Below are 125,062 nucleotides of genomic sequence, written 5' to 3' on the forward strand. Positions count from 1 at the left end.
AGAAATGTGCCTATATCATTCATCCCGAAACACATTCTTTATTTAAATAAAAACATACATGAACAAGAAAACCAAAATATGAAATGGCATGAATGTATATTTACTTAATAATCCAATATTTTGTAGAGGAGGTCAAAACAGAAATACTGACTTGGGAGAAAAAAAAAAAAAAACCCTGTTTATCATGTTCTATACATGCCTATTCTTCTTTCAAAATAAATAAATAAAATCTCTAAAACACAAACACCTCATAGCATTAATAAATCCAAAAGTATGTTTTCCTCCATGTTTGAAATTTTTGTAATAATATTCGATCAGCTGCCGAAAAAAGAGTTCGGCTTGAAAAATGTAAATATTACTACTTAGAAATTAAGATTACCTCAGAAAGTATTGGTAGCCTAACGCTTACGAACAATAATTAATTCTATATTTTTAGCAAAACAAGCAAAATGCAAACAAGTTGAGCACATCTCAATTTTCATGAATGGGTTAATGCATATGTTAATGAAACTAAAAACATGAGTAAACTGTAAATAAAAGTAACCCTGCCGTTCTAAATTAACGCACATCGACAATACATGAAACAAAGCTTTATTCGCATGCATGATTTGTTCTGATAATCATGTATTTGCAGGCGGTGAACACACATCTACTGCATCTCCACACAGCTGAGTCAATTCTGATGAAGCAGCTGACCACGGTGTCCACCTTCACACAGAGTCTGACTTCATGAAATTCGCAAAGCTTCTGAAAGTTTGGTTTCACTGACTGATGTTTTATGAGCAGACTCTGGATGTTTTTGCTGACTCTGGGCTCTGAGGATGAAGAGACCACAGCAGCATCTGGTCCAGATGAGGCAGTGATGGGGCGTCTCATTCATGACGCTGGACCATTTCCAGGATGATGTTGTTGACTTCTCCATCCTCACCGCTCACAGCAGTCTGAGGACATTTCAGATGAACAAACACAAAATAAAAGTGTAACGTCAACAGCACACTGTCATTTGATTTCTGGATTAGAAGTACCAAAATAATCTTATTATTAAGATTTTTAGTTTTAGGTTTTCTTTTATCCACAAACATCACCTCCTTCACACAAAAAAAAGCTTTGTCCTGTAGCATCCAGAGAAGATTCAGTCACCTGTGATTCATCTGATCAACACTACACTTCCAGGTTGAGGTAGCTAACTGTGGGGGTTCTCGTTATTTTCATTGCACTCTATTGGTGGCAACAGAACTTGCGACAATAGTTGCTTTTGGGAAACGCACTTTTTCGGCGCTATTATATTCCAATATCATTATGCCTCAATTAGCTGGATATAGATCAAGAACTGTTTTACAGATGCTCTCTAGCTGCTTATTTGTAATAAAATTACAACATTAATATTTATCTTCTGTAAATGCATTGTCTTTTGGTTTATTTGCCTACTTTTCAGTCTACATCACTTAATATGACATGACACATGACCATACATAAGCTTTTCAATAACCAGTCATATTAGCGGCACCGAGGGGCCCTCAACTGAAATTCTGCTTAAAGGTCCATAAAGGCTTGAGACGACACCGTCCACAACAAAACATGTTTTTACAGCAAAATCAACAGTTAACTATACAGTAGCTCAACAAATGCAATTTTAACACATGTAACCGTTATTTTTTTATTTATAACACTCACATTTGTAAACATCCTCGTCGCCGTTCGATGATGACGTGGTCTCCTGGGATAGAAAAATGTCCATCGGATGAGCGCTCAAGAATCTGGGCAGAATCAGCAGGACATCCGGGAATTTCTCGAATACCGTTTTATGAATACTGAGGTTTCAGACATAATTATTTGATTGCCTACTGCTTTTCCCCTGCTACATAGTAGGTAAGTAGACGAACAAAAAAACATAACCATAAACCAGGAAACACTGAAGCATTTATAGTAGGTACTGATTGACAGCTGAACAAAGGAAACACAGGAGTATAAATACACAAGACAACAAAGGGTTGATTATAGGAATGTTGATATTGTTAACATTAACAATTTTAAAACAAAGTATAACAGTCATTTTTTAGATGTAGGTAATTTTGCGATCATGTATTTATTGGTAGCACAATTTATTGGTCAAGGGGCCATTTGAATTTGCTAAGAGCATTATTCTGTGTATTTGGTGTAATGTAATCTATGAGGCTTAAGCTTCCAAAAACACATCATTTTCCTGTTCCTTTAAGCCCTGCCTTCCTGAAAAGCATGGATTTGTACAAAGCTCAGGGTACTGAGAAGCAAAGTGAGCTCTGATTGGCCAGCAATCCAGTGCATTGCGAGTGGCCAAATACTTCAAACATGTGACAGAAATACATTCCTTACTATTACCAATGTGATGCCGTGTCCCAGCACTATGACACAAAAACAATAAAAGCCATTACAAATGAGTAATTGCATCCAATGGGGACAATTATTGAATATAATGACTTGTTTTTATGCGTTGCATAACACCATGTCTGCATTTGTGACCAGAGAAACGACAAACAACTAGCACCGCACCACTAGACAACTAACTTACGAATCAGAAGCACCAGACGGTCCTTACAAAGTTGGAATTGCCCCACTTTCATAGCTATGTGCACTAGCAGCCAGCATTGACAGGCTTCAATGTTCTCTATAAAATGTGCTGAACACATCTGAATATTTGGATAGAACTGTTCTGGAATAGTCTTAACCACCAATTTCTAGTTGTGTCCTCTTTTGGAACCACAAAGTAGTTGTACAAAAACGAAGTGCTCAAAACGACCCACTTCCTTTGGAATGAAGGATTTCGAAGGTTACAACTGACGGCCACTTCAGGCCCCCCCACGATCCTTTGTGTAGAGTCTTTACATGATGGTGCAGAGAAACGCTTGTTTGGTCTCCTACACCCCTCAACCCTTTGAGGTTCTCACCATAGCATAGGGATGAGCCGAATGGAACGCAGGAACAGTGCAACACATCCAAGCTTCCAGGAGGGAGGTTGAGCAGAGACGGGTAAGGAGGAGGGATGGAGGGACCTCAGGTGAAGCAGACATGACAGCTGAGGACCACTACTATATCAGTACTGCTTGCAAAGGCTTATAGCTACTCGGACAATGCCCTTTGATGGTTATTTTTAAAGTGCCCCTAATACGCTATTTTAAGGCTCCTAATATTGGGTCTCATTCAGTAAACACGTACACATTTTTGTGTGAAATTTTCGATTCATCAAAGACTTTCGTAATAAAATTTATTCTAAATGTACAAAAATAAATTCAAGAAAAACGTATACCATATGTACGCAATAATCATGCAAGGCCAGGGCCTTAAAAGCATGTATAAAGAACCCAGGGTGGGTGAAAAAAATTTATAATGCAGTAAAATTAGAGCTCCACTTATTTAAATATACAAAATAATATATAATATTACATTACTAACAATATTATATAATTAGAAGTCGTATATTAGTTCATTATCATTTAAGTTTTTTTGCTTTGTCTTTTGTTTCGATGCCACAATTGTCTTTCTCTTGGACAAGGGCCAAAGACCTTAATGAAGCTGGTTTGGGCATGTAATATGCAAATTACTAACATTGTGCATGCAAGTGCTCCGTTAGAAGACCCCAGATTCATTAACAATGCGTTTAAGATCAAGGTCATGTGCGTACACATGTGTTGTGAATTAAGAGTATTTCGTATAATTATGAAAAACGTACTCTTAGTGAATGAGACCCATTGTTTTGTGAAGTTTACATCCATTGCATAATATCACCCAATTTAACAGTGATTCTCAAACGATTCATTCAAGCATACTCTGCTCTGATTGGTCAGATAGCCCAGTCTGTTGTAAATGGGTCTACAACAAACAACAGTAAAATTAGAAGCACTTTATAAGTATTTGTATTTTTACTTGAATATAGTTTTGGAATATTGCAGTCACACTGCTGAATACTGTCATAGGACCATTCACTAGCCCATACAACCTTTTCCTTGCATTGGCAAGTATTGATGTAAAAGGCTATAGGGCAGAATTTTTATTTTATTTTAAGAATGGGCCTATTAAAATTTTTTTTTTTTTTTTTTTAAAAGGGTCAGGTAATTAATTTGAGAATTACAAGAACTTAAAACCAAAATCGAGTTTCATACATTAAATGATTTAAAATAAACATCTTTAACGAAAACAAAGGCATTGACAAGATCTTTTAGCTTTCAAGTGAGTAGCGAAAAGAAGAGTCGATTTTCGCCATAATTTTTTTGGAAAGAATTGGGTTAGCTTATGCTGAAGTAACAAAGTTCACTTCAAAGCAACTGAATATATATATATATATATATATATATATATATATATATATATATATATATATATATATATATATATATATATATATATATTCAGCTGTTTGAAGTGAACTTTGTTACTTCAGCACAGCAACCCAATTCTTCCAAAAAAATTATGCTGAAATCTAATTTTCTTCACTCACTACCTGGTGCCAAAGATCTGCTGCAATGCCTTTGTTCTCAAGTAAGATGCTTCTATTTTGAAATCATTTGAATGTATGAAACTCCGATTTTGGCTTAAGTTCTGTAATTCTCAAATTAATTACCTGACCCTTTTAAAAAAAAATAAAAATTTTTAATAGCCCATTCTAAAATAATAAAATAAAAATTCTGGCCCTATAGCCTTTACATCAATACTTGCCAATGCAAGGAAAAGGCTGTATGGCCAGGAATGGTCCTATGATAGTATCTGCAGGACTGCAATATTCCAAAACTATATTCAAGTAAAAATACAAATACTTATAAAGTGCTCTAATTTTAATATTGCTGTTTGTTGTAGAATTTAATGCATAAATAGACTGGGCTATCTGACCAATCAGAGCAGAGTACGTTTGAATGAACGCTTGAGAATCAGCTGTTAAAATTGGGTGATATTATGCAATGGATGTAACTCTACAAAACAATGGTCTCATTCACTAAGAGTACGTCTTTCATAATTATACGAATACGACTCACAAATATCATGTAATGACATGACTTTGATCTTAAACGACTGGCTAATGAATCTGGGGTTTCTAACTTATAATTTGCATGCACAATGTTAGTAATTTGCACATTACATTGTCTAAACTAGCTTCTATTGGTCTTGGCCCTTGTCCAAGAGAAAGATAATTTGTGGTATCGGGAAACAAAAAGACAAAATGCAAAAACTTAAATGATAATGAACTAATATACGACTTCTAATTATATAATAATGTTATAATGTAACATATATATTATTTTGTATATTTAAATAAGTGAGCTCCTAATTTACTGCATTATAAATGCCACTCAATTCTGCTCCTTTTTTTTTATATTATTGCTTTTAAGGCCCTGCCTTGCATGGATTATTACGCATATGGTATATACGCTTTTCTTGAATTTATTTTTGTACATTTAGAATAAACTATTACGGAAGTCTGATGACCTAAAATTTCATACAAATGTGCATGTGTTTACTGAATGAGACTCAATATTAGAGCCTTAAATACGTGACAGGGCACTTTAAAATAACCACTGTGTTGGCATGTCTGAGTAGCCATAAGCCCTTTGCAAGCAGTACCGATAGTAGTGGTCCTCAGCTGTCATGTCTGTTTCACCTGAGGTCCTCTCCCATCCCTCCTCCTTTACCTGGGTCCTTCTGCTCAACTTCCTCCTGGAAGCTTGGATGTGCTGCACTGTTCCTGCGCCCACCCTGGCTCATCCCCATGCTATGGGTGAGAAATTCTCAAAGGCTGGGAGGCAGAGACCAAACAAGCGTTTCAAAAAATCTATCATGTAAAGACTCTACACAAAGGATCGTGGGCCTACACAGTTGTAACTCAAATCCTTCATTCCCAAAGAATGGTCGTTTGAGCACTTCGCTTTTTGTACAACTACTTTGTGGTTCCAAAAAGAGGACACAACTAGAAATTGGTGGTTAAGACTATTCCAGAACAGTTCTATCCAAATATTCAGATGTGTTCAGCACATTTTATAGAGAACATTGAAGCCTGTCAATGCTGGCTGCTATGCACATAGCTATGAAAGTAACACTCCAACTTTGTAAGGACCGCCTGCGCTCTGATTCGTAAGTTAGTTGTCTAGTGAAAAAAGAAGGTTTGTCGCCTCTCTGGTCACAAATGCAGACATGGTGTTATAACGACAAAAATAAGTCATTATATTCAATAATTGTCTCACTGGATGCAATTTACTCATTTGTAATGGCTTTTATTGTTTTTGTGTCACAGTGCTGGACACGCATCACATTGGTAATAGTAAGGCTGGTTTCTGTCATATGCCTGAAGTATTTGGCCACTGCAATGCACTGGACTGCTGGGCCAATCAGAGCCTACTTTGCTCTCAGTACCCTGAGCTTTGTACAACCATGCTTTCAGGAAGGCAGGCTGAAAGGAACAGGAAATGATGTGTTTTTAAAGCTTAAGCCTCAGATTACATTACACCAAATTACAACAGAATGCTTCCAGCAAATCTAAATGGCTCTTGACCAATAAATTGTGCTACCAATAAATACATGATCGCAAAATTACCTACATCTAAAAATGACTGTTATACTTTGCTCAAAATTCGTTAATGTTAATAATATCAACATTCCTATAATCAACCCTTTGTTGTCTGTATTTATACTCCTGTGTTTCCTTTGTTCAGTTGTCAATCATACCTACTTATAAATGCTTTCAGTGTTTCCTGGTTTATGGTTATGCTTTTTTGTCTAATTCATCACCTACCATGTAGCAGGAAAAGCAGGCAATCAAATAATTATGTCTGAAACTCATATTCACAAAACGGCATTCCGAGAAATCTCGGATGTCCTGGGCTGATTCTGCCTAGACTTTGAGCGCCAAATTGATGGACATTTTTCTATCCCAGGAGACCACATCACGAACGCACCAGGATGTTTACAAATGAGTGTTATGCAAATAAAAAAATAATGGCATGTAAGAAATTCACTGTTGGAGCTACCGTATAGTTAACTGTTGATTTTGCTGTGAAATACGTTTTGTTGTGACGGTGTTGTCTCTGCCTTATGGACCTTTTACAGAATTTCAGTTGAGGCCTCAAAGGCTTATTATGACTGGTTATTGAAAAGCTATGTATGGCCGCGTGTCATGTCACATTAAGTGATGTAGATCAGTAAGTGAAAATAAACTAAAAGACAACACGAGTTTACAGAAGATAAATATTAATGTTGTAATTTTATTGGCAAATAAGCAGCCAGAGCATCTAAACAGTTCTGGATCTATATCCAGCTAATTGAGGCATAAATGATATTGGAATATAATAGGCTGAAAAGTGCGTTTTCCTAGTACAACTATTGTCGTGAAGTTCTGTTGCCACCAATAGAGTGCAAATAAAAAAATAACGAACTTCCCACAGTTAGCTACTCAACCTGGAAGTGCAGTGTTGATCAGATGAACTTGGTAAGACTGAATCTTCTGGATGCTACAGGACAAAGCTTTTTGTGAAGGAGGTGATGTTAGGATAAAAGAAACTCTAAAACTAAAAATCTTACAATAAAATTATTTTGGTACTTCTAATCCAGAAATCAAATGACAGTGTGCTGTTGACGTTACACTTTATTTTGTAAGGTTTGTTCATCTGAAATGTCTCAGACTGCTGCATGGAGTGATGGAGAAGTCAACAACATCATCCTGAAATGGTCCAGCGCTATGAAATGAGACGCCCGCATCACTGCCTCATCTGGACCAGATGCTGCTGTGGTCTCTCATCCTCAGAGCTCAGAGCTGCAAAAACATCCAGAGTCTGCCCATAAAACATCAGTCAGTGAAACTAAACTTTCAGTGCTTCTATAATTTCCATGAAGTCAGACTCTGTGTGAAGGTGGGACACTGTGGTCAGCTGCTTCACTGTGAATTGACTCAGCTGTGGGATGCAGATGTGTCTACCACCCAAATACATGATTACTATGAACAAATCATGCATGCACAAAGCCTTGTTTCATGTAATGGTCGATGCGTTAATTTAGAACGGCAGGGTTATTTTTATTTACAGTTTACTCATGTTTTAGTTTCCATTACATATGCTTATTTAACTCATTCATGGAAATTGAGATGTGCTTCAACTTGTTTGCATTTTGGCTTTGTTTTGTTAAAAATATAGAATTAATTATTGTTCGAAGCTGCGTAGGCTACCAATACTTTCTGAGGTAATCTTTAATTTCAAGTATAATATTTACATTTTTCAAGCCAAACTCTTTTTTCGGCAGCTGATCGGTAACGCCCTATTACAAAATTTCTAAACATGGAGGAAAACACTTTTGGATTTATTAATGCTATGAGGTGTTTGTGTTTTAGATTTTATTTATTTATTTTGAAGAAGAATAGGCATGTATAGAACATGATAAATAGGGTTTTTTTTTTTTTTTTCTCCTAAGTCAGTATTTCTGTTTTGACTCTCTCTACAAAATATTGATTATTATAAATATACATTCATGCCATTTCATATTTTGTTTTCTTTGTTCATGTATGTTTTTATTTAAAATAAAAGAATGTGTTTCGGGATGAAATGATATAGGCACATTTCAGATTTATGTAGATTTATTACATTCCAAAAGTTTGTCTCTACATTAATAGACAGATAGATAGATAGATAGATAGATAAAGGGGATAGATAGATAGGATAGATAGATAGATAGATAGATAGATAGATACAGATAGATAGATAGATAGATAACTCTTATAGAGTGGAAAGTTGTATTTCTAACATTTCGCTTTACTATAGCCTTCTGTTGTATTCCCTGTCCTACAAGGCCTCGGATGCTGATTGGCCAGGTTGTAATAATGTCATTGACGTGCATTACGCACTGACGGTGTTCAGAAACGCGGGGGCGGATTCAGTTCGTAACGTCAGACGGACACAGGGCCTGAGGAAAGAAGCCAAGAAGATCAACACGTGTTTCTCTGTTAACTGTGCAAAACTGCAGAACACAAACCTCACCTCACTTTAAATCCTGGCAGCGCTTCTTCAAATCTCACGATGCCAGCCTGTCATCTGCGGAAAACGATCTCCAGCGTAAGCTACTTCTAAGTCGGTTTTATTCATATTACGGATGAAGCTTTGTATTTTTTTTTTTTATTTTACGTGTTTCACGTTCGCTTGTATCTGCTTCGCAGTTGAGGCAGTTTTATGCCCCAGCATTAGTGACGTTATATGGGTTTCAGGCGCATTGAACTCTGAACTTGAGAGACATTAACTGATTTTCATTGATCTCTGTTTATCGATGTTAAAGTTTAAAGACTATTATGCAACCTGCATTTTGGTATAGACATATTCATGAGACCAAAACATCACATGATCTCCAACTGACTCCTTATTATAAGACCCTTAGTAAAAAAGTTTACGATAGCTTGGTCCAGTGTAATTGATGAATGCTTTTATACAGTTTCTTATTTATCCTGGGTGACTATTTTGTTGACCCAACTTTATTTTTGTGCATTTCAATTATAGTTAGCTAGTGTAAAGCAAAAAAATACATGAAATGGCTTTGTCTCTGCGGGTTTCCAAATCCTATTCAAAATGATACATTTCAAACTCTGTTTAGGCTGACTGCCTTGGAAATGATTTTTCTCATGGCATTTAAAATATAACGTTTAAAATGTGCTTAAATGTCTTGTGCATTATGTTGCGTATTTGCTATGCATATCTGTTAGTGTATTGAGGTCCTAGGCCATTGAGTAAAGTGCAGTACTTTAAAATGTGTAGCTGCCCACAAAAGGACCTGAGGACTAGTGTGATGAGGCTGAGATTTTTGTCTTAATAGAATCCTGGCAGCAGCGCCCTGGGTGATTATAGCTGTCTAAATGATCTTCTTGAGAAGGTTTATGAGACTATTACAATAATTCACCTTGCTGTGTGATAGAGGCATGGAATAAGTCTTGATTTATAAAAACAAACATTGCATCTTGCAATGTTTTTATGTGATAGGTGTTGATTTATTACTGCTTGACATGAATTCACTAAAACTAAGGTCCGTCTCCAGAATCACACCAAGATTCTTGACTTTAGTTGTTTGACTCCTCTAGAGTCAAGGTACACATTCACCTTGAGAATCCCATCTTGTTTCAACCAAATTTCTGGTACATCCAATGCAGTACGTCTCCACATTAGCATTGGCAGAGGGAGCCAATGGGGCTGTAGCCATGTGAGATACAAGGCCAGGTGGAGATAATGCTCCTGCTGTCTCTCCTTGCACAAAGGAGTGGCATGCGGTCTTGCTTTGGGATGTTTCTATTCTACTTCCCAGCTCTCCTAGTTTCAGCTCTTTCCCAATATCTCAAGTGCCTCGAGACACACTGAACCTCCTCGTGAAACATAGATGTGCCATCCTGGAGGAACTGGGCTACCTGTGCCTGATTGTGGGTACTACTCCTCATGGCGCTAAAAAGGAAAAAGAAAGACCTGATCAAAACACTAATGTCAATCAGCGCAGAAATGATAACCAATTCCAACTCATACCTTGAATAGAGATTGGTATCCCCAAAATTCAATACCACCTACAGTAGCTGTACTATGTGAAGGTCTGTTCTGACACGCACTCATTATTAATTAATCTAAAATGTGATGTAGATTTGAGAGAGCTGTGGCTAGTAGATGTAGGAAAGTAGATGTTTCTTTCTTACACTAAGGATTTGCATAGCTTATTCCAATCCTTGTTTTCCTCCAGAGTCAGGTAAGAGGAGACTGAAGGAAGAGGTGTGAAGGTATGAGAGCTGAATTTTCCCAATTCAGACCGGCCTTGTGGTGTTACTATATTGAGTGGTCATTTGTCTGTGAATGACAGTTAATCATTTGTGAAGTACTGATGAATATTGATGGTAATTCACAGCATCGCTTTATTGCGCTTAAGAACGTGGTTCAAAGCATAAAACTGTTAGAGTGAAGACATTTTCATACATTTTTTTTCCAATGAAATTTTTTTAAACGCGTTTGAATGTTTGTGTTTTGTTGTAGGTGGAGATAGAGAGGACTCAAACTTGTACATCAGCATGAAGCTGAAGGCAGCTGAGGTAAAACCACGTCCAGCAGTGATTCAGACATTTTAAATGCAATTTGGTTCAAAGGAATATATGTAAATAAAAAAATGCTCCGTGAGCCTTTAATGGCTCATCATCATCTTGTTTTTTTAGATCGGACTGTGTGCTGTGCATATGAAGTCGGCGACTGCAAATTGAAAATGATGAGATAGCTGAGCCATTAACTGTTAACTAACATTTATGTCTGCTGTTAACGCTGTTTTAGACGAAGCTATTTGTAATCAATCTCTCGTGTTTCGTTGGGTGAGCAGCAATATGAAAGTCACCCAAGACCTAAGATCTACGTGGCCATATAGTCCAGCTGCCCTCGACTCCGTCCACTATTAATACAGAAAAGACTGCCAACAGTGTGGCTCCAGAAAGAGATGGATGCCGGGTACAGGAAAAATAACTCTCTGAACAACACGATTGAACGCAGACTTAACGCTTCTTTTCTAACAGATTAATAACGCAAAACTGTTTAAATCTGTTAAAGAAAGTCTTTTCTTCGCTTGGTTTCAGATTGACGCAGCAGGCAATGCGTGAAACTGCACGCGCGATCTTGGAGACTGTTTTATCCCTTGTACTCCTAACGATGTATGGAGCTCATCAATGTGCCAGGTGAGACAAACACCAAGACTTCCAGACGGGGGTGAAGCCAACTGACTTAAAAAAAAAGCTAATTGACAGGTATGCTAAAGAATTAATTTGCTGAGACGTGGGATATGTACAAAGAGAGAAGTTACTATACGGTTTTCGCTTTAAGTTTGCTACTTATTAATAATTAGTAAATGGCTGGGGTATGTAGAATCAAGGATCAAAAAATATGCTTATGCAGAAAAGTAGACAGATTTATATACTTGTAATGTGCATGGTAATAAGTAACTAGTTAACAGTGAGAATTACTCTAATGTAAAGTCCTTTGTTCTATTATTATCATTCCAAACTCAGTTTTTTCCTCTGCAAAAGGACTGTTACTGCACACACTATCAAACCTGCTCATACACTGAACACTCTAACTGTGCTTCTGGGCCTGGCTTCAGACCGACAGACTGATTAAGAGTACCCAAAGTTAATCTTTAGGAAGACACCGTAACTACACTCCGGGTGGTTTGTTTGTTTTACCTTACGAGGGTCTGAAGGGTATCCCTACTGACATACAGCTCCCTGTCCTTTGAAGAGATACTATCACTTTGAATGATCATCTCTAATACAAAGTCTAAATGTAATAACTAGTCAAATAGATCAAACGCCAGTCATTATTACTTTATGATAGGCCAAGTGCAAGACCTACTTTGATAAGACTGACTGTTTCCGCCAGCTTTGGGTTTCCATGAGAGGTGATCAATGACTTTAGTTAGTTAAAGAGTCCCTTATTGTTTTTGGAGCTTAAAACCGCTTATATCAAAAGATTCATTTCAGATGGCGATTTATTCATAATTCTACTTCTACAATGTCTGGTTTAGGTGTATCATTGGCAGGAAAAGGCCGCAGGATTGGCCGCAGTAAGATTGTTACGACTAATGTAACGGTAATTTTCTGCTGAATCATGCACTGTGCTCACCTGTCATTCAAAGACGGCGACTTAGCTTCGAGGCACAGAGATTAAGTAAGAATTGTTATTACATTTTTTTTTTTTTAAACTTGAAGTGAAAGTTCTATTAATTAGTCAAAATCAAGCAACCATGATCAAGAAATGGCAGATTTCATGTAAACACATTGTTTATGCATTTAGAAGACTAGAGCATAAAAATGATTAAAACGAATTGTCAGATAGTTGTTTGTGACATTATTATTTGTAATTGTACTTTGTGTTGTGGTGTGGGACAGGCAGATATACTATTACTGGGATTGGTAAACCAGAGATGGCCCTGGTGGAGAGGGGCTGAAGGACGTGCCATTAAGTTAGCTGACTGTGGTATTAACCTCTGATCACAGGTATGTAGATTGTAATGCATGCAATTTTTAAATGCAGTTTTCTAGCAGGAGTATACCATGTTTTAAACTTGATTTACAAATATATGATTTTTTTCAGTTAAATGTTTCCGTTTTCCTTTCAATTGGTATCAGTCTAATTTAGTGATACTCAGATTTCAGGAAATTAAGGAAGGAATGTTAACATCATTTTCTTAAAAATATGATAATGCATCGCTTTATTAGTACTAGAATGCATGTGGAGAATGAATACAGGCTTTCTCGTGTATGATATACACAATGATATGAAAGATTAAAATTAATGCACGCGTGCTACATTGCTTATTTTAATTTGCTATAAATGAAATATATGACGCGGACATGCAGTTCACATTTGTACAATACTTATATAAAGGGCCTGAGTTGATTTCAGTACTTAAGAGGGAATTGCTCAAAACAGAGAGATCCTTTTAAATATCTTGATATGTTGTCATTAACTCCTCTGGATGATCAAATAACTGCTTTATCATTTTGTGATAAGTTTGAGTAATCTTAATGTCCCTAGGGTTAATCTGGTCACTGTTATCAGGAGAAACTAGGTTTTTGCTCTCCCAACATGGTGTTCATATTTTGAAACCTTAAAAACAGATGTTTTATGGATGGGAAGTATTATGTCATAAAAGATTTCAGAATTGGAACAGAATCGGTGAACTCTGTAAAATCCATGGTCTGAAACATGGTCATTCAGTCACTTTAAATTTCCTTAACCTGTGGAGCAGCAGCAGCTGGCGGGAAGAGGATCGTTGGAGACGCCCACTGACTCTGCTAAAGATAAGGCTGCTTTTATTACACCTGTACCTGGAGGAGTCGGGTCCAATGACTGTGCCATGCCTAAGGGCAGGTACATTATTCCTGCTTTAATGGGACACTGCTTTTTTGGTTTACTTTTTATACTTGACTTAACTCTTTTTCTACTTTAATTAACATTTTACTCTGTATCTGTATGTCTTAATAGAGTACATTTTATATTTAGTAACTAAATTTCTGATGAAGGTTTCTCAACATCTGCATTAGGAAAAATGCCTTGATTGACGTGATACATTTATTGGTGAAAATATATAATTTATAGATTTTAGAACATCTGTGAATGGTGCCATTGCAAATGTTCACACCCCTTCACTAATACATTCCTACATGGATAAGGCATGGTTTCCTGTCATGATGGGCCTTGCAAAGGAAAACAGTTCCTTGAATCCAGTATGATATAAATAAAATTGTATTTGCCTAGAGTTATTTAGAGGATTATGCTGACTCAGTTTCTCATAAACTACTATAAAAGCATTTTGAAAGAAACAAATGTGATTTAAAGTGCAAGATTTATGACATTTAACATTTAGGAGTTCCAGCCATTTTATGCAAAGCATCTCCATTTTCAAGGGTACAATAGTATTTGGATAGCCAGATTAAGAGGCACTTGACCAGGCGCTTCTGCCTATTTCTCAGTATTTAAACAAATTAAGCAGACAAAAGAATTGGAGTTATGAGAGCTGCATTTGAAACCATTTTGATTGCTACAACACCAGTGAAGTCCAAGGAAAAGGAAGGGAGGGTCCTCATCAAGCTGAAAACAACTATAAGAGAGATAGCAAAAACCTTAGTCGTACAGGCCAATGGTTGGCTAAATTTTTCAACAGCATCAAGGGCCTAAGACGGCTTGGCGGATGATCGCACAATTCTTCCTTTGCAAAGAAAACCTTCTATAATATCAACAGAAATCAAGAATACTTTAGAGGTAGGCGACTGGGCTGCAAATCTATAACTGGAGAAATGCTTTGAATGTGGGTACAGAGGGTTTTACAATAAGGTGCAAAGAACTGGTAACATTGAAGAAAGGAACATTTACCAGAAAATATAAAAAAAGTCAAAGCGTTTTGGAATCCAAAGCCCATTTAAGCACAAGACTGACGGGCAGAAAGACCTACAAACAAGAAGCAGCTCAAAGTGAAGACTCCTCAGCCAGCACTGGAAGACCTGGCAAAGCATCTCCGTGAGGGGAACCCAAAATTTGATGTGCAACTGTGCGAGCATGTTGGTAGCTGTGTCTCCACGGATGAAGATTCAGACTCTAACCTGGAAGGTCTCTAACTACAAGCCACGAACTTCTGAACTGTAGCTTTGTCAAAATACTTTGAGCCCCTGGAAAAGGAGGCAGATTGCTTAACTTCCAAATGGTCACTGGTCAAAACAACTAACTCTATCAGGTGTATAAAGGCAAAAGCACAAACCAGTGTACAGAATAATTCTAGGAATTTGATTTTATTCATCTTTAGTTGCTACAGTTTTAGCGCTTCTTTCTGTTCTAGAAGGGGGTTTCCTAAATACTTGTCCATATAGTGAAGTCGTACAAGCCAAGAGTTTTGGCTCAAGAACTGCTTTAAACCTACCTTATACTTTCTTAATTTCTCAGAACACAGTTCTGAGTGCCAAGCATTTCTCCAAGCACACACAAGAACCTGGGAAGTGGAAATACAAATTACACCGCACTCACCCAACGGCCTGTTCTGGTTTGATGTATTTTAGCTATGCAAAAGAAAACAAAACCGTATTTGTAGTAAATGTGGAGGACATCTAATGATAGTTTATGTCACAATGCACTGGCTGCTAAAAAAAAAAAAAGTGTTCTAAAACAACATAATAGCCTCAAAACAAATCATTTGGATGTCCTCAGCAGTATAATCACATTAACGGTATCCACCACCTTCAAGATTTATTTTTTTTTGGCAGTTGAATTATTTCCTAGTTATGAACACCCTTGAATCACCCATGCTCTGAATAATCAAATTCTTTGTTCTGCCATTGTTTGTTCATTTTTCATTATGCAGTGATGTCATCCATCTCTCGCCCTGTGTACTTCAAACCTACTAAATGCCTTGCTAAGGAAATCAGTTCTTCGGATGAGGTTGGTTTCCCACGTGCAGGACCAAAGCAAAGTCCGTCTGAAAAACAATTGATCACTGCAGACTCAACCTGACGCAACATGTGGTCGTTACTGGTATCTTTTTTAAACTCTGAGAGAGAAATGATACGCTAATTTAAATCTAAATTGAAATGAGCGCCTGTGTCATTGATACTTTTGTTTAATGTAGAATCACCCACCTCTGGGTGAAGCTGGAAATATACAATCACAATAGGTCATTCAACACTGGGGCTCATCCAGTTTAATGCGCTGAGGCTGTGTGCGCTAACCATCACAAGGTCCAACATTTGCATCAAAGGCATGATGATAAGACGATAGTAATACTACATTTTACTAAACAGACATGAATAGGTTTGTTTACTAAACGGTACAAAGGAAGTAAAAATCTTATCAGTTTTATAGGAGTGAGAGCAACTACGAAATGTAACCTAAGTTATCTATAGGTGTGCCGTTGGAAGCATTCGCAAGTTATTCCCTATGGAAGAGGTATTTTTTGTAATCAGATTCTGTGATTTGATAAAGCTGTGTATAAAAGCATGCATTTAGCGATCAGTTTTTAAGTTCAATCTCATCTTACCATGATATCTATGCATGCCATCACAGCAGCCAATAACCTGGTGGCTGCTGCAATTGATGTCATATGTTCCACGGCTACCCAGTCTGAAGGGTTGCATTGTCTTGTCTTCATTCATATCTATTGGATCCTCATATCACATTCTGATGCTATCATGATGAATTTTTAACAACGTATTATACACAATAATTCGCTATATGTAACACGCAATAGCATTAGATGTACATTAATCATTAATAAAAAGAGTTTGTTTGCAAAAATCACTTTATATATATATATATATATATATATATATATATATATTTTTTTTTTTATTATTATATTATTAATATACATATTATTATTATTTATTTTATTTTTGTATTTATATTTTTTTTTTTTTTTTTTTTTTTTTCTACAAATCACTTCTTTTTGGTGCTCAAGCAATATCAATCAAACTACAAGTAGGGTTGCTTTAAGTATAATAACTTAAATACAGGTAATTTACAAATACTAAGTTTTATTCCGCTTAAGTGTTATCATCTAATACAGTTTTGCAAAAATACTAACACTGGCAAAATTCATTGTTTCTTTGACTCCTTTACGCCGCAAACTCCAGGCGTTATCATAGCTGAACATTGAGGAAATGAGCACTGGGTCAGCCTGCACCAGCTTAAATTATATTATCTGCATCACAATTTAATTGCTTAGTCCCTAATAACAACTAAATGTCATTCCTATCACTGCATTAGGCCTCATTTAATCTGGCTGGTACCCTTTGACTGGAGGCCAGATAAAGTTTGCCCAGTTCAGATCAACAGATCGAAGTAAGAATAATGTTTATTTGCTTCTTTTAATTTCAGCCTCTCTCAAGATTTGCATTAGTTTAGCTCTTCATTGTCATGCTTCTATACTTTTATTGTATTGATAGAAAACTAGGTATAGCAAACTGACTCAGCACGTTAACAGAAGAGGAAACTACACGCTTCGGGCCAGGCTGGACATTGACCAGAGTCCATAATTTGGCAGCAGCGAGGTATGATAGAATGTGCATTTGTTCTTATGCTATATGAGACAATTGATCTGGAACGCACCTTAACACTTGAACATTTGTTTAGATTGGGTTATTCATGAATGTTGGTGAAATGATACATTTTTATAGCATAGTGCACATCTGATGAAATGTAAATCGAATTAATTTTTTAAGTGCTGACACAATGATCGCTGAGAAAAATCACCACACAATCTCCAACTGAGAAGGGCTTACCAGAACTGTGAGCAATGCATTACTACTAAAAGCATATACCAAATGCTTTAGATTCAAGACTCGTTTATTTTATAAAGCCTGTAAAACTGGAGTAATTTATAATGCAGTAGTAGCTTCTAATAATTCACGTAATAAGTCTTGTGGTTTGGTCTACCAGCAGAAGAAATGTTTTGTGATCTTGTTCAAAGAATATTAACTTTTAATAGCTCAGAGCTACTTTTTATTTCTATCCCAAGGCTATGGATAATGTCTTGTCTTTCTGCATTAGTCTGTTATGACTGAATAAAAAACAGAATCCTGAGAGTCGAAACAGACAAACATGCATGTTTAATCAGCTGTGTAAATGACAAGGAACCAAAGCACTTGATCTCATTCTGCTGGCAGGCAATACTTCCAGTAATTTTTTTTTTTTTCCCAGGTCTAGTTTGACATCACTGTAGCCAGTGAGATTATGGCAGTTTAGCTCACTACCAGCCTCAGCTGATATGATCAGAGGTTTGCAAAAATGGTGGTGGCTACTCGTCAGCGGTCAGCCTGGGTCACTTCACCGAGGACGGTGCTGCTGTCATACGCCTCTTACTTTATCTCGGCGTGTAGAAGCTCATCCCGTGTTGATTCTGTAATGTCTGTGTCTTAGGAGGTGTGGAGCTCTGGATTTGCATCATGCGAGATGCCATCAAGCCAAACCTCATGCAGACGCTAGAGGTGAGAAGAATTGTGCTGGGTCATGCATCTCCGCATTCGCTCTCAACTGCTCTAGAAGGCTAAATCGGTTCCCCTGCTGTTTTCTTGTCACAGCCTTTCTGGTGCTTCAGATGAGTGTCGTAAGTTTTTGTATGTTTTAGGAAACCCTGTGTTTGTTCATGCTGACCTTTGCAAACATTGCTATGGAAACTCTTCAATCTTGGCAGATAAAATTGCATTGAAACTGGTTGGACTCACGGATTTGTGTGGTAAGTACAAAGCCACCTTTTTGTTATTTGCTAAGCCCCAGCATGATTCGTAAATTTTGGGGCTACAAAAGATGCATATGAACATGCATGCAGATTTAAAATTAGTATACTGCATACAGCAGTATACACATGCTTGAGTCTCATGATGCACCAAAGCAAATCTTTCAACCATTAGTCCTGGATGAACTCAGAAATTGACTGAGGGGTCTCTACAGCGTAGTGCTAAGCCTACTTTTTGTTAGAGACGGATGGTAAATTGCTTATTGGCTGATATTATTTATTTGCAAAAGTTTAATTGTTTAAGTTGTTCGGATCTTATCAGCGCTAATTTTAAAGGGTTTGTTGTTTTCACAAATAATAGGCTGGCTTTGGAGCAGATATTGAAATGAGAAGTTTTTCAAGTATCAAGTGTTTGCACGGTCCCAAGCCCCATGTTGTGGTCTATTACAATTGCTCGGGCACTCAAGATGCATGGAGGCGCCCAACGTGGTGAGTCTGAGAATACAGCATCTACATTGTCATGTGCAGATTTTCTCCATTTAAACGATATAAATTTGTTCATGGACTTAATAAATATGCGCTGCATCTTTCTGTAGGCTCATTGCAGGCACGCCTCTGCCAAAAGAATATATCAAGAGGTACTATATATCATTTATATGTCTTTGTTTAACCAAAAACCTGTTCTCATTTCTGCTATCATATCAAATAGTGAAATGATTGAAATGTACATGCACCTTCGCCTGGAAACATTCCCAAAACTTAATGTGGTACTGATAAAGTTATTTGACTTCCAGAATCCAAGACTGCTGGAAGCTGGCTGTAACATGAGGAAGCAAGTGGAGAACGCCCAGCTTTGGGGTTCCAGTTGTGGCTGTCAATGCTTGGCAAGACTGCACTCTGATTGCATCTGCATCCGCTGCTAACACTTGGTTGTTGTTTTTATGTGGCTTTGTCTAAACTTATAAATGCTTCCAAGGAGAGCTGAAAAGAGCAAATTCTATTCTACATCGGGACAGACCGATCAATGAAATAATAACAAAAATAATGTAAATATTTCCCCAGCAAATATGTGATTGGAGGTCATACTCAGAATCTTACGATGGTAAAATTTGTATCTAAATTTGACTGTGACTAGATTCACACGTGAGTAAAGTGCCTGGGAGAAGTTATTGAGATCTTGTTGATCAAAACTGCTGTATGACTCTGAGTGCCATCTCTGAAATGCAGGACTGACACAAGGCTGGAGCTGATCTGATCTGTAACCAGCCAAAGAGGCGGAGTGCATGATGTGCATTGTTCTCACTGGGCTGACGCGCCGCCAGATCTGCTGCCAGGAGCAGTGCAGAAAGCAGCAGACTCAACAACAGCTTCAAATTTCATGACGTTGAGTGTAAAAAATTTACATGTTACCCGATATTAGAGGGTTTGTTTGCAGCCATATTTTATGTTACCTGGTTCGGTTGTCTGTTACCTATTGCAGTTGCCATCATTGTAGATGGGTACCAATCATCGCCTCGTGAAGGTCTATGGTGATGACGTGAACTTCTTCCAGAGGCCCAACACAAGGTGGATCTGCACAGCAACAGGTATGAATAGTGCATTGATTTACTGCCTGTTTGGGAAACTGTACATGTGAATCAACGCTACTTTCACAGATTCATTTCCTACAATTATGAACTTGATGTTTCTCCCAGCAAATGTGGAAAACGATCCAATATAATTTCTGAAACAAACAAGAAGTTGGCTAGCCGTACATTGGATCCAACACGGATTGAAAAAGTGTAGCAAAACATATCTATGGATAATGCATATCTTTAAACGTGAGGTTGCAATTGTATTTAGAAAGCTTTATTGTCTCCTCGAGAGGGTTTTGGCAGCTCACTGCTATGCGGCTGGCGGCAACTCATTCGTTCTGTCACATGATGCCGGTTATGCTGTGCCTGCTGGATTTGTTCTCTTCCACCCGCGACATCCGCGCGTAGGGGCAGGCTTACCCACCGGGTTGGCAAGCAGTAAGTGGCGCAATATTCATTTTTACATAGTAAAATTTACATGATTGTCTAAATAAATCAGATTCATTAATTCTGAACACCACAATTATGTAGGAAGAGTAGTCATATATATATATATATATATATATATATATATATATAAGTTCATTTTATTTGTTTCTGCAGATGCTGACTATTCCTGGCCTTCCTCACTGCCGTGTTTCTCTAAGTGACATTTGTCTGGACACTGAGAGTGGAAGAGAGGTTCCAAGGGCTTTTAAGTTTTTTAAAAAGGCATTCAATCTGTTATTTAAAATGTACTTAATGTGCTGTAAAACTGTTCACCCTATTAATATAGCTGTAATTCTTTTCTTTTTTTAGTTTGTGGCAGCCCACAGGTTTCTCTCCACTGGATTAAAGAGCCCAGCATCTCTCCCAGACATTTCTGGTGTCATAACTCATATAATTTGATATACCCATAACATCGGTTTGTTTTCTAATAAAAATCTAAAGGAATATTTGTATTAAACTAATTACAACACTGAGCCAAAAAAATGTATTGTCTATTACATGATCTGGTCCAAATATTTTTAAAGTAGTTATAGTTTTGTTTTTCTATTTCTTGTCATTTCTAAACTAACAGATTTGGCTAATGGTGCTTTTTTCTATTAATAACATTTTCAATCTATCATTTTTTTCTGTTTGTTTTTGTTATGTTGTAAAACAGGAGTAAAACTATTGACTGACAAATCTAATTCACATTTGTTTGGGATATATTTTGAATACAAACTAAATAAACTGCAACAAAGCCTCACATAGCCCTCTAGTTTTTAATTGTTTGTGTGGTTTTTTAACCTATAGTAAATAATTTTATTTCATTTTATGATTTTTTACCTTTTAAACAGACTAGTTTTTAAATAAAATATAGCTTTTGAAGTATCCAAATGAAGCTTTTTAGCAAAACAGGTGTTCTGTTTGGGTTTTGGTCACTCTTAAAGTTTGTTTCCTCCAACAATGTGCTAGCCTGTTCGTATGCAGGCTATGTAATGCATTTCTAAATAAAATCATGATAAATGGAAGCTGTACATGCACATTTGCACCACACTCTGTACAAAGAAATGAATGGTACTAACAAAAATAAGCATTTATGGACACAACACGTTGCAGATGAAAGATCTCGATAAAGGTGCAATATAAATACCTAAAGATGATTAACTCAGTAGCCATCCATTTTTTATAGCATTCAAGGTAATGGAGACAGACTTTATTAATAAAGCATGGCCTAGAAACTGATATAATTTGGTAAAATTTCCACAGAACTTCAAGTGGAGTGTTATTTAATCTGGTAGCAGGCTGTGAATTGATTTCATTTAAATATGAACGATTGTTAACGCAGCTATGTTTGAGTAGTTCAAGAAAATCTACATTGGTTCATTGCATTGTCTTTTTAATTCCAACTTCTGAGACGGTGTCTTCAAGGTTGATGTATCGCGCGATCTAAGACACACGCACTATGCGTTATACACGTGATCACGTGATCTGTGCCACACCACAAAGTAGGAAGAGACACTGCTGATGTCATTGTGGAGGAGGAGCGAATAGAGGAAAGACATACTGAGTAGCTGAGAGACTTTTATGATCTGCGTAAGCATTGCTGAAGGGGAAATGGTAGGATTTCAATATTTCAGAGGAAGAGTGGAAGTTGATTGGAAATGTGGCGTCACTTGAGGGACGACCACCCGACTATAACTAGCCAATGAGCTCCAGAGCAGGTAATTTCACCATTTGTGGTCCTGGCCTTCCTGCAAACCAGTTGGATACTCAGGCTCAGGCGACCAGTGTGTTTCCAAAGGGACGCTTTAGTTGCACTTATTCATTTAGTTTGGTGTCACGAATGCTAAATATATCTGTAAAGTTGCACGGTACACGCTTGACTGACGCACTAACTATTGCATTTTTCCAACATTTTGTCCTTCTTACCTTCAGGAGAACTGGTTCTGATGCTGAAATTTTAATTCCTTGGAAATATGCGCCCAGGTGAAGGGCAAGCCTGCATTCACTATATTTCAGAAGTGCGTCAGTTAATGGGGAAGTGATACGATCCCGCCTTTTCTGCTTGAAAGATGCTTCCTTCGCATCAGACGAGCGCGACCCTATGTCATTCATGCAGGACCCTAAATATCTTGTCTGGAATCCTACTCGTCGAATGATATTTCATGGAATTTTGAAAAAATTTCAATTGACCGGAGGGTGAGCCTTCAAGAGATACAGCAAAACGTTTCAGACTATCGTACACGTAACCGGACATTCAACGACTCCTAAAGCTGACTCAAGAAACTACACCGAACTTATGAATCGCGAGCCACGCCCGGCACGTTGACTTACAGACGAGCATTGGCAGTGACGGTAACGCTTAGCGTTAGCACACGCCAGGCATCATCTTAGCTTTATATTACGTATCGAGTGGAGGCGCCAAAATGAGTACAGGGTTTCACTTGAGATTGTAATATGAAAGGATTATGACGTGCATTAATGAAACTCTAATGGAAATGACCTTAATAAAATATTGATTAACACGCTGATTCTGGCTTTAGTCTTTGCACTGGGGCATTGTGAAATCATGCTTCACTTCTTTACTAAATGCCTAATGGTTTTATTAATATGACGTTGCAGTAGAGGTATACTGTAGATTATCTTTAACAAGGTGATAGTTTTCGTGCAATCCACTATACCGCTTGATATTGACGATTGTGCGTTTAGAGTATGTCAATTAACATTGAAATTTTGATTAAAGTTCACGCACTCATGAGTGAAGAAAAGGACACTCTTCGAGCTGACATCAGCCTGTCGTCACCGGCGACTAAAAGTCTGCGGAAGCATATCAAAGAATGTTTTTTGCTGTAATATGTTGGGGATTGCTGATACTTTAAAATACTAATAGGGAAGCAGCGAGAGGAACGTATGTGCAAAAGTAATTGAAGTGTTTATGAAATGTTCATTACATCAATAGCTTCATTGTAGAATAAAGTATTAATAACAAATAAATAAGAAAATGCCAATGATAATGGTTAGCTAGTAACTCCACATGGTAATGACATCCCTGGTAATGACTCATCATTGACTTATTATTTAAAATAAAGCAACGCCAAATACAACATCGCTTTCAGTCCACTCCTGGAGCTAAGAGGCAAAAGAAAGCCTTTAAATCCTGATACAAAAACATCAAACACATACACGGGATGATTAAACGACAGCACATATATTACTACTAATATACAAAATGAACTGAGGTTTAGATATTGAGGTTTTGCTGTTAATAAGTAAGAGGTCAGAGTTTGTTTCGGTTGGGCTCTTTGACCTTGGCTTTCCTGCAGTGTACTAGTTTTTCTGTGCATTATCTGAGTCTTGGGTGATATTACTTATTACTTCTATTGGTGATCAATGTGATTAACTGATCTACCCAGAGTTCAAACCAGGCTGTTTGGGGTCACAACTGACTTCAGAACTAGAAGAACAAAGAAATTCATACGTGGCTTGAAACTACTCGAGGGTAAATGATGACAGAATTGGAAGCAATCTATTCCTTTAAGGCTTTATTTAAATTAAGATTTTACTTTTAATTGATAGTTTTTAGTGTTTGTTGGTGTTTTTAAATGTATTTATTAATTTATTTCTTACTTTTTATTTATTTTTTACAACTTTCCATTTGTTTGCTAGCTTGTGTGCTCTTGTTTGTACTTTGTCATTTTTCATATACTTTATGTAGCTGGAGAAAATGTATATTCTATAAATAGTACTGTAAATGTATTTAATGCTGTACTACTCAATATAAATTTTCTAATTAATTTATCGAAAGTATCATCTGCATGCAGATATCTGGTTGAAACGACATAACTTTATAATAACTGGCTATGATAGTATCCTATACAGACAATGGTCTTGGGAGGACTATATCAATGGATATTAACCAATTATATGATGATTTCCATGGATTTTAAACTAAATATATTTAATTTTAACATTTTATTTCGATAGCCATTAGACATTCCACAAGTAACTAAACAATAATTATGAGAGAACATGAATGCGCGGGCCTTCACTCACTCTCCTGCTCTGGGCAGGTGCAAGGTGCCTTCAGCGCCTGAAAGTTGTGCCACAAAATATTGCGAAGAAGGAAATAGCGGCAGACAAACGCGTGGAAGCTTGTTCTGTTGATGTTTGTTTTGAAGGATGGTGAAAATGAGCGACGTTCCTCTAACTTCACTCAGCTCCAAGCGTAATTGAGCAGACGTTCATTAATCCTTACGTGGCTTGATGATATATATACACATATATCTCAAAAGGTTTTCAGGGATGTTTGTTTTAAGTCAACTCTAAAAAAAGAAATGACATGGTGAGCGGTGAGTATTTATAGTCATTATTACTTTACGAATCATCCCATTGTCGAGCTGCCCTAAGCGTTGTTTCTGGCGTGTAGGTGGATATTTGTCGGATGGTAGATGACGACGGCAGCGGGATCGCTTTCTTTTGTCTGTCAGAAATTATGGGAAACTGTTCAAACGAATACTGAGGTACGTCCGTCTCTGGCTGCTGCTGTATCCATTTCATTGTTACCAATACGTCTTGTCCTCGTTAAATATATTTATTCGCAGGTAATACAAGACCAGTTGAATAAAAAGGTACTTGACAGTCCCGCGGAGTTCATTAAAAGCATGGCCTCGGCCGTCTGCCTGATGACTGGACAGAGATCCAGTGAAATCCCCACAGCCGCTCTGATGCCAGGTACTTTTGACTTTGCCTGTTTTAATGGCATTGATTTATATTTCCTCATAATGCAGCATATAGCTCGGAGAGTTGAACGTTTAGGAAAAATTACTACCGTTAAGGTTTGAAATAACAGTTAGAGTTAATACGCACACAGCATTAAGTGATGAAAAATGGAAAAAAGTGTTATTGTACTATGACAGGTATAATAATCGTCCAATTTAAAAAATGAAACTATGCTTTGGTGCATTTTCATTTAAGTATTTTACGAAACAGATGAAACGGATTAGCTGCAAAAGAACGATCAAGAAATAATGTAACACTCTTATGACGGCTACATTTGTTACGCTAGTTGTAAGTGAACATTAGTTAAATACAACTGAGCTTTGTTAGATCCGCTGGATAATACAGTTCTCATGGATGCATTATATTTTATTAATATTCGCTTCAATGAAATGCTAGGTGTTATCTCGAATCAGCCTCTAGTGGTAGGCACATCACGTATTGTTACAACGGCACAGTCCCGACATTAGCCTACTTATTATTGACTCTGTAAAACCTTTATCATCTTAGAGTAAATGTGCTTGATCATGCCATGACGTTTCGTCCGTGTGTAATCTCCCTTCAGGAATTTGCCACGCCGCCAGGTGTCCGTTCATGCCAAAGAATGTGCAGGTGCGTATTTCTGCATTTAAATCTTTCGATTATATGCATATGTATCTGTGCAGAGTTTGCTCTGTATAAAGCCCAATGGATGATTTAACGGCTTTATCCTCTGTCCGCCTCTGCAAACTCACTATGACTTTACGGTAATTCTTCTGCATTCGCATGTTTTCATCAAAATGATGTAATCGTATTTATTATAATGCTTTTGACAGCTGTGAAGCCTTGATTCAGAAGGTTCTAGAGCAGTTGACGGAAGAGGAGTGTCAGTGGATGATGAAACAGGAAGATGATACGGTTTTGATTCAGAAGACACAGTGTAAGCAATTAGCGCTCTGTGTCAGTGGTACAAGACCAAGGTAGAAATCAACCGCGCCTACCTACGTATAGAAAGACGGTTGAGTAGTTTCCACTCCTATAATGGATTCCAAATGATGCTCTTCTTTGATCGCTCTTTGTACCGTCGGTAATTGACGTTTGACGCAGAATAAAATGTCTGGCTTCCAGATTTATAAGCTAAGAAATTTGATTAGTTCTAGCAGAAATCTGAAAGAGATCCTAGGCTGTTATTTACTTGTGCCAAGCTACTTTAATAATCCGGCTAACTGGTCTTTTGCAGAAATGCATCCAGGCTTCTCTACTGAAAGGAAAGAACCTCGACTAACGGTGACTTCCTGAGTTTGCCTGTCGTTGTGGATCTTCAAAGACTTTGAGGCTTTAACTCATGCCTTACAGGATTTTATCTCATTTGCAGGTGGATTTGTGTAGCAATTTGTGCAATGGTAAAGCGAAAAGTGTGTTTCTAATAAGAGCCCTGTGAAGCTGGCCTAGCTGGGATGGATGACCAAGTCTTTCCTTTCTTTACTATTACATTTAAGCAGTGTAGACTCCATAGCACGGCACGTCACGTCAATGTTGGTTGAAACGTTGATTGTCGTAAGGCGACGGCAAATAATTGGAAGTATCATTTGAACAGAATCCATTGACTGAGATTACCTCAATTTGGGATAACTTTCTTTTGCATGCCTTGAAAGCAATGGTATTTCCTGTTTTGCTTTGCTAGTAATGTTGCATGCCTGAAATTCATCGATATAATCATGATGGAAAATCTTTTTTGTTTCGTCTTACTAACAGTCCCATACACTCAGGAGCTCTATCTGTCTTTATTGCATTGCCACTTCTCCCAGCGCTATCCAGCAGGCTTCCCCACTCCGGTGTCAGTCACTGCCTGCATTGAGGTCTTCTATTCTCTTCATGTACTCAGCATCAGCCTCTGTTTTCGAAGGTTGCAAGTATTGTGTTTAGTGAATGCACGCTAATGTCAACAGTTTTATTCTGCGGTTCTTCTGACGCTATCGCTCTTTTTTTCTAGCCTGCTCTGAACTCTCAGTTCCCATTCAAGCCAGCATAGGTGATACAGGTTCTGGTCGGCATCTTCTCTACCATGATTCTCTGTTCAGAATTTTAGTTAAGGGCTTACAGTGTGAGTCGTTGACAGTCTTGTTTGGTTCTTTTCATCATGGCATATGCAATGTTTCTCTTTGTTACTTGGAATTATGTCTGCAGCTGACGCATTATTTTGATTCATTGATTAGTTGGCTGTATAGATATAGCAATATATCACACAAACACAATCGTGCATCTGATCAATAAAGCCGCTTTTGATTAGCCGACACATCTCCATTAGCTGTAGAACACTGACAAGCTACAGACTTGGCTTACTAACTGTGATGCACACACCAATATATCATGATATTGCTCAAGCAGTTTTTTTTCTTCCGCGTTTTATTTGAAGGACACTAAAACACAATTGTACTATGAAACGGTTAAAAATTGCTTAAAGTGTTTAATTGTACTTCTGGTGACAATAATAAAAAGAAAATAAAATACTTTAGGATTGAAATTCTATACAATTTATTTTATTGTTATTTCATTAGGCAAATAAACTCTAAATAGCTGGCATTTATTTGGGGTAACAAAACTGGCCTCCTGTGATTTTGGGAATTGGCCTAAGGCCCCATGGCACGTTTAGGTAATTTTTCACTGTGTCTGATTTGGTACTGGGAAAAAACTCACTGTGCTTGACTCTTTTGTCTCCAGATCAGCAAAAATCATAGCTTCTAGGAAATAACTTACTGTTACTAAAGGGCTTACGCAGATGGAGGACTCAACCACTGGTTGAAAATTATTTTGGTATGTTCTGTTATTTATTCAAACCATACATTTGTTTTAATAAATGTGTTACACTGTATATAGTGAACATAGTTGAAATATACAAATATATTTACTAACAGGATGGAACTTTCTGCAACGATTGAAATGTTTATGGGAATTTGGTGATACTTGTGATGGGGTTCTATAACCTTTTCCGCTGATTTTCGCGATATGGCAATTCTTTAAAGAATGCACATTTTGCCGCCTAATGGAACCCTTTTTCTACCAGTTCCAAGGCAGCACTTAATAGCCAGCCTCAGTGCGCTTTGCTGCCAAAACAAGAGGCCTTGCTTCTGCCAAGACATTGAGCGAACGAAATGGTTGAGCGAATCTGGCCATCTACCATCATTCCGCGAGGTATGCACATCAACGCTGGCTCCAGTAAAGGACAATAGCAGTCTGCAACCGCACAATACTTAAATAAGCGATGTCTTTGTAGGTATGTGGGAGACTCAGGAGCCCCAGGAACAAGTAAGTGCCTCTTACCAACGATGAACATGCACGAAGGCATTATTATTATTATTATTTATTATTATTATTATTATATTTCAGAAATAATGATTACTGGAAATCACTAATCTATTTATTGATTTTACAGAGTCTTTAGACATACCTCTATCCTATTCCATTGTAAGTCAGTTTATCTTATTGATGCATTTTAATGTAACGACATTGAACTACAAGCTAGGCGTATGTTTTAAAAATAAATACAGAAGATATAGATCTTTTAATTTGTTAGTGTTGTAACACCGTATATACTGAGAGAGAGACTCTGCATCAGTGCAGAAAAAGTATTGTTGATATTAATTTACGTCCCTTGTTTGAATTTAATTGTGGCCATAAATTAGAATTTGTTCACCATATAGAGTAACTGTACTGTTTAAAAGCATTACTAATCTTGTTTTTTTGTTTTTATGTATCCCATTTTCAGTGTGTGTTACGCAGACTCCATATATAATAAAATGATATGAAGTGAACTCCAGTGATAAATCAGAGTAGGTCATACATGGCAAAATTTTTTTTTTATACATGTTCTGTGTAAATGCCATTTATATCTGTTTTTAAAAAGGTTTCTAGCACTTTCAATTTTTTTTTGTATAAGTTAAAGCCTGTAGGCGTTTATTGGCTGCTGTTATTTAGTTTGTATTTATACTGTTTGTTTGGGCTTTTTTTTTTTTGGTATGTTGACAAAATTGTTAATTATTGGAAATTATATTGAAAATTATATTAACGGAATAGTTTGAATGACGCAATTGAATGAATATAGCTACATGTTAATCATGGCATCAGCATTTTTTGTGATTTTTTTTTTTTTTTTTCTCTCTTTTCAGGAAGTATGTCAACATTACTGAAAAAAGCTCCATAAATAATACAAGAATACTTATCCCATTCTACAGTGTCTGCACTTTGACCTCATTACTGCCTAAGCTCTCTTCTTAGGAAAGCACATGTTAGTACACCTTTAATAAACCCTTTTTACGCTGTCCTTTGTCACATGCATTTATAAAACTAATAACTGTAAATTATATGCAATCTCTAATACAAACTTAAGAAAGCTGACAAACGTTTAACTTTATAAGCAAAGATGCATATTCACTTAAAATGAGTTGGATTACGCTTGGGTTTTGTGTGAACACGTGTTGGTTTTAATCACTGATACAGAACAGTTTTTGTAAAATGTATTTAGTTAATAATAGCTAAAGTTGCACGTTTCCAGTACTTTATATGAAACGTTACTGCGCTTATAGATACGAACTGCATGTTTTTGCATTGAAAAGAATTTGTAGAGACCGAGAATATGAGCTAGCCTGTAGCCTGAGGTAAGTTGGGCTACTGTCCGTCCAAAACAAGAAATAGATTTGAGTACACTTTCACTCTTAGCTTGCATTTCTTTCCAGGACTTAGCAAAAGATGAGCTTGTTGCAGCCTCTACGTGAAGTGTGCTGAAACAAATCCAAAAGTTCCAAGAAAATGCTAAATGTTCTGTTTACAACTGGAAGGTTTCATTGGCAGATTGGAAACACGGGAGGGTAAGACAGACTCAGTGTAGTTTTGTTTTTAGATGGGATATATTAGATCACTGTGTTTACGGCGCTTTTCCATTGCACGGTAAGTGGTACTTATAAGCAGTTTGGAGTTTCCACAGTTTAGTGTTTGTCTTTGTGAAATATTTATATGGTTTAAAGTTAGTACTATTGATTCAAAACATGTTTTGTCTAGGCAACTGTATTTTTGCATCGTGGGTGTTTCATCCAACGGGTTTATTACAGAATGCTGTTTAAGAAACCAGCAGATTTTTTTTCGCTTTGTGCACTGTGGCCATTAGTATGTACTCAACTATAGTATATATGTGGCAAATGTTAATCAGCTCAGCTTTTCTTTCCGTTGATGAATATTAAAATGTAAGAATTTGATTAACTTCTCTGTTTTACAGAAAACTATGTGCAGTGCATGCTTATAATAATCAAAGCATTAACTGACTTTATCACTATACTATTGAGATATAAATCTTCATAAAATGATAGGTTATAATAAATTAGTTTTTGTCAAGGTTGTGCAAGTGGTCGGTATTTGCTAATGTTTTAGTATTTTCTGAATCTGTATTTAATAACTAAAAGTCACACCAGATGTATGCATTGCTTATCTTATCAGATGTCTCTTCAGAAGATTCTCCGGAAATGGCATCATCTCAGGAAAATGGAATATCAGAGAATGATCTCTTTCAGCTTCAAAAGGCATATTATTTATTGTACTTATTTTTTTCTATTTTGAGGAGTGTAGAGGCCAAGTCGGTGAAATCGCTTTGTGGTGGAGCTAAAGAGCTTTCGTGTGTTTGGAATTGATGGTCTTACAGCACCGCTTTAACGGTGTGAAGCTTTTCACCACAAATTCCTTAAAGATGAACGCAGTGACGTGGTCTTGGTTTTATAATAATCGCTTTGTGAAGTAAAGGTGTATTGCTGTCTTTGGCAATCCAAAGATGCTGTTATTTCTTTTATTTGTCATTGCCTAGTTCAGAAGTTTACATTTAATAATCATTAATACAATTGCTTGCAGTGTAACTTAGCATGTTAGCAGTCCAACTGCGCATAATGAGCAACAAAATGAACGCCCGCTGATTGGCCAATGCAGTCATAAGCTCAACGGAATCTCGCAGGATTGGTTTGAACACTAAATAAAAATATGAAGGAACACGTGGCGCCTTAGTATTAATTCGGCTGGCATTACTAAGTTCAAAAATAATCTTTAATCGTCCTTATGCTGTGGGGCGGTACCCAGCCTCTGACTTGGACGCACGCGTATCACTTTGTCAATCAACACAACTCTAATGCTAATTAAAACTGGATGTGGTACAAAGCACTCAATACAGTAAATACGTCTGCATTTTGGATCTACTTTATATGTAGATTGCATTTCATTGCTCAGTAACGGACAACAGGATTTTCAATTACTTCAAATAATTCAGTACATATGTATGACTACAGAACGTTTTTTGGTGTTGTAATACCAGTACCATACTATAGGGGCCATAAATGATGGAAAATAACATTGCTGGATTTCTGTGTGCAGACTTGCTTGAAAAAGAGTCTCAAGAACAAAGAGAATGAATCCGTCAAGTGCTTCATGAGGCATAGACTCTATTGACAGCCTTGTGAGGTGAGTTGAAGCATTAATAAATTTACTTTGTATTTGTAATGCGAATAGTTTTAAAAATGCTGGTTTCTTCATTATGAGCAAAGTTGAGCTTAATAATTTGGCTTCACAAAACGCAAGATTTCTGATCTCTCCAGAGAATACTTGACTTCAGCAGAACTCCAGTCACTAATGAAGTGTGCTAACACAGTTCCTCTGGTCCTGAGACAGCGACTAATGTCACCTCTCTAACATCCATCCAGGCTGCTCTCAGTCATCCTTTTATTACTTACAGGTAACTGACCACTCATTTTGACTAATCGGGACGGTTGATGTATTTATATAAAATTGAAAGATACAGTATATACAATTTTTCGCTTTAATGAGCCGATATGTGACATTGCAGAGCTTCCTAAACTCTGCCAGTTTTCGTTTTGTGAACGGCCTTTATGATTTGATTTTAGCCGAGTAGACATTAGTGAAATGATTCGACCGATCTGGTCTAAAGGGTTCTCTCTTGTAGAAATCTGCCAGACCGCTTGCCAGCTATTGCTGCCTCTGCAATGGAAAGTATTTGCTGTCGGAATATTTACTGCTCTCATTAGCTAGTGTAATGGACGAAAACAGCCTATGTGAACAAGCTGTATTTATTTTGTAACCGAAGGGTTCGAGAGCACCACAGATGCTAGAGAGCATCTGACTTAAAGAATAATTCATGAGAAGTGCAGAATGCTGCCAACAAGTTTCTGATCGGTACTTACAATGTAGAGAGACAGAGATTTAAACGCACATCTTCTAAATATGAATTATGTCATTGTTTAGGGGCACATTGACTTATAGATAACCTTACATACATACAGTTTTTAACTTTACATCATTTGAGCAGTATGGAAAGTTTACTCCAAAAAAATAATAATTCATTTATCTAATTTCTTTTGTTTTTTTTTCAACTTGTATGATTTGACTTCTACTGTGGAACATGAAAGATCTTGAGGAAAATCTTCCTTCCTTTTTTTTTTTAGTGTCCATCATTCTCATACACAGGTATAGCAGTTCTTAGTTTTATTACTGTTCTGTTTTTGCCGCAGAATGAAAACCTGGAAAAAACGACGCCGCGCGATTCTCAGTGCTGTACCAGACTCTGCATTGTATACAAGCTTCATCTGGAAAGTAAGACCTATAAATCTGTATGATCAGGCTTGAGGTATAAACACGCCTAAATACAAAATCATACATAAAGGTGTGGATTCTCTCTTTCCCAACAGTGTGTATCGAACCTGTCATTTCAGGCATTTGTAAATCAGTGATGTCATCCGCTTGAGGACCAAGATACTAATTCTGAGGAGGGAGGCCAATTTGACAGCCTTGCCAGTATCCTTTTGGCTTATTCTGTTTTAGTTAGAAAACAGTTTATTTAATTAATATCAAAATATGGTTCGTGCATTTATAGAATCATTATAGTGACTATGTTTGTTAATTGTATACAGTAACTCAGGCTTTTATGATGTTAGAATTATGGTTTTCTAGACATGTGCTGTTCTTAACGTTGATAGCGCTGCTTCATCTGGCAGGGTTGTGTCGGAGATGGACTTCTTGGTTTGCGAATCATCAACAGAAGACCGACTGTAAGGTGTCAAGACTGACTTGGGGAGGTTGTTAAAGAAATGCAAAGCAAACGTTTCAAGTAATGTGGTAAATGTATTTTGCATCAATTATGTATCAACTGTATTGTATGTAATGTTACTATTAACTTTTTAACATTTAATGCCATTTTGGTTATGTGGAATAAAATGATGAGCTGTTTTAATGTCTCCGCTCTATGAACTAAGCATACGCCTCTTAATTTACTAGATCTGGGTAATTTTAATCAAAACCTCAACTGTATGAGTTAAAATATTTGAAAAAGCAATATAAGATATATATTCTTTGATAATCTAGAGAAATAAATCCACACACGGTTGGTAGAAATGGTACTTTTAAGTTTTATTAAACACTGCAGAAAATGCAGGGAGTGTTAATAGGCTCCTGACTTTAGTGCAATTTATTTGTTTTTATTCTCCAATATTATATTTAATACTAAAATAAAGCTCCAGCACTTAACAGGTGCACCAAACCCTAGGGGACCCCAGAAAGCCGTATTTTAATGGATACAATGTACTCTTGATTTGTATAAGATCGATATGTTCTGTTTGGAAATAACTGGCTACCTTTTAAAATTGTGCTGAAATTAATTATAATTTTCTGTTAACTAATGGTTAATAATAAAAAGGGAATTTCTTATTTGCTATGTCATGGCCTGGCATTTACAAATGTCTCTAAAATACATAACTAATAAAAAGTAGATAGAAAAAATTGTTCAATCATAGAGTCCAGATTTGTGGACTGATTTGACTGATGATGGATAATATGAAGGATATGCTGTTAGATGACCAGATACTGGAAATATACACCAGGACATTTAGCTAAGTATTAAAAATAGGAATTGAAACCTCGCCTGATCTGTGAATCAAATCAAATAATAATAATTTTATTGGTTTCTATACTATTGTAATTCCAAAATTATTATAATGTGTGTGGTCTAAGCGACGATTTTCAAGGGCACCCAAACGTCCCCGCCCCTTATGAACGCTGGGATTGTTAGTCTGTTCTGCCAACTTTTCACATTGAGAAATAATCCCACAGCGTCGGTGTAACCACGCCTCCGCCATAGGAAGACATCTCTGCACTAATTGAGGAAAACGTGTTTTTTATGTTTGTGTCGTCCTTTAGCCTAAAACAGTTTTGTTCTTATTGAACATGCCAGCTGTCGTTTAAATTGCGCTCGAGTAAGAAGTTAAGTCATAAAAACTCATTTCTAGGCAGAATTAAATATGTTAACAAGACAGAAGAAAGCATTCTCGTTTGCTAGCATGTCGCTGTCTGCACTGCTCACGGAATTATTTGAACATGTACAGACTTTGTTATAAATCTCTCCACCGAGGAAGTTTGTCTTAACTTAAACACAATTATATTGTTATTAACTGCTTTATCTAAGTGCTCAAAGGGCGGTTGTTGTTACAACTTATATACATTTACGTTTGCTCAATTATATACTGTATCTTACAATTAAATCACAATCATTTTATGAATGGGAAAAGTCCTTCACACGCCATACGTTTTACCTTTAACGCTTAAATGTCAGTTATTCTAGGAAAATAACAGTTTGTTTCTGCAGTTCAGAAGGTTAACCACAAAGGTGTTACCTAATATCAATATGTGGTGGTGTTTGACTAATATAATATAACATAATAATAATAATAATAATAATGTGAATGGCATGTGTTATTGCACTCTCTCTGCTCAAATCTTTTATAACTGGGAATATTTTTTCTCATGCACTAAAAGTGTATCTTTGCAGCGAGCGTTAGAGGAGGTTGTTCTGAAAATCTGAGCTCTATTTTTAATTCATTTAAAGATTTAAAAGACAAGTCGTGCAATTGGAAGCATATTTTTGTTTTTCAGTTGTGATTTTAGCTGAAGGGAGATGGCAGCCACGCAGAAACTGGCCTGTTTTTAGGTTACCTCCTCTGCCTACCTTAAAGGAGATCATCAAACTGTTTAATCTGAAAGCAGAGAAACAGCTTTCTCAGAACTTCCTCCTAGACATGAGACTCACAGGTCGGTCCAGCTGTCGTTTACATGGGTTTCCAGCAGTAGCGCCACTGTGTGTGTTTGTGTAATGTCGTGCAAAAATGTGAACAAAATCATTGTGGATTGCAGATAAGATTGTCGGCAGGCGGAAACCTGAAGAATGCGTGACGTGTGAGGTGGGACCCGGACCTGGGGGCCTCACCAGGTCTATTCTGAAAGCTGGAGCAGCAGACTTATTAGTGGTGGAGAAGGACACGCGCTTTATTCCAGGATTACAGGTTCACAAATAAATCAGTCTGTTCTATAGAACAATACGTTTTTAAATATTTGGCTATTCTGAGAGGTGTTCATTCCACTTACTGTACTATCATTTTTAAATATTTAAATATTTTAAAATATTAGCATTAGCAGTGGCAAAGGAAACGCTGTATATAAAAGAAGTTTCCACTTATATTCCATTCCCAGTTACTTTAAAATGACACCCAGGGATGCATCATGGGTGAAAAACATGACAAAGACACACTTTGTATAAGTGTTTTTAAACAATATTTAAAAGCCTTGTTATTTTTAACTGTACAGTTGTGCAAAAATTCACATTTCATTCCATAGAAATGACAAAAAAAGAAAAAAAAAACCCTTTGAGATAGCATTATTACATTAAATTAGCATTGTATCCAGTAGATGGCAATAGAGTATCACTTAATAGCTCAGTTGCATTTCTAGTCCCTAGTTTTAAGCTAATGATTTTGAATTTATTATAAAATAATGATTATAACACATTTAGCACTGTGCTCTAGAATAGTAATATAAAGCTCCTGATAAATCAATAAAATACCTTGATAAATCAATAACTAACTGCACAATCTCTTATTTACGCGTCATGTTTTTCTCTCTAGAAACTTATGGAAAAACTATTAAGGTAGTTCAGAGAGATTCTTCCGATTAACCTACAGAAAAACGCCTCTGACTGACCATTGAAAAAGTGGTCTAAAAGCCATAGAAATACTTTCTCATTGGATCTAAATCTCGTAGATGACCTATTTTGATCTGTAAATGTTTAGGTTTTTACCAAAAAGTGAGGAGTTTGCATCTGTGGACACCTGTTTGTGTGGATACAGCTGCTTTTACCTAAAGCATACATTTTTAGCTACTAGTGCCTGATATCCAAGAAACACTATAGGACACGTTTGAAATAATTAAGTTTTTTTTTTATGGTTAAAAAAAAAAGATTTTATGTTCACAAAGCTGCGTTTGTTCATTAAAGATGCAGTAATATTGTGAAATATTGCTGTGAAATATAACCAAAAGTTGTTTAAATATATTTTAACATTTTAAAATATTTTAAGTTATTTTAAAATAACTTTTAAAATTCCATTACCTCAAAATCAAGCTGCTTTTCAGCGCATCTCATCCTAATGGACTGAGAAAGATTTGCCAGTTCTTGCTGTGAGAGGTTACTTCACTCCGTCACCAAGGCACTTGCAAGTTATATTGTTGTAAGTTTGCGCTTAAACACACAAGGAATTTATGTTTTTAAGGAGCTCTTAGTACATGTATGTGAGAGTACATATAACCATGAGAACAAAAATAACATCTAAATAAGGAAAAAACAATAAATTATGATCATTTGGTATGAATCTGGAACAGAACAATTATGTATGTGTGCGTTTCTGTTTCTAATTTTATATTGTATAATTAGGCTGAGTAAGCATGTATATGGAAGTATGTGGGTCTTCTTCTGTTTGTTCAGCTCTTGTCTGAGGCTGCTCCTGGAAGAATGAGGATAGCACATGGAGATATTCTCACATACGGACTGGAAAGTGGGTTCCCAGCCCACCTATCAAAGACATGGGAAGATGGTAAACATTATAAGTGATCTCAAACACAGTTCGATAAATAACTAGCACTTTGCTATGGAGCGATATGTTTTATTTCACCCCTCTTGATCAAATACGAAGCAAAACACAAATGGCAAATGCCTTTGCTGCTTATCCTTTTTGTCTTTGTAAAGTAAAGACTTATTTTCTGACACCACGACCTGGCCTGGCCAAGCATTACCACAACCCCAGACCTCTGTTTAAAACCTATTACAGCCACTGTCATATTTACACACAAACAAGCTAAAGACACCTTGCCTTAATATCTGCCATCCAGTATTCAGCCTTTTCTGGGTGATCTAAGGCCACCTTAGGAAAGGTCAGCTGCCTGCTGGTGCATCATTTGCGTACTCTATTGTTACGTGAGCGGTTGAAGAACGCGAAAGGTTCTTTATGAATGTTGTGTTTGTGTTTCAGTACCCCAACCTGCACATCATTGGGAATCTGCCCTTTGGTGTGTCGACTCCTCTCATTATAAAGTGGCTGGAGCAGATATCGAACAGAACTGGGTGCTTTACGTTTGGACGGACAAGGCTTACGCTGACCTTCCAAAAAGAGGTGGCTGAAGTAAGTTGAACAATATCCCTGGTATATTTCATTTGCAATAATTTGTTTTAAAGTTGTTATGGGCAGTGAAAGGTTCGTAGTTTGGTTGCAAGGTCAAAAAACTTTTTACCTTAAAACACTTACAGATCATTAAGCGTTCTTTGCATGTGGTATGAATGCATGTAGAATAAATATAATATGCATGTACTGCATTCATCATGTTGTAATTGACATGTGACCTAACAGTGACAGATTCATTGCCATTTCCGTGGCCTGATAAGATAATAAAGTGTTAAATGGATGTGCACTTTAGATTATTGCCAGAAGTAGCCTAGTAGGTCATCCAGTTACTTTTTTCTCTTTTCATGAATACTGCTCTTTGGGCTTTTGGGCTGTTTTGTTTGTTTGCTTGTTTGTTTTTTGCCTTTTATAGTTAGGAAGTATGTATATTTTGATAAAACAACAGGCTGGAACATGTTAGCAACAAGCTATAACCTTATACACTTGTGGTAATGTAATAAAAAATGCTAGCATTGTCTAGACAATCCCTAGCTGAGTGAATACCACAACAAAGCCTATTCATTGTTTGGAAGTTTCTTTTGGTCCTTTATAAAGGCCTGCAAACCAGAGTTAACAGGACGTCAATTTCAAATATGAATTTCGTCAAATATTTGATGTTGCACACTATGCAAGAAAATATGTTTTATATGAACAGCAACTGTAATAAGATCTTACAATTAAATTTACAGGAAATATGTTATTAGATTAAGTGAGTGAGTATAGGTTTTCAGATTTCATTGTGCTTTTTTCAGTTGTTATTTGTCTTTCAGCCTTAACTGTAGATAAACAAGCTATGTTCGGTTTATTTTTAGCATTTTTAGACGTTTTGGCACAATGTAGCAAATACAAAATATTGTGTGATGGTAGGTAACAAGTTAGAACTTTTCACGTTCCTTTTTACATCTAGAACAACATTAAACGTAAGTATTTGAGTGCATTATTTTAAAATTTAAAGAGATTGTCCTCTCTTTAATTGCTAGAGGTTAACAGCCAGCACAGGAAGCCGTCAACGCAGCCGCCTGTCTGTCATGGCTCAGTATCTCTGCACTGTCAAAAACTGTTTCACCATCCCAGGATGTGCCTTTGTTCCAAAACCTAAAGTAAGTCCCTTCTGCTGCCATTTATGTTTCTGTGTCTCTCTGTGTTTGACTGCTCATGTGGAAGGATGTGGGTGTTAGCTCATTAGAAGAGCACAGAGTCAATGTTGTCTTAGATATGGAATCAGAGATGGCGACGCTTACTGTGTAATGATGCCCACAGGGCATTTGGTGCGCCATTCTTTTGTACAGTAAAGGAAATAAGAGCCTTAGTCTCGCTGTTTTACTCCACTGGATTTTTTGAGTTTTAGGGAATGCCAAGGGTTTGTAGATAAGAGGTCCTATAAAAGAAAGTACCTTTATGCACAAAGTTCCTTGTCTGTAAATATTTTATCCAGCCAGAGTGCTTTGGAATGAAGAAGAGAAGAAAGGAAAGTGGGACGAATTGCTCATTCTCTTGGATTAAATGGCACGGATGATTATTTCATTGCATACCAAGGCTTTTACACAACTGATGAAAGAAGTATGCTGCTTCATGAGGTTTCTCACAAGAACTTACTGAAACATCTCGAGATATAAATTGTACAAGAGTGATGATGCACTGTAGACACACTCCTGAGAAAAAGCTTAATTGTACTCTTTGAAAAAACATAGGCTAACACTTCTAAGATATCTGAGGGCTGAGTGCTGATAGGATGTTTCTCCATCCACCGAATTCCTTCCATTTTTAAGAAAATCTTTTTCTTTTTTTTTTCAAACACTGTGGTATTGGAGGACAAATCAATTTTCTTTGGTTGACTGAAATTCAATGAGGGAATTCACCTTTAGACCTATTTGTATGCTATTTAGTTATCGCTCGTGTTTGTCTTCAGGTGTCTGATGTCAGGAAGACGTTAATCTTGTGGAAAGGCAAAATAATAATCAGTGTTAAATGAAAAATAACCGCTTATCTTTGAGTAGGACTTAACATGCAGTTAGCGTTTTAGTGACTAATGAAGTGGCTCGCGGCTTCTTTGTGTTGCTCTGCTCTCGGTTTGTGCTGTGGTGGTTTTGAATGACATCAAATTGTGTGACTTGTTCAGATCTAAAAAGGTCTTAATTTTTTATATATAATAATAACAAATAATAATAAAATTGAATTGGCCAAACAGACTGAAGAAAAAGTCACATGCCGTATCTTTGCCATTGGGCCAGTGATCAACCACCATGTGCACGACTATCTCGTAATTAAAAAAAAATGTCGAAATCTAGTTTACACTGGCCATAGGGACAGATAAATGTATGTGTTCTCCTCATGCTTGCATTAAAGAAGTGAATTCTTTTTGATTTTAGTTAAAGCATTTATTACTGCAAATTTGCCTTTGCCAGTTTATTTGCTTCACAGATCTGTGGTGGTGTGGATGCCATCTGTGTTGAAGAGGCTTACCCTAGAGAGGACTGCTCACGTCTTTTGAAATCAGCATTAGTTTGTGTGTGTGTGTGTGTGTGTATTGGCTGTGGAGTCTGCATACTACCTTAAATGTCAACCTGGTATCAAAAGGATGTAGTTTTTCCGGGATTAACAATAAGAATGGTCTAGGTTTTAGGCAAGTTCATGGATCAGCATCTTGCCCTTTTGCATTTGATTCAGCAGTGTCTCAGCAAATCTTAAATTTGTTCATGTACAGCCATATTTATGCCTTGCAAATTCTACTGATTTGTCAGATTGATAACGATCAGTAAGCGGCTAACTTACAAAATGTTCATTGTAAATATGGTCGTTTTATATAACGTTTTATATATAAAAATTGACTGTTTGTAATTCCAGTTAGAGGTGTCTGTAGCATAAAGCCAGTTCATCTGGCTAGGCGGGAAAGAGATTAGATTAGTTTGCACCAATCAAATTAGGGACTGATGAAATCACTCTTGGTCACACTAGGTTCTCTTGATGCACATGAAATATCATTTAAACTAAAATAATTGGAATAAAAATAATCAACACTAAAAGCATTTTTAGTGTCTTTTTGTCTGTCTATCTATTTGTTTAATTATACCTTAGTTTATTATATTTTAGCAATTAATATTATGCTCAGTTTAATTTTAAGTATAGAGTCATGTGGAAAAGTTAGGACTGAATTCCATGGTTTCCATATCAGGACATAATAAAAACATTTTCGCAGTTCTAAAAATTTTGAAAATAAAACTTCACATGAACAACAACATATCACACGTTGCACCATTTCATTATTTATTTAACAAAAAAAGGCCAAAATGGAAAAGCCATGTGTGACAAAGTTCACCCAGTGGTAACATAGGACTTAAGAGTAAACCGCAGTTAAGCTATTATTAATCTAACAGCTTTGATTAATCATCAGCAAGTAAGTTTTAGCAGTTTGCTGGTCTGGACCGTTCAGGTGTGTGTTAACACAATGACAAGGAGGTAAGACACCAGCAATGACCTTAGAGAAGCAATTGTTGCTGCTATTAATCTGAGAAGACTAATATGGCCAGTCCATCATTTTACAGTGAGGTAGATTATCCACAAGTGGAAGACATTCAAAACACCAGCCTTGCCAGGAGTGTACATCCCAGCAGATTCACCTCAAGATCAGACTGTAACGCTCAGAGAAATGGCAGACAACCCAAGAACTTCATCCCAACAGGCCTCAGTTAACATTGATAAAGTTCAAGACAAGTACACTGCAGCGTGGTTTAGGTTTGCAAAGTTGCATTTGACATGTTACAAAGAAGAGTGGGTTCAAGTTATTGCTGCTAAAAGTGGAACTACAGGTAATTAATCCATAGGGTGTTCTAACTTTGTCATTTATAGCTTTTCCATTTTTTATTTATTTTGTTAAATAAATGATGACACGGTGTGATATGTCATCTGATGTAGTTTACCTGAGGTTCTATTTTTCAAATTTTAAGAACTGACAAGAACCAGATAATTTTTTATTATATCCTGATAATATTATCCTGACAAAACCATGGAATTCAATAGGGTGTCCTAACTATGTACATGGGTCAAAGACGAAAAAGGGTTTAAGCAAAAATACAATAAGTATAATACTGTTAAGTTAAATTTCAGTTGTTTTTCCCCAACAAAAGAAAAAGTTTTCTGTTTAATTGCAAAGAATAAATGATACATTTTCCCTGATTTACAAAAAAGCATCCGCCAAAATGTCATTCAGTGTTTTCACAGTTCACAGTTTTGTCAGACATATTTACAACAAAAATCAATTTATGACATATTAAAAGGCTAATTACTTTCACCTCGAATACTAATTGTAATTTTACATTCTCAGAATTTGCCACTATCATACACATTAGGTACACCTTACGAGTACCAGGTTGGACCCCCTTTTACCTTCAGAACTGCCTTAATCCTTTTGAACAAGGCACTGGAAACATTCCTCAGAACATTTTGGTCCATATCGACATGATAACATCACGCAGTTGCTGCAGATTTGTCGGCTGCACATCCATGATGCGAATCTCCCCTTCCACCACATCCCAAAGATCTACTGGATTGAGATCTGGTGACTGTGGAGGCCATTTGAGTACAGTGAACTCATTGTCATGTTCAAGAAACAAGTCTGAGATGATTTGCGCTTTATGACATGGCGCGTTGATGGGTACACTGTGGTCATAAATGGATGGCGTTAACACGATGCTCAGTTGGTACTATTGGGCCCCAAAGTGTGCCAAGAACATCATTGCTCTTGGCACACCACACCATTACACCACCACCAGCCTGAACCGTTGATACAAGGCAACGTTTTCCAATCTTCTGTTGTCTAATTTTTTGGTGAGCCTGTGCGAATTGTACCCTCAGTTTCCTGTTCTTAGCTGACAGGAGTGGCACCCGGTCTTCTGCTGAGGTGGTAGCCAATCCGCCTCAAGGTTTGGCGTGTTGTGCATTCAGAGATGCTCTTCTGCATACCTCGGTTGTAACGAGTGGTTATTTGAGTTACTGTTGCCTTTCTGTCAGCTCTGAACCAGCCTGGCCATTCTCCTCTGACCTCTGGCATCAACAAGACATTTGCGCCCACAGAACTGCCGCTCACTGGATATTTTCTCTTTTCGGACCGTTCTCTGTAAACCCTAGAGATGGTGCGTGAAAATCCCAGTAAATCAGCAGTTTCTGAAATACTCAGACCAGCACGTCTGGCACCAACAACCATGCCACGTTCAAAGTCACTTAAATCACCTTTCTTTCCCATTCTGATTTACGGTTTGAACTGCAGAAGATCGTCTTGACCATGTTTACATGCCTGAATGTATTGAGTTGCTGCCATGTGATTGGCTGATTATAAATTTGTGTTAACGAGCAGTTGGACAGGTGTACCTAATAATAAAGTGCAGGTAAAGGTGACCATTTGTCAGCAAGAATGTTTTACTAATTAAAACATAAAATATAATATCGCTCCCTCATTCTTCTATATATTTTAATATGTACAAGACAGAATAAGCTTATTGTTTGAATTTTTACATAAATACTGTTACACTGAATGACAATGTTGGTTTCAAACCAATTCCAACATTTTATTCTTCAAAAACGTATCTAAAACCTTAACCTAGTAGAGACTTTACTTACATTTAATGTGCTTTATGGACATAAAATTATTTAAATTAAATAAAAAAAAAGGAGTGTATTTATTATATATATATATATATATATATATATATATATATATATATATATATATATATATATATATATATATATATATATATATATGAAAATAAAGCTTATTTTGCATGTGATTAACCATATGACAGCATTTGTTTTAAAGTTAATTTGTAACCATGTGAGTCTAATTGGGTTGGTCTGGTTTTGTAACCAATCATGTAACTCTAAGTTTGTTTCATCTAACTTCATGGTACAGGACCTGTAGTCATACTTAAATTTTTAAATAAAATGCTTTTTTTTTTTTTTGAGTGTAGTTTTACCTGTATCTACGTCATCCAAAACACAGTACCAGTAAAACTATATGAAATAAGTCTGTGTGAATTGGTCCAGAGATCACAGCACACGAACACTGTGCAAAGTTAATAGGATTTATCGAAGGTTTAGAGAGAAGATGCGTCTGGGAGTAAGTTGCCACACATGCTGTATAATACACAGCCTCCTGTTATGCTCTTGTCAAATTAACTGGATTAGAGAACTGAATATTGTGCAGCTGGTAATTAGCAGTAGCTCATTCACTGTATTTAGAGAAGAGTCCTGAATTGCTCTGCACTACATTCACACTATGGCTTGAATTATTAGATTTGCCACGTTTCATTTCCCTGCAGAACCCCTCTGTAAGGTCAGAGAGAATTAGCCGCAGCATTTCAGAACAGGATGGAGTTGTTCTATTTATAATCAGAGCATTAGCTGATATTGGCATGCCACTAGGGCTGTGTCATACTTAAATTTTTTTTTTTTTTTTTTTTTTTTTTTTAATGTGGCTTTTTTTATGTCTGGCAGTCTTGTGTGGACGCTGCGAGGCACCTTGTTCTGTCACATTGAGTGACTATGGTTGTCCTTGAAGGCTTGTGTCCACGGTGATTGGTTGTGCATTGCATGTCCTCAGGCCCTCGCTGCACTCGCTGGTCTCCTCTGTCACGGATCTCACTTGACACCCCACCAGGTGCATCACAAGGCTTTAACCCCAGCACTTGCCCACGCAGTACTGCCCACGCAGTACTGCTACAGTAAATGTTAAATTATGACACGTTTAAACTAAAGTTCTGATTTCTAGCATGCATGTCTTATTCAGCTGCAATACTTGAGTCATCGCCCACACCGTGTCTGCTGTTAGACAGGACAATTGCATTCCTTGGAATGACTGAATGAATAATTATAATGTCTTGATCATCAGATGCAAAAGTGGTTCAGTAGCGAAGCCCCCACGCGTTTCACGAGCTGCCGTCCCTTGAGCTGATGCGTGTACGGAGGCAGACATGGAGCCAGCTGCTACTGCAGTGTCCTTCCCACACACAGAGGATAGAAAGTGTGAGTATGAGGGAGACAGCTTGAGGATGAGCTCACGACAGAGATTGATCTGTAGAGAGAGTGAAGCGTACCTCAAGCAGATGTTTGTCTGGATATTAAGAGTAATGGAGGCAATGGCACCTCCGTCCCTCTGCGATCTCTGAGGAGACGATCCTACACAGCTACACATGTGGGTGGATGACATCCGAGCAAGAAAACGTGGAAAAAGGCATAAAGAAATAGTTTTGAATCCTTTGAGGATTTGTAGTATATGATAACTGCAGTTGTGTTTTTAACTACATTTTTTTTTTTTTTTTTTTGTAATTCAGTTAATTGGTGAAAGGTGTAGGAGCTTTGCTAAAACCATTATCCCATTTCAGTTCTTTTATAACAAGTTTATCCTATCAAATATTCCCATTACTTAAATTTGATCACAGATATATTTCAGCTATCATTTTGAATGTTTCAGCAAATGGTTGTGGGTCACACACAATGTTATTAAAAATATCCAGATATATTCCAGTAGAGACTTGCTGTTCTGCAACAGCAGTATTCTGGCATTATTTTCTCATTTCTTAAAATAAGAGGGAGAGAGAAAAAAACCTGAAAAGCTATTTTGAAATGATATCCTGGACATAAAAAGGTGTAATTTCAACTACATAGCAAGGCCAGTCGCTTTTTATGTCCATTTTAAGGATCATTAAACTCTTTTCTCCATTGACTGTAGCACCATGGGACCATCACGAAAAATGAAACCTCATAGAGTGAATAATGGGGTCAAATTTGGTATAAGTAGTGCTCCATTTTAATAAATGGGGTCAAATGAGGTATCAGGAGTAAAAGAAGGTTATTTCAATGTCATAGAAAGCCCACAGCCAATATATTTGGATTACATATCTAAAAATATCCCATTTTAATATGAATGCTTTGTATTTTGACCAAAGCTGTTCAGTTTTCAATGAAGATATTTAAGAGATCTGGCAAATGTTTTTAAATCAACTGTAAGATTTGATTATTAACTGCTGTTATGCAGTCTATTACAACAGCATTATTTTATGTTGGGCTCCTCCCACATATTTACTTATAATAATTATTCTCCTCTGTGTGTGATGCTTAAATGCACAAAGTATTTAAATTTAATGACAAAATACAGTAAAACCGTCACGAAAGAAGCGTAGTATTTACTTTTAAACACAAAATTTCGCTCTGAAATCGCTAGTAAATTTCACAAATTCGAGTAACACAAGTTAATTGACTGAAATAGTATTTTTCTAAAACATACTCCAGTAATCTTTTATTTACACATTTAAAAGCAAAAGAAAAATAGTTTTCGTGCAGGCTGTTTTATCTTGGCATTCTATACTGCCTGTCTCAGCAGTTCACAATGCACCAAACAAGAGCAGTATCATCATTTCATTGTGCTCACGGTACTGAGTGTGTACAGACCCAGAAGTGTTTCCAGAAGGGCAAGGTCAACTACAGTGTCTGACAATCATCTTCCATGCTGCTCATATTACAAAAATAACACACTGCCTCTAAAAGCAAATCATAATAATAATAATAGTAATGCTTGCAGTGAGGGTGCTAGTACTAACTGATCGATGGTCGCTGGTGTTACTGAAATGCTTTACCTTGCATGAAGACATGTAATCGTTATTTTGCCTTTGTGTGATGTAATGCAGTAGCTGGGGGTTCTTCTCATCACTATGTACAACATGTATTAAACCATATTAAGATGACCTAAAAAATTCACCTACAGGACCAAGCCTGCAGTGTTTAATGGTCTGTGGCACTATGATCAGTGCATACATCAAATCATAATGGATAGTAAATCATTTAAGCATTTTATATAAAACAGCCACATCTGCTACTAGTAGTAATAGTGTAATTCATATGTACTACTATGGTGTATGCAAATGTGCTTTGTCATTTAAATGCATCATCCTTGAATGAAGAAATTGGGTAAACACCTCTTATAATGACCTCTTTCAGTGGTCTTCTAGGACACGAATGAATGAAAGATTTTATTTTTCCATTTTTAATGTTAACTAAAAATACAGTAAATGGAACTGTAGCTGTGTTTTCAATTCAGATTTTTGCCATTTGTTCCTCAAATGAACAATACAGCACAAATGAATTAAAATAAGACTTAAGTTGTTTTTAAGAACATACTGCTTACACCAATTTTTATTAATAAAAATATAACTACTTGCACAAGCACACTGAGAGAACAGTACAGAAATATTTGAACATTATCCTCTGCAAAATTAAGAAGGTGCAGAAGCATCCACCAAAATATCAGCTGCATTTATCCAGTGAGAAATAATTAAATTGGCCACTGAACAAAAATGAGGGCCTGTTTGTTTCGTCTGGGTCATATGAAACTTTTTCTTTCTATAGCGTGCTAATAAACAAGCTGCACCATAACAATATATCAATAGTTTGCTTTTATAATTACAAAACCTCTTCTGGCAATACTATCTACAGGTAATCATCTTCGTATCAGTGCATCTTTTACCACGTTGAGCTAACAAAAAAAATAAATTGCTTTCAATTGAGGTTACACAATTAAAGGTGTAAATGTTTGTCTTCTTATAAAGAAGATTCGCTGTGAACATGCTTGGGTGTCGAACAGTGATCTCTGTAAATTAATAACGATATATATGCAATCTTTGCAGAGCTTTGATGAATATGAAATCCCAAAGCGCAATTTAGAGTCATCTCTGCCCTTTCAAGCCTACCTAGAACTGCCTGTGATCCTAGAATCATTGTGCTTTGGAATTCAAGAATAGTTTACGTTTTAGTTGACAATGTTCGATTTATAACATTTATAAATCATCTCTCAGTACAGATGACAGTCTTTCGAAAACTTTAAATCATCTTGCATTTGGCAAACAGAACAGTACACCTGTACATACATTTGCAAAGTAGTCATGAGTTTGGCACATTCACAATTGTAACATTTCAGTGCATCGTTACTTTTGGAGGGTAGGAGGAGTGCTTATTGCATTCGGTAATGGTGCACGGGCAGTCGTTAATGTCCAGAGTTGGCATGGTCTGCTGAGGAGTGCGTAATCTGCCCTAGAGGGGCAGCGCAAAACCCGGCTGTGCCCACGCAGCATGCCCGCCGCCGCCTGCAGGGGCGAGCTGGGCCAACCATCTGCTCGCTTGTGGGAATCTGCTTGAGAGGAAGAATGCGCTGTGCTATCCATCACTGCCAAAGCTCTTTTTTGCCAGAGCAGAACAACACTGAAATTGCATTCCTCCCTTCAGCAGCACAGAAACGCATGGCTGCATCCAAGCACAACACACACTTAGTCGACTCTTGGCAGAAGTTTTATATGCAGGAGAGGGGGCATGCTTATGAGGGGGTGTTTGTGTGTACATGCATTGGCAAATTTGCACATGACATGCAGCTGTTCTGGCTGTCAGAGGCAACATCAATAAGCGCTCCGGGATGAAGAGTACTGAGGAGGTAGAAAATGAAGTTTCTTCTACTTTAATAAATAGTAAAACCTTTATGGCCAGTATTTGTGACATGTTGTCTGTTTAACAGAAACAGAAAGTCCATGTTTCCTAAGACATTTAGGAAACATGTTACATCTTTATGCTGTAGCCAGTAATTCTACTCTGAAATGTGCGTTTTGGGCCGATTCCCGGACGAAAATTGCAGTACCCATTACATACTGCACCTTTAATTCATTTAAAATTGCATCATTGCAATGCATTTAAAGGGACTTGAAAAAAGTATCCATTTTGCCATCATTTATTGGTTTGAAACTTGTGTGAACTCAAAAGAAAATGTTTTAAAGAATGTTGATAACCAAGTTCAAACGCATACCATCTTGGAACAACTTGAGGGTGAGTAAATGATGACAAAGTGTTAACCATCCTGTGGGTGAAGCACCATAAATAACACTTTAAATGTTTAACTTTCCCTTTTTCTCACAATCGACAGAGTGCCACAGATGGATGGCCATGAATAACCTGAAATATTCCTTTAAGATGACATAAGAAGCCCACTGTAGGTGACAATCTGTCAGCAGACACACTGCTTGATGCATTTCTAGATGAATGTGGCTGCTTATTCAAATTGGGAAAAAAGGAAAGTCATTTGGCAAAGAACCACTTCCTGTGAGAGTGGACCCAAACAGATTGCAACCTTATCAGGTGCCACATGCCTCCATAAAAACGCTGCCAGTTACTGAAACTCAATCTCGTCTCTGTTGATGTTATGTCTGTTTAACACGTACATTGTCTGCTGATCGTATTCTCAAGCTCGGAGGTGGTCAGCAGGGTATGGACCCTCCCATCTGAGAGCAGAGGCTGGGTCTCTAGACACCGATCCTCTGCTGTTAGCTGGAGTGATTTATGACAGTCTCCAGCTTGTCGCAGACAGGACCACCCTCCTCTGAGTGTGCAGAGAGACACGACCCTAGACAATACACGTATTTGGGTGTAGAATCCCGTTTCCATGGCAGTGAGTGTAGCAGCACGAGTAAAAAGCACACATGCAGCATGATGAGTGTGTGCACGAAAGAGCAAAATGTTTGGGGCAAGATGCGAAAAGTGTTGAACAGCAGAACGTTACACCATCCATTTGACGTAAGAAGGGGCAGTGTCCTCTCAGCCTCGATATGGATTTCCCATACATGCCTGACCCAGCGACCCCTGTACACTCTCTCCTCCTACTTCTCTCCAAACAGTTTCAGCGGTTTATGTACTACAGCTCTTTAGGCACAGGCTATATGGCTACAATTCAGTCTACATCAGGCATTCCACTGCATTATGCACAGGCTCCAGAAAGCATGCTTAGGCAGAATATCAATCATCCTATCAGCTACCAAAATAAGACAAGAGATTTCATTAACACAACCATTACTCAAACAGAAAGCAAAGCAAAGAATCTCCCAAACAAGGGCTCTCCCATACTGTTGCCTCTTAGAGACATATTGCCATCTTACTTAAACAGAGGTTACCAAACGATTGTTAGCAGCTAAACGATTGCTTCTGAGTTCAGATCTTTGGGAAGGGGGGTAGGATTTAAAGTAGCAGAAACATTCCCTCGTTGCTAATCCGGTCCCAGAGGAACACTTTAATACGATTTACTAGGATGCTGGATATGTGCATTTATATATCGCCTTGCTCAGTCTTGCTGCCACTCGCTCCTCAGTATTCACGATCCATCTGTTCGTAGACGTCGCTTAGGGGAATACTTCCACCGTTTTGTGCTTGCTGATCTTAAAAAGAGAAGAGACGACAAACGATAAGGGAAATGCTTCAAAGTTGCAGTCCCTCTCGCCCTTTCGTGTTGTAATCACGAGAGCCTAGAGGTCGAGTGGCAGTGCATTGCACTCGTCTCGGTCCCCTATACATAGTCCTGCAGGCTGTAGCCAGTCTTGTTGTCCAGCGGGGAGAGAGAGCAGTACTGGTGCTGGAGCTGGTCCTGTTGCTGTTGCTGCTGGAGCAATTGCTGCTGCTGCTGCAAGAGGAGTTTGTCCGGAGGCAGAAGTATCAAATCCTGGGGGCCGTGTCTCTTCCCCGAGCAGGACAGACAGAAAATGGATCCGCCCACGAAAAGGAAACCAGACGAGACGAAGGCTACGTAGACGGCGCCGCCCGGCTCGAACTTGTTGCTTTCTGGCACATTTGCGTCCAGGAAACTGACAATAACCTCGTTTGTGTACCAGGAGGCAGGAACAAGGCAGAGAAAGCCAGAGGCCAGAAAGCAAGTGCCGGCCATGCCATGGCGTGACGCTTAGCGCGCCGTCCCCGCCCCAGCGAGTGCACTAAACCCAGAGAGGCCAAACACAATCCCAGCGCTGCCAGCACGCAGGAGAGCACCATAGTGGTGCGTGCCGTCTGGAGGTACGCGGGCAGAGCCAGCACGGAGTACTTCAGCGTACAGCTGAACATGCCAGTGCTGTACCAGGTGCAGTCCATCCACAGCCCCTGCATCTGCGAGATGGCAGTGATGATGTTAGAGCCAACGTCCGCGCTAACCTTCCAGTTGGGCAGCAGCGTGGCCACCGTGGCACCTAGGATGCCTAGCAATGCCAGCACGGCGGCGAAGATCTGCGTGCCCGTGGGCGCCATCCTGCGCGTTCCTGAACTCGGCCAACATTCACACGAGCTTGCCTCGTCCCTCTCCTTCGGCTGCAACTGCGACGGCAGAGACTCCTCAGCACCGCCGCCTGCCTGAGGAAATAAGTGAGAGAATTAAACGAGTGTCCTCCTCCTCCCCCAGCGCGCTGGGAACAAAGAGAAGTGTGCACACAGGATGATGAGGAAGCAGGTTCCTAACTGTGCTTTTACTGCTGCCTTGCCTCCTACCCACAGCTCTGCTGGAGAACTGAGTTCTTAGCGCACGCATTGTTGCCATGTCTGATATCTGGAGTCAGATTCCGTTTTCCGTACGGCCAGGTAAAGGAAATAAAGTATCGTTTCAGACGCACGAGCGCACAACTTGTCAGCACGTTTTCTTCCCCCCCCTAGTTTTTACCAGTGACAGAAATCTTTTAGGTTATGACTCATAGTGGAGGCTGAACGGTTTGTTTGTAATACGGAGCGGAATGCAGAAATCCTGTCCTTACCTCGGCTGGTGCAGAGCGAGCTATGACGCGTCAGGTTTCCGAGCACACACACACACACACACGTACGTACACACGCTGCTAAATACATAAACGCAGTATAAACGCCCGTAGTTGTGTCGTTGGCGATCCGTTCATGTTATCCGTGTCTTCAGCTGCAGCAGCGGTATATTAGAGGACATCGGTGATGGAGCGACGATGCTGTTTTCAAAGCTGCACGAATGATGCTCTACGTCACGCAGCAGCGATCTCTCAACTTCACGCGCATGAAAGTCTGTGTTGTTTGCTCCGTATGCTTTCACAGCGATTTAAGACCCGTCTATGATCTAATGTCCTTGCTTAGTTATTTGATTCGATTTAACGTCGATTTAGAATGATTTCATGTAATCCTTCATTTAATTCGTTTTGAAAGGTTTTTAATGCAGTTTTATCTGATTTAAGCTGCATTATATGACATGTTTTGGATTTGAAGTATGTTAATGTAACGAATAAATCATATTCTTATTGAACATCTTTGTTTGCCAGTCAAAAAGAAAGAAGAAATTATCCTTAAAAAGATTTGAAATATTATGAAATGGTTGCATTTATTAGAGGAGCAATACTTCTGTCATTTTGTTTATCAAATGTATTATATATTAAAAATAATAATAATAATAAAAATAAATTATATATATATATATATATATATATATATATATATATATATATATATATATATATATACACACACACACACAGTATATGTATATATATATATATATATATATATATATATATATAAAATTTAAACAAAGAAAAATTGGACTGTCCCATGGTGTGAAAAAAAAACTTAACACAAATAACATGAAAAAAAAATCATACTTAGTTTATCTTCATTGTTGTTGTTTTTTTGATAGGGTATTATTATTCATACATCAACTACCCATATGTGTGTTTGTGTGTGTGTGTGTGTGTGTATGTTTGTGTTAAGGCACATGCTATGTGAGTAGTGGCCTCATCCAGGCGGTCTAAGGCATGGCCCTTTCACCTGCTATTGAGGAGTTTCACTAAAGTGGCAATGCACCACTATCGCCCCTAATCATAATATGACTAGCCACTGAGCAGGAACATTCACTCTGCAGGAGGATGAACTCACAGCTGCTGCCCCTATAAACCCCTACACCCCCACCCCTGCCGTCCTCCATCCGTCCTCTCCTCGCTGCAGGGTGGGAGTGGCTATATGGCATTGGTTTAGAAATGACAAAGAGGGCAAAAGAAGGACGAAACTGAATCTATCTGTATGTCAGTCTGTCTGTAAAAAACGAAAAAATATCAAAATCAGAGCTGTAAGTCAAAATCAATACTTTTACGCAGGCGGAGCTACGTGTAGCCTTGTACTCTTATATCTCATAGTGAGATCTTAATTTGAATGCATTTGGGACTTTAGTGGGGTTTAAACATGTTGTCCTCACCTTATGCATTTTAAGTGCTGCTGCTGGGATTGCGCTTTAGCAAAAATGTATAAACAATGTGTAAGGGTTTGCCTATAGGGGATGTGTGTGTGTGAAGACTCAGAAAGCAATTATATGCATGGTGTCTTGATTTTATCACCTCTAGCTATCATGTGCAAAGGCTTGAGATGGACATCGAAATTGTCATTTCTTGAGAAACGGGATGGGGGTGTGTTTCTTTTTCCTGTTCATTTTTTTTATTGTTTAGGATGAGATCCATTTGTTATTCACAGTTGCTGATGGAGACATTTCATTACCCTGCTGTAGCTGTTTGCCTGTAATGCAGATGTCAAAATGGTCTTACTGCAACTGCTACAGAAATGGCTGTTTAAATTCATGATAATAAATGGAAATTACTCTCTGCTGTGCAAGAGGGAAGTGCATGGGTTTCCACACTACCTTGATTTATTGCCTCTGTGCTTTTTCTTGTGACTTTACTGTTCAATAAAATAGGAATACCTTGCATTCGTCAAGTTCTTAAACATAGGGCCAATGTTCATTTGGCCCTCTTATTTTCATCTCGCCTTGCGTCTTCAGGGAAGACTGTTTAGTAAAATAGGAATACCTTGCATTTGCCAGACATTGGGAGTCTGTATTGTCCCATATAGTAGGCTGGAGAGAGTCTCAATGAGAATCAATTCATATCAAAGCACATCAGTAGTTCCTTTGGTTCCCATCAATGCCTTGGGCTGTTCATAAAGCGTGGGATTTGAGCCATTCCTACAGTAAAAACAAGCCTCACTGGCTAAAGCCCTGTCAGCCCGGGCTGGTTAGATTCTCTTTTTCAGCTTCCTCATCTGAGGTGAAGTAAGAGCGGTTGTCTTTTGAAAGTGCTGTCATGATTAATGTATCCATACTCATTGTGGGACTATTTTCTCCTTTCCTTCACTGTATGCATTTCCAGCCGTGTACTCCGTTCTTTCACTGGCAGTTATGTAAAGGAAATAATGGTTACTCAGATAGCCCCGAGGGACTGCCACCTCGATTTGATCATTCTCCATTAGAAACGACAAATTAAAATTCACACCCTTTGTATTAAGGGAGCACTTGCACTCAGGTGTAAATGAGAAAGGGACCATATACAGTACAGCAGGGAACGAATGTAGTGTGTAGTGGTGCTGTATAGAGTTTTACTTGTAACGTGTGGAGGTTATTAATGACGGTTTTTGCAATATATGTATGTGTGTATATAGACCATTTGTGTACTGCCTTATTACCTTATTATTGAAATAACTTAAGGAAAGTGAGGGTATAATGTGTATATAACTCTATGCAGTTGCTTCTAAATCCTGAGCTGTAAAAATTGCTTAGTGTTTCTTTGTGACGAATCTACCTGGTCAAGATTTCAGACACCTTCGCAGAGGGAAAGGATGAGTGTCTCATTCTGAAAGCTGGGTAAATGACAGGTGGCCAAATTGATTTCTTGAATGTTGGTTCTCCTTCTGCATAGCTGAGGCGGATGAGTTGATGCTTTCTGAAAGCTCTCGTCACATCTTTCCTTCTCTGTCATCTCCAGTGTAGTGCTGTTTTGTAGCCCTAAACACCAGAAGGGCTCTTCAAAGCCTTGTATCCTGCTCGTAATTTATTTAAAATGAGTGGAAGAATCTAGACAAAGTCTAGAAAGCCAAGAGTCCTGCATGACTGCGACACAACCAGCTGGGTTTACATCGCAGTAAGGCATGCTGCTGAAATGCAGGACAAACCATTGGGCATTTTCTCTTCATCACCTCCGATCGGGTTATCTTTATCACACGACTCCATTCCGGGGGCATACCACCATCACATTTCTAGAATTTAATGCTGCGTATTACTACTATATTTCCCCTAGATGTTTAGCTTTTACTTAATCGATTAAGTCCAGAATCCACAATCTGGATTAATACAGATAAACAATTAGTTCTGCTGCAGGTCGGTAACTGGTTCTGGAGCTAGAAAAATAACGCCTCTCTCTACAATTACACGAGAGAAACGTTTTTTTGGTGAGCACAGCAGACGTCTGTGTCGATTTTGCATAATGAAAAGAAACACCGTCCTTTACTGCTTATCGGCAGACCAGGGAAGCATCCCCCACGTCATCACCAGACTCAGGTTAGAAGAACATTTAGGAAGCAACAGTGTAACAAGCGACTTACTATTCACATTTGAAGAGGCTTGTTTTGATGCTCCTTCAAACAGGTGTTACTGTAGCAACCGGAACTGGCTTGTCATCATGCAGCGTCACCCACCGCCTCCTCACAACCCTCTGCTTTTCTTCACTCGCATCCCTCTCTCGTGCTAGTTTCCATTCCGTTTCTCCCCCTCATTCGAGTGGGAGTAGCTTGTGAAAATGGTATCCAGGTCTGACTGTAACACTGTTGTCTGTGTGTGTGTGTGTGTGTGTGTGTTTTCATCTCGTCACCCCGCGGTGTGCGTAGGTGGATGTGGGGGTGGTGCACTTCACTCCGCTGGCTCAGCCCCAGATCCAGCAGCCCTTCAAGCTGGTCGAGAGGATTGTCAGGAACGCCTTCCAGTTCCGGAGGAAGTACTGCCACAGAGGGCTCGAGTAAGCATTCTGCATTCTGCACACTACTTTTCCTCTCTGTTTACCTCTGTTCTCCTGGATTTTAGTCAGGGTGGATACAGAGATACGAAGTACAGTACGCACAACTGGTGTTGAGCGTTCTCCAGCAAAACATTAAATACACACATTCAAATTATTGCACTCCCGCTCCTGAAAGGCCACCGTCCTTCATCATAATTAAACAGAACTGAAGCTGAAGCGAAAGCGTTCGGGGTTACTGGAAGCTTCCAGCCAGATGTGTTGGGGCTAGTTGAAGCGCAGTGCTACAGGAAGTTGCCCTTCAGGAGCTGGAATTTGGGAAGGAGCTTGACAATTAGTGTCACTGAAGTGAGGGAGAACATCTGTAATTTCACCAGCAACATGAACTGCACGTGTCGCTGCGTTTCTAGCTTGACAAGCGCTAAGCGAACATCCGCACAGACCATATAACGTCACTTCCATGCCTCTTCTCTAGTGTGGTACGTTAACTCATCGTGTCAGCGTGTGATGACTGTTTTTTTTCTTTGCTGCAGGATGCTGTTCCCAGAGTCTCAGCGTCAAGAACTGACGGAAGAGTTGCTGCGCAGTGCTGATGTGGATCCCACACTGCGGCCCACAGAGATCTCTATTTCTGAATTCAGGGCTTTAGCAGACGCCTACAGTAAGCTTTGCGAGGAGAACCAAGGCCTCATCGACTATGATTTCAGAGAAGAACTCAAACTCAAGCATCAGGCAAAGAGACAATTTGGCAACAAACGTAAAGTTCGGAATCTTCACAACTCGATAGAGGAAAATATTAAAGACAACCACTAATGCAGCAGTCTCCCTTTTCACGGTGACCGTTTAACCAGCAGGCATGTATTATTTTTTGCTCTTGAATGGATGTATGTAGAAGACTAGCCAGCAGTGAGGTAAATGAAGCATCAGCTGAAAAAAAAAACGCATTGAGTGTGACATTTAAGCATTCTGCGAGGGCGAAGAAAAGCTTTTAGAAAACGCAAGGGGATCAAAATAAAGTTATGGGAGATATGGTTTGAGAACACTGAATTATCACCATAAAGCTATTTTGTAGGTAGGAAGGAAGGAAAATTACGTTAATTAATATCAGTTCCTAGCCACCATCGCTGTATTGAACTGAGGAAGACAGGGTTTCCCAGAAAACCTGTCATATCATGAAACAGCTTTGGGGATGCTTTAATCATTTTACAGCTAGAGGCTGACAACCATCTGTCAGAGAAAAAAAAAAAGTTTGACATTGTTACCTAAATATAATTTGACTTTGATGAATAAATAATTTTTCCTAGACTTTTTAATGTGTGGTAATAGGATTTGAGTTCTTTGTGTCCCCGAGACATGTCTGTTATCTTCATATTGTTCAAATCCAGTGTTGAAAGCATGATTCAGTTGTCTGTCACTTAATGTGTGCATTTTATTTCCGTTTTTATTCAAAAAAGGTTTTTGTTTTGTCGTTGCAGAAAACAGGAAATCATTAGGACGAATATAATCCAGCAATATAATCAGACACCTTTTTATTACAGTTTTTGGCTGTGAAGTGTCAAAAGTATATAAACTCTTAAAATTAAGTTACAGTAATCCATGAAAAAAAAATACTATTTACACATTTGAACATACTAAAAAAGGACAACTGCAGGCTTTTAATTTAGAGATACATTTCCAGCATAGCACATTTAATCCTGATTTATTGTTTACAACCGACCATGTTTTTGTAACAAAAGTATAAGTTTGGATTCCTGTTAAAAAGAAATATAAAAAAAACTTGCTAATAAATAAAAGTTTATACAAAGCAAACCCATGACAAAAAAGAAGCAATGCTTAGAAGCAGCAAGAAGCATATGTAGTGTCCAAAACACAAGGCAAAATTAAAAACCTGACAATTCAGTTCTCAGTAGCCGGAGAGATCCTAGTATGTGTGTGTGGGAGAGCAGTCTGGTCTTAGTTTTGCATCAGGATGCCACGTAAAAGAGTGAAGGCAGGTAATTTTGTTCTCTGGAGCAAAACGGTTGCAATGTGGCCAGTTCAGCGAATTAGTGCTGTGGATCATGGAGAATCACGAAACACTTAACACCATTTCAAATGAATGTCTGTCAAACTGTGGTTCCACAAAAGGTGCGAATGAATTGTCTGGCCTCAGTTGCTTCCCTGAATTGGCTAATAACTTTAGAAAGCTGTATGGGATTAAGTCAAGCATGTAGGCTCTGAAACCATGTTCTGCTTTTTCTGTGATTGCTGGATGACTTTCACTATGAACTGGTCATGTTTTTGGCCTCCGCAGTGTTGTCATAGAAGAAGTCCTCATTGACAACAGAGGTCAGGCTCTGCACGCTGAACTCCTTCTCCAGTAGTGAGTTAAGGTCCACGTTATTCGCCATCGTCTCAGTCTGGCTGTCCAAAGAGTGGCTATGTCGACGCATATTCAGTAGGGGCCCCTGGCGCGTCTGAGACTGCTAGTGCCTCGGCCAGGTTTGCGCTTTACCGCGTTGAAGTGAGCTCGCTTTATAGAAGACTGTCTCTCCGGAGTGTCCACTTCCCCGCTCTCTGGAAGCACATGGGGAGCGGGTGCCTGGGAGGCCTCCTCGGTCAGCCGGAGCCTGCAGAACTGGGCCTCGATGGCACTGGGACAGTCTTTGAACTCGTTGGGCTCGTTGTCCTCGTCACTGATGATGTTGGACTCTCTGAGGCCGCTCCGCTGCGGGCGAGACGGAGGATCCAGGTGAGCGCTGGCACTGCTGGTGGTTCCGCTGCTCACGCTGGCTGTGTCCGAGTCTGGTAGAGACAGCCTCAGAGGATCGTTGTTGGGGCTGGAACTTTCATTTGAAGGCTGCTTGGAGAGCAAAAAGGGTCGAGAAGAACCTGTGGGGCACAACGCAGAACGCAGTCATGAATGTTGAGATTTTGTTTAGCCCGGTTTCACGGACAGGGCTTACACCAACCAACGATCAGTTAGAACATTTAATTGATTTTATTAAAAAAAACAAACTCGCATTGACTTAAAATACATCAGTGCCTCTATTTCGGTTGAAACAGCTAAAACGTTGTTCAGGACTAGGCTTAAGCCTTGTCTGTGAAACCGGGGGAAAGAATTGATAACTCCACATTTCATGTTAATAAGAGTTAAAAAGAAGATATCACAGTTTCATCAAGTTTTTTTTAAATGATCCATCCTCGAAACTCCTCTCAGCTTGCGCATCTTTTCAAAGTGAAAGTAGCCTTGTCACCTGACCTGAATATAGCACTCTGATTCGCGAAAGACTTATGGGCGCTTGGGATTAGGATTTATGGGCGCTTAAGGAGTGCTTGCTGGCTTTTGATACTTTTAAAGTTCATAATATCTGCTATTTTGACAAACACGTTTAGATTGAGCAACATGTGGAGAATAATGCACTGCAATCAGCTTTTTTTAAAGTGACATTTATAGGTTTTTGCAAATAAACTTCATATATCGTTGATGTCCAGTATCTCTGATGTAACACTGCATTGCGACACTTGACAGACACGATTTCTATTCTTAACTTGCTGCACAGCTACTCAAATCTCTCTGTCCTGGCACTTTTGAGGGAATTGATTGCCATGACCTTTGTTATATATTTTGAAAGGTTCTGACATTCAAAGCTTGTGATGTAGTTTTTTTTTTTTACCAATAAATTTGCCTTGGAAACTGCATCAACACATCCATGCTTCACAATGTTGGCCAGTTCAGACATAAGTAAATGGGAGGTCACACTGACCTAGCCTAGCAGAAGTTGGCAGAGTTTTTCGAAGAGGAGTTAGGCGCTTTTTACAGGTTCTCTCAGGCTGTTGCTCAAGTCTTTGCATGTTACGACGCAAGTTCTCTCGCAGGATGGAGCGAATCACCTTGATGATATTCACTTTGCATTCTGGGGTGCTGCGAATGAGAAAATGTAAAATGTTAAGCTCCTTATGGAATAAAATGAGATACTAAGTTGAAATGAACCAATTCCAACCTGCTACACAACTGGAACACCGTCTCAGGCCTGCCCTCTTTTTGTGATTTGGTGTGGATCAGCTCCCAGATGCAGTCTGTGTCTTCAGACAAAAGGTGGATTATTTGGGGAAATTACAAATCTATGATCTTCTAACAAGCCAGATGTGTCTCTTACCTGCTGCATTGCCCAGTCTAACCTGTAGCGCTGACAGAGGGAGCGAGCCAGCAGAAACTTGAATGGATCCTGCTCTCCATGAGCTGATTTTGAAGTTGGCTGGGGAACAAAAGCATGAAATAAGGATGTTAATGGATGAATATGTAACACACGAGTCACTGAATTTGTCAAAATATAATGTAGGAAAATGTTTTTAAAGTGACCCCATTAAGGAACTATAAAGTAAATAGACCGGATGTGAAAACAGTACTTACCATCTTCTTTCTCACTTTGTTATTCTCCCTGTACAGCAGTATCACAGCTCTCTTAAAAACTAATAAGACAAATCAGAGACTCTGAGTCAAGCAGATATGTTAAATTTAGAAAACGACAGAATTCTTTGTTTCTGAAGCTGCAGAACTGCTGCCAATATATCTGAAACAAGCCCAACATACTTTCACAGATCTATAAAAAGCTCTCTGCAAAGTGTTGCGTGACAAAATAAACTTTAATATTCGCATTATTTATTTAATATATTAAGATAGAAAACATTTATGTTGGCACGTGAAAAGATGAAAATACGGTTTCATGGGAAATGTGCTTTTGACAGAAATATGGTTTCATGGAAAAAGAGCAGAGCCTCACCAAAAACATTCAACTCGGGATCCTTTTTCATACGGCCCAGCGATGGGAATGGGTTGAGCCAGATCACTGAGGAATGTATGAGGAACTGTCCCATAGAAATCTCTGTGACCTGAGACAGAAGAGACAGATGATGATTGAATATCCTGTTGGATTACCCCGATGCGTTCAGACTCTGTGTGCAGCTGTACCTCTTTCTCGGTGCCACTTTGCTCTGCTACCAGCTGGTCAAATACCGCACCATAGTCTTCATAGATCTTCTGCATTTCATTTATGTGGCTTGCGACTTTTTCCATTTCTTTCAGTGCCTCTGTAATAAGAAAAAAGACTGTCTTAAAATAACTAATTCTTGGCTTTGATTTCTAAAAATAGCTGTCAAATTGACTGTGTGAACTCAAACTGGAGATTTAAAAAAAAAAAAAAAATCAGACCTTAGTAGCATTACTGGGAATATTTCTGTAATACATCTGTTTAGCTCACATAAAAAAAAATTTCCTCATTCAATTCAAACCTTTCAGCAATGAATGTTGTTAAAATGATCTGGGCCCTGGTCACAACTTGCTTTCAGAATATGTAAAATGGATAGATTTGTGAAAATATATAACTTTTTTTAGTCCGATTTTATGTTGTGGCCCTAATACCCGTTCACTTAGTAACTAGATGCGTACACAGTATGTAACCACAGTGTAAGTATCTACAGCTCTAATATTTCTGTAACTACACGTGTAACAACCCTCAGAATGGTTTGTGTAAGTACAAATGTGTATGTAACAGGACATGCATTACATTTTATAACAATAGTATGTATGAGAGCAATTGAAACAATTTGGGTGGAGATGGGTAGGTTTAGGGATATGTAAAGTGGGAGGAGTTGGATCTGGAGTTGATGTAAAACAACTAAGTAAGTGAACTTGCATGGTAACTCCTCAGGAACTGTCCATTCAACGTGTGTGTAGTTACAAAGCTGTAGATACTATGTACCAGTGTGTATTTACACAGTGGTTACATACTACGCACACATGTACATCGGTGTTAAAGCTGCTTAATACAAAGCGGGACAACATTTTTTGAAATTCTCAATGACCAACCCACAACCCGACATCCAGACAGCGAGCCCTGCTGTGTGCGTGTCTGTACCTGTGAGGTGGTAGTGTTCCTCACTGTCTGTGTCTGTTAGCGACACCAGCTCGCGCAGCAGCAGGGGGTATTTCAGGACTCTTTGCACCGGTTTGATTAGGTAGGACTCTAGTGTGGTCGAGTGCTGCTTGGTTGGATTCCTTGCGTCGAGGAACTCCTTAAACGATCGATCTGTTTTAGCTGCAGACGAAAGGAAATCATAAATGCCAGCACCACCCACCGAGCTAGAAATAACACGTTCTTAATGGCCACTGCAGGTAAATGGCTTTAGGCGAGCGCACAGGGCACAAAATCCATCCACAAGGAGGCAGCACAGGCTCTCTGACACCTCGTTAGAACCACTGCAGTATAAACGCAACACTGCAGACGATGAACAACACCAAGGTGAGTATCAAGGATCGAGATTGCACTGAACGGGTGTTTTGGCAGGAGTTTGTGAGGGGAGTTAACCACCACCACCATCTCTAAAACGTGCAGAATGATAAATGTATTCCTCGCATTGTCGTTCAAATCAAGAGGAGCTATTAGAGCAGTAATTGAGGCACTCCTCGCCCCCAAATGGATTGACACTTCAGGGAGCAATTGGCAGGCAATTAACAAGTCGACACAAAAAGTCGTTTGCGCTTTGCAAACGGAAACCTTGGCACAACAGAAGCAGTGTGTGAGAATATATAATTACAAGCGCCGCTGACAGACTGCTACGCACACTCCTGTTGTTGCATCTGCAGTGCAAGGGCCACGTTTCATCTCCTTACCCCGCAGTGGTTAAGCAGAGCGTGCTGTTTCTTACAGCCCTCAAAGTGCAATTTCTGAGGCTGCTCTGAATATCGCTCTCCTCTTGTAATGGGACGAATTAAAAAGGAAGCCGAGGTACAGTTCTCCACTTTAAATGTGGGCAGGGCAGCCTCTCAGTCATTTCTAACTGGGCAGTTTGCCCAAGAAGGCAAACCAGGCTAATGTTTCACACATAAATTATATTTAACATTTATAGTCGCTAATCACTAATACTCGGCAGAAAATAATGAAAAGATAAACCAACAAGGGCTACTGGTGTTGTGACAGTGCCAGCCTGAAACATTTCAGAAGCACCCATACAGAATGAGAGACATTAAATGGGTTCAGTTATTTGACATGTAACAAACTATTATTCTATTGTTCAAAGATGATGTGATTGATGTGTTGTACCTCGTTCCAGAACCTTCTGCACTTTAATGTGGTTGGTATAAAAGCCACTGTAAAGTTTGAAGTGCTCTGCGTAATACAAAAAGCGAACCACCCAATGAGAAGAGCAGCTTCTGGATAAGAAACAAAAGACAGCATTGATGCATCATGGGTAGAGAAGCGAGCTTGCCACAAAAGAGTGATTCGAGACTGATGTTTTTCATTTGAGTCTGATTCCCTTCAACGAACCAATTCTTCAAGTGATTCCAAGTCTGTTTGATTTTCTACCATGGAGCATAAAGAGCTATATTTTACAGTGCGATCTGCTCTTTACCATTAAAAAACGTATTATTATTTATTTATTTACTTATTTATTTTTATTCAATATCATTATAATTGTATTAAATAAAAATGACTTCATGTTATTTAATAAAATAATCATTACAAAATTTCAGGTTTTCGTTTTTTTGCATCTAGAATTTTTGGTTTCGACCCAGACTTTATTTCGGTTAATCCCTATTATATACATTATTATATTAAAAATCATGGCCTATCTTATGGCCTTTTTGTATTCCATGGAATAAAACACATGCAAATATCAAATGATAAAATAATCCACATTTTTGGGGTGATCTATTCTTTGAGAAAACTTTTTCTAGTTATTCTACTAAAATGTTGTGTATCTCTCCTATATTACAGGTGAGAGTGTTAATGAAGAAATTAATGCATTTGGCATGCCTTGAACTGTACAGGCGTCTCGAGCATATTAAAGTTGGGGAAGGAACTAATCTTCTCTTCCAGGGTCTGCAGGAAAACCTTCTGGAACTCCAGCATCTCTGGAAGGCTGCCAAATAGACTTTCCATCTGGGCAAAGAAAATCCACAAAAAACATAAATAAATAAAAATTATGAAAAACCAACAAAACAAAATCATGTAAGTCACAGTTTTCTTCATTATGTGATAGAAAATTACTTCAGAGGGTACTAGTACTTCACAGGAAATGGATTTAAGTCTGCAGATTTCATTTTAGTTGTGCTAGCTCCATCTATCGCAGGCCTCTTGCTAAAGTTTTATTGCCACTCAAATTGTCGCTAGTAACTTAAGAAGCAGCGGTAAAGCCATTTTATGTTTAGTCCTTGTCTAATTTGTGCAAGGGCATGCTCTAGTGTCCATTAACGGGGCTTTAATATGGACCACTCTTCAGCACATATTGACTGATCTTTCCACAGGGATATCCTGAGTCATGTCAGGGTCATATCTAGTTCACTCTGAAAGCTGAAGTCTTTAGCATCAGTCACATTAGTGGGGACATGCAAGCTTGTGGCAAATGACCCAAGATGTATCACTGCAATGAATGACTGTGCAGTCGGTGACAACTCAATCCAACACGATCCCCTGAAACTAGCTCCAGCAGGGGGTTTGCTTTACCTCGTCTTGTGTGAGAAAGGTCTCCTTTTGCAGGGGCTTCAAGTAAATTTCAAACAGGCAGTTGAGATCCTGTATAGAAGAAACGGATCACAAAATTACATCATGAGCTCTAGGAGTATTAGCATCGCCAGAATTGTTTTACTACATAAAGCCTCTTTTTGGATAATACTAAGGTATCCTTTTACAAGGTTTGAAAACAAAACACGCAAGGTGATTAAAAATGTAAAACACTAAACTCAAAGCAAGGAGGAACAAGACTAAAGCTGTCCTTGCACAGAGGTTGTACCTGCACTTAATTATTGATATATTTCTACAAGACAAAATAATACAAAATTCAGTTTCATTAATAGCTTAAACGGGCGGTACATAAAAATGTATGAACCCTCTTGTATTGTTTGAATATATATATATATATATATATATATATATATATATATATATATATATATATATATATATATATATATATATATACACACAAACATCTTGTTGACTTTAAAAGGCGGTGTAAACTAGAACTCAGTTGTATATACAATACCACAAGTAAAGTATGCTTTTTCTGTTGCAGTACAAAGGCTGTGTTAATGTTTTTACAGGAATCTCAATTCCAAAACCCCTTTCCCCTGAGCACACAACTCGCTGCCCCTGACCCCAAATTACAACTGAGTCCAATAATACGTTTTCACACTCGCATATTAGAAGCTAACAAAATGGCAGTATAGCAGGCATAACTATAGATGTCGAGCAAAACAGAACCATGTCATTTTTTTTTCAACAGTTCAGTTTCATATTAACCATTTATTTGAACTGTACTTTGACAGTACTTCATTCTCCAACTTAAATGTAATTTTTACTGAGCTCCACACAATGCATCTTTATTTCTTCCTCATAAAATTCATGCAATGCCGCCTTAGGAGCTGTTGGTGCATTTCTTAATGCTGTCCGCAGATGCAGTTCACAAGTTTTTGAAAGAAAGAGTTTGTGTATCACACATTTAAACATTGATGTATTCTTGTGCACAGTGACTGCATGGCACTCTGTAGACATCCTTTTAATCCAGCAGTGTAAAGATGCCTCAGCTTGCAAAATCATTCTTGCCAGAACTGGACCAATTATGTCTCTTCTTTATACAGTATAGGAAAAATGAAGCAAGGTCACTTTGTACAATTTGCCAACCCTACTCTCCGCCTTTAAGTATTAAGTTTGGTTATTGTGAAATCTTTGGAGTGATTTTTTTTTTTACCTAAACTACAAAAACAAGTTTTCATTTAGCCAAAAACGTAAACTGAAAATCTAATAATCAAATCGCATCAATTTTTAAAAAATCCCAAATACTTAAAGTTGCATATAAACTCTTAAATTGCAGTCTTTGTAAACTTTTTAATTAAATAATGATTAAGTGATTATCTCAGACATAATACAAGCTGTGTAATTTCCTTCTGATGTTCATTTGGGTTTATTTCACACTTTAACTAAGCAAAAAAGAGGAAGAGATGATCGGATCACATGCTGTTTCAACACACCGACCCTGTTCATCAAAATGTAGGCATGGATGTAGATGACAAATCTATATTGTCGGTTCAGCTAGGACCCACACAGCTCGCATGTTACCTCTAGTAGCTTAACCTTGTGGGTCTTTTGGTTTCAATGATTTAGCGTCACCAAAACCAAAAATTCAAATCTGCTCCCAGACAGCTCCCAAACCTGCACTGTGTGCTGTGGCCATGTTATGGCATCGCTAGGCTGTCGGTGCATCAACCTGAATATTCTCATTAGGCTGATTTATAGCGGTCTGCCAGTGCCAATGCAGCATATCACAGACAAATGGCTCCGGCACAGGACTCTGGGATAGCACCGCCCCCTCCCACAAATCACAGAGCGCTGGAATAATCAGACACCTTCCTGACACCTATTAACCACCAGGAGAACATTACCATTACAGCAGAGTTTTAATGCCACCTAAAGGTTCACCATGAACATCAGCAGGGTAAAACTGATCATATGCAAGCCTCGGGATTATTCAGAAAACAGATGAGAGGGGAGGCGTTTCTATTTAGCAGCTAAAGGAGTTAATTAATAGGCGGTCCTTCAGGACTCGGTAAAGACTCTTCCAACTATCCATCGCGACGTCTTCTGCCAAAACAGCCATTTTCACCTCACAGGTCTTTCATTAAACAGGTTTAGAACTTAACTGATGTGAGCTGCATAAATAGGCGAAACAGTTCAGTATTAATGAAGTCAGAGTATCGTACGGACGACCGCATGGATCTCTTCGTGTGAGCGCTCTAGTCAACTATGTTAATAGGGGATTACAGAGTCAGTTCTCACCTTAACGTAGGATTTCTCCGTGTCTACTAATTCCTGGATGACCTTGCGCAGCCTCTCTGTGGGGGACATATGACGCGGACAGGGCCTGAGCGTGGGAGCCTCTGGTCCTGTTTGCTCCTGGCCCTCCATCAGACCTCCAGAGCCCTCCTGGAAGGAGTGGTACAGCGAACACACCGTATCCACACTCTGCAGGAGACACAATTAAAAGAATTGCATTAAATTGCAATCTAATGTTGAGGACAAATTGAAAGGACGAACATAGAAATAAGGCTAAAGGATTTACTATTCTTCGTTACCAATTTTCACTCAGAAAGTGCTAGTAAATTACAGCAAGTAAACCAAGATTTTCTAGTAAAATATGACAACACATTTTGCCCCGTTAGTATTCATTCTCTCCAAAGTCTTTTAACGGTTCGCACCAGTATTGCTGTCTGTTGCATGCTACTGTAATAGTGCAAAGTAAAAATCATATTAATAAAATATTATGTGAATGTGAATATGTGGGAACTGTGTATATTTGTATATATGAATAAATACAAACACATGCATGTTTTCTTTTTTAAATATGTAATGTTTTATATATTTATATATGGTTAAAATGTAATAAATAAATACAAATACAGTATTTTCTAAATACTGAAACAATTATGATCGGTTTCAAAATAATAAGACTTGAAGGGTTGCATCTTGTGTCCCGCTATGTCAGCATTTACGCCATTAAGGTCCCAGCCAAATTCTTATTAAGGTGGTACATCAATACAAACAGCGATACTGCTTACAGCGAAAGTCTCAAAATAAAGGCTGCAGCATCTCGGTTTCAGCTCTCGGAGAGCTGTGAACAAGTGAAACAGCTGACAGGGACAGATCTGTGACCACAGGGGACAAAAACAACACCAAAGCCTTTTTCTGGCTTTAAACCAGCCAGACAGACTCCATACTGAACAGAGCACACGCACCCCGCCGCTGCGAAAACATAAACCCATCACTTCGACCCTCTCCTTACACGCATGTTAACATGCATCCTTTTTAACCAAACACCTGAAAACCACCAATCGATATACAGCGACAGAGAACACATCACAACGCAAAGGCTGTTTGTGTGAAATGAGTCGGCGACTCAACCAAAGAGCGGCAAGAGAAAATGGGATCTCGCAAGGAACAAGCAGATTGCTTCTGCAGTTCGGTTTACTAATTACAGCGCGGCCACTCTAGGGACCATGTGCTTCAGTAGCTTCAAAGTCAGTTTAGTGAGCCGGGAGAGAGAGAGAGAGAGCAAGAGGAATAGGTAAGCTCAGCCGCAATCTTCTGACAGAAAGCTTAGGACCACCCAAAGCAAACACTTGGGCTCCCAGGACATCTTCTCACACATTAGTTAAACAGAGATTAAGGAGCCTCAAAAACGCTGCAGTGAAAAATAAACACTACGCCTCAGCAAGTAGGCTGCATTCAATAAGCGGTGTGTACACATGCATGAACTGTATATTTGTGTGACAGCACTCTGTGAACAGTGTCAAACAGTGTGTTTTTGCAGCGCTGATCACCGGAGCCAATCGCAGACATGTTTGTCGTGCGTGTGAACACAGCATCCAATCGGACGCATTGAGCGCGTACTGTCATGTATGCATGTACTTTGAGCTTAAGCAACTTTGTGACACATTTAGCAACTTTTTGAACCATAGCTACTTTCTGAGTGACAAGGTTTTGCTTCCCTGGTATACGGAAGAGTAGTGGGTTTATATTAAATAAAACAGGAAACACTTTATAATAACTGTACACTATGAATCGTTAGTTAAGCATTTGTAAACAGCTGTAAATAACTGAGCCTTTAAATCTTCTTTGCAACAGATATGCTTATGAATCAAGAACAAGGCATTTAAAGCTGTATTTATAAACTTGTGACAATTCATAGCATGCAGTAATTATGAAGCGTTACTGTAAAATGTGCTGCTTCTTGGTAATTTTACATACAACCAAAATCACAATACAGCCTAGAAGTGTAGAGTAACAGCTTCTAAATACATAAAGAACAACATAAAATGTATATCAATTGTGACAGAAAAAAAGTTGACTCTACCCAACACTCTAAAGTGCTACTGTCTCAAACATCCTAAATTTCAGGATATAATAAAAAAAAAACCCACATAGATAAGAGGCAGAGGGAGGCAGGAGACATCATGTGGACACATTAATCGAGCACCTTGTGGCAGAGTCGGTGGGAAACCCAAGCCTGGCACAGACAGATAACAGTAATTGTGGCTAGCGCATGTGTCATTTGTTTTGCAGCAGTCACCAGGAGGTTAAGAGGAGCGCTGCAGGTTGTGAAGACTCCATACAGGTTCCTGTTAACCTCAGTAAAGCACCTGAAAACGATAGCGTTTCTCACCACACACATACATTTACACCGAGTGTGAAATAGCTGTATAAATTCATGCCAAGTCGCTGTGAGAATCAAAAACTACAAACAGGCCAATACAGTACGACAGTACGGTACTGCATAAAATGTTTCTGTTTGCATGCTGTGTGACCCAAATTCTAATTAACAATGATAAAGAAACCATGTGGAGGTGAAAAAGACAGTAACGCTAGAAATAAAGAGTTGAAAGCTTCAGTTCTCGTTTTCTTACTCTCAAGTCCCTAGATGACAGCTCTTTCAATGCTGTGATACCAGCTGTCAAAAAGCTTCAGCCTGACAATCTATCCTCCTTGACAGAAAATGTTAGCAGCTCACTGTTTGCAGAGGAGCGAAACTGCTTGGCAGCACAAGTTTGAGATCCCAGTGACACATCGGGCCCACTTAGACCCTATTAACATCTGTTTTAGGTTATCTGAATGTGATGCGTCCACTGCTTATTGAAAATGCATTACCATCCGCTCATTAAACGGTTTGAAAGCTGTGCATGCACGTATACAAAAAACGAGATAATGCACTCTATTAGGCTCACTATTAATCTCCCTATACATGCATCCCCATCTCCCTATAGAATCCTGTCTTCTCAGCACACATGCACTCTCAAAAACATCTGCTAGAATGCCACTTTTGTTTAAGTGACATGTTAGCTACATTCTCCAGTGGAACCATATAGCCGTTTTAAACAGCTTTCTCTTAATCTCTTCAAAAGCATAAGGAATATGATGTATTAAGTGTTTACATGATGTTTCTGCAACAGCCCTGGAATAAGCTGTTTTTTGAAGTGCATGTAAATGGGGTCACAGTCCAACAGAGGATAAGGTTTCAGAGGAATGCAGCGCCCCGCTGACATCCCTTGGATTCCCTGTATTCTTATTACACTAAAGCATGTCATGAATGCGAAGGGCATAACTGCAAAAAAGCAACGTGAGAAGAGGCAGGTGCCTGTGCTGATAAATTGACTCATTACCCTGTCAACGCCCATACGTATGATGTTTGTAAATGGCCCTCGCATCTGCCTGAACAGGTCAAACTGGCGTAAATGCTTAAGGTATTTACAAAGTATTAACCCATTTAGATTTACCATTTTCAGACATGCCTAAATTGAAAAAAAAAACAAAAAACACTTGGTTGAATGAGCATAGATTGTTGAGCAAAAACATTAAAACTTTAACCTCTCCAATGATTTATAATTTGAACTGTCAAGTAATATTTCTTGGGAAATGTCAACTTTACTTCACTATGTCTGCGAACAAAAAGAGGACGTTTTGACTATTGTAGAGTGTGCTCGGAAGTGTGTTAATAGTCCTGAGAGCTTGTATCCATAACTAATAAGCAATATCATTACCACGATGGGTCATTCAAAAGGCAACCATCTCAGGAAACGGCCATTGTTAAAAAAGGAAAACTTGTTCAGAGAAGATTAAAGCAAAAGTGACAGAGACCTTAATAAAACGTGTTAAAATCAGATTGGCTTTCCAGAGATGACGACAACTCTGAAGCTTCAAATATTTCCAGATCTGGCTTTTTCTTTTTTTTTTTTTTTGCTTGACAGGTATTTAGCAAGATATCCTTGAGTGACACCTCAACACTAGACGGCCACTTCTTTGATATTGCACTATAATCAAGAGAGATGACAAAAAAAGTGATTTTTAATTATTAATGTAATAATTGCAAGACAATAGTAACAAATGCTACGCAAAATGCGCTTTTTACATTGTTAAATAATGCATTTGGGATTGTGACAATACAGAAATTTAAAAGCATTATAGCTTATTTATGTTTTAAGGTGTTTCTTCCAAACTGTAACTGCAAATGTACAGTCTTTGTGGCGCTAATAAGCAATTATTAACATCAAATAAGCTCCATCTGTAATTGATCAGACCCTTTTTGAATCACTTCTGTTATTTGAGGGTTTTTTTTTTTACATTCAAAACATGATGAACCATAATACACAATTTACTTGCTAAATAAACAATAATTAACCCTTAATAATAAATAAAATAACCCTGTTAGTAATTAATCAGAATCAGTATTTTTTCCTTGTTGTTCCTCTCAATATCTCTCTCAGCATCAGTACTTAAATATTGATTTGCTCCAAATGAAATGCGATTAAGTTGTCACTAGCGACACCCATGAGATGCTTTTTCTCAGTCCTCTTGTTCTGACCCATAAATACACTCACCACAAAAAGCAGCCTATAAAGTATCCTCCAGGCAGCTATGGAATGGTACTTGGTCCTTCTGACCAGAGAACTGCCCTTCCTTCTAATCTTGCCCACCCTGAAAGTTGGCATTTTTGTTGGGTTGGTCTTCAGCTCTCCCACTCTTGCTCCACCTTAACTCATGACGTGTCTCCCTCTTCCGACTGCAACTCAACAATCAAGCATTTCCAAAATCCTTGGTGTTAGGCCCATTATACAGTGTTGTTTTAAAGCACAGGGCTTTCTGACAGGATCTAAAAATCGATCACTAGGTTTTGTGGACATAGACACTACACTGAAACTGCTGCTGCCCACTGAAATCTGCATATCAATTGCTGGCTCGCATGACCCCGCTGCAGCATAATAAAGTGCTCAGACAGTTTGCAAACACTACCAGCACTAGCCTAGCCTTTCAATAACATAGACACAATGGAAACGTTTCTGGATGGCCTGTGAACACTAAGGCTAACATTTCCACACATAATGTAGAGAGAATTGCCTGAAAAATAACAACCAGAACTAAACCGTCACAGAGGGAAAGGAAACAGACAATGATTTTATTTTTTATTTTTTGCAATAGATCTGCTTTTCAAACGTTCTAGAAATAGTCTGAAATTTTCCATAAACATCAAGCCTGAACTCTCCTCTGTGTTTTGCTCTGGGCTACTCTCACACAACTCTCAGGCAAAAAAAATCCTATTCTTAGAAGAATTAATGTGAAAACATATTTAAGTAAACAGCATTACATCTGATGTCTGGTTCTACGCAGTAGACAAAATAAACCAGTTTGCTGCCCAGTTTTAGTAACCAGACAGGCCTCTCAGAGTGTTGTTTATGTCAAATGCAGATCTTGTAATACTTAACATCGTTAGGATCTGAACAGCACGTTAAACAAACATCAAAGAAACACCTGCCAGTCAGTCCTTTTGATCACAGGGCATTGAAAGCAATTTATTTATACAAATGTTTGTTATGACTTGTATGTGCAGTCTTTATTCTGATAAAGTAAAAAAGAATTAAAGAGAAAATTTACAAAAATAGATGTACAAAAAAACCTCACGTTTTTACAATTCTCAAAATTCGTGTTTTTTTTTATTTGAATTCCAATTAAACTCAACCAAACTGCAGTTATTTTGATTAGGTTAAAGGTTAACTAGAAATAAAACACTATAAAAATATGATAACATATTAAAAAACGTGACTTTTGAAAATTGCACATTTTTCCAAATAAACTAGATACACTATAAAAAAAGATTTTTTTTGAGATTACCGAATAAGTCACATGTAAGCAATAAGGTACAAGAAGCTGTACTGAAGGTTTGCTAACAACTCCCTTCCGCCATGATTTATTCACGATACAGCATTGACTCATTGAAATAGTTCCTGACAGCAACAGTAAACAACAAGAGAACGTTTCCGAACATGCCTCTCATTTAATGGAGTTTAAATAAAAACTGAGAACCGCTAATCATCCGCTGTATCATTTTTTTAACACCAGCACATATGATATTTTCTGTCACTCAAACATCTGCTTATGTTTCAGCATTAGAAAACGTCTGTTTTCCATCTTTTACTTTTTTAAAATAGACTGATTTGAGGCCTTAGCTCGAGATTGCAAGTGCCATTACAGTATAAACTGATGGACATATGAACATATATAATCACACCGGAAACTAATAGATAACAAAATATTCCTTCCTCACTGTGAAAATTGCAGGCTTTCACAAAGACACACACACAACATATTTCTGCATGAGAAGCTTATTACTCGTAGTCTCAAAATTACATATGAAAGATGCATCATAAGGCCAGCAGGGATCACTCGTACTTCATTCAATAAATCATTTTAATATTGCCGAAATACATAATACATGGAACAGTTTTATCACTGTATTATTGATTTTTTATGTTACTAAGGGTGTTGCTCAGTGATACGCAGAACCGTTGGGTGAAGCGATCATAGTAGTGCGTAATCAGATTCCAGGAATGGAACTAAGCATTTTATAAAAGAAAATACTATATTATATTTTCACATTTAACTCATTGTTGCTTGCCATTGCTTTGTAAAGTTTTCTAGCAATTTGCGAAAATTATTCAAAAGTAAATCAAGTAAAATACATTTTCGGTAAATGACAAAAATACCTTTTACTGCAACAAGTCATTTGTTTAGACATTACTAGTCATTCAGTGTTTGTACAAGATTTTAACATTTAGTGGGCACTGGTCTTTACCTTGTAACACATCCGGTGATTGTTGGGCAAGCCAAAACTAGGCATGACAAGTCAAGTTTATTTGAAAAGCACATTACACACGGTTGTAATTCAGTTTCGCTTTCCTCAGCAACACGAAAAATATGAATGTCATGCTCATGTGGAAGATAAAATTTGCTCTTCTGACCTACCAGTACAATTGCTTTAGAATATCAACAAACAGCAAGATAGATTTTAACTTTTATTCACTGAAAACATTTTTAAAGAACTTTTTTGAAAAACACTGAAAACATTGAAAAGCCTGTTAAATGGTTTATGGCAAGTCCCCTTCTATATATACGATGGAAAAACTGTAATAGACATTTCAGACAATTTTACAGTAAAATTTGGTTTTTGGAAGTGAAAAAGACTGCAAACCCGTATGAATAAAAGTGGCTTGGGACCAACGATTTGTTTAATTTCTTTGCATTCTTTGCATTGTAAATTGCTTTGCATTTATAAGGACTTTGTATTGTTTAAGTAGCATAATTTGCCCAATATATTTATAACCATATAGCTCTTACAGGCTGTTAATGTACCCCGTTTAAAACATCCTTAAAGGCTGGTTATGCACTAAGGCATATTTACAGCTGCAAAACATACTATCAGGGTCATTAAACCAGCATCACCCAAAGCAACATGCACAAAAAAAAAGAGAGTCTGTGTGACAAAAGTAAATCCTATGAATACAATCACTGAGTTCTGGCACTTTATTAGCTGAATGAAGCCATAACAAAGAACAAACAGTAGTGACTTCTCTGAGGTCACCGGAGAGGGACCGTGGGAGGCAGAAGGATTATGGGTCTTGTACATCTGCCAAGAGAAGGATTATCCTCATTTGGCATATTCTGTGGGCAAGGTGTTAAACTAACTCCCATCTTCAACAAGTTACCACCAACAAACAGTGATTAACTCTTGCAGCACTTAATTTCTGACATACTCATTTTACTGTGTTAATTCTCGGAAACCCACACTAGATCTTGCATAGAATGCTGCTCATACAACATAATAAAATAAAATCGTACGGGAAGCCAAAAGGATGTAAAGTCCCTGGAGAAAGCACTGGCCATTGCTCAGAGGAAAATGTCCTGTCACGCTGTAGTAGAGCTCTGACAGGCTGTGATTCATCCCTGAGGTTACAGCAATTGTGCCATGTAGCCATCTTCTTTTTAAAGCCCGATAAATAAAGACACACACATAAATCGACGTGGATAGCCAGGCAATTCAAACGGCACTTGCAGTTATATGCTCTACTGCACATTTTAATCTATTATTCTTCTTCATCATCCAGTTTTTCAAGCAAGTTTTAATATTGAAACCCTATCCGTCAAAATAATGCGTCCGAATACAGCCAAAACACAATGGCAATGTTAACTCGATGTTAGAAGTATAGTTCACCCAAAAATTAAATTCTGATGTTTATCTGCTTACCCCCAGGACATCCAAGATGTACGTAGGTGCCTTTGTTTCTTCAGTAAAACACAAACGAAGATATTTAACTCAAACCAGGGCAGTCTGTCAGTCATACAATGACAGTCAATGAACCTTGAAAGTCAAAAAACATAGACAGACAAGTAAATTAAGCCCTGCAGAGCGAAGACGAACAGTATTTTTAAACCTGCGATTCACGCACCAACTGTTATGAATGAGCTCAGGATATTGTGGCGTATCAGAGGTAACAAAATTATATAAATACTGTTCACTTTCTTGCACAGGAAGCAGAAACAAATGCCCTGGGGTAAGCAGATCCAATTTTTATTTTTGGGTGAACTATCCTTAATTAAGGTGACGTTAATTCTTCAGATATCAACACCAACGCAATTATCACGCTGAAATTATTTGGTAAAAACCGTTTAGGAGTCAATCCCCACTGATACAAATATAAGAGCTTTTGGTACCATGCAAACCGATCTTTCTGCAACATCCTGGCAGGCCATGCAGGCGGCAATATCCTCCAGCAGTCGAGCCAGCTTGTTCTGGAGGAGCCGGTGTAGAGTGAGAAGAGTTGAGTTGAGGAAGATATCCTTGCCTTCCTTGACACAGTCTGGCCAGAACCAGCACATGGCAAGAAAGGAACAGAGAACTTCGGCCGGCGAGTGCTCACAGAGACAGAGCTCGATGAGCGAGGTGAGGTAAATGCATGGCCTGGCATCCCGTTTGGTCTGCTCTGCCATTGGAGCTGACCCCGGCCCATGGGCACTGCTCGTAGTGTTAGTTGTTCCTCTTCAACAGTTCCCTTCTCAAACTCTGTCTGTTTACAGGACTGTTAAATAAGCCCAGATTATTAGTCAGCTCTCAGCCATATGCTGACTGACTGGCTTAGTCATTCCCATCCCCCTAGTTCAGCAGTAAACACTGTGGGTCTGGTAACTGGAAATAATGGGGTAGCTCCCAAACTGGCTTTTGATAACACTTTGATTTGCTGTGTGTGTAGGTTTTTGCAGCCAGAGATATATTTTTGGAATGATCAAGACTTTCAAGCATGTCTTCTCAAATACTTCTCCTAATGAAGTAAACTTAAAAGCTGAGCTAGTTCACAGCTTGATATTAAAGAGCCTTCTCAGATACTACAGCCCCTTTGCCCATGAATAATACTAATTTCTTGATCTGTATCTTTCAGCAGATGAAGACACTGCCAGAATTTAGCGAACAGGCACAACAGAGAAAAAAAATGCTGTTTGAGGTTTATCATTTCTATCCTGGATGCCAGTAAAGGCTCCATACGGAGATTCAGACCAAAATACATCAAGTACAATGTTTTAAACTAATGTCGTCAAATGATTAATCACGAATAACTGCATCCAAATTATCTTTTTTTGTTTGCATAATATGTGTGTTCTGTGTATATTATGTATATATAAACAAACACACACATTATACATTTTGAAAGTATTTACATATATCAATATACATATAGATGTACAATTTACAATACATTTTACACACACATGCACAAATGTTTTCAACTTACTTTATAGCCACAAAGAAAACTTTTTAAAAAATTCAGTGCAGGGTGTTTAGATGGTTGTCTTTGATGGTTATGAAATGGTCATTATCCAGAAGAATAACATGCTAAACTCAATATATCACTCAATTTATATCACAATTCTGGCTATTAACAAACCATTAACTATGACATTTGGTGCTTATTAATAGTAAGGTAGCTGTTAGTTTTACCTGTAGGTATTGGGTAGGATTAGGAGAGTAAAACATGGGCACATGGAATATGTGCTTTACAGGTACCAATAAACAGCCAATGTGTTAACAATAGGCTTGCTAATAAGCAACTAGTGAATAGTGATAATTAGTCCTTATGTTAAGTGTTACCAAACCCCCAAATAATGACAATGGAACAGCAGCAGCAGCACATAATATACAACACTACAGTTTTCGCTACTAGAAATAGGGACTTCATATATGATCATATAAACAACATTCTCTTCAATACTAATAGAGGTAGTAATCTAAGGTCATGTGACAGCAGCCATATCATGTTCTAATCAACTTACAGAAATTTAATATGTTGAAGTAATTACAAAGTGAGGAAAGAAATGTGTTTCCCATAGCCTCTGGTAACAGTTTCAGACAGCTCTCGGCAATTCATGAATTCAAGTGCAAACGGAGCCAGATACAGGAGTATTATGAACTGCTACGTGCATAGGGACTCAGTTGTTCATCTGCAAACAATAAAAAGGATCCCTCCCCCCCGTCTAATCCACCTCCTCGGCAGATCAATTATAGAATGATAACTGAAGCTTCTCACAGCCACAAGCGAAAAAGCTTTGCAAAAGAGGAGACTTCATTAACATGAACTCAGTAAGACAGCCTACAAGGAGTAATATATACAAATCGCAACATAACATGCATAGCTGTGCTCCACTAGAGCAAAAATGCACTTAGAGGTGCCACTGTCCACGTGAATTTGGACATCCGGAAAACTGGAGAGAAAACACTATGACCATCTTAAAACCATACATTTTTCAGCGCTTTCTTGTGTTATTTATTCTGTTGTGGGAAGGTAATAAGCAATGAGCAGTGCAGCTCATCAGCATGAGCCTTTAATTAATACATTTGCACATCAAGAGTGGAGCAGGCTTGCAACTCAAAGAAAAATAAATCTCTATAGATTGGGAAACCGCTTGTTTACTGAGTTCAGCTAAAAACAAGCAGACATTCAAAAAATCTTCATGGGACACTCCACTTTTAAATCAAGCAACCCATATTTTTATGAAAATATAAACAAACACGAGGGACTTTGGAAACCAGGATTCCACATACGACTTTGTACAGCATGTCTATAAAACATCCATGCATCCGTGCTGTAGATTTACTTAATTCCTTAATCTCTTAAAATTACCATTCATTATGGATTTTTCAAAATGAGCTTTCATGCAGTGTGTATCATCTCTAATTGAAGGAAAACACCCTGCAAAGTGTTAAATCTGAAAGTGCACCGTGCATAAAGTTATTGTCTCTCAAAAGAAAGAGTCGACTCTGAATCATTAAAACTAGTTGCTTTTAAAATGAGTCCCTAGCTATTTCACGTTGACCTCGACATTAAACATCAGCGTACTGCTGCCCATTTGTCGGTCTTTTCCCTTAGCAATGAATGAAAATGCAAATGCATTCTTTTTTGTGGCGTTGAAAAGCTCACAAACACTGCTATGAATTAAACCCACCAATCATTTGGAAAAATGAATTGCTGAATGAATCGTTTGGAAGTCGCTGAACAAATAAGGTAAAAATAAATGCATATTATGTATACGTTGAAAGTGCATTCTGACCTTGCATACGCCAACCTGATATTTGTGACTCCTAAAACCAAAATTTGATAAACCACGGCACTTCAATAACTAAGCGACCACAAAAAGTTATTAAAATCTGCATTGAACTCTATGAGAAAGAATGTACAAAAATGGGGAACTGGTCTCACAAACGAAATAAAAAAGTCTGACATGAATAGATGAATGGAAGTTATGGAATTCAAGCACGATGCACATGGAGGGTTAAAGCACCGTCTGTACACAAAAACATTCATGCATCTCTGAGAGGTCTATGACTTCCTTCAGCCCAGCACGTGAGGATTAATCAAGTTCAAGTTCTTATGTTTTTGTGTTTAGCCTTTAGCATAAATACAAGCTCTTGTGCTGGTGACAGTAATAAGCAAGCAGTGTGAAGGCCAAAGATCCATGAAGAGGCTAATTACTAAGTGATAACGAACACCGGCAGACAAGCTTTGACAATGCAGCTGCTGCTCAAAATGTACGCACACACGCACACACTTATCTTCTTTAGCTATTTTTTCCACTTGCTTTTACTTTTTATATTATGCCAATCCTACCATTTCATGATAATTTTATCCACGAACACTTTCAGATATTCCAAACATTATTTAGCATGTATTAATTGAGGAGACATTTGTGAGCATCCCACGGTGAAAGCAAAACAATAAGCCATCAGCGTTTGTTGAATTGAAAAATGAGGAAAAATCAATACGGATTTTTTTTTACCTTGCTGTGCTGAACTGTTCGATGTTTGAAGTATGGATTCTGAAAACCATCATCTACCGCCAAGCCTAAGTTTTCTGCCACACAGGACACATCTGAGGAAAGACATTTTAGGAAATATGTTACATACACAAGTAAACTGTTTACACTGGAATTGCAGAATAAGTAATGCATAAATTCAATTCACCAGTGCAAAAGTTCAAAAGTGAACTGTCGATTAAAAAACACACTCACACACACACACAAACACACAAATTTTGTGATGCTTAACGAAAAAACAGAACCTGGGCCAAAACTTAAAATTCTGACTTGTATGATTTCTATGGGATTTCTATGCTGGTGCCCCTTTGCTAATAAGTTAAGTGCGCCACATTTTTTGGTGTGCACCAAGCAAAGCAGATTGTCTCAGTATTAACTGTATAGTGTTCTCTCTTCTTAGAACTTACTTAAAGTCTTTATCTAAAAGCTTAGCACATATCTGGCATTACAGCGCCTCCACAGACAAAAAGAGGTTCCTGCACGCTGTAGCAGTTACACTAACTAATAATGTCTTGTAATAAACTAAAAATGTCTTTATGTGATGGAAAAGCCTCATTTTCACCAACCATTTTTGTTTTTACTGACACAGCTGAAATGGTTATACTGCTTAATGAAATGCTGAATATTGTTGCATTGGCCGCTTAAGTATTCAGTGCGCTAGAATTTCTTGCAAGTTATGTTTGCTTCTTGAAAATAGCAGCAAATTCTTCTAGCAACTCATGAACTGCACACGCCAAACACATCTGACTTTAGCAGAAAAGTTCAATTTCTGAGAAAAATGTCATACAGGCCAGTAACACCAAACGGGAAATGCTACATCAATGAAATTTGAATGTCTTGTAAACTGACTTCATATTTTGGTAATAGAGCACAGACATGGTCAAAATACAAACAAAAATGCCAAAAAGCTTGCAAAATGAAAAATTAATTTCCATAGCTAATAACTTGAAATACTGTATTGTATAATTTTTTTATCTGCTGAAGGTTAACACTTTGATTTACAATGTCCACATATTGCATTTATTGACTATAATATAATACTGACTATAACTATTATGCATAATCGCATGCAATTAACCCTAAAGCAAACTCTTATCCATGTAGTCACTTAATATTACTATATTTTAAAAAATATATAGTAATATATTAAAAACTAGCAAAAATGTAAACTATTGTTTACAGAGGCGGTTTGATATAAAGGAAGACAGCATTTTAAATTAAAAAAAAAAAAAAAAGAAATCCAGTCACCTGAACTGGTTTTGTTAAACAGGTTTGGTACTTTAGTAGCAGAAATATGCAGAAATGCTAAACAACTAATACATAAATCTTCATTTTTAGCCTTTGTTGTGGATTTTTATGTCACACTGAAGTGTCTTATTCACAGTACATAATATATCCATCGTGCATTTTGTTCGATTTTGCATAATCAATAATACAGAGTCAGCAGACACTATTGAAGTAATCTGTACTGACATGGACGTGAACCAATAATAAGAAATCAAATGACTATACGCTGCAGTGCTACAATACATTACCTTAGACCTATATTACCTTAGACACTGTAGTTACATTCAAAATATCTTCACATAATTACATATTTACACTGTTGTTCATAACGTGGCAATAGTTTTTAAGTGGAACCCAAAACATGAAACCATGATACTCGCTGCTAATGAAACATCCCCCGTAACTTAGAACAAACAATCACTGATAATACAATAGAATTAAATGTAGCAGCAAATGTGCTGTGATGTTCATTCTGTCAGACACCTACCAGTCAAGGACAAAAGCAGACCAGGGTAACACCGTTCCTGATTGTATAAACTGCTTTCTGTCGATCACTTTTAGAAATGACTGAGACAACAGTACAGTTTAAGGAAGTCAGGGGAAGGAAATTTGGGGAGGAAGTTTACTACCGAGGTGTGACAAGTGTCAAATGTCTTCAACAGTGAGTTCTGAATGCAAAACGTCGTCAAAAAGTGATTCTTTTTGAGCGAGTTTGTTTTAGTGCCGTATTGTAAACCTGAACACACAGATCCCGATAGTAACAGTCAATTTCAATTAACATCTTAAAAAGAAATAGAAATGGCAGCAAGAAAGTGATACTATCTTTTTCACCATCTATCACGCAGGTGTGAAATGTAGGTGACTAATATATTTGCTTCATGCCTCTATTTCAGTACATTTCAGCTACATAAAAAAGAGCAGCACAGAACTATATAAGTAGTGATCTTGTAAGCTTGCAATTAGTGAACTGGACCGCTTAAATGTCATTTAGAATGTGGTAAACAAACTGCATTTTCTTAGCAGTTTATTCTTAAGAAGTAATCATCTGATAGCTGTTCAAGTTTGTTACAACCCTGATTAATTTTTTTAAATGTGATGTTGCATTTAAGTGAATCGGGAGAGGGGAAATTGGGACTTGGCTTTAACTATTAATAACTTACTGAATCATGCTAAATGGTCTCAGATGCTTAGTTATGTTGGTTAATTTCACAACTCGGACCTAATTTGAACCTGATTTGAAAATGTTCATGTAGTTCAAAGAAATGCAAATCAACGTTTGGTTCAGTTTTGGTTTAAATCACAAGGGTATTGTGTCTGATGAGGACCTCACTGATCAAAATGTTGCACTGCTTGGAAAATAAATAACTTTGGAGCTGTAAGTCCACGTAGTTAACCTAAGGCCCGGGTACATTTCATTTCACATATTAAGCTTTGTATCATGCACAGTTGAGCGGGTACGCAAGTGGTGAGAGCGGATGGATGCATTCAATATGAAGGCACTACCTAGTTGATCTATGACATATTATACGCGCCGCTGAACATGAGCTATGTACATGCGTGTCTTGTACCTGTCGAGGACTTGGCTCTTTGGTGGTTCTCCCTGCACTGAGACTGTGTGTTTGCTGGATCTGCACTGTGCTGAGTGAAGGGTGGATGGCGTTTCACGGTCAGCTGCAGACTCTGATCGTTGAATAAAGTCTGTATCAGAGCCAGGTCCAGAGAAGACACCTCACAACCATTTAAAACCATGATCTCATCACCGGGCCTCAGACCTAGCAGTTAAATAAAACAGGAGTGAAGGAAACAAAGGTTATAATACCCTTCCAAAGGCAATTAGTTACAAAATCAAAAGATATCAAAATAGTGTTTCCAGCATATCCTAATAAATGCAACCTACAAAAGCAATAACTGCACAAGGAAAAGTACCTTTGTTGAAAGCTAGCCCATCAGGGAGAACTTCTCTGACAACAATATGGCTGTTATTCAGGTTGTCTACAAAGCCTGTAACAGCAAAGCCTTGAGGACAAGGAAGAAAAAAAAAGCACAACAAAAAGTGTGATGAGTCCCCCCGTGAGTTTAAAAATGGCCACTTACAAATGTCCCAACTGCAATGACTTGCTTACCGAAGTCTCCAGTTAGACTAGGTCTAGACATGTGCAGAGTGTAGGCATTCAGCTGGCTGACCTCCAAATCGTCATATGACTAATGTGAGAAAGAAGAGTAGATAAGTGTGTAAAGCACGCAGTTCAACAAGTCTGCTTTTTATAAACTGGGCTGTAATCCAACTGCTTAGCCATTATCAGTGTCCTACCAAGTCCCGCAGAAGCTCATCAGCTGATGGAGTTGATACCTCTGTCCTGCCTCCTACACATCTTCTCAGTCTTAAGCAGTGAAGGCTAGGGTCCAGGCCCATGAGCTAAGAGAAGCAAAAATATCTTAAGATGCAGCTCTTTCCACAGACAAATAAAATGTAGAGTGTCAAGACAGACACAAGTGTAAAAGAACAACAGCTATATTGTATGACTTCAGAAGAGTTGGATTACAGTGCTGAAATGCGAAGAAGGTAGAAAAGAAGGGTATTTTGGTGTGGAACAATATAAGTTTTAGTAAATAATGAAAGAATATTTGTTTTGCATAAATTATTAATTTTCTTTGCGGATAACTCAATATTTGTAATCCTTTTCAGCTACATTTCAGCTACGAAATTATTTCTGAAGAATTCTGACACGGATGACTGAAGCATCGGTAATTCAGCTTTCCCATCACAGGAATAAATGTTAATAGAACTAAATATTACAATTGAAAAGAGTAATTTTAAAATGTAATAATATTTCATACCATTTACTACAGTGGTTCCCAACCAGTGTGCCGCGGCACTAAGGGGTGCCGTGAGATCTTTTGAGGGTGCCGCCAAAATTTCGGGGAAAAAATTCCAAGGGTGCCTCAAACAAGAAAAGGTTGGGAACCACTGGTGTAAACAGTATTCTCATATCCTCTAGGACTAGGTATAAGGTGTTGTTGCATGCAAACTCTCGAAATGAAACAAATAAATAATAATAAAAAAGCTACAGAGATTTTAAATATCTATTTCCTTATAAGGGTGCCGGGAACTTTTGAAAGGCTTTCCAAGGGTGCCTCAAACAAGAAAAGGTTGGGAACCACTGATTTACTATCTTACTATATCAAATAAATGCTGTGAAATACATTTCTGTGAGACAAGCCATAACAGCTATCATGAAGAGAATGAATGAATGAATTTCCCAAGATGCGGCCTATTGTTTACATTTACATATAGTCAATTAGCAGACACTTTCATCTGAAGCAACTTACAAATGACGACAATAGAAGCATTCAAAACCATCAAGAGAGCAATAATATTACAACGAAGCCCACAGCCTCAAGTTATCTCAGCAGTGAAGTATGCTACCACATACAAACATAATGTGTCTATGTTGATCCAGACACAACAGGCACATGTGTAAAGTAATTACAGTAAACTGTTGAAAAATCTTAATGCGTTACTAAACCGGAGACTCTTTAAAACAAATCAAATCATTTTAAATGCAATGATTTTACCCTGCAGGTCTCTGCCAAGACATCCGTGACAGTGTGATGAGGTTTCAGAAGGACGGTAACAGTCTGGTAATTCGGCATATAGATGCATGTTGTGTTTTCCTGGCTGCAATCCCACTGGCTGCCTTCAGGTGGCACGATTGAGTAAACATTAGCCATGCTACCTAACCTCTGTGAAAGAAAACCAGAGAAGAAACAATCAGGTCAAATATTAAAACTTTTTGAATACTGCCTTAAATTTCCTGGTTGGTTACTTACTCACATAAACCACTTTATTACACCTCCTTATTTATTACAGGTGTGTTTAATAGCAGATTTTATAAATCCTAAAACACAATTTAGACCAATTTATAGCATTTTAGAAACCAAGGCTTTTTTAGAAGGGCGTTAACAAATTCAAAGTAAAACTGAAGCATCTGGCATTTTGAGGCATCGTTTTTGTTAGATGCTTGTTTAAAGGGTTACTCCACACCAGTATGAAAATATTGTCATTAATCACTTATCCCCATGTTGTTCCAAACCCATAAATGCTTCATTCATGCTCAGAACACAATTTAAGATTTCTTAGATGAAAACCAGGAGGCTTGTGACTGTCCCAATGACTGCCAAGTAACGAACATCGTCAAGGTTCAGAAAAGTAAGAAAGACATTGTCTAAATACTCCTTATGCCAGAATACTTTTTGTATGGAAATACAATTTGGCACTGTAATGTTAACTGTAGCTCCATTTTAAATGCGTACGCTCTTCTTCTTACGGTTGAACCACCGAAGGCAGATGGAATATTCTGACGATATCTTTCATACTTTTCTGGACCCCGACTGCGTTATTTCCTTGGCAATCAATGGGACAGTCACAAGCCTCCCGGTTTTCATCTAAAATATCTTAAGTTGTGTTCCAAAGGCAATCAAAACTATTACGGGTTTAGAACGACATGGGGATAAGTGATTAATGATTTCTTTTTATTTTGGAGTGGAGTAACCCTCAAAACTGAATGCGTCACACCATACGAAACACACTGTGTTCTTTCAGTGGAGATGAAATCTTTTGGTGTTGGAAACAAGCACGCCTATCCACCTTCACACACACACACACACACACACACACACCAGAGAAAACATGTCACGTAAGGTACAGACCGTCCACACATTTCACTCAGTGAAGTAATGGCCTTTTTAGCAAGGGAAACAGAGTTACCTAAGACAAGTTGTACAACCCTATGTTTGTCCAGCGAGCGGTGTGAACGAAGCCCTGACCAGTCTGCATTCATTTACCCCCACAGTAACGGTCAACTTTCCAACAGAGCAGCCAAGGGCACGCTCCTCAGTGTGTGTGTGGCTCTCAGCACTTCAGACTTTCCTCTCCAAAGTGGGAGAAATCATTTATGGAAGCTAACCTCCACCCAGAATGCTAAAGATGGAATGATGAAGAAAAGACTCCATCCTTTGACACGGTCTCTTAGCAACATCAGTATGTTGGTCAACTGATGCGAACAAAATCAGACTTATTCTTCTCATGCTCAGGGCAAGGGGCTTCTCAACTAGCAACATTACTAATCAAAATGTGAGCAATACATACACAGTGAACGAAAAGACTTGACTAATATATTTTGTACATGTAAGATGTGAAGGTATGTCAATATCCGTGTTTTACAAATGTATTTTCAACATATAATCAAGCTTGAGTTTTTTTTACACAACATACCTCAAAACTACAAGGAGGAATAGTATTTAGATGCCCTTCAGCGTCAGAGTCAAAGACCTGAAACGAGGAGGAAAAAACAAATCACTGCAGTCTCATAAAACTCTTAGTCACATTTTGTCAGACGGAACAGAGCCATGGTTACAAACACTACAGCAGACAAACTATCATTTTGTTTCTAAAAAAAAAAAAACTTCAGCCAAGCAAGTTTCCTGTAGTGAATCTATTTTGATCTTAAACAAAAGCTTCGAGACTTCGCTGGCAGAATAGAGCTGGTTAGTACAGGAAGAACGGTCATGCTGAATGTTTAATGCAAGACTTTTAGTCTGTGATTTATACTTTTGTGGAGGCTTTTTATGGCAGATTGCTTATGATGTTCCTCATCTGCAAGTCCTTTTTATAGCCATGGATGGTCAGCTATAGAAGTCCCATACGTTTTTAGATTTTCCCTGCATGAGGCCCACTTATAATGTTAATTTTTTTCTCATCTTTTTCAATCCTCTCCTCGGGCTATAAAAACAGGCTAGATTTATTTTTATTTATTTACTTATTTATTTTCTGATTTGCCTCCAAGTCTTCTGTGTAAACAACCTCTTAGCATACGAAATGAGAAACTTTTTCTGAGGCCTTTTCACTTCAAGCGTAATGCAAATAAACAAAATGACGCAAAGACGAATTGTCTATTCACACCGAGAGCAAAATTAATATTTGTCAAACTGAAGAAACAGAAAAAAAAAAAAAAAAAGCCAGTCAGTGAATAAAGATCATAAACTATACTTGTATAGTTTATATTAAACTATATCTGTATCTGGAGCAGCCCTACTTTTTATATCTTTATACAAACGGAAAAAGATAAAGACGTAAAAATCTTTATAGAGTAAATTAATGTAATTCAATATGAATATGAGAACACATAGATGATCAAATGGTATAAACAAAAAGATTGTACTATAGTACAATATGATTTAAATTTGTATAAATGTATGTATTATAACTTTAAAATAAGTTTCAAATTTTTTTTTTTTCAGCAGCCATTACTCTTCAGTGTCACATGATTCTACACATGACGAATTTGCTTATTTGTTGCTCAAGAAGCATTTTAATTATGATTAATGTTGAAAACAGGTGTGCTTCTGAATATTGTAACACTAAGACTTCAAGTCACTTTTGATTCATTCAATGCATCCATGCTCATTACTAATTTCTTAGGTTAACAATTCTCACTGACCATACTTTTAAAAGGTAGTGAATACATTTAATGTATAATTACATAATCGCCTTGGGCCTATTTCATCTTATTAAGTAACTGTTAGGAGGGCCTAGTGACTGGGGACGCAATTTTAAAGTCTAAACAGGATTACTGTCAGAGATGAAGAACTAATGATTCGCTTCTAAGCAAAGCCAAACATAGGCTTAAAGACTGACTGATGTTCTCAAGCTGAGTGAGAGACAAAGAGGGGAAGAGAATCAAAAAAAGACACTTTGGTTTGATGGCTACCACAGCATCTTTAGCAAAAGGTTGGCCTGTTTAATATTTAGCACTTAGCATAGGGCTCTTATACCAACCATCTGTGTGTCGCTGCAGGGTACAGTACAGCAGGCTGCAATTTACCACATATGGCTTTTAATAATTCATAATACATTTCTTCCTCTGTCTGTCTCCACACCTCTGCCTTCTGTGGTGCGAAATGAAATTGGGGCTCGTTAGCCAAGCCGACAGGATCTCTCATTACATGACACATGTCAGGGAGGGACAGGGACTTCATGTCATGTCACTTTTTTGCCTTTCGCTCATTTAAGATACTACTGGATTCACTTAGTGGCAGACATTACATTTTTAACCTTTTATTAAGAGCCAAAATATGTCCTATGGAATTGACTTTCAGTGCCTTTTTAGACCATAAAACAACATATTGATAATTTATGTGAAATATTATTTTTTATTCATCACTGCAGTGTCTTAACTCCTATTTAGGTCTAGTGTAAAAATATATGAAATATCTTGCATATTGTAACATAAAAAAATAAATAGATTATAAAATCTGGAGCATTTTTTAATTTTATTTTCGGTGGCATTTTTTGCACAGACTCATAGCTGATTTCTGCCGGTGGGTTCTTTATGCGTAAGAACTCTGATTTGGGATCACTTGTTCGTCACTTAAGAAATCAACATGAAATGTCATGCCATCTACTTTCTACATAGAGAGCTGTTTACTACAACAGAAGACCTAACTGCATACGAACCTCATTTGGAGACACATTTTTAGTGGTGATTTTCCCATATAATTAATGTCCAGAAAAAGCATAAACCAAAATTTGTGCAAATCTTTCAGCACTTTCTTTTGGCACAGTAAATCTAGCAAGCTAAATTTTTAAGATGGTTTCCCAGAAGCTACTGACCTCAGGGAAGGTCACCACCATGTGTAGAAATGTACAGAGTGATTACAGGGAACGAAAGTGGTAGCTTGGACAGGAAATTCTTTTATTCTGAAAAGAAATTAGTGGAGTAAATAAAATCTGTGCTTGCAACGAATAATTGGTTTACTCAGATTTTTAGAGGCTGCAACAATATTATCCTTTCAGCTGTTCTCCTTACGAATATTTCAAGGAATCAACTAAATTGAATTAAGGTGTATAAGAACAATTAGAGGTGTATTTTTTTTGGAAATCTAGTCAATTGCTTTAAATGAGAATGGCATGTGCAATCTGCAAACTTAAACGCCTTGAAGTGTTTTCTAGGTAGGCAGCTTACTAGTTTTTGGAACCCACTTTATATTAAGTGTCTTTAAATTGTACTTATTGTGCACGTACACGTTTTACGCTCGTGAAAAAACAGCAGGAGATTACAGCTGCAATTAATTTCTGTAAATACATCTGTAATTACACTGTTGGCCCTACCCTTAACCAACACTTAACCATTCCACCAAATATGTCCCTAACCCTAACCATATCCAACCTCAGTAGCAGCACTCAACATGAATGCAATATGTACACTATAGCTAACCACCTAATATAAAGTGGGATAATTTTGGAATACAGTTATTGTTCGTAGGGCGTCAGGGGGTCGAACTAAAGAAGCATTTATATTTCTACAAGGAGCCATGCTAGTCTAAGCAAGACTAGTAACCCTTACCTGAGGAAGACCGCTGTAAGAACAGCAGCTCAAATCAATGACATCCTTTAAATAAAAAGACAAATTTTTATTTGGACTAAGACGGTTTACTAGGTGAAACAAACTCACCAAAACAAGCATTAGCGACTTACTTAGTTGCCACTTTTTATTCCAAACAACACAGTGTACTCTAATTGTAGAGACAGTCCCCCAGCAACAACTTGGCGTTAAATGCCTTGCTCAAGGGCACGCTCATGACAGAAAATCTATAAAATTCTCTGGCTCATGGGTCAACCCTCTCTAGATTTAAACAAACAGCCCAGCGCAGTTCCTTAACTGCTAATTTACCACTATTATTAGCACAGAGCATTAAGATCTCAACCGGGAGGAAACATCACTGGCTTCATCGATGTCTCAAGGCTTTACACTTGGTAACCAGATATGAGTGTGCACCTCTGAAAATAGCCCTCTTTATTATCTTGCTGCATTTCTGAGAAAGGAGGAGGAGATGGGAGAACGAACAACATTTTTAATCCTGCCAGCTCTGTAATTACTACCTTTAGAGAGTCTCTCTTTATCAAAGTCCTGTTATTTGCACCTGTGGGAGGAATTTCCCACCAGCATGACGCATGAGTTGCAAAACATAAAAGGTAGAAAAATTGATATGCAAATGCACTTTCCAAGCACTTGCGTTACAGCACACAGTCACGACCGTTTAAACCAGACAGAGTGTGGGTGTAGTACCTGTGAGACAGAAGACTTTTTTTCGTGACCTCGCTTGGTAAGAGTATCCAGGCCCTTGAGGGATGAAAAGACCCCTTTCTTACTGCGACCTCGGTGGGACAGAGACAGAGAGCGCTTTCGCATTGTGGCTTCATCTCTGGAGCAGATCTGCATGACAGCAAAGAGACCGGCTGTGATAAAAGTATTCGATTTTCGAAAATGAAATGTTCCAAATGAAGTGTAATAGCTCTCTCTCATAGCAATTTTAGCTTTTAAAAGTTTAAATCATTTTTCAATTTTCAATTTTTCAATCAATTTTCAGTAAAGACATTTTTTTCCAATAACGTAAACCTGTCAGTATAATTTAAAAAAGCAGTATAATAGCTGAATTCCCTGTCAACAGCTAGAATACCCCACAGCCCTGATCCATCAATCAATGAGAGGGAGAGCGGTTGTTGCCATAGAAATTGTGAATTGTGCCAAAAGAGCTCAGCAGTAACCACCCGCTTCCATCAAGCAACGCGCATGACAGTCGAGTCAGTCTCCCACATTCTTAACCAATTATGTATGTTAACATTTTGCAACAAAAACAGCAAGTACATTATATTTTAAGCTTATTTTAATATAATGTCTATTATTACAATTATACTGTTGTTTTGATTTCATCACAGAATTTGCAATACTGCATGAGATGACTTCACAGCTACGCAGTTCTCTGCTTAGTACTTTAGTCTTATTTTTTCATTTTTTTATTTTTTTGCCCAAACCCAATATGTTTGCAGATATTTAAGAAACATGCTTAGTTAGTATACTTCTTTACCTGAAAAACAATGCTACAGTCAGTTATTTTTCTTTGAAAAAGTGTGTTCTGGGCTGGAATGTCTGTGTTTGTTTTGGTTATTGAAACCCATTCACTGTAAGTTTACCAAATTGTATTTCAGCACCCCGGGTTGCCAGCTAGTGGAAAGCACATAATATTTAATTTCATTCATTGTCTTTATTCCTGTTGGTGTCGTCAATCTGGCAACCTGTGTGTGCATGAAGTCTGAAGAGGATGGGTGAAAAAAACCCTGTCCAATATTTTGAATTTAGAATGCAATACCTAGTTAAGGCACTAGTTGTCAATCCTATATATAGTACCTATATATAGTACCTTTTTTAATTCTGTAATTACTCTCCCTCATGTCGTTCCAAACATGTAAGACCTCCGTTCGTCTTTGGAACACAAATTAAGGTATTTTTATTTCAAGGATTCATATTCTATGCTTATTTATGCTTTAATTTGAACGACACGAGGGGGATTGATGACAGAATTAAAATTTTTAGGTCAACTATCCTAATGGAGAAAATGGATGAGACATTTCTGAAACTTTCTCTGTTGTGTTCTACTAACCAGTGCATGAAAGGAGGACACGGAGAAGATTCCCAGACGGGCTAGTGCAGCTTTCGTCGGGCGGCTGGCTGTGGCTAGCAGGCTCTTTGGATTGGGTAACTCGCCGCCTTGCAAACTGGCCAGGTAGCAGCGCATGCGGAAAAGGTCCATGTTGAAGCGCTCAAGATTCTGCTCCCACTGTTGGATCTGTCAGCGAATTAAAAAAAAAAGATTACTGAGGCATCTCATCCGCTAGGTGACAAACTACTGCCCTGCACAATGATCATTCACATTCTGTATTTTAGAAAGAAATCAGTCCAAAGTGTATGTGTGTGAAAATACTCAAAACTCCTTTATAATCATTAACATTTTCATTTTCAAGAAACTGTAATTAATTACTTCCTTTGTAACTGTAACCGATTACCATTACACTTTTTTAGTTTACACTTTATTTTACGGTGTTCATGTTACAGTGTTTTACCATCATACATTTAAGTACTGAGTAATATTAACTTTATGTACTCACTATATATGTTCAGGGTTAGGATTATGGTTTGACTTAGGGTTATTTGCATGTAATTATGCATAATTTATTGCTGTTATAATAGTAAGTAAATTTAACTTGTAACAAGATAACTTGTAACTTAAAGTGTTACCATTTTGACTGATTAAATTAAGTAATTTTGTTACATCTAACTAATTACTGTTTTGCACTGATCATACGTGTTTGATGGTGGCAGAAACAGAATGAGTAAAAGATCTTTGTGGCTGTAATTGCTCTCAGATGTCTCCTATTGCCATCATTATATGTAATAAAAAAAAAAAAAAACATAGGGGAAACCATTTAGTGATGTAGTTCTTTGCTCTTTTAACAAAACAAATGAGGAAAGAAAACAAAAATGCCAGGATTATTAGTCACAGCTCTATAAACATTATCAGTTTGCATATGAAACGGTCTCAAATGACACTAGTCTCAAATAGCTAGGCATCAGACTAATTGTCTAGTTTTTTGTTTTGTTGTATCGTAAGGTCCCATTTTAATGGGGAAAGCTATTATTGTATATTCTTCACTTATTATTTTTAAGAAATAAACAATACAATTATTTAATTTAGCAACAGACAAGAATGTATTCTAAAACTGCACGGACTTTGCTTTTGTGAAGTGTTTGTACGGTTTGGTTTGGGCTCCCAGCATCATTCATACCACTGAGCCAATGAGTTTAAAGACACTGTGTGATTAAAGTTTCTTGGTTTTCGGTTTATTAAATTTTACCAGCCCAACCTCACATCATTAAAACAAGCATAACGAGGCTGGACAGACAGTGCATTGTTAACTCATGGGAATCTTATGCTAGGCTTTCAGAAGTGTGACACATGATACCGACATACACCCATTACTACAAGAAGAAAAGCATGTTCCTTGTTGATTAGAACCTATTAGAAACACACTGGCTTGTCTGAGTCTTTGGAGACTGTTTGAGGAATTTGTTCTAATTGCCCCTCATGACATTTTATCAACCTGTCTTAACAACAACAACCAAAACAGCAAAAACAGTTAAAGTTCTCACACAGTCTGATTAGAGATCAGATTGAGATGTTAGCAAATTTGATTTACTATATAAAAGCCAGACTGAATTCAGTTTACATTCCTGGGATATATGTCTGTTTACCTTCACGTTTACACTTAAACTTCAATTTCTTTCTCTGTTCTTTTCCCTTATTCATATAAAAGACACGTTTTATAGTCTTAAAAGCAATTCTAATTCAGTTACAGGGAGAAAAGGGTCAATGGAGACTTCAAACCGCCCAGCTGGCACTGATTTGCGGAGACAACACTTCAAAGTTACCTAGTTTATCAGTTAATTCTAACCTTTCCCCCTTTACCAAATCTCTCATCCAGCTCCTGGCACCCCTCTAACTCCCCCTTTTGACCTCTGCGTCAGCTCCAGAGGTTCCCATGAAGCTTTAACATGATTGTTATCAGGCAGTGGGAAAACTACTCATACCATTGGTCAAATAAAGCTATGTGGGTCATGCAACCTCTAAAGCGGTATGTGGCGGTAAGATTAACATGCCTTCTGTTAACATGACAAAGCCTTCAATGATTTATCCCAATGATGGAGAGCTTAGGTATATCATACACATTTCACTACAAAGCCTCAAACGTAATGACGTAATTAAAGCAACTTTTAAATTTCATGTTTGCATGTGCAGCTGCAACTTCATTATTTCTAATAAATTATTTAATTGCTAATTAATTCAATGCATTCCTGGAACAAAAAATGGACATCTGACAAACTGCATTAAACTGTTGTTTACCTGGTTTTCAATAGCCTTTCTATTTTTGGGGTCACCAACGATGGACAACTGCAGCTCTGCCATTTTTCTCATCTTGCTGTCCATGTCGATCTTCTGGAGAAGACCACGGATCTGTCCACGTAACAAACGCAGTGTGTCCTCTTTCCCATAGCGTTTTGCAAATAAAGATGCGCTAGCCGAATGAATGGCAGTTACCCAGTTCTCTAGGTCAGTCTGGTTGGAAGCCTACAGTGGAAAATAACATAAGGAAAAAAATCTTTTATACATTGAAGGTACTGTAAATATGGTTCTTGCAAAAAAAATATAAGGCTATTTAAGTAGTAACGCAGATGTCAGAATTTTGAATCACTTAATTTCCAAAAGTAACGCTACTTCGGCTTACATTTTTAAAAATTTCCACGTTTAGATTACATTATGAAGCTTAGATTTGCAATGTCACAAACTTTAAATTGATAAAATAATTACATTGATTAAAAAATTCTAATTGACAAATCAAACAAAAATTGTAATTTTCATCATTTATTCACTCTCAAGTGGCTCCAAACACTTTTGTTCCTGATAAATCACTAAAGAAAATATTTATTTTGAAGAATGTAACCAAGCAGTTGGAGATCCCATAGACAAGTCAACTGTTCAGTTACCCACATACTTCAAATATCTTCTTTTGTTTTTGGCACAAGAAACTGGAACAACTTGAGAGTGCTTAAATGATGACAGAATTTTCATTTGTTAGGTGAACTATCCATTTATGTTTATGCTTTATATCATAAGGTCATTAATATCACCTTATTGACAAGCAACATGTGTAATGATTTTTTTTTATTTAATTCTAAATTTTGTTCAACTGCACTAATCAGCATTTGGAACCAACAGTGATTTTCTAGTTGACTAAGCGAGAATTTGTAGCAATTTTCATTGGCTTTAGAACATAAAAATGTCAGCACTTACACTAAGGAAAAGGAAAGAAAAATCCATATCAATCCAATTAATTAATCAATCGATCAATCTTCATGTTTTCTGCACCAGTCAGTTTTTACAACAGTAAGCAAGTAGCTGGTACTATACAGGAAAGTTGACTCTATGCTGAGTTTAATTCACAGTTATAGGGTTACTCCACCACAAAATGAACATTTTGTCATTGTCATTAATCACTTACCCTCATGTCGTTCCAAACCCTTTGGAAGGCTTGTGACAGTCTCATTCACTGTTGTTTTTTTTGGGGTTTTTTTTTGGATAACCTCCAAAATAGTGCTATGGTGACGTTACAGTGCAATTTATTGAATAAAGTCGTAAAAAAGTATTCTTGTCGCTTTATAACATGGCAGATAGAGCAATGTTTTTCATACTTTTCCAGTGGTTTATGGTCACAAGCCTCCCTGTTTTCATCCAAAATATCTTACATTGTGTTTCGGGTTTGGAATGACAATGTTTCCACTCTGTACACATGTAGTTTCTGTGAGGCACTGCTCATGCTTTCAGTTTTGTAAGCTCAGGTTTTCAACGGACCTGAAAAAGGTAGACGTCACCGTAGGTGTTACTGAGACAGAACACGTTCTCTTTCTTGGGGTGCTCAGGAACTGCTTGGACTACACCATCCTCTGCTAACAAGGCATAGCATGGAGATTCTGGCTCTGAAGAGGCTTTTCCATAGGTCTCATAGAACAGCATTGTGCAGCCTACAAGAAACGGCATATAAAAACATGTCATCACTGGTCATGGTGTGTTCTTACTGCACAAAGGTGAACAGCACTGTAAATCCCACCGGTCGTTTTAGCAATCATGGCATACTTACCCTTCAGAGTGACCCAGAATTGTTTCCATTTTCGACGGCCCACCAGCTCTAATTTGCGGTCCTTGTGTACAGTAAGCAAGGGCTTGAAGGATAGCCATCCGGCCCGCCTAACTACACCCTTTTCTTTCTCAAACAGCAAGTCCAGCTGCTCTAGACACCCGAGGACCTCTTGACTACTGCTCTCCGTTTCCTCTGAGGAGCTCTCACGCCAATCTTCTCGTTCACCTTCTGCTGGAGGCCGACCGGTCTTTAGCTCCCTCATGAAGTTCTTGTATATGTTCTGCCGCAAGACATCGGTACCCAAATGAAGGGCACCGGCAGAGCCGCTGCGGGTGTTCAGTGACAAAGAGTGAGAGCGGGTTTGAGGCATGCCGTTTGGAACGGTCAGAAAGCTGGAGACTTGAGACGGAGAACTGGTATCAGCAGTGAGGCCATCCACTCCACTATCAAAGCAATCGATGGGCTCGTTATATCTTGGCTCCTACAGTAACCGCAAAGAAAAATACATTGTAAGACTGAGGTTATATTTAGCTGAATTTAAGTGTTTACTTGTGACCATCAAAATATAATTTTTTAAAACCACTATAATAAACAAATACATTTTTGTAATCTGAGTCATTTCATACAAACCATTTTTTTGTTAATATTCGAAAGAAAATTTAAGATTTGCTAATAGGTTTGTTTCTTGCTGTTCCAAGTGCTTTTAAGAATTATTCCTTCACCTCCATCAACAAGTCTGCAGTGTAAAAAAAGAAAGGTTCCAAAAAGTTGTTTCAATTTAGCGTGTTACCCCGCTGACTTAATTTTTTTTTAGTTTAGTCAGCTTGAAATTGAAGTTATTTAATGTTAATTTAGGCGATAAAGTCATAGGCACACCTCTTTACCCTATTCCTCATTCAGCATGGAATGCACAGTATGTTCTTTTAAAGCAATGTCATTAGAAAAATCTCCTTAAGAGGATCAATTCCCTTCTTCTCAAAGTGAGGAGCGCACTTCAAAAGAAATTTGAGCAGGAGGGCCCTTCTTGAGCATCTTTCTTCAAAAGTCTACACATCTCCAGCAGCTGACACTAATTACACAAAGGTTCAGACGTGCCAACAACACTCTGCGTAAAAACTACAGCTGATGTCTGACATTCAGTGGAGATTTGGATGTAATATAACGTCAGTATTATATAACAAAAACTGCAAAAGCTTAATTAAGTTATATGGCCGCATGATAATGCATATCCCTTTTGAAGACATCCAGTGATTACCAGGGATCTAGCTGTCGGTCATTGTATATCTGAATTCTACCAACTTTGTCAAATTGTAAAAAGATTTGTCATAATAATACATTAGATGGCTTCACAGTTCTGATTATGATCTCTTAAAATGTGATCTGATCTGAAGTTACAATAAATATAGTATAAACAGCATAGTCCAGAGCCAAATCTTCACTGAGCAAACATTCCAGGTCATTAATGTGAAAATGCGTGACAAAATAAAACTCTGTTTAATACGTATATATAATATATATACATATGTAAAAAACGTCCCGTTTCAGTTCATGTCACAGTCATTAGAAGGACAAGTTTTCCAGGAATTTTGTTCCAGGAACTTTTCTTTTCATATGAATTTTAAGGAAAGCCTCTCTCTAGCCTTCACATAATGAACAGAATTCATAATGTTCATCATACTGGGGAGAAAATCCACAAAGCAGTTTTTAATGAGGTATTAGCAGGGTCTTTAGAAGTCCTTTTCTCATGTGTTTCACCCACACCACTCAGACTTAACACTTCCATTTCCTCTAAAGTCACAAAGTAAAGTAGTAAATGAAGCGAAGCAGAACTGAAACCGTGCAGTTTTCTCGAATGGCATGGCAAATCAAGAGGAACACCTTGACGTCAAACAACCTCACACAGAGAGTGTAACATAACGTGTTAGAGAGAGACAACGAATCCATGGAACAATAAAAAAAATAAATAAAAAGGTCTTAATAATCGTCAGGGGTTAAAAACAACATGCATACTTTAAGGACTGACAAACAAAAACCAAAGAGACAGGGCTTTTAAACACATAAAACAAAATTGGGGAAACAAATGAACAGTTATAGGTGGAATCAAATAATTATTATTATTAGCTTGTTAGCATTAAATTCATTAGTGATAGTAACTATTATAATATCCAAATAAATGTGAGCAGATGTAAAAAAAAAAAAAAACACAAGGTAACTGAAATGAATTTAAAAGCACGTCATGCCTGCATCCTCATTTTTTCCAAAAATGACTACCTAAAATATCTTTAGTTTAAAAATAAGTCACTTATTTCTTCTGACGTGAGCAGAAGAAAATAGAGCCTCCTTGAATTACTCATTAAAGAAGAAATAGACTGTATCATTTCAAATTATAAAGTATTATAAACCTCCCGAGTATTAAACACAGCCAAACAACAGGAATGTCCCACTGATCGTTAAAATAATTCACACACATGAAATCACAAAAAGAAAGACTTCAAGATGTACAGTAAACAGAGATCAGAAGCCTCTACGTAGTTTAGAAGATGAGGTACTCATCATTGGTTTTCCTCCGATGCAATCTTTCATGTTCCTCCAATGCAGTCTTTAATTTGAGCATTAATCTCCACATCTATGCTTTCTTCTGGTACCCACCACATGCCAAACACCGCCTCGGTGAGGAATACATCGTCCTGGCATCTTCGGAGCACTAAACCTAAAAAAATGTTTTGTTTTGTTTTGCATTTCAGCTCCGATATATCCTGAAATTAATTTGCTAGAGCCCCATGGGTTCCCCGTCTCATTGAACTGCCATGAGGTAGATTTCAATATTGTGCCCTACATGTGTTCATGGCAAAACAATAATGCCCGCAGTGACACCTGGCACAATGCTTGCGCTCATTAGTCATGCCTGCACTGATATGAGACATGTAGCTAAGAATGAAGAAAAAAAAGAAAGAAAAGAAAGCAAATATGGTAGAGGTGGTAAAAAATAGAAAATACTACTGTTTCCATCATTATATGGCATAATTATAGCTTTTCAAATATTATTTTGGATTTTATGCTTTTGGAAATGAATCTTTACCATCCCTAATTAGGCTTATCATTTAGCATTTTTAGGCCCACTTCGAACATGCGAGTGTAGGGAATTATTAGACTGTGCAGAAATTTATCAGGATCATTTATAATTGTGCAAACTGTACACTCAAGGATGGACGATCTGAAAGAATTTTTACTATAACATGAATCACATCTCGCGTGTATAACAACAAGGACATATTCAAATAGTCTATTTAGTCATGATGAACATGTATACATTTCAGTTTCATCAGGCAACAAATTTTACAGCTACGTTATTGCAGCTAACATCCCGGCTAGTCACTAGTCCAGCTAATCACAACAATGCATATTCAGTAACACATGATTATATATAAATCGTCAGTTTGTTGTTTTACACAAGCACACAGACATTATTTCATAAACGACACTTAAATGAAACTTCAAACGCACCCAAAACAACAAAAGACAATTCTCATGCTCATTTTATAGTTTTTTTTTCACAGTTGTCGTCATGTTTTGCCAGGCAGTAACATTGGGTATACGATAATATTACTAATTTTAGGATGTATTACATCGATTCTGGCACCCAACATCACAAGATGATGATATATTAAGATTTTTTTTTTATTTTAAGAATCTGTGCTGTTTCGAAAGAGTCTTCCCTTTGTTTTGCATCAAGCTAGCACTGACATAATTGTGACGTCGTTACAATTTTATTAGCCTGGTCATGCGTTAATGAGAAAAAAACAGTCCAATCAGAAGGGAGGCTCGTGAATAGTAATTAGAGAGGCCAAAATCGACCCTTTTTTGACAGAGATCCTGAGAAAGGAGCTGAAAAAACATATTGAGATGTTTTTGTTACTTATACCACAAATATATATTCTTAAGGACATCAACACCTAAAATAAAACCCTGAAAGTGTACAACATGAGACCTTTAACTCATATCTTGTCCTTAAAATTTTTCCTTTCAAGGCTTGGCAAAAATCATAAGTCAGATTGCTTGTACTATGATTCTATCCTCAACAAGCACCACAATTTCAGGAATCATTCACATGCACAGCACAAATATAAAAATCAGCCATTGTGGGTTCACAGGACCCCAAATGCACATGAAGGGTGCTATTTGGGACAACGTTTATAATTTTCACTTTCATAATCTGCGCAGTAAAGATGAGCAGTGAGGTTAGAGGGAGTTTTTGTAAGCAATAGTAATGGCAAAAAGGCAACACTAACAAAAAAAGATTTATTTTAAAAATGAACAGTACACAGGGTTCCCATCTAATTACATCATCCAACTCTCTAAATAAGATAAATGGAATTAAAATGAAATGGAAAAAACAAACCAAAAAAAAAATTGTCCTTACCTGAAACTTCTTTTTTTTCCTGGTCAGACTTCCAGTCCAGTCACTAATACGCCTAATCCTGTTCCTGATGGACGCTTTCTTTCCATTATTGTCTAGAAAAGGCTTTGGTTTCCTACTAGGTAGGGTGAAGGAAGAATATTGCTTTTCATCTGGGCCCCCTTCTGACCCAAGTTCCTCCATCACAGACACAAAGGAGGACCTGTGCTTTAAATGGCTGTCATTTGAAAACTGCAAATCCTTAACCGTGGGGAAGGTGGCAGCAATTCTGGGTTCCCTGTAGAGGTCAGCTGTAGTAATGGCAGGCAACTGCTCAGCAAGAAAACCCACTTTTGTTGAAATACTTTGTCTTTGGCTGTTAGGGGATCCATTGTCTGAATCGTTAACTTCGACACCGGTCCCCCAGGGCAAGTCGTACAAGGAGCCATCTGAGCTCAGAGAGCTACCTTTACTGCTCTTGAAACTGGCAACTGCCTGTGGAGCTCCGAAACGGGCTTCTAATGATGGCGTTACACCAGAGAAGCAAGAATTGGACTCTAAGGTTGGGGAAAACTTGAGGAGCTGAACTGGTCCAGTGCACTCATCCAAAATAAGGGCGCTGTTGGAACTGTTGTTGAATTCAACTCGTACGCTACCATCTTTCTTTATAACGACCCTTGGGCTGCTGTGATCCTCAATTTCCACAAGCCTGGGACTTTTCTCTAGCGTCTTCATTGTGTTAATAGCATAATTTGGGTTCCTCTTTTCCTTGTGACTAGCATATAAGCAGCCACTATCAGAAGGCAATGTCAAGCAGCCACCAGGCAACAAGTCCTCAGAAACCCCATTCCACTGACTGTTGGCACCACTCTTTAGTTTATGGGTGATGTAGTCATATTGGCGGGACATAAATGTGCGGTTGCTTTTTGATGGGGAGGAGCTATGACCTATGTTTCTTGGCTTCAATCCAGAGTCTCCTGAACCAGCATTCCAAAAGCCTAGAGGTGATAAAATGTCTTCTTTGGCAGAATGGCCCTTGAAAGAATAGGGTTTCGGTCTACCAGGAATGATAAAACTATTGCTTCTAGAACCCTGAATGCTATACTGGCTCTCAGAGTTTCCCATCCCGGATCTAGAAGAGCCAGAAAATGACTGTGTCAGTTACATGCAATTTATCGATCTCAAAGTAAAAGCTACAGTATGGTAATGAGGTTAAACTTTGTTTTGATAGTCCACTTGAGACATTGTACTAACTATATATAACTTTGTAACTACATGTCAACTAATTCTCATTAATTCACAACTACATGTCTTCTAAAGTAGACCGTTAGGTTAGCTTTATGGTTAGTAGAATAAGGTGACATATGCTTGCAAATTTGATAGTCAGTATGCAGTATGTTGTGAACCTATCAAAATAAAGTGTTCAAAGATATTAAGCAGTCTAATATTCTAATGCCTGCTAGTTGACATGTAGTCGCAACGTTACTTACTGTTTAAAGTGGACTATCAAAATAAAGTATTACCGGTACTTCTTTTTAAATCAGGGTATCCAACCCTGCTGCTTGAGGGCTATAGTCCAAGAGAGTTCAGCTCCAACCCCAATCAAGCACACTTGAAGCAGCTAATCAAGGTGCTGTTTTGGGTAACTTGATAATTATAGGCAGGTGTGTTGTAGCAGGGTTGGAAGGGAAGCGAAGCCACTAGAACTGGGGTGCCCAATCCTGCTCCTGGCGATGGACTGCCCTGCAAAGTTCAGGTCCAACTCTAATCAAACACACCTGAAGCAACTAATTCAAGTTTTCAGGCTCGCTTAAAAATTAAAGGCAGGAGTGTTTGATTAGAGTTGGAGCTGAACTTTGCAGTACATTCAATTGCCAGTAACATGACTGGGCACCCCTGCACTAGAGAGCAAGCCTGCAACCTTTAGCCAAATACGCGTAACGGCTAATGCTAACACCTTTTTTTTTGAATGGATGTCAATGGATGTTAATAAATTTTAAATTAACATATCGGCTAGTCTTTAACATGTTTTTCACTAAACAATAATTTGGATTAAACTATTCTTAGATTGTACATCAATAAATCAATTTGCAACAGGTGAGATTCAGCTTGCAGCATTTCCCATTCACTCCTTGTGTCGATTAAAATTCAGCGATGCCAAGGCTCTAATGTGATAGGTTATTAAGGCACGTGTTTATGATACACTTTCTCCAGAAGTATGAAATACAGTCTGCAGAAAGGTAAGCCCTCAAGCAACAGATTTGGAAACCCCTGCTTTGAATACAGTTCTATTAATATGATTCATTTGATTCTGATTTAGTTAAGAGTTTGCAACAAATGACTGAGATTGTCCAGTAAAGCAATTCAACAGGTACATGGCAGCGATATACAGACTTACCAAAGCAGTTAGGCCTGTTATGGCCTTGTTGTCTGCACAGTAACCATTCTCTCCTTATGATTTAAGGTTATCTGTTGGACAAAAAGAAAAACCACACTGATCACATGAATCACATGCATTTGTTTTAAAAGACTATTCACAATACACGTGTAGTATTTATGAGAGAGAGGAACACACAGAAACCAAACAATAAAGATGGCCCTAAAGACAAAATATGGCCAAAAACAAGGTAGAAATAGCATATTACTTGTATTTTGTAAAAATACAGTTTATGGCCCCTTTAAAGAATAACTAATTTTAACCTTTGACTTCTGAAAGAGCCACTAGTATCTCCATATCCTACTGAAACCTTTTACTTTTTCTACTGAGCTGTGTTTATACATACAAATTCCAACAAGATTTTTGGTCAGCGCTGCTAAAAACGTTCTGAGCTGGATACTAAATAAAGCTATGGTCAGAATTTTCTCCCAGGACCATACTAAACCAGACTACACGTTCTTACAGTTCTCTCCCAGTCTTTAACCCAAAATGAAAATTCAACTAATTAATCACTTTAAGGGCATTTTAAGACTACATGAATCAATTCAGATCTCAAAATATATGTTTTGATATTCAACAGAAGAACGACCATAATTTCTAACAACATTATTTCTGTGTAAACTATCTCTTCAAGAAAAGTGTTCACCTTTCCAAGAACACCTTTAAACAAGACAAGAGATGCTGTAACGTAGTTAAGAAAGGTTAAATCCCCATTAGTTTTAGCAGGAGAAGAGATTAAGTGATTTCCAGAGAGGATAACATGCTGCATTTTGACCATTTAAAAGTGTAAGGTTAGTGAAATTTGTACATGTACTTGTACTTACTGTTATAATAACAATAAATTATGCCTATGCAAGTAACATTTGCCAAACCCTATTCCTAACCCTAACAATATACTAAACACACATAGTTAAATAATATCATTCATTAATTAAATATATTATTACAAAATCAAATGTAACCGTTTTTTTGTTGCATTTTTTGCTTTGAAAGAAATTAATGATTTTATTATGCAAAGATGAAACTGATTCAAACTGATAATTTTACATTGTTACGCAATTCTATTTGACACTTCACGTTGTTCTCTTAGGCATCATTTTGAAAATGATAAACTGTGAAAATAATAAGAAATGTTTCTTAAGCACTAAATCAGCATATGAACTCCAAAGGATCATGTGACGCTGAAGACTAGAGAAATGACTGCTTGACATTTTTTAAATGTATTGCAAACAGAAAACAGTTATTTAACACAAAGTTTTGTATTTTTGATCATCTTACGAAAGCCTCTGTTGTCACTTTACAATTTAAAGTGTGGGTTTTTTTTGGCGCTTTACTTGAACATTTCCCAATCACCGATGAATTTATATAACTTTACACAGTAACTCAGTGGTGCTTGAAAGTTGTGAAATCATAAGAAAAACCTATATTCTAAAGAGAATCTGTTTTTATGCACAAACTTTTGCTGTCCTTTGTGAAGGTTATTTTTGAATTTCCTTTGAAGTAAAAATCAGCAAATCAGCAATCGTCAAAAAAAATGTTGTACAGTCTCATAAGTCCACAAAACGTCTTTGTTTTTGGATTTGGATACAACAACATACTTTGAAAATAACCTAACTGTAAAGCACAGTGGTGGCAAGCACGTTTCTACAAAATAATCCAATCTGAAACCTCAAGGCTCGCAGCCTTGCATTATTAATGCTTAGACTTCCGGGGAGAAATGTATAGGTCCAGAATGAAGGCCGGAATTAAGTGGACATCTGTCTTTTACTAAATCTCCCCTCTTTGACCTCCCAATTCACTGCTTAACATCAATACCAATTAGAGTGTTTGCTACGAAACAGCTCAGGAAGGAAAAGGTTTCTTGCATTTACACACAGAGTGAATGAAAGGTTTTAAGGTCGATGAACAAGCCTACTTCATTAAGGAAACTATGAATTAAAATGATAATTTTCCTTTTACACAAAGCTAGGTTTTAAATTAGTGGGCAAAATTAAATAGATAGAGCAAACAGACATATATATTACAGTATTTCAGTGATTACTGAATGTGGTAAAAAAAATAAAATAAATGATAGGTCTTTACAGAACTTTACAAGGCAATAGGTTCATGCGATAAACCGCACAACCTTGAAAACACGATGGAACAATATCCAATGCTAAGTTGGCACCAAAAGCACGGCCATGCCAAAAGCACATAATTTACGTGCACAACATAACAGAAGCCGGTGGAGCCTGCAACACCATCTCTAGCCGGCCATATCGTTCTCCGTCACAGTTAGTGTCCTGCTGTTGCATAAGAGAATTCTTTATTATTAGACATGCAGCCCCCAGTTCACTTTCTCCGTCGTCATATTACCATCCTCATGACTTGACAGCAGCAGCTGAGAACAGTGTTTAGATACAGGCATGGCATTTCACTTTTGTCATTGGGGGGGCAAAACAGAGGCCCTATCCGAAGCAGTATATAGGGTTCAAGTTATGTTGTTATTTGCAGCATTATATAAAGCCAGGCTACACCTTTCATAATAATATTGGATGGTATTAGATGATAACGGCAAATATCTGCCCTTTGGATTGTGGTAAAAACAGCCAATAATCAATTAAATCTGACTTGTATTTGAAAAAAATAGTGTTGTTAATGCATATTCTATTTGACCTGGTGAATCACCTGTAGCTCAAGCTAAGGTTGCCAGATCCGTGAATTTATCCTTTACTAAACATTTTTTTGAGTGTCTTTCACCCAACACATTTTTTAGTAGCTAAAAAGCATTATTTTTCACATCGGTATTGGTGGTAGTCCGGTTCATCTGGTACAGACATCTACACTCAGAGACAAACAATATTAACTTTCCTTCATTAAGTTGTAGTACAAGCTGTAGTGTAGTAGTATATATATATATATAAAGAGTCTGTTTAAATTTCCTGCTAACATCTTGTAATTTTCGGTGGTCTGCAATGCTTGATGTAACGTCACAACTCAACAAACTGAATAGTAGAACACATATGTGCTTATTTTTTAACATAACCACAGGGAAAAAAAAATTTTTTTTTATATATAATAGTCTTTTCGGTTAATTTGCATTGGTACAATTAAATTGGTACAACAGGTTATTTCAATAAGTTGATTTTTTGTGGTTATCAGCATAACAGTATGCGCATAAGCATGCTCAATGAAAGACTAAAGGAAGGATAAATATTAAAAAAGGGATAACCTTCACTGACAAATATATGAAGTTAAACACTAATGGAGTCAGAAACACCATGTCAATACATCCAAAAGAACAAATCCAATATCCAAAAATATTATCATATACTTCACCACAAAAGTAAACTATTTTAGGTGAATGTCAGAAATTTCCTTTTCTTTAACTGCTATAGGTAAATAACTACAAGAATGAAGTTGGACCACAAATAATTCATTACCAGTTTGCAACATCATTGAGCATAATAGACGGTTTTTGTACTAAAATAATCAGAAGCCTTGCGCATTCAAAACGGTCGCAAGAAAAAAAAGATTTTTAGCCACACCCACTCTTACGTAAGAAATAACGTGGAGAGCAGGTATAGTACTTTTCATGTTTTATTTTACATATGGCCTAAATACGTGACTAGGTTCTCCTAATCTCAATACAGATTGATTGTCCAAACGAAATCTAAATGACCGCATGTCTCTGTACTCAAGACACCCGTCAAACATCAACATCATAACGCAAATATTGACCATCATCATCTCATGAATCTATCTGACATACCAACAATTCAATCTGAACACACTGACCAGACTTCAATCAATCACAGGGCTGTCCTGAGTAGAAGTCTTTAGTTCAAAATCAACTCTAGGCAAAGGAGGTTTCAACGAAAACTAAATGCTTCTGACAGCAAGTTACCCAACAACAGCAGTCAGGCACTAAGCCTACACCTGCAGCCGTTTTTTTTGTCCTTCTTTAATCCAGTTAGAAGCAACAAAGGCAAGGATGAAAAAGACAGACAAAAACACCTTTCCCTTACCTTTGTGGAAAAGCTTTAATCTATAATGCTTTGAAAAGCAAGACGAATCCAGTCTGTCTGATCTCGACCTCAGCTCTCATAGAAAGACATACTTTAACAAGACAAAATGACTCACAAAACCACACTGGCACACGTGGAAACTCCCTCCTCCCAGGCTGTGAGCGAGTGACTCCTGCTCTGGACAGCACCGCTCTGGCACCAGGGAAAATCTGATGTCTCCTGCCACAATCAAGCCAGTGTTTCTTGTTTTTAGCTATTGAATAAACTCTTTAAGAAGTCCACTTGAAGTTACATCTCGCACGTTCTTTAAGCTGAGGACAGAAGCTGAAGCTCCAGCAGGTTTCACCGGGGGTTTAGCGCTAGCCGAATATTACCATGTTCACAGTGCTATCTGACCCTGCACAGCACCATCACCCCCACACTGAGGGGCAGTCTCCAGCCCGCCTGAAAGACGAGGACAGGAGGAAGGGCAGACGGAAAAAAAGGGGGGGGAAGGACGGGTGAAGGAGGAGGGGTTAAAGAGGGATTCGTTTTCAACTCCTTGGGGAACCAAATCCCAAAATCTGATTACAGTGAGGTTGGATGTCAGCATACATACTTTTTTTTGGATATAATCTCAATTCCAACCTGCTCCCTCAAAACACTCTTCATTCTTTCTCATCGGAGGACAAACAAAACCTTTCAAACTGTATCAAAAAAAAAAAAAAAAAAAGGATCACCAGCAAGACAGGTTTGTTGTAAAATATCACTTATTGGTGATGTGACTTAATAAATGAATGAATAAATAAATCAAAGAAAATGTATCCCAAGCAAGCATATATAAATTTAAGGAATGTTTTATGAGTAGTGATATAACTGATATAAAAAATACATTAAAAAAGTTTTCAATTTGTTATTCATCTATGACTTGTTTTTTAACTGTCGCTAAAATACTTAATTTTAAGTCCCATCATAAGACAATTTGAAATCCGATTTAAATTTGTTCAATTAAATTTGATAAACTAATAACCATACCTTCTGCCTTACACCAGTTAAACCTTATACCATATATCTTCTATTACATGTAAAACTTTAATTATTTATTCATTTCAAACATTTCCTTGTGAAATCACTCTTTTAGGTTTGACCACACTCAAAGTTAAGTTAAGTTTTTAATAGGATCAGTGATTCAAAGCATAATTTGTTTTTGAAGAAAAAATAAAATATCTCTACCCGACTTGTGTAACAAACCGCGTAATAATTATAATAATTAAAACCAACTAAAAATGCAGTTCAAGCTTCTTTATAGTATTAATTTCATTCAAAATAACATACCACGGACAGATATGATTTTGTTCACTTTTATTGCAGATAAGAGTCAACATTTCGCATTTTCATAAAGATAAGCATCCAATGGATGATCCGAATTAGTAGATCATGTTTTAAATGTCTTGACTGGTGATTAGTTCAACACGGAAAGAGCACAATGAGTAAAGAGGATCAGGGTGACAATAAGAGTTGCTATTGTGAATATTGTGAAAGGAGCTGGTGCCTTTGAAAAGAGAATGTCTTTGTGGGGATTAGGGACACAAGGTCATACATATTCTAAAGGCATGATCCTGCTAATTACACCCAGAACAATGCACTTTGGCCTTTACTGGGCCGTGCACAATGCTAATTAACAGCATCTGTTGGTACAATCAAAAGTGCACTAGCTAACATTAAAGAGAGGCAGCTCTTCTGGAGCACTGCATGAGACGGGTTTCACTTCCATGGGTGTTATTTAGCTTTAGTTTGGCAAACACAAGCTTCATAGATCAACTGATTTTATTAGCTTCAGCATGTGGAACCTTAATTGAACAAACAGAGAGTGAAAGGTCTGGATGGCCATCCTGACTGCCATTAATCGCAACAGACGAAACATAAACATGAAGTACAATTTAACGCATTTAATACACTAAAACTAAAACAAACATGAGCTTAATGCAAGTTTTCAATGTGTTAAGGCCTATTACTTTAAAGGTCTGCCGTATATACATTTTCCTTTTTAATTCAATAAAAATCACAAGGGCTTTTAAGGGTGACATTTGACACCAAAAATGATGAAAATGTCTAACTTTACAGTTTTAGGCTCTGGTCCACGCTGTCAAAAATGTGTAAAGATGTACCTTTAAGGTTGTTCAGGTACTGCCCCAGTTATATGTTGTACCCTTCAAGGTACCATTGTTGGATGATGTATAGTGTGGTCAGATGCTCATATTAATAACTTATGTACAGTATCTCACCCACAGGGACCGCAACATTAATAACTCTACAATTATAAAGCATATGCAGCACTACATTATACCTAACAATTCCGTTAAAACATAAAATATCAAATGAAATAGTTTTTTTTTACTTTAAGACGAAGTTAAATTTCATTAAATGTCAAGACGTCACTATGCGTGATGCATAAAAGGCTAAATAAACACGAGTACAAGGGAAATTACAAAACGTAACTAAAAACAACGACCCTTGAACAGTTCCAAAAATGAAGAATGCGATCCATTAAAGAATTTATCTAAATAAACTTACTGTACTGACATGAAGTTACACATGCAGCATAGCAGAATTGCACCGACAATTGACAAGAACAACTGTTTAAGGCAGGAATTATGTTTGGCAGCATAAAATGCAGCGGGTCATGATGAGTAAAATATTACTACAGTGAACCAAACACCAAAGGAGTATCAGTCTAGCCGCATTTAGAAGCAAGTATCGTTTTCAGAATGACTGAACGCTTGGCTCCCTAAACAAGTTTTACATCTGTTTGACATTTCAATCCATTCAAGTGTATTCAGTGCTGGAGCTACGTTTCCTTCCCCAGGTTTTTTCGCTTCAGCTTGTATTCTTGTCAGTCTGTGTAGTTCACGATAGCCATCAGACAGACACCGGAGATCAGCAGAGACAAATCACACTCTTCACTCAACTCTCCAGCTGGAATTTGCTCTTTAAAGACCTAAATGTCAGCAGTGACCCTAAGAGCTATCATGTAGTTCACGTAGTAAGTCTCACACACACACAAAAGCAAAATAACAAACACTGGCTGTAAACACTGGTGCATCATTAAACCTCTGGAGTATCTCTTTTTTTCTTTTAACCTGTTTGCAATAAAGAAAGGATGAAATATGGGTAAACAGGAACAAAGAATATGAAAACCTAACATGCTCGCTAATTAATTCCGGCCTCTAGAGACAAACAGAGTATGAGAAACAACGAGTGCCACAAAGGCAAATCTGTTACAGATGTGTGTGCACATATCGCTTGAACCAAAAGCTAAATCTGTGATGATTCAGTGATGGCTCAGAAGATCAAATACTGACAAATGAAGAACAAGGGACACGAACACGCATGAATATACCTCCTATGACGTGAACCATCTTTTGAAATGAACCGGGTGTAAAAAAAATGGTGCCCACAGACATCAGCCCTGTCCACAGCCCTCACTCGCTGCAATCTATCTCCACTGACATGCACGCTTTACATAGAGGAACCTAAATCATATTATCTAAACCACTAAATTGGATAAGGCTGACCCGAGCAATCTGTCACTTCAAGGTGCTAGAGTCCAATGAAATCAATATTGAATCTGATGCAGTCTGGGTGCTGGGAGACAGATTTTCCAGTGTCTTGGATGATTTTTCTGTCAATTCTCAGATGTAAGCCTCATTTACATAGTCAGCGGGGAACCAGAGGGAGTCACTGAGCACGGATACAAGAGCATTAAAAAACACACTTTACCCAAAAGAAAAAGCACTCACCATCCAGTTCTTCCATAAACATATTTTAATAAGTACCTAAGGTTTCTGTTCAGTTAACCAGTTTTTAGAATATCCAAAAAAGCAATGTAAAATTAATCTATTTAAACTGTCAAAAGATACAATTGCTTTATATGGTGAACAGATTGCACATTTCAGCTTCTGGGTTTACCATATGTAATTTAAATATAAGACTTCATATATAATAATCATATTTACAAGAAGTGGTTTAAAACGCTTGATTTAATAAGATTTGTTTTATGACTTTTTTTGATATTCTAAGGTTTATCTGCATCGTCGATGGAAGGACAGAAATCATAATCTTAATTTAAAAAAAAAAAGTGCTTCAAAGATTGACCAAATTGTAGGCGAGTTAATGACGACAGATTTTGGGTGAACTATCTAACATGCACAGTTAGACTGAGGAGTGTAGCAACCGTGTACTCCTAACTTTTAGAAATGACTTAATTTGTCATTTATTCTGTCATCTCTCTGCTATTCTTAATGTTTGACAAGGCCTCGGGCTGAGGAGTGCGAGAACCACGAAACCAGTTAGAAGTAGACCAGAACAAGAAATAGTAAAGCACAACAGGTAGTGTTTAGAGAAATAGAAACTGAATTGAACATTTTTTAAACAGCCATGTAACTTTCTAGGCCATTAAAGATAAGTGTGCTTCACGATACCATAGAACCTTTTTGTTCTATCATTTAACAAAGGTTCTTTGTGCCAAAAGAAGATTCTTCAGATTTTAAAAAGGTAAGAAAGAGACGCTTCTTTAAAAAACCTTTGACTAAGTGGTTCTTTGTGGAACCAAAAATGGTCCTTCTATGGCATTGCTGTGAAGAACCTTGAGATTGGGATTAATACATAAGAGATATAAGAACCTATAAGTTAGGTAACTATAAGTTAGAACTAATCATTATAATAATAATTAGGCTACTAAACACATTATCTATCGGTCTGATATGTTTTAGATCTTGACTCACGTGAGGCACAAAGCAGGACTTCCCTTAAAATCCCCACAGAATACTTTTCATTCATACTTGATTTTGTCTTAAGGTTTAGTTTATAGCACTTACAAACCAGCTCTTGATTGAATTTGTAGTCCTTTTCATTCAGAAATTCTGGTAAAGTTCCAGTAACTGTTCGGGAATTGCGTGATTTCCTTCATTCTTAATGAACAAAAGTAGGGTTTGATATCGGGATCAAATTTTCCAGCATTCCAACTTGATTCATTGTCTTTCTTTGAGAGCACAGGCACCCAAGTGTCTGAAACATCAGGCTTCGTAACACATTCACAATATTTTCTGTGCTGTCGTTTTGTCCTTTTTACACACAAGAAGTATTTAGTTTTGTTTTGGGATGTTACAACACTTTACCATATCCCATCTTAATGTGCCAAGAAGAAAAGCTATTTTATTGGCCGAAACAATTGTAACGAGCAGCTCAGATGAATTTTTAAAACCTTTTTAGAAACACTTCTCTGAGGGTCACCTTGTAGCTCAACCAATGCTTTGAAGTGAAGCTACTTGTTTTTCCAAACAATGGAGAGAAGCTTTTTCTTGCAGTTGTGTTTGAAGACAACTTGGCAGCAAAAAGGCGTTTTTGAATTTGGTTGGAATCAATAAGTTAGACATGTTTTAAATTACTGGCTCTGCATTTACAAAACAAACACACACGCCAAGAGCAGCAATGAAGACTGCCGGTAACGTGACCTTCTAACCCAGAGCCCAAAAGGTTAGGTGTTATACTAACGCCGCAAGATAACAGCATGCCATGGCCTCGTCACTAAAGACTGCTGGATGTGTTTGCAAATATTCTTTAGGCCTTTCTTCTTTCAGCTCAGCCTTTCATTTATCTTTGAAACATCTAAAAGGCTGAATTTGTAATTCCGTTCACTACAACAGCCATAACATTTCACTGGAAGCGAGGCTAATAAAAATAAGAATCTCAGAGCCAGATCAGATATGAATCTTGGACTGCAAAAGATATTCCTCAAAGGATAAACAATTTCATTAACAAACGGCTTTTGATATTTATAGTGTCTTATCTTTGTTTATGTTGAAGATCTCGTTAATGGAGATGCAGTCTGGAGAGTGGAGCAACATTTTTTTATTTTTTTCCTTCATTTAGCTTGATCATTTTACTGTTATCAGTGTGTGATATCAGACGCCTCTCCTGTTTCCCTTAACCAAACTGACACACACAAAACAAACACACAATGTGCATAAGGAATCCTCACGCCTTGAAAGCACTGAGGTTATGTTTAAATAACCTTTCTTAATAACTGTATGCATGTGGTCCAGGTACAAGTGATCATTTAAAGTTCAATATACAGCAGTTAGGTCTGTAAGCTTGTTTGACAGGTTCATGCATTAATTCAGAGTCTAATGAGGCAGATTTGACCATGTGAGTAATGAAACCTCAGTCAGCAATACTGTATAGATCAAGTACCTTGCTTTGACTAAATTGGATTGGGATTAATACATGAGGTATCCAGTGGAGAGCATTCAAGACCCTACACGTTTTAACCCCAGAACTAATGACTAATAATAATTACTAAACAAATTATCTATCTGTCTGTTATGCTTTTTATAAGACATCAAAATCTTAAAATCTTGGTTTTTGTTTTGTTTTCACATCCGATTATGCTGACAAGCACGAGATGGACAGAGAGAAAACATTTGATTTATAGAAAGCTAGTGTTGGACTTGAACAGCAGAACATAACTCCAGCAAATACTGGACAATTGTAAGCAAGATACTACTTGAAAAAGTCGTAGAGGCACAATATAGTAGAGTTGTCGTCCAGTAGCAGACCGTGGTAAGAAATAATGACAACAGTAGCATCATTCGACCCTTTCTAGTTATAGTATATTCTTTCCCCCTCTAAAAAAAGGTTTTATCATTAGCTAGCTCCACATTGCTGTAATCATGTGTTTTTAACTGCTGCTTTCTAACCGCTGCGGTTTATTTAATTATTCAGGACAACATTTAATAGATAAGCCTATGATGCCATAAAATGCTCTCTACTGTAGATGAGTTATAGAGAAGTTCTACAGGAGTGCCATAATCTCTCATGGTCATTTATCTTCCTCCTGCAGGACAGGACATCAGTGATGCTGTTCTGCACAGGAACGGAGCAGACAAACAGATGTCCGAGTGCCGAAAGGTCAGGGCAGGTCAAGCTGTTCATTCACAGAGAAGACGAGAAAGAATCTGCTCCATGTACCATTTGTTCACGCTTGGACAGGAGGCAAAGAAGAGCTTCACCCGAAGGAGCGGAATGACCTGCTTAGAGTAGAAAAGGTGACCCTCCTCTGCTTTCTACCCTCTTATCCGTGCGCTCAAAGAGAGCATCGCTCAAGGTGAAGGGGACACGCTAGCCTTTGCTTTTGAAAGGTAATTTTCTGTATATGACAAAATATATGTGATTTTGGAGCGCGGAACGAATTCCTACTGACTAATTAATGCATGTTGATATGCGTGAGTTTTTTTGCTGAATGCAATTTAACCGTAATTGAAGTAGGGGATCCTGCGGTGAAAAGACCAGGAGGATCGCAAAACAGCATGTTGATGACACTTGGAGTTGGGAATAATCATAAAGACGCCTCACAAACACAAATGGCAAATATGTTTATAAATGCTGCACAGTCACCTGCTCACGGCCATGGAAATGGAAAAGACGTGCGATCATCCAGCGGATTTTTAACAGAAACACAGAAAAAAAAAAGAAGAAGAGATGATTAAACAGCTTGCTCTTAGCCAAGAATAAACACTGCAGACAAGAAAACTAATGATCTAATGGGACAAACCAGTTCATGCAATAATGAACAACATCATTAGGAGCCAGTGAATCGGTTCTCAAACCAAAATAATAATAACTGAGGCCAAATTTTCCAGAGAGGCCTGCACGTGCCATTAGACCACAGGGTTTATAACAGCACTTTTTATAGGACAAATAAATCATTCATTTTAAAAACTGCTGAAAGATTCCTGTCCTATTGAGGTGACCCCAGAATGAGAGAAAAAAAAATTACAAACCATTACCAAGGACAAAAAAAAACCTTGCTTTAAAGAAAACGAGTATGGGAAGACGACGGTTAAATGGATGCCTTCTTAAACTGCTTTCAGCCAGATGGCAGGAGGATTATTTGTTACTATACAGGGCGTTTGGCACAACACTGTTCTAATTAAAGGACATGAAGGTGGACAATACTCAAGTCTTTCGGGAGCCGTGTTTAGGTCCGATCCATTGCAAACAAACTAAAAGCACCAAGACATATTTATAAGGGGTAAAAGTGCACAGATAAAGGCCAGCAACAAATGGTGGCAGTATACGCAGGGATGCCCACAACCCCCTCGCATTTTTGTCCAAAGTGCAACAAAAGGCTTGTTGAGTCTGAGGCATGGTGGGATAGCAGTGACCCACAGAATCTAATCCCTTAGGGCAAGTCACACACTCAAACCCTGAACTGCAGTCAGCACTACTTAGACAGCTGGAGGAGGGGAGAACACTACTGAGCGAGCTACTGAAGGTTTGCATCTCTCTCTTTAACCTGTGCATCTAAGACCGTTCTCCTGGCATGTCTTAAGGCCACTGAGGCTGAGCTGACACGGATTAGAAGAAAGCTTTTCAAATGACAAGTGAATGTCGGCCAGGAATAGCCACAAACATACGCTATGATCTTTCCTGATCACAACTACATTAGACCGCAATCATCTCTACCATCATTTTCTTTAACAAATTTGTTGTTTTGAAATCAGAATTTCTTTTGGAGTTACGAGTTATCAGAATTATCAGTTATCAGACTGACTTCGCACAGCAGAAAAGTTGGTATCATCACATTTAAAAAATTTCAATATCAACTTGGTACTGAGCTACTGGTAGTAGTAACACTAGTCTTCTAATAGAGCAACATTAATGAATGAGCGTGATTCTTCTAATTTCACAATAGCTAAACCTAATAGCAGACTCAAAATTATTCAGACAGCAGTTCCCAGACACTCAAGTCGGGGTGTCTGCTTTGAATTCTGGCTCTGCAGGAGCTTTGTCACACATTTTTTTTAAATTAATAATGCCAGAGGTGTGACTGAATAATTGACTGCTTCAGATTTTTCATGAAGCTGGCTGAAATGGTTACTGGGGCACTCTACAAACACTATGATGAAATGAACCGGGATAATGCATGAATACACTTGCAGCAGAAAGCATATTTCATTAAGCTCTGCCTCCATTATATTATTTAATAAGTGAAGCCCCAGAAAAATGCTTTGTTACATAATTATCATGAGAAACAATCAGTTTTGAGGATACATCGTTTCTCGTTTGATGGAAAAGTTGAATCGGTTTGAAGCTTATCAGTCGTTTTGAAGCTCCTTGGTCACGGTCCGAGTTCACGAGAGCTTGATACACCGACTGCATCCTTTATTTGATAAACAACAGAATTTGAGTTGCTGTGACTATTAGGGATACCCACTGAGAGTTGCGTCTGCGTCAGATTGTCTCCTGACAAAGCACACTGGCGTTTAAAAGGAAAGATTGTATTTATTTAATCACACAAAAATAGTCTTCAGTAACTTCCCGTTGCCCTTGAGCCAGTAGATAGAAAGACATGATAAGACTGTTTAGTTCTCTGAGACTGTGGCCCTGTTTCCACCTGCTATTAGGATTCATTTCCACTGATCTGGGAATCCTTATTCTTTTCATTCTCTACCTTTCCCTCACGCTTGCACGCTGCATAAAAGGGTTCATTCATGCAACAGCATTCATCCACTGCACGCAAAGCTCCCAAGAACAATATGTAAAGATGTAAATATCTTGGTCACAGTAGACGCATTTGAAACATGATAATACCAGGTGAATAAGGTAAAGGGTCTCGACTGAACACCCTAATGAAAAAGAAGCTTATCCAAGGTTTTTGCTTATAGTATAGCGCTTAATAGTACTTTTAAACTAAAAATAGGAAAGTATAAATTTAGTCTACTTTTTACGTACTTCTCAGAAATACGACATTAAGTACACTTGACATACTTACAAAGTCTAAATATATACACAAGTCTAAATATAATACACTTTTCAGAATTTCCAGAAAAAAACACAAAAGAAGAAGAAACGGAAACTTTCACACCTTTCGTTAATCTTACATGATCATCAGGCATAAAACAGCATCAAAACTGTGTCACGTTATGGAATAAAGTGAAACTGAATAAAGTGTATTGTTGATCGACTCCATCCATGTTTTGATTATCATTCTGAATCCAATTCATTTTTGCCAGGTTTTTGTTCAAAATGTTGTTTCTTTATTTTTTACTGAAAAAAATTTTAAAAATTAAATATATACAAATTAATAGCTAGACAGGGACTTAGTAGTATACTTAAAAGTTAAAAATAAGAGTATACTTTCAGTATAAAACTACTAAACTAGTAGTTTACTGAGACTATACTTCAAAGTAGGTCTGGGCAAAAAAAAAAACGTACGATATATTCATGCGCATCTGGTCACTAAAGCCGGTTCCTTGATTAGTGGTAAATCTCCGTCACCTGTTTTCAAACAGAGCGGCAGTTAATACAGAGATCACTGAGATGGAGAAAAAAAAAAGGTCTCCTCTAGACATGTGTGCAGTTCCACAAAGATTTTGAAACACTTGGAGCTCTGGAAACATATGTTGAAGAGCATGATCAATTAGGTTACTACAACATGTAAAAGCTGTCAATATAGTTTGATTAAGAGAAATGCCAGAGAAAGGGATTGATAGGGATGGATCTCCAGCTTGTGGCTTTACTCCGCTCATCCATCAAAGAGAACAATAGAGACTGTCTCAGAGATGCAGCACTTTATTTCAGAGCTTCCAGACTCAGCTGTGTTTACTCTTATGATTAGCGTTTAAAAGAACGGCTGAGGGACCCAATGTCAGCTGGGATGCAAACTCTCTCTCTCTCTCTCACACACACACACACCTGATCTGCATTGTGTTATAATAAAAAAGACAGATGGTCAACATCTGTAAAAAAAAAAAGAACAAAATCATGTTTATTTGTGATGACATGATAAGTAAATAACAGAAATTATCCTTTTAACAAATCAAAAACTGGTTCTCAGTGATATTAGTACTCATAATAACTTATTGTACATATCAGTTCAACTCTCCCTGACCTGTTGATCCACATTATTTTTATAAATCATGCTGGCAACTCCTACGATTTGACACAAAAGAAAATGATTCTGTTTGACAGAGGTATTAGCAGACCATTCGTGTCATCAACCTGGACACGAACAAACCATATATTCAGCTAGGTTAGTCTGTCTCCGGTGAATCATAAACTGTTGGAATTTATATAAGGATTTGTGACTCAACAGGCTATCGTTTTGTTCGACAATGACATCAGAACACGGTTAAAGCAGCAGGGGGGAAAAAATCTGTTTATTGTTAGACAAACACGTCTGCGATTCGGCAGTCTGTCCTTGGACAGCCTGGAAAGATGGTTAGGAAAAAAAAACGTTGACTGGCCGCTAGACAGTGGCGCAGTGCCTCCAGGACGCGTTCAACACCCGTCTTACCTCACCTGCTTTTTATAGCCAGCTCTAAACACAGCCAGCCACGTGCACAGAGACTGCCCTTGTGCAATTACTTTTGAACCAAATATAATCTCCAGAAGACAGAAACGCGTCATCAAATTGACCAAGATTACCCGTTAACGGTCAGAACATAACAGAATTACAAAAGCCTTAAACTGGCCTGAAAAACAACATTCTACAAGAAGTGACTTGCAGTGAGTGAACGTTAAAAGAATTTGAAAAGGACTTCATAATGCCCCACAGAATCCATCTAAACCATGAGAGAGACACATGCTCACTGTACAATAGACAATTTACAGCGCACACCACCTTATATGGGGAAAAGGGTGGACATGATATACGGTTTTCCAAAGAGTGGTTTGCTTCACAGAATTAGGGCCAGGAACTTTGAGGGCAAGTTGTAAAAATAGGTTTGTAATGTTCCTTGCGGCAATGAATTGAAGCAGTGTTTTAAAACAGACGCTCAAGACATGTAGCACTGAAGACTACGTCCATCAACTCCACAACTAAAACAGATATATAGCACGATCCAGATATCACACAAAAATATACCTTCCTTCTTCGATTTAGCTCAATAAGGCCCCAAATCATAAAGCAGACCACAGTAACCTGGTAAGACTGCAATTAGGAACAGTCTCTCTAAGGAAGAGTAACTATAGCTCCTAGATATTGAAAAGTATTTGAATGAATGAATGTATTCGACCACCCTTAGGAGTTACGAAGCAGACATCAATCGTGACTGAGAGCTCCCTGTGCCAAATGGCATGCCTGGACCTTCCTTCTGCGGTCAGCTTGTATTTGTTCTAATTGCTGGCACTCCACAGGGTTCAACGGCCCTTTTGTCACGACGGTATTCTTCTCAAATTCAATACCACACCCTATCACTACATCTTCCCATTTAAAGGTTAACTTTAACGATGCCATCACCGTTTAAGAATTAAGGCTGTCCGTCTTTCATGCAATTAAAAAAAGTCAAATTCTCACTTGATGAACGAGGAGAACAAGGCAGACTAGTTAATAAAATAACACATAAGGAATGTATATTATGACTTCTATATGTAACCTAAAGACAACATTATCAATGCACATTTGCCATCTGGTTCTTTTCTTTGTTGGAACGCGGAACACCAATTCCAATTTGTATATTACAGTTTGCATATAATTTGCTTGAGAACAGAAGTAGGTAATTTTGTGCTTTCCTTTCAAAGCTCATCAAATCAATTTCGTTTCACATGCTAAAGGCACAATACACAGTATGAGATACAATTCCCCATGTCACCATTATTTCCTTTAGCGGGACAATTCAGTCTTTCTTCTACAGAGCAGAGAAGACACAAATTATGTATTTGTCTACCAGTTTTTTATTTGACTCATTCATTTATTTTTAACTGTATGATTAAATCAATTACAATTATTTAAATAGGTGCAAGTAAATTATAAAAATTACTATTACTATTAAAATTATTTAAATTTACAAGTAAACTGTCTTACTGTCTTATTTCAAGCTGACAATGACCCCCAATAATGGGGTTAAAATTGTATGTGTAATACATACATACATATATACACACACATATATATACACACACACACACACATATATATATATATATATATATATATATATATATATATATATATATATATATATATATATATATATAAAATATTTTTATAGACACATACAAAGTGCTAATTTTAGAAAGCAGGCTACTTAATTTGGATCCTTTTTTTCAATAAATATTTAAGCACGTAAACACAAACAAATACTATACGAAACACAATTTCATCGTTTTAAACTTCACTAAAAGAAAGGAAAAAAAAATAGATCTAGTTTTAGTTCCTATAATGAAACCAGAATACCGTTACAGATAAAGTCGTATTAAACACAACGCACACTAGAAATCCTATTTAGATTTGATGAAATACCGCAAACAAAAACATAACTCATAACTTTTACTTACCAGATATTAAAAAAACAGCCACAGGATAAATAGCCACTTTTTTGTCTTATTGTCGAGAGCACATTCATTTGAATCAACGCTTTTCCAAGGGCAAAGTTTTAATCCAGTTCTCTTCTCCAAAGATTGAGCACGCAAACTCTTGACTCCTCAACTCTCACAACGCCTCGTGAACAGTTTGCCACGCCCCTAAACTTCAAAGACACCAGAGTTCACCAATGAAATCGAAGTGCTCGCGAACCTAATTAGATTATGCGCAGAGAAGGACCAATCTCATTTCAGCAGGAGAGGAGTTCGGTGTTTATCCGGGAAACGCGTGCTGGTTGCTGGGTTACATTATTAAGGTTATTTAAATCTCTGTTCGGTGACAGGCGTCTACTCTTAAAGTGACTCTTTGTTTGGACCTGTAGCTTTGTGGCTGTGCTGCTTTTATTAGATTTTTGAGGGAAGAAATTCTGAGGCTTCCCAGTGGTGTGTTTCAAAATCCTTCTTGCACATGAATCCTAAATTATGTTTGCTCCCATAAATATCTGATGATTCACTCTCACATGGTAACAGCTTCGTTTGTCACCACGTGGTGGTTTATAAGGAAATTCCTTGTCATTTATGCACAGTGTACGACTAAAAATGTATTGAGCCATCGAAATGTAATCTTTGCCAATATATGAAAACATAATAAAGCTGCCTTATTGTCAGTTGTTTCTGCAGTAAACAAATGGAAGTGAGGGTAACCTCTGGGAGTTCCAGGTCAGGTTTGCATTCAGAGCTGCCATCCAATTAAAGGGCAAGACTCCTTGGTTTTTCCATCCACATTTTCCCTAGATAACGCTGTCCTATTCTAATTCAGACGTGCAACTCGTCCATGTGTACATTGTTTAGACCAGATAGCGGGTTAAAACTTAAGGGTTACGTCTTGAGCTATCCTCAAGACAGACAGCAAGCTTGCCGTTTGAGGACACCAGGCTGATCTCGTACACACAAATATACACTTTAATTATTCTTTAAATCCCATTATAGAAGAATTAGGGAAAGACAGAATGTGTTTATAAGGCCATAGTGTGTCGAGCGCTGTGGGATTTTAAGAGTGCGAGAGAGAATCTTTGCGGATTTCTGCGCAAAATTGTGCAGACATTTGAAACGACATGATAAATTGATGTCAGGTTTCGTCTGGGCCCTCAGCGCCGGCTCTTAGCAAACCTCAAACCACTCTCTAATCCAAACAACATCTGAACAGCCACAAAGTCGAATTCATAAATTATGTAAAAACATTTCATAATACCGCACAAATTTAATTAACACGTTAAAACCGAATCTTTAATTCAGACCTAACCAAAGCTGCTTCCTATTAATTAAAACAAAGACCAGAAATGAGTGAGCAGCATTAATATTATGCACGATTTATTAATTGCTGCTGTTTATCATGTATTTTGTGATGGAAAACCCCAGCGACGCACTTACAACATATGCAAAATAAGGCACAGCCTACATTGTAAGGCACTTCATATGACCTTCCAATTCTAGCAGGATGGACAGAATTACCGCTTTAAGTTGTAGCAACTCTTTCTTGGCTTGTAAAATGATAAAGGGAAAAAACTTCATCTAAAAAAATTCTGCCATCATACACTAATCCAAACTTGAAACGTAAGAATGCTGGGATCCAAACAACATTGGACCCCGCCTCCATTGTAAGATGGAGATCCTCTTTTTTGTTTTTGTGTTTTTATTTTTGGGTGAACTAAAAAAAAATAGAAAATGCAATGCCCATTTAACCTAGATATATCTTAGTTGCAATAAAGTACTTCTCATTAATATCCTAATAGAGGTTATGTAGCATGTTGTAAACAGTTCTATAACTATGACCATATTTTATTTCTTCTTCAAGGGAATCTATTCATAGATGAGCAGTGCTCCGTAGTCCTATTCAAATATGTGTGGTTTTAAAGTGTTGTCAATACGGTACATCAAACACTATGTCTCTTCTTATTGGATATATGATGGATATTGCTTTCCACGCCTGGGAAGTGGGACTTGCTTTGCTTTCGTTAAAAAAAGCAACCGGACATGTGGCGAAGAGTCTGAAAATGCCTTCTTTAGAACGTCCGAGAAACTGGATGCATCCCTTTCAAACAAGTAGCCCTTCACGCAAAGGAGGTCAGCGATACGCTCTAGCAAACTTCATTTCCGTGCTTCAGCATTATCGGAGACAGTACCACAAATGCTCTTGTACCCTATCTGTTATTCGCGATGAAGCTTGTTTCTCATTTTCACGGCTGTCCCAAAGGAAGGAGGAAAGAGCTCAGGACAGTGAGGTGTGAGACTAGATTACGCATGCATGAGCTGTTGGGCCCTTTGTATTTCCCCGATCAATGAAACATCCCGCAGCGAGACCTAGCGCCCATGACACACACCCCACATATACGTCTCCCGAACAGTGCGCAGGGCCTTCGTGTGTTCAGATGCGTTATTCCCCCTGATGTCAGTCAGTCTTATTCTATTCTCCCGTGACTGGTTTGAGCTGGTGCATTGCTCATGTGGGGTGTTTCACGCAAGCACGATTCACAGAGGAAAGATCGGAATGATCACAGCTGGATTAGAGTCTGGATTAGATTATCTGAAAAATCAAATAGTGAAATACATGCAGTGCCAGCTAAAAGTTCGAATGGACTTGATTTAATTGATATTTTGCATGATCTTAACTATATAAAGCCTGATGTAACTGGAAACACATTTCAAAGGGTTCCGTCGTCTAAGTGTACTCAACTGGGCTATTTTGAGACTAAAGTACACTTAGATCACTTTTAACATGCTATCTTTGTTTTTAAAAATGTATTTAGTTCAAAAATGTATTTAGTTAAATATCACCATTTTCATCAAACGTGACCTCCATGTTGCTTTCTCATACTATATGAACTTTCGTTGTCAGATTAATAACCTTCTTAATACATATATATAGGCTGAATTCTTGTCAGTGCTGCAGATTTGAAACTAAGAGGACAACTCCATTTAGTCTAACACAACATCTGTTTAGAGCTATTTAGAGTAAGTTAAGATGCAATGGGAAAATCTAAGTGTGAAATATTAAATATTACCCTCTCCGTCACTCAAAGGGGCCTTTCTTTAAAGAATTTGTAAAATGAAACAGGCTGGATTCGGCTTTAATTATTAGTTTACTTGTTTTTAATATCTAACTTTATTTTTTCTTTCCAATCACGGTTTCAACATCCCAAAAATATTCATAAACACTTGTGCATTTAGTCCATCCCGTGAAGGGTGAGCTCCCAGCAGACCAAAGGCCATATGCCAGGTCACAGATTTCAGTACAGAGAGGGCTCTAAAGATCCGGTCCCAGACCACAAGGGGATCGCACCGGAAAAGGGTTCGTTTTCTTATTTCACGCTTTGATGAATCCACATCCAGGGACATGTTAAATGACGGCCGAAGCTCAAACTGCAATCTCTAATCTGACCGCTTGTTTGGCTAGCGGTGTGTGGAGGAGGGCACAGGGGAGCACAGATGCTTGCCGTCATTAATAGGCACGATCATGAATAATTAATCTGCCTAAGTGAGTGAATACCGGAGAGGTAGACGGATGGACCAGATTGAAGTAACCACAGGGGAGGCTGGGAGACTGTTAGTCATGAGAACATTGGCGTCCGAATGTTAGGCTCCAAGCTGCAGATTTGAAACTTATTCTAACACAACATCCGATCGGAGGTATTTACAGTTAGTTAAGATGCAATAGCAAAAAAGTGTTAGGGGGAATATATTCAGGCAATCTTATTTTTTGATAATGCCTTGTGGATGGAAAGCAAGGTATATTGTAATTAGCCAATAATGAATAAAGTCTCTTCAGTGTAAAAAAACATAACTAAAAACATAAATTGAATGGTATAATTTGACAATTTATATATATATATATATATATATATATATATATATATATATGTAATATATTATATATAAACAAAATGTAATGTTTATACAATTAATGTATAATGTTTATATATTAATATATATATATATATATATATATATATATATATGCATGTACTTGTATTTATATGTACATATACACAGTATACACATGTAAACAAGACTTATTGTTTTGTCATATTATTTGACAGCACTAAAATATAAATGTATTTAAATGCAAATATTTTGAAAATATAAATTGTGTATTTCTATACTACACAGTACACACATTGTTCGACAGCACTAATGTATATATAGTTAAATATTTTCCATATGCAACAGTGCTTAATTTTCAAAACAACCACTACATTCCAAATATTTAGTGTGCTACCAAAAAAAAAAAAAAAAAGAGAAATGGTTCAAACAGGAAATCAAGGTAGCCCAAAGGCTGAAAACATGCACATCTGTTTTATACAAACACAAACCCTGTAGAGGTTCTCTAGAGGAAACAATAAGACTTTTGTCACCAAGCACAAAACCAGGTGTCAAAGCCTGAGGCGCTGCATTAGTCAGTGTGTCCTGTGATGGACTAGAACAGTTGGTGTCCTATAAAACCACCCGACTGGTGTCTGTCAGGGAAACTTTTCATCGCGGTGACCCAGTCTTAAAGTCATACAAAACCTTAAGGAGGGACCAATTACAATGGAAATAAAAGAAAAAAAAAGTAGTAAAATTTCCTTGAGAAAATGCCTCTTTACGTGATGTTTGCACAGCTCTAAAATTCTGATATAGATACTGTACCCGAGTAAAGTTAGCTTACATTTGCATAATATTAGTAACGTCTCAAAAGTAATTTAAACATATAATATAAGCAATGAATGGCATTACAAAGATTCTTCTTATAGTACATTATCACTCTTAGTGTCATTTTATTTGTGGTTTTGCGACCTGATGTACAAATTCACAAACTTTAAATAGTAAAGGTACGGTCTTATTTTCAGAAGCAAACCATGTTTCACTGAAGTGTGTCGATGGCATGATTGGACAGGCGTATTTTGAAATTCTAGGGTGTATATTTAGAATTTTAGTGTGCTTTTTAGTACAGCGGTGCATGAAGGCCGGTGGTCTGTCTCCAAGGTCTGTCGAGTAACCAGCAGAGGAGTCTGACCTCTACTGGTTATGCTCTGCATCTGCTAAAAAACGTGACTGAGCTCCACTATTTTTCCAGATATTATAAAGCAAATATATTAATTTGAAGCAACAATACAGTGACGATAGCAAGGTCTGACATCAGTGTCACTGAAATGTCGATGAAGGCCCACGCGAACTACTTTTTCACTCTTTGCTGCCTTTGCTTTTTGGCTAGAAAATGTTGAACATTTCTCTCTCTAAACTTGAATTTGCTCTCTTCCGAATTTACATATTTGAATGCAATTTGATGTGTTTTTTTTTATTTAAGAGCGATTACTGTTTGTATCAAGGCTTTGAGTTCTAGTGCTAAAACCGTTAAGTTACGGGTTTTGTGTAAGAAATTAGACTACCTGAGATCTTTGCACGTTTCCTTTAATTGTAACTTGCCAATGACACAATCCCTGCCTGGCACCCCAGAAAACAAAAACCAAACAAAAAATGTACAAAGTTACAGCAAGAGTGTATCTATGTAGTTGCAACTAACCTCACTACTGTATAGACATATCATAACAAAATGAATTATAGTACAAGAAACAACAACGTAGTGTAGGAGTTTATGGGATTTTATTCTTCGGTGAAATGAGCCGCATGAGCTGATGAACTGGCTTGAGCGCAGCACGGTTTTACATACATCAGCGGAGTCTTGCTCGTGGCCAATTAATGATATGGTAATGATTTTGTATTTAATTAAAAAAAACAATGCATGGACAAATAGTTCATAAATGTAACTTAAGTAGGCAATGTGAAACGAACAAAAAAAAAAACATTAGTACACTTTAGGTACAAAAGCTGTCATTGGGGCAGTACCTTTTGTGCCTATTAGGTTCTGAAAATACTGCCCCAGTGACAGCTTTTATACCTTTAGTGTATAAAAATATTTTGCGGATTTTAGTAAAGAATGGAACGTTATCTATATTACAGGCAATATTACTGTGATCAGGCCCATGGAGGATCAAGGTAGACCTTAATATGATTAACATGATAGGACCG

The 125,062-nt window shown here is 37.7% G+C and overlaps 2 protein-coding genes and 1 pseudogene across 2 annotated transcripts; 1 reads left to right on the top strand and 2 right to left on the bottom strand.

Annotated features, from left to right (window-relative positions):
• The first annotated feature begins 37,888 nt into the window (after positions 1 to 37,888).
• LOC122362031 (dimethyladenosine transferase 1, mitochondrial-like) lies at positions 37,889 to 57,115 on the top strand. The gene is made up of 4 exons (XM_043263276.1): positions 37,889 to 38,062; positions 39,082 to 39,201; positions 55,592 to 55,719; positions 56,250 to 57,115. The coding sequence occupies exons 1-4, from the start codon at positions 37,889 to 37,891 to the stop codon at positions 56,527 to 56,529; spliced, it is 702 nt and encodes a 233-aa protein (XP_043119211.1). The 3' UTR covers positions 56,530 to 57,115.
• Positions 48,837 to 51,193, bottom strand: LOC122362101 (annotated as a pseudogene).
• A 516-nt stretch (positions 57,116 to 57,631) lies between the features above and the next one.
• Positions 57,632 to 106,081, bottom strand: LOC122362099 (rho guanine nucleotide exchange factor TIAM2-like). The gene is given in 31 exon segments (XM_043263380.1): positions 57,632 to 58,159; positions 58,162 to 58,587; positions 59,463 to 59,620; positions 59,700 to 59,781; positions 59,856 to 59,907; positions 59,910 to 59,954; positions 60,110 to 60,168; positions 60,480 to 60,588; positions 60,668 to 60,786; positions 61,614 to 61,793; positions 62,799 to 62,880; positions 62,882 to 62,908; positions 63,513 to 63,638; positions 64,203 to 64,271; positions 66,531 to 66,716; positions 78,900 to 78,991; positions 81,791 to 81,994; positions 82,149 to 82,238; positions 82,346 to 82,424; positions 82,534 to 82,638; positions 83,799 to 83,966; positions 85,498 to 85,554; positions 88,628 to 88,672; positions 89,351 to 89,497; positions 90,723 to 90,908; positions 93,021 to 93,245; positions 94,527 to 94,696; positions 94,813 to 95,293; positions 99,233 to 100,340; positions 101,607 to 101,677; positions 105,768 to 106,081. Coding segments are annotated over 29 exon segments (5,052 nt in total). The 5' UTR covers positions 100,334 to 100,340; positions 101,607 to 101,677; positions 105,768 to 106,081; the 3' UTR covers positions 57,632 to 57,977.
• Between the last annotated feature and the right edge of the window lie 18,981 nt (positions 106,082 to 125,062).

The sequence above is a fragment of the Puntigrus tetrazona genome, chromosome 17 (assembly GCF_018831695.1).
Source record: "Puntigrus tetrazona isolate hp1 chromosome 17, ASM1883169v1, whole genome shotgun sequence".
Lineage (NCBI taxonomy): Eukaryota > Metazoa > Chordata > Actinopteri > Cypriniformes > Cyprinidae > Puntigrus > Puntigrus tetrazona.

Bases quoted from the DNA above. Each gene is read 5' to 3' on its own strand.
- LOC122362031 (XM_043263276.1), top strand. From the start codon at position 37,889: ATGAATGTTGTGTTTGTGTTTCAGTACCCCAACCTGCACATCATTGGG. The intron at 39,202-55,591 runs GTAAGTCCCTTC...CGGTGTGCGTAG, and splicing joins CCTTTGTTCCAAAACCTAAA to GTGGATGTGGGGGTGGTGCA. The intron at 55,720-56,249 runs GTAAGCATTCTG...TCTTTGCTGCAG, and splicing joins TACTGCCACAGAGGGCTCGA to GATGCTGTTCCCAGAGTCTC.